At 37.7% G+C, this 144,179-nt stretch overlaps 2 protein-coding genes across 3 annotated transcripts; one reads left to right on the plus strand and one right to left on the minus strand.

Annotated features, from left to right (window-relative positions):
- The first annotated feature begins 13,639 nt into the window (after positions 1–13,639).
- On the plus strand, positions 13,640–107,429 carry SAC3A (SAC3/GANP/Nin1/mts3/eIF-3 p25 family). 2 transcript variants are annotated; one of them, XM_089437810.1, is made up of 14 exons: positions 13,640–14,182; positions 16,259–17,185; positions 18,452–18,940; positions 34,082–34,183; positions 45,165–45,265; positions 74,503–74,755; positions 74,903–75,361; positions 75,507–75,647; positions 91,411–91,470; positions 92,107–92,237; positions 105,473–105,606; positions 105,731–105,960; positions 106,066–106,179; positions 106,558–107,429. In XM_089437810.1, the coding sequence occupies exons 1-13, from the start codon at positions 14,117–14,119 to the stop codon at positions 106,159–106,161; spliced, it is 3,189 nt and encodes a 1,062-aa protein (XP_089293936.1). In that variant the 5' UTR covers positions 13,640–14,116; the 3' UTR covers positions 106,162–106,179; positions 106,558–107,429. The 2 variants fall into 2 exon arrangements, with proteins under 2 accessions (XP_089293936.1, XP_089293935.1); XM_089437809.1 differs by having other exon boundaries at positions 106,066–106,654.
- On the minus strand, positions 68,087–69,239 carry LOC149156011 (uncharacterized). Its single transcript, XM_089439463.1, has 3 exons — positions 69,092–69,239; positions 68,850–68,991; positions 68,087–68,721 (listed from the first exon to the last, which is right to left on the minus strand). The coding sequence occupies exons 1-3, from the start codon at positions 69,237–69,239 to the stop codon at positions 68,268–68,270; spliced, it is 744 nt and encodes a 247-aa protein (XP_089295589.1). The 3' UTR covers positions 68,087–68,267.
- Positions 107,430–144,179: the final 36,750 nt, after the last annotated feature.

Raw genomic sequence — 144,179 nt, forward strand, 5'->3', positions numbered from 1 at the left:
GTTAACCCTTATTGTTTATCCATCACTTTGAGGGTGATAGGTTGTGCCAAATGTTAACTTGGCTAAAAAAACTATAAACAATACTACCAAAATTTTGAGGTAAACTCTACATCTAGATTATACATGATCTTCTTTGGCATGCCTTGCAATCTAAAAATCTCCTTCATAAAAAATATGAGCAATATTAATTGCTTTCTAAGTATACCTCATGTGTAAACTAGTGATGAAGTCCATTGAGATAAATTTCCACTTCCATTATGGAATTAGTATTGGCTACAACAATCCCACTACGTGCCTACATTCCACTTTGACCTGTTAGCATTCTCAACATCTAACAATGTATTTAACAATTTCCCTCTTTATCCTTGGACAATAATACAATTTCCTTGTGGCTGTTATCATCTTTTGATATCCTGGGTGACCTATATATGGTCTTCTATGAAACTCATCCATTATGAGATTTTTTAAGTTAGATATATTGGGTATGTGTAATTTGCCTTTCTACATTAATAATCCATCTTGTATTAGCTGATATTTTTCTCCTATTGGCCCCTTGGGCTCTTGTTACAAGAATTTACTTGCATGCTACAAGTGCCCATCTTCCTGTAGTGCTTCTCTGATTCTTTCCTTGATGTTTATCTTACATGTACTAATGGCTCCCATGTGTATCACTTGCATGCTTCTGTTGGGTGGATTAACTACTCGATTTTTTTTACCTTTGATTTGTTTGATCTCAAAATCAAACTCACTAATAAGCTCCATCCACCTAGCTTGTCTGGAATTTAATTGAGGTTGATCAAACAAATAAATCAGCCCACTATGATCCATCATTAAGATGAATTTCCTTACAAGCAAGTAGCGTCTCCACATTTTTAAGGTGTGCACTATGGTTGCAAGCTCCAAATCATGCATTACATAATTTATCTCATGTTCATTCAATTTCTTGGACTCGTAACTGATCACGAGTTCATCCTTCATGATAAATCCATTCATTCCCTCCAAACAAGCATCAATGCAAACCAAGAAATCTTTACCTAGATCCCCAATATTTATGCTAGGGGCATGTGTGAGAAGGTGTTTCACCTATTCAAAGTTTGCTACACACTCTAATGTCCAATGAAATCTCACTCCCTTCTTTTGAATGTTGTAATAGGGTACCCAATCTTAAAGAATCCTTGAATGAGTCTCCTACAATATACTTCTAGCCCCATAAAAGATCTTACTTTTGTTACATTTTGTGGAATAGGACATTGCAATATGGCCTTGGCATTTTTAGGATAAACTATTACTCCTTTTGAGATAACATGGCCCAATTAGTGCATTTGCAATTGGAAGAAGTCACATTTACTAGATTTACGGTATAGTTGATGCTCTCATAACACTTGTAATACAACCTTGAGGAACTCTTTGTGCTCCTCTTTAGCATTTGAATATATTATAATGCCATCAATAAAAACCAACACAAAATATTGCTGAGAATATTATTCTTGAGGCACTTAAATGTGTTTGGTGCCTTGGTCAACCCAAACAACACAATATGAAATCACAGTGTCCATATTTAGCCCTAACTAAAGTCTTGAGGAGATCTCATCCTTGATCTAGACTTGATAATACTCTGATCTTAAGTCCATTTTTGAAAACATTATGGCTCCTCTCAATTGGTCAAATAGATCACCAATCATAGGCAATGGATACTTGTTTTTAATAGTTGCTTTTTTCAAATATATAATCAATACACAACCTAAGAGTACGACCCTTTTTTCTAACAAACAAAGTTGGAGCTCCCCAAGGTGACATACTGAGTCTAATGTACCCTTTTTTCAATATTTCTTTCAATTGTATCTTTTTCTCCACTAACTCAGGTGTGCTCATTTTATAGGGTGTCTTGGATACAAACAATATTCTTATAGTGACTTCTATAGGGAAATCAATGTCCCTCTTAGGTGGCAACCCTAGTATCTCTACAAGAAATACATCACGTTATTCTCATAGTATGGGGTGATCTTCAACCTTAAACTTAGTATCCCCAGTTGAACTTGTCAGTTGTATGGCATATGGGGGGCATCCTTTTCTATAATATTTATTCAATTTCAAAGCTAAAATATATCTTACAAATACATGCTTCTGCACTCTTTGTAGTAGTCATTGCTCTCCTTCATCATCTCTGCATTCCAATGTTTTATCATAGCAATCCAATTTAGCCCTGTGTGTTGTTAACAAATCCATGCCAATCAACAAGTCATATGACCCCAAAGGCAATACATTTAAAGTAACTTGTGTGGAGAGGCCTTTCATCTCAAATTGGTAGGATTCCATATCATCGATTACCTTCCTTTTAACTCTAGTGGCTAATTGAACTAGCCACGACTTGGTGTACTATGTTTTTTTTGTAACATATAAGCTTCGAAAACTTGTGGAGTGACATAACTAAGGTTAGAACTAGGGTCAATTAAGATTGAAACATGAAGTTTTTCAATTATACCTTTCATTTCCACCATTTGGTTCACTTGCCTATTCTCTATGGTTGTGTAGATCGAGGGTACATTATGGTCCACATCGTTGACAAACACAACCTTTTAGACATTGCACACCTTTATGTTATCTTGTTGTTGGTGTGGACAATCTCTTAACATATTCTCTTTCCTGCACCCCCATCACTTCAATGGCTTTTTCCTTAGTTCTTTGGCCTTATCCTTTATTGGTCAAACCGACTTATTCCCACTTTTAGCAAGAAAATTCTATTGGAATTCACTCCTAGCTGGTATGTTGAACTTAGACGATTTTCTCAACTTACCTTTAGCATGAGGATCTCAATCCTTTCTTCCCGAAGTTTGTCTTTTGCTTCTTTTTCCATCTTGTCTAAAGTTCATTCTTATGTTTAGACTAGTTATAACAACATTTAGCTTTCTGAATGGTATCCTATAGCATCTTAGGGTCATCGAAATCTACTCGGTATTGATAGGACGATGGAAATCAACTGAGGAAACACTATATTTATATCTTCACATCCTTGATATAAGGTATATACTTCAACAACTCTATCAATATATTAGTGTATGCTTCCATAGTGATTCGTCCCAACATGTGCTCATGGAATTCCTTGATTTTTCCATCATGCTACCTTTTCGACAAGTATTTTTCCCTAAATTACCTTTCAAACTTATTCCAACTTAGATTCTTCTCTTAAATTCCCTTGACATTCTTGAGCTCTTCCCATCATATATGAACCTTTCCTCTCAAATTAAATATGGATCATGTTTTCAAAGTAATTATGCACTCTGGAATATTTATTTAGGCCTAGAACCTGTGCTTTAGCCTCTTCACTTCTTCTAACTTCCCCATAAATTTTGCCTTCCTAAAGTCTTCAAGTAATAAGTTACTCCTAGCCTCCTTATTTTTCTTATGCAACCCTAATTTTGTTACTGTGTTGAATAATTTATCATAAACGTAAGCTCCACACTTAGATGTGTCTATTGAAGTATCCTCATTAGTTGTATCCTCTCTTGCACTCTTATGCCTCTCTCTTAGTCTACACCCTTCTACCTTTCCAATCGCTAGTCCATACTTCTAGATTTTAGATGGACTATGAACCTGTTTGGACCAAGGATTGTCCAAATTACTAACATCTAGTTCATGTTGATATTGTTTTTGCAAGTCATATAAATTTTGTAGTTTGACAATGTTTACATCTTCCTGCTTCTCTTGGAATCTGATAAATTTCTCATTATCAACCTTATAACTCCCGAGTTCAACCATCAGGCTTCTAAGGGTCTCCATCCGGTAAGGAGGTGTCTCTATTTCCCTCCTCGCATCTAACACCTCTTTTGTACTATGAGAAGTTATGTCCAATGTATATTGTACAATTTTGTTGTACATTTTTTTTGTATTTCTACTCGAAATGTATCCACTTGTGTGCTAGAAGAATATACACAATTGTTCACCTACAACAACCATAAATAAAAGTTAAACATACTAAGTTACCTTAGATACACTAGTGCTAGCTTAGCCTAGCCTGAAGCTATTGTTTAACACATTCAAACATAAGTTAAATAAATTAGCTATGTCTACAATAAAAAGGATCATCAAAATAGACATTCAAATTAAATCTCTACTTTGAGGTCATTTATTCCAAGCGTTGAACCTTTATCTCTAACAAGTCTTTGGATGGAGCTCCAAATTTATGCTCATGATGTATTTATGGTCCTCCAAACCTAGTGTTTGATCCTCACTCTAATAGCACTTTGTAGCACCACCCCAACCCCCTAATGTTGTATTAAGGCAGTGGGGTGTAACTAGATCCAATCTTCAAGGTTTATTATGAAGATGGGGTATCAAATTTCCCCTTTCTTCCATCACCTAAAATCACAATTTTGATGCTGCCATCATATTTTTTCTCATTGAGAGCTTACCAATGATATAAATTTCATTTCATTCAGAGTTTTGAACACAAAATTATGTCCACTTGAAAATATTACCCTTTTAATGCCACATTAACATCTAAACAAGTCACATGGTTGACACATGGCGACCCTTGGCCAGATGTCTCCCCCACACTGATCCATGCTCGCTTCTCATCTGTCATACTAGAGCCCCACCATATTGGCAATTATTTGAAACATGCATTGTTCAAATGCCCACTACCAATATCCCAATCTACCAATATGCCCACTACTATAAAACTTTGATATATCAATATGGCGATGTCCCAATATGAAATATCGAGATATTGGCAAGTACTCTATAATTATTAGTTTTACAAAATCTCAATATGTCAATAGGCCAATAGACAACTCAACATGCCACCTAATTTATTTGACACCTAATTGACATTTGACACATGGTGAGTGTTGATATACTAGACACATGGCATTGCTGACGTGTGTACCAAAATATTGGGATGTTAGGAATTTTCCATAGTCCAACCCTCATGAAATCCTAATATGCCAATATGACTACTTAGCATGTCACATCATTCTCCAACATCTAATCACCCTCTGACATGTGGGGAATGCTTACGTGTCCTCTACCATGTGATACTATTGACATGTGTCATGTGTCACTCATATTTTCCTAATTGGCATGCCAAAAACACTAATTATGGGTGACATGTGTTATCCACTTAACATTTCCACATCATCCTTTTATTTTCGTCATGACATCATCCTTTGAAAGTCCCGGTACACCGATACCCTGGTGCCATCAAGTAAAATGCTTAGTTAACAAAGGTTTGTTGTCAAGTGTTGTCCATTGACTAGAGTCATTCCATACTGGAGACTCTCGAAGGGCATCTCTTTTATCCTCCCAAGGCTCAATATCCTAGTAAACCCCCTTCCAGCTAGCTCTTGGTCATGGCTATTTCCAGCCTATGGGATCTAGGGCTAAGGCTGAGACTCCACACACAGGTTTACAAGTCACTGGTTCACAATGAATTTTGGGTTCTTTTCCCCATACAACATCTCTCTCCCATCCCTTCAATAACTAGTCTCTCTTCCTTTTCTCACGAGCCTTGCGTTTTGCATGAGAGTTCCAAGGTGCCTCCTTAGGCTGCGGAGTCCATCAGGACCTGCAACATGGTATGTAGCCCATGCTTGGGCAGTCTAGTACCTCCTTCGCCTTCTCTCTCATAACTACTTGGCAGTTAAATAATTCAACTTGAACATCAATGGTCAAAATCATTAATTTTAAGAAATATGGGAAACTTCCTAATCCCTCTTATAGGATTCCTCAAGCAAGTTATCCTCTCGAACATTGGTACTCATATATGTTGGTCCTCTTCTTCAACTTTAGCAATTTGTAATTAAATTTAATAAGATATTTACATCAAATATTTTTGGCATGACATCAATGCTAAGCTTCTAGTATTATCATTCTTCAATTACATTTACAAAAACTCAGGGATTAGAAAAGGGATACTATAGTGCATGATTAAGCATCAAAGTTTTACCCACAAAAAATGTTTAAGGCCTCAAATTGGCCTTGAAAGGTTTCTGATCCAAATTCTCCAAATTGGTCCCACCACTAAAACTGCTCCTGTAAGCTCTCTGATTTTTCCACCTTGAGAGCTTTAAGATGAATGGAAAATAATGTAATCATCTAATCTAGATCATACCTCCCCATTTTGTAAGGCTTTTTGTCCCTAAAAGATTTTACTGAATGAGGTGAGGAAAAATTTCATCTATCTTCTCCCTGGAGTGGCATTTAACCTTGCTTAGAAGTTTTACTTTCAACCAATCTACCAAAGGTCATGTTGCCCTTGTCTTGTAGTTTTGGAACTCTTCTACAAATTTTTATCCTCTATCAACTCCGCTTGAGCATTTAGTGTTAAATCCTCTATAGAAGGTAGTACTTGCGTCTCTTCCTGATCCAACATGGAAGGCTCAAAAAGTTTTAGATTTTCCACATCCACTACTGAGTAAATGTGCACGTATAACAATAAGTTGAGTCTATAGGCATTATCTCCCACCTTTTCTAGTATCCAGAAGGGACCATATCATAGAGCCTTGATTTTCTTACCAAGAACCTGTAGCCTTTCCTTGTTCAACTATAACCATACTTTGTCTCCCACCTTCAATAACTTCTCTGTTTTGTATTGATCATGCCTAGCCTTGTACTTTTCTCATGAATTCTTTAGTGTCTCTTGTACTTTTTGATGTATTTTCCTAGTCTTCTCCACAAATTTTTATGCCCTTAAAGAAAATCCTATGAGATCCTCCCTCACTCCTTCTTGCTCACATGCAATATCCAAGGTGAAGGTGGCAAATATCCAAAGCAGTTTCAAAAGTGGACTTACCAATAGAAGTTGTCAAAGGATCTTAGCTCAAGTGGCTTGGTGAACAATTTGCTTCCCTAGCTGCATGGGTTCAAGTCTTTAGAGACATGTCATAATCAACCTTTTTGTGGCATTTGTGAAATAGCTGTACCAATTCCAATAGTTGCAACTGATCTTTCAAAGTTATTGATTCTCTAGAAATTATTGTTATGGTTAAAAAATAAAAGAATGTGGATTGCTTTGTTATAAGGTTGTTGTATATATACTAGATTCCAACCCAAGTCATTAGATGCCTCTAATTTTAAGCCTTTAAAAGCTACACCGAAGTCCCATTGACAATTTTTTTTTGCCCTCTCTGTATGCATCATGGGTGAAAGACTCTGTGTGCATCAAAGTTCCCAAAAGTTGTCATCTTTGATGTGGGTCGCATTAAAAGCATGGAAACCAACTTATTTATGTTGCCCTTCTTGTACTTGAACAAATGAAACCATTTTAAAAACCTCGTCTTGGTATGTTGTAACTTATTCTAGGCATGTTGGTACTGTAGCAACTAGTGATCTATGTGGATTACTGTTTCTTTCCCATCAGGTAACGTTTCCACATTTTGACAACTTGTACTAGGGCATAAAGCTCCTTGTCATAGTTATGGTAGTTGAGAACCATCCCATAAAATCTTTATAATGGTAGCATATGGGCCTTCCTCCCCATATCAACATTGCCCCCATAACATACCCACTCACATCTATCTCCACTTCAAAGGGTTGCTGCAAGGTTCGTAATGCAAGAACCAATGCTCGACTGATTTTCTTCTTTAGCTCCTCAAAGTCCTTTTGTTGACCCTTTCTCCACCGAAAAATCTTGCCACCTGTTGTTATGGTGTTGAGTCATGTTGCTACTACTAAAAATGAAGCTATGAATTTCCTTAGGTATTGTGATATTGCAACAAAACCCCTAACCTGAAAAAAATTGGTAGGCACTAACCACTTCATGATGGCCTCCATCTTGGCACTATCTATCTTCAGCTCCCCCCCCACCAATCACATATCCTAAATATGCCAAAGAATTTTGTGCAACTCTCATTTCTTGAGATTTTCTAATAGTTTGTGCTTCTTCAATGTCTTTAACACTTGCATGAAATGGGAGATGTGCTCCTCCCATGTAGCATTCTATAGCAGTATATCATCCAAATATACAATAACAAATAAATCTAAATATGGGGGTAGTATATCATTCATTAATTTCATGAATGTTGGTGCATTGCATAAACCAAATGGCATGATTAACCACTCTTACAAATCTTGTCTAGTTTTGAATGTCATTTTCTAGCTATCTTCTTCTTTGACTTGAACTTGGTGATACCTTGATTTTAATTCCAACTTGGTGAAGTATTTTGCTTGTTGCAAGTAATCCAACATATCATCTATCCTTGGTAAGGGGTACCTGTTCTTGAGAATTATTTTGTTCAACACCTTGTAATCAATCCATATCACCAAGTCTCATCCTTCTTAGGCACAATTACGATGGGTGACCCACATGTTGAGCTACTTGGTTGAATAACACCATGCTCTAGCAGCTGATGCAACTACTTTTTCACCTTGTTCACTTCTATTATATACTTCTTGTATAGCCCAATGTTTGGTTGCAAAGAGTCTGGAAATAGTTGTATCTCATGTTCTATTTCCCTCTTGGTTGGTAGCCTTTTAGGCTCATGGAACACTCCCTAGTATGCTTGTAGCAACTCTTCCAATTACTATCTTTTTGTCCTTAGTACACCCCTCTAGGGATGACCTTGTTCTCACTGGCTCTTCTACAAACCGATTTTCTCCTAAAAATAACAAAACACGCTTCTTCCTAGAATTGATGAATTTCTTAGCTTGGTTGGCACTTGCCAATGAAATTTTAGACTTTCCCTTCTACACCTTCACGGTGAAGGATTTCATATCCTTGATGAGGCGATATTGGTTGACTCTCTACATGAAGACTACATCTTGCATTTACATACAAGGACTCCTAAACACCACTCCACATACATCAAGTGGAGATACATCCAATTCCACTTCATCAATAAAATCAACATGTATAACAAATTTGATTTTACATTGTTTTGTACCTTTATCTTTGCATCCTTATTTAGCCACCCCTATGGATATAAGATTGGATGATCTTGAACCTCCAATCTAAGTTTGTTGAGCAACTTTCCTGCAATGAGATTTGCTCGATCTTGAGTTGAAAAGAGCGTCAACTTTTCTCTGCTTGACCTATATCTTTATATGGGAGATTTTGGTCATCTCCTTATCTTGCTATCGTTGAAGGCTACGTCGATTCACCCCTTTTGTATCAATGTGCAAACAATCTTCTCGTCCAAGTTCTATTTGCTTTCCACTTGATTGCTCGAATATGTGGCCATGAGATTTTTCTTCTTCTTGTCTTTCTTCCAGTTCTTCGGGTTAAGTTTTGGATGTAGTTGATGACACTTCTCCTCTGTGTGACCATCAATGTTATAATGGTTATTGAGATCTTGTCATTGTTGTGAGGTGGCTGCCATCTATTTGTCCTCCCCGCCTTTCCATTTCTTCTTTCGTTCCTTGGATGCTTCATGGTGTTCCTTCTGCTTTGAACCACTTAACTGCCTTTTTCTGGCCTATGTTTTCTAGTTATTGTGCCTGTACACAAGCCTCATCCATTGTTATGGGTTTGAATAACATCACTTGCTTCCACATATGGTTATACATACCCCCCAAGTACTTGTGGGGTATGTTTGGGTTCTTAGGAGAGATACTCAACATTATTGCCATTTTTTTGAATTATATGGTGTACTCCTATACACTTTTTCCCTGTCTCTGCCTAAAGTAATGCCACTAGGTCGACTACTTAACAGGGTAGAATTGGGACTTTATGAGAGTTTTAAAATCCTCCCTCTCAGCCACTAGAGGATCCCCTTCTAGCCTCAAGATTTTAGCTTGGCTTTCCCACCAAGTCAGGGCATAGGCTTCTAGTTTCAAATGACTAGACAAAATATTATGTTCCTCCCTTTGTGGTGGACACTAAAAGAAACCTCTAACTATTCCAACTAGTGATTTAATTTAAAAGCTTTAATATCACCTTGATATGACTTGATGTCGACCTTCACTTCCATCTTGAACAAGGACTATGAATGGCTCATGTCACTCAAACTAGTTTTTTTTTTTGGGGGGGGGGGGGGGGGGGGGTTCTTGCTTAGACTCCTTCTACACACCTTCTACGGTTCTTTTCGTCCCCTGATTTTCCATTTGATTTGACCTCTGAGTTGGAACCTTTGCCTTCTTCGATTCCAAGTTTGTTTGTCAAAGCTACCATAAGGAGGTTCATATTATGATTGTTGAAACATACTCTTTTGGCCTTGCAAATCTCTCCTCTGTCAAATCTCTAGGATTATTACAACTAGATTTGTTGGCCATGGCTAGGGTTTTATGACTTCATTCTTAAACCGATATGATCCCTTTTAACTCCCCACAATATACCTGAAGGAACATGTTCTAATACCAATATGATCTGTAGATTGTAGTGGGTATTCCACTAGATAGTTCGTCGCAACAAATCTTGTAAAAATATACCGAAATCTGAAATCTATACTATGAGGGTTAATTGTCCTTAGATTTTTTGGATTTATTATAATTATTGTTTTTTGCTTATGCATGCAACATATAAAATGGAGAAAATAGAGAACATATAAAAAAATCACTCAGAAACCACAATAAGACCAATATATGACTTGGGAAATCCCTTTTAGGTAAAAACTATCAAGAAGGTGAGGATGCTCTGCTCTCTTTTTCTCTTAATGGAAATGGTGCAAAAACAAATGAGTGAGGCATGTGTCCTATAAGCTGCTATAAAACACAAATTCTTTATGTTTTGCCTTCTCTGTATCCACTCTCAGCTACTCTGCTCTACTATGGAACAAAATGCACCAAAATATAATTAAATCCCTTTTCCTCCTAGTGCTCTGGTTAGAACATAGGTTGATATCCAATTAGGGGTTAAATTTGAAACATGAAACTCTCAATATGAGTTACAACTTGATCCGTTTAGAGTCTTTTACACAATGCCTACGTGGCTAGCCCCTTTCCATGAGTAATGTTGGTTGAGGTGGCATCCTTTTGAATTATGGTGGTCAATCACAACAGGTCAACTTCCAGGAAGCATAACTTTTTTGTTTAACGAGATTCCTACATTGCTGGAAATGTCTTTGAGTCTTACACTGCTCGAAATGTCTTTGAGTGTAGAATATTGCTAGGGGTTCTGATGCTTAAGTGACGATTTTTTACCACCAAAAAAATGTCATTTAAGGCCTCAAACAGGCTTTGAAAATTTTTTGACCCCAATTCTCCAAATCGGGTCCAACCACTAAAATTACTCCTATAAGCTAATTTCTCTGGTTTTTCCACCTTGAAAGCATTGAGATTGATGCAAAACAATATAATGATCCAATTTGTATCATCCATATTCCAAACAAATGTCCAACCAAAGTATAAGAAGTTGTCTCCATGATTTAATTCATTTTTATGTCATACCCAAGGGTGAGCTTGAACTACCCGTCTTTTAGCCTTATGCAGTTTTTTCGACCATTTTCTATTTCCTTGTACCATCAGACTAAGAAATTCTCCTCACTTCCTCCACCTTTTGAGAAGTACTCTTACCCTCATGTACAAGTGGTGTTCATTCTAGGATCCCTCATCTATTGTAAACCTTAACCATCAATTAAGTTTACCACAATAGGAGATACATACATAACAAAAACAACCTCTTCTAAAACTAATCCCTTCAACAAAGGTTGGCTTATAAGTAAGTAGGATCACACCAACAATAGCCTTAAACACAATGTGATTACGCTATAGAGTTAAATCAACCCTCCATTCATATACAATTAAACTATCCACTTGATGAGGAAAACTAGGTATATTTGTCACTAAGCCCTCTTAGACTACCAATCCCCTGTTTGGATGACCATATCCATGCCCTACCACCTCTGGCTAAATAAATCCTATCTTTGAAGTAGAAAAAACACTTTGCAAAAACATGAAGAATTCCTTTTTCCAATAATAGTCAAGGATAGTGTTGGAAAAGGTCCTAAAATAGTTGATGATAACTACTTGGGAAGTTGTGTAAATATTGATTTTGTCATCCCACTTGTCCCAACAAGACCTCCCCCAATGGCATGTTCTATAGACCTTACAACCTTTGATAGGTACCATTATGTCGACTCTCCTTTCCACCTACACTCGAGCCACCACTTTGGGATTCTTCCACAACATCACCACATCAAGACATGATAACCCCAAGGGCTTCGATGCTTCAATGCCTAATGATACCAAGCCTTGACTCCACAAAAAATTATAGTAAACATATCTAGTTTCTCTTGTTATGGATTAGGGAAATAATTGACTTAATCTTAACCCATTTTTCTCTTCAATATCTCTTTCTAACAATCATGACTTATGAAGTTATATTTTCTCTTTATATTATTTTTCGTCAATATGTAAGTCTATATGCAATGAAAACATTTCCCCAATTAAAAAAAATTCATATTTCAAATAATGTTTCTTTTTATGTTTTTTTTCTTAGAAATTTTATGGGAGTTTTTGTTTAGTTATTTTTTTAGTTGGGATGGTACCTAATATAAATAAATCAACATTATTTATTAAAGCATTGAGTATGGAAGGTTAAGGGGCAACAATTTAAATGGTTAGGATGTAGGCTTCACATTCTTTCCACACGAGTTCAAATTCTCGATGAGACTTTGTCCCATTATGATAGGGATGGAAGGGTAGACGCCCCCCAAGAGTGGGATCCCTTGTCGAGTCATACATTATTATTATATTTGGCTTGTGGGTTGTTTAGTATCCTTTTGTGTTATAGTGGTAGTCAATTGATTTAATCATAGGCCTAGGCCAAATCACTTCACCGAATTACCAATTTCTCATAGTTACTAAAACCAAAAGACATTCAGAGAAGCATGTAACATAGTTGGGGAATCCATTCATGATTTTTAAGTACAAAGTTCAAAATACTTATCCACTCAAACGAACCCACCACATATATATAGATATATCAATTATGACTACTAGTTAAGTAACATCCTCATATCCACCCCACATGTAATTGCATCATTGTGCATAATCAAAACACAACCTAACCACTTATAATAATTCAATAATACTCTATAAAAAAACATAGTTCCATTCTTACCAAAAATCTTAACTTATTTCCTTAGAAAAATAGTTAACCAAATAAAAATAATTCATAAAATACTCTCCCTTATATATATAAGTTATGATAACTAGTTAGGTAACATCTTTATATCCACCTCACATATAATTGCATTATTGTAACCTATCAACTTATAACAATGCATAAGCAAAACAAAACTTAACAACTTATAATACTAATAATCTTAAAAAAAAACCAAAATTACAATTTTACTCTTAATAAATGCCTTAAATCTTAACTTGTTTGGTTAGAATAGCCAGAGTTAACCCATTAAAAAAGTAATCCCTTAAATATTCTCTTTATATAAAATACCATATGAACCATTATAGATAGCAAAATAAATTTATAATATATTTAATTTTATAATATCAAAATATATTTAAATTTTGGATATCAACATGATTTTGGTAATATAAACACTTTTATAATATATTTTAATTTTTTATAAATTTTCAGTATTAATTTGGATCGGTGAATTGGTTAAAAAAAATCTGAACTGGCTTACACACAATTATGAACCCATTTATGATATATTTAAATGTTTTATGTATACCATTAAAATAAAAAATATTATTATTTATATTCAGGAACGGAATGGTCGATAAAATTTCTGTACTTATAGGCTATTATGAAAATAACCCTTACAAGCTTTCAACCCCTTAAATTTCTGTAGTTTGCTTCCCTCTCTCTCAGAAGTCTGTAGTTCACATCCCCTCGTCACATTGGGCAGATTGACGGTTAGTGTTGGCTGAAACAAAATTAACGGAAGGAGAAATACTCAGAACAACAAATTGTTTTTGAAAACAAATATATTTAAATGTTAAATTTCTCCCCAGGGGATTTGTATTGCTGATTTGGTGATCTGAGAGAGATCCAAAGGCATGCCATCCCGTCAATAGCCTACTCTGTGATTTGTTACATGAACCCCCTGCCTTACTCAGCGGACATTTTATAGAGAGCTGCCGTTATCTGAGATTTATTTTCTTCTTTCCGTCTATTGACAGAAAGTGTGCCTTACGCAGAGGGTTCTGGTACTTGTATTTGCATTTGTAGTTTGTGTGTGTTTGTGTATGCATTGTATTAATTGCAGGATGCTCTGAAATGACGACCGCTTCAGTGACCGCAAGTGGAGCAACAGACGACCGGCAACATGTTCGGACTTTTGAGGTGGGTGTGACCTCGAGTGCTTTTCATTATTTGTAGCTGTAAGGGTGTAGAGTGGTTTCATCAATACTAAATCATGTTTTCTATTATGAACAATTTTTTGTCTTTGTAATTCATTTAATTGGAATCAGAAGAAAAAAATCTTAGATGTAATCAAAACCTTGGAACTAAACCCTTCCGATTTGATATGTAATATGTTATCTAATGCTGAAACTCTGAGGTTTGTATAAATTAGGGTTAGCAACATTGAACCCTATGATTTTCATGGGAATTAGGGCACCCTAATAATTATACCCTTTTTAATTATATACGACCAAATAGACTCGATTTGTGGAGTTTTAAGGAGAAAATCTCAATTTTCTCCTTTTTTGCTACTGTTTTTTTTTCTGGTTTGAAATATTGTCAGCCCTGAGATTGACTAAGATATACATCTACAAACATTTTGGGGCTTCCAAATATTATATACCAAAATGTCTTCCAGAGAGATTCCGATGATTAGATTTATATCAGATACAGTCACTCCTGCTCTTAATTGGAGGCAGCTATAAATTCGGACTGCAAAAGGGCCAGGCCTGTGTGCTACTGACTAAAGTATATTTCAGTACATTATAAGTGAAGACAATACAAACAAAAGCAATACATAAATCCAACAACTAGTTGGGAACAGGGAAGGACTAATATTCTTAGATGGACTAATTGTCCATGTTTTTACATAAAAATGATTTGCCAATTTCCATTTTTCCCAGAAATGTTTGATAAAATTATTGTACCTTTCAAATCGCCAAAAAATTTATAAACACTACATAAAATTATTATGAATTTGAATATTTATATGAAAATATGGCCAAACATTTTACAGTTTTTTGCCAATATTTCTAAACTTCAGAAAAAATTCAATCATTAAAATTTTCCTGGTTTGGAACCATGGAAGAAAAATCAAGCATCCATACAAACGCAGGAGGGTTGGTGTGCTTTTCCTCAAATCCAATTTTTTTTACACAGGATCAATCTTCACATCTTCGTCTAGGGTTCAACTCTTTTCGTTTTCATATTCAAGCAAAAGATCAATCTCACTTTTTGGTCTAGGGTTTTTCTCTTTTCTATTTTTCTGATTCAAGCACTCAGTTGCAGGAGGTTCCTCATCCTCTTCCTCAAATCCCATTCTTATTTTCTTATACAAGATCAATGCATACTTGTTGGTCAACAATTTAATTCTCGGGATTATCCTTTCTACTAATTTTATTTTTGTATTTTAGGAGATGCTGTTGGCATTTCCTGTATTGGATGACACATTTGTTTGCATGATAATGAATGTCTATTTGTCTGTTTGAAACTATTTACAATTTGCCTAACCAAAAGAAAAAGACTAAACTATTGTTTTTGATTCAGTGAATTGTTTTCCTTTTATCAATCAAAGACTTACATAGTTTTGAAATCCATAGCATATTTAATGTGTTTCAATTTTAACGAAAGATGCAGGGAAAGCAAATTGCTGTTATACTAAATTATTTTTTTTAGGATTAGATTCATTGGTTGGTAGGTGGAGTACACCCAATAGTTTTATTTAACGAATATTGCTTGGGGTTGATGATTCAAGTTACTTGTTTTAGCTCTCCAAAGTAGAGAGATATATGTGCTGTATTTGGGCGAGCAAGGTGATGATCTATTTAGCTGATTTGTATCTCATGATAAACTGATAACTTAGTCATTGCTTATCGATTCCTTTGACATGGGTTAATCACGATACTGTAATGTGTTATGTGTAGTTGTATGATTCAATAATACTTTGATGAAACCAGTGCTCATTGTCTTAAACCTTAACTTTATTTATATAATTGTGCAAAGCCCTATGCTCTCTTTTAATAAAACATCTTTATTCTCATTATAAATTCGTGGAATTTTCAGTGGTGCTATGTTTTTAAAATCTCTAAGGTCAAATGTACTACTATACGGTACAGGCCCATCTAGAGAGTCTGATTTCCTTCCTAGAAGGTTTAGATTAAGTAGTGTCAGTTTTTGCTTTCCATGTGCACTTGTCACTGATTTTTGTCTGATAAATTTTTCCTCCATGCGTTGCAGCAAGGAGGGCAAGCTGTTCAGTCAAACCATGGGCAAGGATCTGTTGATCCTCCTTTCTCTGCTGCACCTCCTGCACAGCCACCCATTCCTTCAGCGCATAGCACAGTGCAATGGAATTCATCACATGGGATGGATAGTAACTTTGTAGTTGACAGTTCTAACATTTTGAATTCTAATTACTATCACCATCAGCCGACTCTTGAGCAGAATGCGATAGCTGGTGGACAAGCTGGGCAACCAGTAGTGGATTCTTCCTCTTCAGCATCTTCCTCGTCAAGTATAGCAGCAGTAAATGGGTATGACGGTTATAATGGATATACATCATCATACCCAAGTGCCTACAGTCATTATTCATATGAGAGCACAAATTATCCGGGTTACAATTATGGCTATCCGCAGCAAGGTAACCACTCTTACTCTCAGCATGTGGGAGCCTATCAAAATTCTGGTGCTCCTTATCAGCCTATTAACTCGTTTCAGAATGCAAGCTCATATACAGACTCAACAAATTATCCGAGCACTACAACTTATTACAATGCTGGTGTTTATCAGAACTCGGAAGGGTACCAGAGCACAGGCTATAGTGGGCACACAGGCTCATGGAGTGGCAATAATTATGGAAATTATGAGGGCTATTCAAATTATTCATACTACACACCATCGGATTCAAGCTGTCCAAATCAGAATCAAAATCAGGAATATCAGTCATGGGAAGACTATTATAGACATTCTGGTTCTGATGTTACGTGTGCACCTGGGACAGAACCTACAGTCATTGCTGGTACAAGTACCTCATCCTCTTTGGATTGTCCAATTCCAGGAGTTAGTAATGGTTATTCTGCAGCATTCCCACAACCACCCCCTCCTGGTACACAACCATCATGGCAACCAGATGCCAATCCTTACTCCGAGGCATTATTGCCACAGGTTTGAGAATATTTCTTAGTCCTCCTTCTATTTGCATTTGCCTTGCCTAGGCAGGTTTTACTTCTGTGCTTGGAGTTTAAAATTGAATTTATTGTTGACATTGGAGGTGTGATACAATTTTTAACAGAGTTTCTATATGATGTTGTAATCTGCTTTTTGTCAAATGATGTTTGAAAATTGAAAGTTGGGGTTCACAAACCCTGCAAAATTTCCTTATGGAACGAATGTTTTCCTCTTTCTCCCTCTCAGTGAACACCTACCAGTGAATTTTGTTTTTGAATATGCTGAGCATTTATTGGGTGCTGAAGACTGCAGTCCACACTGGTTTTTATTTTTAAATATTCTCCCATCTCCGTTGACATGCTCATTTAACAATGATCTGGTGAGCTTTGTGGACATATTCTCTATGGAAGAATAGAGGACACATTATGTTGAATCCTGGAGATCTCAATTCTGTCTGGAAAAATAGAGGATACATCATGTTGAATCCTGGAGATCTCGCATTTGGATCCTTGCTTTTTGTTTGGTATGCTGCATGCAGTCCACTCTTGCTTTCTGTTCCTTCATGAATCATAAGTCTTTCTATCTGCATTTACTTTCTGTTCCTTCACATGTCCTTCCATTCATGCTTGCCTTTTTTTGTTGGTTGTTTTTTCTCTCTGCTCTTGCTGATCACTGAAACGTTCTTACAAAATTTTCATATTCTATTGGTGGAGCTTTTCTGCTAATTTTACTATTGATATTATGATTTTGCTACATTGACAACAGTTTAAGTGTGCTGCTAAAATAAGTGGATCTGTTTAGTTGAATACTAAATCTTGCTTTTTTTGTTTGCATGTTTTTGGGTTGTATAAGTTCAATCATCTAGTATTCATGTTTTGGCTCTAATGTTATTAGTGGGGACTGAAAATAATTTCTATGCAAAATTTTCAAAAATATTTCAGTTTCAGGAACATTCAGAAGTGATGGTGTGAACTGTCACATATCATTCATAATTCCAATTTATTTTGGATATAAAACTTATCAACTATTTATAATTTTATCAAATTACCATGCTCTAGAAGATGTTTCAGGTTGGGAGATTTATGTTATTGGCTCTTAGTCATTTGTGTCTTCTACTTTAAAAATGTTTTTACTCATACAATTCAGGCTAATCTTCCTTAGTCATGCCTTTTTTTGTCCTGAACCATTAGTTTTGAGTTTGATGTATGCTATCGTGATGTTTGTCATAATAAACTGACTGTAATTTTGTTTAATTTTCTACAGCAAGTTACCTCTGTCGGAGTAACTGAACCTAGCTATGGTGTTGGGAATGCAGCATCTGTCAGTAGCTACCAAAGCGAACAATATAGTCAGTCAGAGGCTCTTCAATTTAAGCAGGTACAGCACCAGCCCTATTTTCAACAATCTTCAAATACACAACCTGCTCAGTATCATCACAAGCAAGAACAACAACAGGTATTGCTGTCTAAAGGGCAAAAGGTGCAAACAGCTTCCACTCTCCAATCTTCTCACAATGTCTCATCCTCAATGCAATCAGTTTCAATTGTGGACGGTTCTCAACGAAGGGTTGGCAAGCTTCAGATTCCAACAAATCCAAGAATAGCACCAAATGTGACTTTTGGAATGCCAGATATGGCTAAGCGTAAAACACAGGGAGCATTTCAAGCACAACAGCCAGCCTATACTAGTGTTAATGTTAAATCTTTAAATCACAAGGCTTCATCTAATGATGTAGCCGATGCAATGCTTAAGGTAAATATGCCAATATGTTAATATTTACCTTTTTTCGGTTTTGGTTTGCATTGCCCACATGGCTTTAGTAACCTCGTTTGGATAAATATTTATAACTTCTGTGTTAGTCTTAAGTTTGTGTAGTTTGAAAAGTGGGGCCATAGAAATGTTCTAGGGATGGGGTATGGAGGTAGTGAAGTTAATGTGACATATTTGCCAGTGAGATAAATTTAATAGGGTCTGTGTTAGTTCACAGGGGCAGGTTATGAAGATAGCTTAAGCAAATTCACAGTTAGTATCATATTTACCCCCGTATGTTGTTAAGTTTGCTTAGAAAAATTGAAATCTGCTGGAATTGGTCATAAATTCTTGATCCTCAGTAAATAACAATGATTTTGAATGGAAAAAGCTCTATTAGTTTTTGAAGAATGGGCTAAACTCCATTTGTTCCCAAAATATTATTGATTTTAAGCCTCCAACTTTCAATGTAAAAGAAAAGTGGGTGTGTTTTCCATAGGTTAGCGCCATTTTGTTTTTTGAGTTTGGTTATGTTATATTTTTACCTGCTGTGCATGTGAATTTCATTGTCTCTAGGATTTATGTTGGGTTTGGTATTTCACGTATATTTTAACTGAATTTGTCTGGTGTATCCTTTTGAGTTTAACTGTTGAGAACATGGACTAAAACTTGGGTACACCTAGCTATGTGTGATAAAATAATTACATCTTTTCTTGTTATGTTCTTAAAATTTTGGTTAGTAATCCACATTACAATTACTTTTGGTTATTCTTATTGAAAAGTTCAATCAATGCATGCCTAACTTAGCATGGTCCCTTTTATATTTTTTCTTCTAAAAATCAGCCAGTCTGAAACATTAAAAATTTTCTTGGTCAGCATCTCAGCATTGAATGGTCAAGAATGATGTCTTGATGATTCTGTCAGCTTACTTATCATGCATGCAAGATTGACTTGTCGGTACTTGTATGTATCCCAAGTATAATATTTGATCAAGTATTCGGCTCCCTACCTGCCATAATATTGGGCAGTCAATAGCAGTGTTGTGAGTGCTGGCAAGTACATGCTGTGTATCTGAGGAGTATATTGACAAAATATCTGTGGTATTTGCAAGTACTTTTTTGTCCAATAAAATAGATCGTTTTGTGTGTTATCCATGCTGCCCATTATGCCGAATATGCCAAGTACCGCAGTGCCTTTATGAGTATGAGGGTCAATTATGTCTGTCAGAATTTGGGTTCTCGTGAAGTAAAAAATTCTTTAGGTGTCAAGAGGAGATTCTTTTAAGTAGCAACTATGCTATTTTGTAACTATAACCTCTTAGAAAACAAATGAAATTATTTTCTTGCCCATGAATAACCAAATAGGTCAACAGAACTTGAATGACTAGCAATTAACAACAACAAGCGTGAAAATTACATCTGGAAACAAGAAACCAAAATTTAAATCAGATTAGAGAAGCACACACAATGATATAGGCAATGAATTCAAATGGAATTTTATTGTTGTTGAACTTGAATTTGAACTCGAACCATGTGACATTGGATATAGGAAGGGGGTGAATCCCAAAGGGGTAAACAATATACTGCGCAGTAGGTAATATAATGTTTCACCAAGACTCCAGTGCGGGGAGACGCGAGTGCCGGGAGATGCACAGGGGGACGTGTGGGAGTACCCTCAAATTTTAGGGAAATTTTGGGGGTGCGGGGAGACATCGAAGTATATATATATATATAATTCAAGTTCATATTCATTGTTCACTGTTCAATAATGAAAGCATAAAAAATATTAAATAGACAATTGAATTGTTGATCCATCCTCATCATTCATTTTGATACATATTTGATTTTTTATTTTTATTTTTTAATTTTTAATTTTTAATTTTTAATTTGGGTGTTATTAGACAAATTTAAAGGGGGACGCCCAGAAGCACCCTTTTTGAAAGGGGACGCCCAGAGTCTAGATGCATCCTTTTTGGGGAATCTAGACTCCCACACTGAAGGGGGATGCCCAGACGCACCCGTTTTGGGGAGTCTAGACTCCTACTCTGGGGAAACGCACCCCCTTGCGTCTCCCCTAGGCTCCCCAAAAAGGTGCGTGGGGAAACACACCCCCTTGCGTCTCCCCGAGACTCCCCAAAAAGGGTGCGTGGGGAAACACGCCCCCAAGAGACTCCTCGTCCCGGGTGTGAGGGGTGCGTGCACCCAACCCTTGGGGATGCGTCCCGTGGAACACTGGTAATATATCAGAAGAAGACAGTTCTCCTGCAGCAAGATAAATTGACTGTGTCATGAGTAGAATTGAGGATGACTTGCTACTGAGAAGAGCAGTCACCACATTGTGACAACCATGCATGTGCCAGTGCAGAGCCGGATAATGACCCCAAAGAGTGGGCACAACCAATGCTGTTGAGGAAGATCAACTTCGTATTAGGTGTCGAGTCAAGGAGAGCTATCATCTCTGTCAACTGCCATGAACATGTTGATCCTGAGCCTGATAACGTCCTGCAGAGAGTGGTCAGGACTAATATGATATGCCTATCCTATCCTGGGGGCTGGGAACTCCTTACTCTAGCTCTCTTAGCATCCAAAGCTGATGCATGTCTTGAGGAAAGAAACCTGGTTATGTGTGTCTGTCTGCAAGATCTTCTATGACATTGAGGAAGGGAAACAGTCTGTCTAGACCAGCTGCAGGGAATACTAGACCAAGGTTGTCTTGTGGTATCATAGATATCGAATAACGCTCACCTGTAGATGAGGTATTGACAATAATGGTGCTTTGTTCTGTTGTCTAATAATAATGAAAACATTCGTAGGCAGAAAAGGTAACTGCAAATGCTTGGTGTCTTGGATATTTTAGCCTTTGCAAGTTCAGAACAGATGGTAAAACTGTAAACAAGTTATATTGAATTAAGTGACAGTAGATAAAACTATTGCTGATTGACTGACGTGATCTTATTGTCATTCTTGGTTGATTTTGTTAGGTAGTTCTTCAATGGGATATGCTGCTGGAAATTTGTCCTCTAGCAGCCTGTCAAAATTGAGATCCCATCTTTGTTTGCCCCTCATCCTGGCAAACTTGACTCTTGATTGCTTATTCCTAATGTTTAATTCAGATTTCCTCGTTGATGGTTCCTAACTCTTTTTTGAATCAGAGCCATTGCAAGCTGATGGTTGCTGCCTTATCTGGGTTACCATGGTCTATTTATTGCTCCTTAATGGTCTGCTGATATTTCTTGTAGGCTTGCCACAAAGGGCTCCCCAGTATTTTCTCAACCACTGCCGAATATATTTTGAAGTTTGAAGCCAGTTTTTGAATTTTTGTTCTCATAGGGCTGTCTTCAAAGGATTTGTTTTGATACTCTGCCTTTGGATTTTGGTGTTTATGGTAGTCCCATGGGCATCTCTTGTGCTGCTGTCTTCCTCAGTCCCCTTCTTCTGGCATCTGTGTTGATTGGTCAGTCAGGGGTTCAGTATGGAAGGAATAAATGAATGTAGAGAGCTTTGCTGGGGAGGAACCTGTCACTAAGGCTGAGAGAATGACTTTGATAGAGCGGGGGATAATATGGATTAAACCATATAGCATCATTCATCTAGTAGTGCTAATCTTCATCAACCACATGTCCACAAATTACAAGTTCTAACCAAAATAGCGTCGAGTGCAATCCATCTATGAACCAAAAATACATCATCAAATAAGCTCTAGATGGCCTTTAGCATCCAAAAAAATCATGCTACAACAAATACCTACATAAAATCAAAATCATTGCCTATCTTGGGATCTTGTCATTAATATCACCCTCTAAGCATTAAAATAAGATAGAAAAAACATAGCATGTAAAGTCAAGATTTTGTTTGCGTGATAGGTACATTTTTGGTAGGGTCATGATAGAGGGGTTCAACGACCAATGTCACTAACATCAAGGTACATAGAGGGATTGTTAATTTTAGGCAACAATGGTATGTTCTATATGCTTTAGAGCAATTTTACTTCGATTTCTTTATTAGCCCAGTATCAATATTCAGATTAGCAATCACATCAACATGATAGTAAAATGCAGATAGAACATAAACATAAATAGTAGAAGACAAGCCAAGACAAGAGGACACAAGATGTGGCACCAGCCAGGGACAAACCCCAATGTGGGGAAACCCTTGATCAAATCTTCTTTTAGTCTTCAATAGTTCAGCAGAGAGAGATAGTACAATTTGCAAATCTGATAATTTATAACAACAGTAAAAGAGCCATAACCAAAAAAGTCAACGATGGTCAACAGGGCATATTTGACTCTCAGCAAATTGGTCCACTTCAGTCAACTTCGGCCTCCAAACAACAAGATAAAACAACCCTCAAAACAGTGAAATTCAGCCCAGTCAAAGTTTGGTCAAACAACCCACTTGCGGCCAGCCCTAGCTGCAACCAACGTTGGTCAACAATCAATGTTTAGCCTCGATTCCTGTGCCCATAAATGCGGCTTGCCCAAACAGAGATAGCCCTCACAAAAACGCAATCAAAGGAGGTTAACGCATGCTGGTCAACGCTTGGTCAAACTGTCCAAAAATTTGGTCTCCTGAAATTTCAGACGTGTGGAGAGAGAGAAGCCTAGAAATCTATACCCAATCAATGAGGAGAGGGAGAGAAGTGTGAAGATGAGTGTGTGTCCAAATGAGGCTAAGTCACCTTCTATTTATATGTAACGTTGAGGATGAATAGACGTGACTGTTGGGCTTCTGAGCCTGCATAAGTTTGTTGGTCGACCTTGACAATTTGACCATAATCAAAATAAATTCATAACTTCATTTGTACATGTTAGAATCGGATGATCTTTAGATCAATCCTACACCTTTTGGAGAGAGGAATCCAAGAAAAATATCAGCTGTCATAAATAAGATGACCCATGTGGAGTTTGTCCCTAGTTGTTAATTTTAACACTCCCTCTCAACTAGGGAGAACTCCATCTGCCAATCTGTACGATCTCTGCCATCAATGCACCGCGCTGCTTTGCTGAACTATGAAGAAGAAGAAGTGATCGAGAATGTATCATACCATTCTATACAAACCCGAAGTTAGTCCCAATCAAAGGAGAGTGTGTCATACCACTCTTACTGACCCGAAGTTAGTTCCAATCAAAAGAGAGTGTCTAATACCACTCTTTCTGACCTGAAGTCAGTTCTAATTGATCCCAGATCAATATCGGTCATCCTAGCATACAGAGTATGGTAGTACACGATGTGTCCATCGGCAGTACTATGGTCCCTATCCTCATTTCCCTACTCATTGGCTAGATGAGAGGTACTTCCCATGAGTCCCAGACTACATGGGTAGGATGTCTCAGTAGGAGAAGGATGAACCACTCATCTTGCCTACATGTCGCCAAGGGGTATCACAAGGGAAGGTTGAACCACTCACCCTATACACAACAAACCACTAGGGGAAGGCTGAACCACTCACCCTATGGTTGCTCATCGCTCCAAGAAGTACCCTAAGCCCCCCAGGCCCTGGAGCTCCAAGAGCTCAATGTCCATCTCATACAGGACCCTCATAAGAAGGTCTCTCCATGAGTCCAAGTTGTTCTCAGAAGGCCAAGAACTTGACCTCTCCTGGGGCTTTGTCAGAATATCGATGACCTACTCATTAGTCCCAATGTGATGGAGGCTTATTGCTCCTCATTGTACCATATCCCGAATAAAGTGGTACCTAATATCTATATGCTTCGAGCGATCATGAAACACATGATTCTTTGATAATCGGATCCAACTCTGGTTGTCGCAGAGGATCACGGTGGTATCCAACACATGTCCAAACAGCTCACTGAAGAGCTTCCTCAATTAGACAGCTTCACAGGAGGCCATACTAGTAGCTATGTATTCTGCCTCGGTGGTGCTCAAGGCAAGTGATTTATGCTTCTTGCTCATCTAGGATATCAAAGCAGAACCCAAAGAAAAACAACATCTAGAAGTGCTCTTGTGATCCACCATACTGCCAGTCCAATCAGCGTCAAAATAACCATGCAGCCTCACATCTCTGGCAATGTATCTTAGTCCACGAGTGATTGTGTCCCAAAGATACCTCAGAAGATTCTTGACACCAATCCAATGTATATGATGAGTCTCAACCATATATTGGCTCAATGTGTTAACTGCAAAACATATGTTCGGACGAGAGTTCACCAAGAACATCAGTGCTCCTATGAGTTGATGATACTCAGAAGCATTTCCCAATTCAGGTCCAACAACACTACCACATAACTTCTTAAAGTTAAGTTCCATCAGAGTAGTCACAGGCTTGCAATCCACCATCTCAAATCTTTCCAATATCTTCACAACATATTTTCCTTGAGAGAGGAAAATTTCACCTGGCTTTCGCCAGACCTCCAACCCTAAGAAATAGTGCATCGGTACTAGGTCCTTCATCTCCAATTCAGAAACCAACTCCCTCTTACATTTGTGAAAGAGAGGGTCTGTACTTCCATCAGCTCCATGCTTGATTTTGTAGAGCCACTTAGAGGTGACAATCGATTTGTTTTGGGGTCTAGGGACCACATCCTAGACATCATTCTTCATAATTGACTCATATTCTTCATTCATAGCATCTTTCCATACTTGATGCTTCACAGCTTCTTCGAATGATGAAGGCTCATTTTGAATGACAGTGCTCATGGCGGTCAAATATTCTTGATACATGTTTGGCTTCTTGCTTTCACGGAAAGTCCCCCTTTGTGCAATGTGTCTCTTGGCATCTTCTAGAGTCTCCCTAAGCCACGAGGGTCTCCTTCTGGAGGAGAGCTCATGAGGAGGATGATCAACAGGATCCATAGGTTCATCAACATCAGGCATCGTTTCGTCTTCTTTTGCACCCTGATTTCCAGTGTTTTAGCTTCTTTTTTCTTCCTTAGGATAGGAAGGTTGTTGATCTTTCTGAGGGCCATATCTTCGTCGAAGGTGACATCATGACTTATCTCAACTTCCTTTTGACCAGCTACATAAATTCTATATCCCTTAGAATTTTCACTATAGCCCACAAAGATTCCTTTCTTCCCAGATGCACCCAATTTGCTTCTTTTCTCTTTCGGCACATGAAAATATACGAGACTTCCAAAAATTCTAAAATGAGAGACATCAGGTTTCTTACCAGTGAACATTTCTTCGGGAGTCTTGGAGTCCAATGCTTGATGAGGGCATCGGTTTTGAACATACACGGCGGTATTTGCAACTTCAACCCATAGGAACTTCAGAAGGCCTTGATCATGAAGCATGGCACGAACTGCTTCTACAATAGAGCGATTCTTCCTTTCAGCCACACCATTCTGCTCAGGAGTGTATGGCGTTGTATTCTCCCTTTTAATGCCAACTTCTCTGCAATAATCTTGGAATTCATTGGATTCGTACTCGGGTCCCATTATTAGTCCTCAATATCTTGATTTTCCTCTCGGATTGGTTTTCGATCAAGACTTTGAAGTGTTGGAACCAGGTGAACACTTCATCCTTCTTCTTCGAGAAGTAGATCTAGGTCTTGCGAGAATAATCATCCGTAAAGGTGAGATAATATAAGTATCCTCCCAAAGAGTTTACGGGCATCATACCAGATATGTCAGAGTGGATCAATTTCAATATATCTATGGTCTTGCTATTACTTGAGGGGAATGGTCCCCTTGTAAGTTTTCCTTCGGCACATCTTGGACATACACCTTCATGTCCTACTTTGAACTCGAGCATACTTGTCACCATCTGTCTCACATTGGGTGGGGCCTTATAATGAAGATGGGCAAACCTCCGGTGCCATAGTTCAGATTGTAGAGATGTGTCGCAAGACATGGCTCCCAATGGACTTCCTCCAACTTGATACAAAGTGTCAACCCTGAATCGAAGAGTAAAAGCAAGCATGTTTAAAATTTCTTTTCCAAACATGTACCTTTCCATCGATGAATGCCGCCTTGAATTCTTTGTCCTCCGTGGTTGAAATGGACACCGGGTTCTTCTTGAGATCAGGTACATATAGTACTTCTTACAAATGAATATTATTAGCTTGATTCAATTGAAGGGTAACATTCCCTACTCCCTTCACAGGATAGGTGGCATCGTCTCCAAGGATGATCTACAAGTTTGTCTCCTTTTTCTATCAGATTAGAGAGGGCTTCCTTGTATTCGGTGAAGTGCCTTGAGGCACCACTATCAATCAGCCAATTTCCCAAAGTGTCCGGAGGAGAGGTAGTGGAGAGGGCCGATATAAGATAATTCTCTTTTTGCTTATTGTTAACAACATTTGATTCTTCATACCTGGAGTTCCTTGATTTCTTGGAGGGTCGACCATTTCCTTGATGTCCCGCATTCCTTTTTCCTTTGCCATTGGACCTGCCATTCCTTTGATCGTTGTTGTTGAAGTTGCCCCTGGAATGATTGTGATCATCATCATGCTATGTGTCCCTTCCATTTGGACACTCCCTTGCATAGTGGCCAAACTTATTGCAAACAAAGCACCTACCCTTCCTTCCTTTCTTAGATCCAGGCTTTCCATGGAAATGACCTTTAGACCATGCGTTATTTCTCCTTTTGGCATGAGCGGAAAATGCAGTGGGGTTGCTTCTATTAGAAGGCATTTCTTGCTCCACCATTCTTGTTTCTTCTTGAATGCATCTCGACATCAATTCTTCAAACCATGGAATTCGATCATTGTTGAGGATGGTGGTTCTAAATACATACCACTCAGGTGGGAGTCCTCCAAGGGCGGTGAGAGTAAGTTCCTTGTCAAGAATGACTTCTCCAATCGAGAGTAGATTGTTCTTTATCTCAGTAATCCTCAAGAAATAGTATTGAATATCCTCGTCCTTGCCCTTCTTAATATCCTTAAACTTATTCTTGAGAAATAGAATTTGATTAGCATTACTAACCTTGAACATGCCAACCAACCTGTCGTAGATCTCCTTGGAGGTCTTCAATTCGGAGATGTAGGCCACTAGATGCTTGTCAATGGAATCCTTGATAATTCTCTTTGCTTTGACTTCAACCCTATTGTACATGGTCTTCGCAGCAGTCGGTGCATTTGAAGGAGGTTCAAGGATTTTACACTGCACATAGTCCATCACTTCTTTTTTTTCCAAGGTCAAATCAAGAGACATCTTCCATCCATGATAGTCAGATTTATCATGGAGCTTGTCTTCAGTCGGGAAGTAAGATGAGGAACCCATTGAACCTTTTTTCCTTGTCCAACTGCCTTCGGTGATTGCTCTTTCACTCTTGCTTGGGCTTTGTCTTCACCTCACTCTGATTCCATGTTAATTCTAGGTAACAATGGTATGTTCTATGCTTTAGAGCAATTTTACTTCAATTTCTTTATTAGCCCAATATCAATATTTAGATTAGCAATCACATCAACATGATAGTAAAATTCAGATAGAACATAAACATAAACAGTAGAAGACAAGCCAAGACAAGAGGGCACAAGATGTGGCACTAGCCAGGGACAAACCCCAATGTGGGGAAACCCTTGATCAAATCTTCTTTTAGTCTTCAATAGTTCAACAAAGAGAGATAGTACAATCATAGTTTTAAAAACTGACCTAGCTAACCGGTTACTGGTCTAATCGGCCAGTTAGCAGGCCCACTGGTTGGAACTGAAGCAAAAACCCGGTTTAGGAGCCTAGATGGCGAGAAATGGGTCCTAACTGGTCCTCACCGGCCAGTTTAGGACGGAACTGGCTGGTTTGTGGTCAAACTTGCCGGTTTCGCCCTAAACTGGCCGGTTACTTGCCAGGCTCGCGGAGTACCCACACAGCAGCTTATCCAAGGTGGTTTAGGGTTTTTAGAGGGAAAGTAAGGGTCCTTTGCCTCCAAAAACACCCTCTCCAAGCCTTTAAGAGGCCTTTCTCCCTCTGATTTGTCTCACACATCTCATTTGGAGTGTTTGTGAGTTTGCTTGGGAGCTTGGAGAGTGTTGAGTTTTTGCTGGAGTAGTGGAACAACATAGTTTAAGCTAAGTAGTAGTCATCATGTCTCCAAAAGCGAGAGATATTGCATGGGCTCATTGCGATATGATTGATGGCAAAATGATCTGCAAATATTGCCAAAAATCCATTGAAGGGGGGGGTATTAACAAGTTCAAGCAACACTTGGCTGTGATAGGAGGCCATGTAAAGCCATGTGGAGCACCAAATGAAATAATAGGGCATATTAGGGCAGAGTACCTTTAGAAGTTTGAGACTCAAGTCACTGAACCAATAGAGAAGTTTGTGACTGCAAAGTTTGGGAGTCGAGACTCAATCCACTGAGTTTGATCATGATGACTCATGAGAAGTTTCAAGTGATAATGTTGATCACTATTATCATATATGTAGACTTGAGTCTTGTAGTAGGCCACTGGCCCCATAGTTTGTAGGCTTTGTTTTTGCACTCTAGAGGCCATTTAGAGCCTCATTGCTTATGTATTTTGTCGATGATATGTATTGCACTCAGTGCCATTTTGATATATTCACCTTTACATGGTATATAAATGAGCAATCTTTGCATATTTTGTCTCTATTGGCTTGGAATCATGGTTTTAAATCTTAAAAATAGTTCTTTTCATTAAAAAATAATTATTTAATGTATTTTTCTAAAACCGGTTCTTTTAGACCTAACCAGTCCTGGTTCGACCGGTTCTGGTCAGTAACCCGGTTCATTAGGTGGACCAGTCCGGTCACCGGTTCTGGTTTTTAAAACATTGAGTACAATTTACAAATCTGATAATTTATAACAACAGCAAAAGAGCCCTAACCAGAAAAGTCAATGCTGGTCAACAGGGCAATTTTGACCCTCAGCAAATTGGTCAACTTCAGTCAAGTTTGGTTTCCAAACAGCAAGATAAAACAGCCCTCAAAACAGTCAAATTCAACCCAGTCAAAGTCTGGTCAAACAGCCCACCTGTGGTCAACCCTAGCTGCAGTCAACGCTGGTCAACAGTCAACGTTTAGCCTCGATTTCTGTGCCCAGAAATGTGGCCTGCCCAAACAGAGATAGCCCTCACAAAAATGCAGTCAAAGGAGGTCAACACATGCTGGTCAATGCTTGGTCAAACTGTCCAGAAATTTGGTCTCCTGAAATTTCGCTCTCCTGAAATTTCGGATGTGTGGAGAGAGAGAGGCCCAGAAATCCGTACCCAATCAATGAGGGGAGAGATGTGAAGATGAGTGTGTCCAAGGCCAAGTCACCTTCTATTTATATGCAACGTTGAGGATGAATAGACATGACTATTGGGCTTCTGAGCCTACATAAGTTTGCTGGCTGACATTGACAATTTGACCATAATCAAAATAAATTCATAACTTCATTTGTACATGTTAGAATCAGATGATCTTTAGTTCAATCCTACACCTCTCGGAGAGAGGAATCCAAGAAAAATATCAGTGGTCATAAATAAGATGACCCATGTGGAGTTTGGCCCTAGTTGCCAATTTTAATAGGGATTGGTGCTCTTGATTAAATATGAGTTCCATACCCTAGAACATGACAATCCAATGGAAACATTTCAATCCCCCGCTGAACCCTGAAATCCTGAAAAACTGATAAGTCTGTTGGATTTTGAATGAGATCTAAACTTCTACTTTCTCCATATGAAATCCTATGAGGTCGGAACCACGCTCATCTTGAGCCATTTCATGGTAATTTTAAAAATTTAAGTAAAACGATGAAAATGAAAGATAAAAGAGAATGTCACTTTTATTTAAATTCTTTAATACTAGGGATGCGCTCCCCCGCAGCCCTGGGAGGGTAGGACTTTGTAGTCAAACTCAACAATACATTTATTTTTTTACCTCTTGGGGTGATAGTTGATTACCATGTGGCCTTTGCAGTTATCCAAGGGAAATAACCAAGAAGACTGAAGATTTTTGCCAGTCTCCTTCATCTTTAACTTTGTTTGGGGTGAAAATTATCTGATGTGATGGAACTCCTAAAATTGCTAGATTAGGTAGGTGTGCTGCTTTATTTGCTTAAGTACTTACACTCCAAGTTCTAGTTTGCCTTTCTAAACCAGTTGAGTCACCCTGCTAACTCTCAAGCTGAGCTATCACAGTTCCTTTTAAGGTGATTTATAAACTCTGATTAATTCCAGGTTCCCTATAAGGAAGATTTTATTGACTCTATTGGCTCAAACACTTATGGATTGTTTGTTACTCTACCTAATGCTTGTGAAGTCTGCTAGCATACATTCTTGATAATGTTTGGCCAATGCTTCTTCTCCTGTTTTTACCATATTTGTATTGCCATGTTTAGGAACACTGAGGGGTGGTTGGAAAAAATAAATTGTAACATACTGTTCAGCAATGATGCCCCATATCCCCTCCCCTTTTTGGCACTTACATTGACAAGTTAGAGGGCTGTTTGGAAGAAGCAAGTCGTGTTGGCCGCACTCTAGCTGGTATGACTATGGTCGTCATCCTTCTTAATGCTGATGAATCGATGATTATTGTTGCATTTAAGTTTGAGAAATTGTGCTGCGATGAAAAATAGAGTATAAAGAAAAATTAAGATACTCTAAGGATGTGATCAATCCTAATCTAGAAGATCAAACACATCTCTTCATTTTGACTAGTATAGAAGGAAATCCTCATTGCTAAAATGATTAAACTTCCATGAGTTCCATATTAAAACAGGGCATTGGACAATTCTTAAAACATCGTGGGTTGGAAGACTTTATCGTCTTTGTAACACTAAGAGGGTTGAAGATGAAACACACTTTCTTTTATAATGTCTTATGTAGATCCACATTAGATCATCATTTCAAAATATTGTTATAATGCCAACCTTCCAAGCCTTCAACTCATCAAAACTATGGTGATTGAATGCTTCTCCTAAAACTTTTTGAGCACATAAATAAAATTTAAAGCAAACCAAGTAATTCATTACCTTAAGATCTAAAGTTCTGATAGACCAAATTTGGTCAAAGTAAATGTTAACCATCATCATCATCACTGATAGCAACCGTTTTACTTGTATTAGTGATTCTCTCTTCTTAGAATTCTAACATGGTACATTTGACAGCAGGCTGAAAGAAGAGTTTTAATTTGAATGTCTATTTAGTGTTGGTAAAATAATTCTGTAGTGTGAAATAAAAAATTCAATAATAGCCCAACATTCACATGAACCTTACATTCCACTTAGGGTAAATAAAGAGCACACACACACATATAGCAGAATGAAAAACTTTGGGTATGATTGCTTTATGTTTTTTATCTTTACAAATATATAGGAGAGCGAGAAACGTTGGATTTGAATGCTTAGATTTTTTTTCCTTGTTTTTCCAATCACATTGCAGCTCCTGACTAAATGTGACATGTCCATCACCTGTTTATTTATAAGCATTTAAATTTTAAACCCTACCTTCATTATCCTAGTTCTAAGAATTGAAAAGAATCTGGGAGGATGTGTGGATTGGTAAGTATTCAACTGATACATGTGTTAAAGTTAGTTACATAGATTCACTATATTGCATAAAAGGAATTGCATTTCTCTTTTTAAATACTTGTCCCTAATGTTGATTGAGCAGTGGGAGACTTGTTGACCATTGTTGTTCTTATCAACCAGCTTAATGCAGTTCTCCTCATAGTTACGATATATGTGTACTGAGACATATATTCATACAATACAATACTGAAAATTGTATTTGAAAAAACCAATTATGGCCGAAATATGGGAGTGCACATCCAAAATGCAGCTGAAATATGGACAAAATATGGCTGAAATACGAATAATGATTCACTGACTCTATGCTCTATATATACAACCATATATCTGAATATAAAAGACAGACACTGCGTAACTATTCTTGTCCTTGTTATTGAGTCTATTGAGAGGCAGGGGTATCCTAGTCTGTAAGGGTTGTAACTTATTGGAGCAGCAACCTGCATTTGTGGATTTTCACAGTTTCACTGTAGCTAACACCAATTGTTCATGTATTTAGGTGGAAGGTTCACATAATAACCCTATAAAGATATGTCTTGTCTCATGTATGGGGCAAGGGTTGTAAGGCTTCTACAATCTTACAGTCAGAATTTCAGCTGCTTGTCTTTACCATCTCTGTTTCATTCTCAGTTCATGTTCTGTGAAGTTCAGGCCCAGGGAAAGAGTGATGAATTGCTAACTTCATTTCCGCCGCCATTCAGTTTGGTATATTGCCGCCTTTGTTGTAAGGTTTTCCAAATCATGCTGGTACCTAATGCTTTTTTAAGTAGCAAATGTGATGCCTTTACCTTCGATACTTATAGGAAGGATTCTATACATTTTAATTCAACAGTTCAGATGGATATTGACAGGCAGGTTTACACCACATTCAGTGAACCTCCACCACATTTTTTTAAGGGTTCCTGACTCTTCTCTTTTTACTAAATAGGATATCATCTATTTTATTAACATTTACATACATACGGCAAAGACAGTAGAATCCTGCAGCATTTGCTGTTTGGGGGATTGACCCTAGTACAAGAAAATTTGGTGGCAATTGGACCACTCTCAATAATGAATGCCAGATAACTACATGTACATATGCGGCATCGTGCATGGAACTGAAGGGTGCTAAGGAAGTCAAAATGTAAGTCAGATACTTACATAACGTTTTGTATGAACTGTCAATAGGACTCAAATTACATATGGTGGACTAGAAGTTACGTGTGTAGAAATAACCCTAGGGATTGGCAAAGTACTAAACAGTGAACATGAGATGATAAAATAATGTGAATAAAGTAAGCATTATAAACATATCGAGAGGGGGTAAAGCCAGAAACCTATAAGAGCTTAAGAACTACTTAATAAAATTTTTGATTTCTTTGAGGGAACAAGTATTTTATAGTCATGTAATGTAGAAGGAGCCTTAAATTGTAAGTGTTTGATGGCCATGACAATGCATTGAACATGTATTGCAAGAAGGCATTTTGTGAAGTCACAGTTAGAAGCTTTAACATAGTAACCCTTTTCAGTTAAGCAAGAGCTACTTAATATATTAATAGTATTTTTCTTTCCTTTGACGTAGAAGATATTTTATAGTTAGTGTTCTTGTCCTTCAAATGACTATCCTAGTTCGATCTCCCTTCAGTTTAAGCTGTATGATTCATCATTTAGCTTTATTTTGAATTCTTATATATTGGTCTCTGAGTTTAAAATTTAATTTTTGGTTATGCAGCCAGGTACATTCCCACCATCTTTGTTTCATTATGTTGAAAGAGCATTGGCTCGTTGTAAAGATGAAACTCAAAAGACTGCCTGCCAAGATTTATTGAAGGAGGTGAGGAGTACAATTTATCTCCAGATTTATAATTTGTTACTATATTTTTATACTATGGAATTATTGCACAACTTTATGCTTAAAATGCCAATATTTGCTAATTTCTATTCTCTTGATATTTTGTTTCTTTATTAAGATGTCATTTTGCTGTTTATTAGTCTTAGTTTGCTGAAATTTCTCTAGAACAAACTACCCTACAGTCAGATGAATCTTGTGGTTCCTTGAAAATGCTTTCACAACTATAAAAGGTGCTTCTTTCCTTATACAACAACTATGGGTTTACTAATGCCGCTTTCACAAATTGAATTGATGGATGGTGACAATTTAGCAATTAATTTATTGTATGGCAAATCCTTGGCTGTAGTAATTCTGAAATTTGGCTTATCATCTTAATTCCATCAAGCAAAACCACATTTTATATGTCTGTTAGCGAATGTTGTACGTGACTTTTAAAGTTTTATAATGACTTTGAATAATTTTTTTTTTCTTTAGTTAACCTAAAGTCGAACTTACTTCTTAGGACCAGAACACTTTGTGTCGACCATAAGTGGCTCTCAGGAATGATTATATTCGAATTCTGTCAGGAATGATTATAGTGAATCGACTTCCCAGCTGACATGATGGTATCCTTATCAGTGTCACTTGTCCAATTCATATTGTTGAACTAAGGTGCCATGGTTTTGAATATAGAAGTACAAAGTAATGGTTGTAACCTCAAAATGAAACATCATGCCAAATTCCTCTTAAATATCTAAAAAGGCTCCTTTAGATCTTCCCTGTAGACATATCAACTCTAATGTGGCATGGTTTTGAGTATAGAAGTACAAAGTAATGGTTGTAACCTCAAAATGAAACATCTTGCCAAATTCCATCTAAATATCTAAGAAGGATCCTTTAAATTTTCCCTGTAGGCATATCATCTCAACATTTCAATTACTGTGCTTGAAATGTCACAAATTTCCTGGCTGACTTCCTTGGTGTTGCTCTGCTTGTTATTCCCATCTCAGGTATGATGGAGTTATTTGTAGACTGTAACAGTACGTTTTTTTATTATACTAATAATATTAAAACCTAAAGAGCTGTATGAGCCGTGCCTCAAACTCTTTTCTTCACCCTCCTTTCTTTCAGTGAGTTTACATTTTTGTAAATAGTAAAAATGTAATGACCTAAGGCAATTTTGCCCTTAAGGTTTTCAACAGAATTTTTTCACCTATTTAACAATGAAATAATCAATTCATTCAAGACTAACAATACTAGTGCATGAATAAGCAATTATGGTCTTTAAATCCACAATGAATAAGACTGATCATTCATCAACAAGTACAATGTTACACCAAGTACTGTATTCAATCAGCAGCGATTTTTGATGGTTGACCATCAATTCCAGCACTACATCAAATGTAACTGAGTAGTATCAATTGTAATTTACCCTAGCCTTTACAACAATGACCTGAACTATCTGTACTGATCTGCAACCTAGAAGACAATTACGATAAATTTTGTTACTTTCCTGAAGAGAGGGCTGCAGCTAGTACTTGCTTCAAGGTGCTCCGAAACTCCTCAGAAAGAGGCCCCTGCTATGTGACAAGGTTCGTCGAACTTTAACCTTAAGGTTTGAATTTTGATGAACCTCAAAAATGTTTTGAAGTTCGACGAACCTCTTCGAACCTCATAGCCATTGACCAAGTCCATAGATCAAAACTCATAACTTCATGTCACAACTCAAGCTTGTAATTTATCCTTGCAGTTTCCAAGTTTGTGATAGCATATTTTATGTTTATTGATGTTGATTTGTTACTATTTTATCCTCTAATTCATTTTAAATTAATATATGTGTCTATATGTAGAGGAGCCTAATAGCGAACCTCATCCAAACCTCATCAGAAAATTCGAACTCAAACCGAACCTAATCATTGTCGAACCTGAACCCGACCCGAACCATGTGACATTGGGCCCCTGAACTGTCTCAGAACCAAAAATACCTCAGAAAACCCTACCGAGCTCTGTTCAGATGGGCCGAGTGGCCCCAGAAAGGATCTGGCTGCCTCAGAAAGTGGCTGAGTAGCCTCAGCAGAGGCCAAGCTGTCTTAGAAGGTGGTCTCAGAAGAATCCATGAATCCTGCCTCAGAGAATTGTCAGTTCCTGCCACAGGAAGCTGAACTGCCTCAGAAATCTTTTGGGTTTGTCACAGATAAAATAACCCAGCCACAGAGAAACCGCAGTGCCTCAGGGAGGCTGAATTTCCTCAGAAAAGCGCTGAGCTTCTGTTTCAGGGAGGCGGAAGTGCCTCAGTCTGCCCACCGATAACAACTAGGAGGATTTCCCTAATTCTGCCACAGAACAAACTGCCTGACCAGAGAAAAATGCACCTAAAAGCATCTTAGGTTTGTCTTGAACAGCTTCAGCGAGTTTGAGTCTTCCAGATAGATAAATTCCTGTTTTAACTTTTTCCAGAACATAACAGAAGCTAAAAAATGTTTGCTAACTAGGGTGGAATCTTTCACCACTGAAATTATGAGGGAAAAAGGGGTCTTAAAACCCTCAGAGCTACAGCTCAGAAAATCAGATGTATTTTTGATCCAAATTGATGATGCCAATTTGATTTCAACTCTTCTCTATTTATAGATTTCTCCATGGGCTACCAAATGTGAGCAGTTGTGAGTGCAACCCCCAAATTTGGGTGTTTTTGCCCCAGCCAACCCAACTACAGCCCATTGTTGCCCTAACATTGGAAAAATTGGTTTTTTACCTATGTTGAACTGGTTTTGGGGATGGGGGAATGATGGGGACAAGGGGACGAGTCCCTAGAACGGCTAGAGCGCACCCCAAAATTTTCAAGGGACGGAGGGTTGGGGATGGAAATATATATATATATATATATATATATATATATATATGCAGAATTCAATATTAACATTTGTAGTTGTTTCAAGCTAATATTATGCACAACCCTTACACTCGCCAATTAAAATCTCAAACAATTTGAAAAGGGGTTGAGTGACATTCCATTGTTGGCTACTAGACACGAGCTTTAGCTTTAGGAAACTTAAGTGTAACTACTTTACATTTGTAATAAGGTCAATGAACAATCTGTCGAGGAGAACTGTCTTTATATTAGTTTTTTTCCCCATATTTTTTGTTAATGATGACTATGTTAAACACAAGAGGCATTCCGTTTTCAATAGGAATTTGAAAACTTTATAGCTGTGTTGGAAACCACTATAAAATAATTTGGTTTTCTAATGATATTAAATTCATGTCTCAAGATTTGGAAGGGGATTGAATAGGAATTTATTTAAACATTTACTACTCAATCCAATTCACAACTATCTAATTGTTTTTAGAATGCTTGGGGTTGGGATGATGGAAGCACTGAACTTGAATGAGTACTCGAAGCCAGTGTTGATAATGTCGGCATCGGCAAAATATCGACGAGGGTCCAAAAAACATCTTCTCGACATTATCGGCAAAAATATCGGCAAGCATAAAAAATGCATAATATATTCGTTTTTTTCAAAATTTTAAACATAGAAAGCAATAACAATATGAAATAAACACATTGGCACATAAATATGAAGAAAGCAATGATATATATGATGTAAAATGAAAATGATACATCAAAGGCAATACCAAATCTTGTTGATCCCCTGATAATTGTCCAATCAAGGACTCAAATGTGGAGAACCAATACAAAATAACAGCACATATATAAAAGTATCTCATCATCATGAGTTTTATGTAGAAAAAAAAATAAAACTAGCAGCTATCTATTTGAAATCAGCACCCTCTCCCCCTTTTACGGGAAAACATGATGGGCTGTTTGCCAGGCCTGCCCCTAGCAGTAGAAGGCCCTGTCCCTGCACCTAATGTCAAATAATGAGTGCTAGGTATGGAGCTGTGCTCTCCTATATCTATAGCAGATGGTGTTGATGTTGATGCTTCCACTGTCTCCTCCTCCTCCTCTTGCTGCTCCTGTTCTAATGGATCGTCTTGCTCTAACCATGAAGGTGACTCCTCCAAGATGGGCACCTCAGACTCACCCTCCACTGAGACAATACATCAATATTGCCTAAGGAAATGGCATTTGGATCCATTGGTGCAGAGGCCCCTGAACTGTCTTAGAAACAAAAATACCTCAGAAAACCCTATTGAGCTTTGTTCAGATGGGCCGAGTGGCCTCAGAAAGGATCTAGTTGCCTTAGGGAGTGGCTGAATAGCCTCAACAGAGGCCAAGCTGTTTTAGAAGGTGGTTTAAGAAGAATCCATGAATCTTGCCTCAGAGAATTGTCAGTTCCTACCACAGGAAGCTGAACTGCGTCAAAAATCTTTTGGGTTTATCATAGAGAAAATAACCCAGCCACAGAGAAACCGCAGTGCCTCAGGGAGCATGAATTTCCTCAGAAAAGGGTTGAGCTTATGTTTTAGGGAGGCGAAAGTGCCTCAGTTTACCCACCTATAACAACTAGGAGGATTTCCCTAATTCTGCCACAGAACAAACTGCCTAACCAGAGAAGAATGCGCCTAAAACCACCTTAGGTTTGTCTTGAACAACTTCAACGAGTTTGAGTCTCCTAGATAGATAAATTTTTGTTTTTCCAGAACAGAACAGAAGCTAAGTAAGGTTTACTAACTAGGGTGGAATCTTTCACCACTGAAATTAGTAGGGAAAAAGGGGTCTTAAAACCCTCAGAGCTACAACTCAGAAAATCAGATGTATTTTTTATCCAAATTGATGATGCCAATTTGATATTAACTCTTCCCTATTTATAGATTTCTCCATGGGCTCCCAAATGTGAGCGGTTGTGAGTGCAACCCCCAAACTTGGGTGTTTTTGGCCCAGCCAACCTAACTACAGCCCATTGTTGCCCTAACATTGGAAAAATAGGGTTTTTACCTATGTTGAACTAGTTTTGGGGACGAGTCCCTGGAACGGCTAGAGCGCACCCCAAAATTTTCAAGGGACGAGTGGTTGGGGACAGAAATATATATATGCAGAATTCAATATTAACATTTGTAGTTGTTTCAAGCTAATATTATGCACAACCCTTACACTTGCCAATTAAAATCTCAAACAATTTGAAAAGGGGTTGAGTGACATTCCATTATTGGCCACTAGACATGACCTTTAGCGTTAGGAAACTTAAGTGTAACTGCTTTACATTTGTAATAAGGTCCATGAACAATCTATCAAGGAGAAATGTCTTTATATTAGTTTTTTTTCCTCATATTTTTTGTTAATGATGACTATGTTAAACACAAGAGGCATTCCCTTTTCAATAGGTTTTGCAAACATTTATAGCTGTGTTGAAAACCACTATAAAATAATTTGGTTTTCTAATAATATTAAATTCATGTCTCAAGATTTGGAAGGGGATTGAATAGGAATTTACTTAAACATTTAGTACTCAATCCAATTCACAACTATCTAATTGTTTTCATAATGCTTGGGGTTGGGATGATGGAAGCATTGAACTTCAATGAGTACTCGAAACCAGTGTTGATAATATCGGTATCAACAAAATATCGGCGAGGTCCAAAAAACGTCTTATCGACAATATCGGCGAAAATATCGACAAATATTGCTAAGCATAAAAAATGCATAATATATTCATTTTTTTCAAAATTTGAAGCATATAAAGCAATAACAACATGAAATAAACACATTGGCACATAAATATGAAGAAAGCAGTGATATATATGATGTAAAATAAAAATGATACATCAAAGGCGATACCAAATCCCGTTGATCCCTAGTAGTTGTCCAATCAAGGACTCAAATGTGGAGAACCAATACAAAATAACATCACATATATAAAAGTATCTCATCATCATGAGTTATATGTAGTAAAGTAAATAAAACTAACAACTATCTATATGAAATCAATGCCCTCTCCCCCTTTACGGGAAAACATGATGGGTTGTTTTCCAAGGCCGCCCCTAGCAGTAGAAGGCCCTGCCCATACACCTAATGATAGATAATGAGTGCTAGGTATGAAGTTGTGCTCTCCTATATCTATAGCATATGGTGTTGATGTTGATGTTCCAACTGTCTCCTCCTCCTCTTCCAAGTGCTCCTCCTCCTCGTGAGCTCCTCCCCCTCCTCCTCCTCTTGTTGCCCCTGTTCTAATGGATCATTTGGCTCTAACTATGAAGGTGACTCCTCCAGGATGGGCACTTCAAATTCCACCCTCCATTGAGATAATACATCAATATTGTCTAAGGAAATGGCATCTGGATCCATTGGTGCTTCTATTTGCTTAACTCGAAGTCGGATATTGTAATGCACATACACTAAATCATTGAGGCGTAAGAACTCCAACCTGTAAGCGTGTCAAAAAAACTAATGAGTGTTGAGTGTTGAGTCCTTGACACTTGAGGGTCATAAATTAAAAATTAAAAATTACAATAAATGTAATTGCTCAGCTGAAGGTTGAAGCTCAAAGTTATACTTTTTTTTCAAATACAATCCAATTGCATTCACACCCTGAAGAGCTACATGTTTGACTCAATATTCTTATGGCCAATTTCTGCAAATTTGGTGCCCTTGCACCATAGCTTCGGCACCAAATATCTATAACAAAATAAAGAATTAAAAAAGTCAAAAACTTAAAACATAATTAAACTTTCAAATAAAAGTTACATAATTGAATTTTAAAAATCTAGAACTATAAATAAGTAAATTGTAAATTGAAAATTCTAATGAGTGATGTCTTGTTATTTATGTGGCATGAAGAGACCAACACAATCCCGGTAAAATCGTATCTCGCGATTGATTTTGCTACGAAGCTCAGGATCAGGTACCATCCTTTGAATACAGGAATGGAGCCCTTCCATCACCTCGCCATCAAAATCAAAGGCACATTTGTATGAAAATGCGAGGTTGAGGAAGAGTGTTGCTGCATGAATGGGTCGATGAAGCATCCTTGTCCATCGACTATCAATCACATCCCATAACATCATTTGCCTATCAAGCCCAGCGGAACCCATGTCTGCATAATAAGAACGAATGGCCTCCTTGGCCCTATCCATGGCCCCATACAAATAAGCCATTGCAGGCTTGTCCCCATCTACCAATCTTAGAACCTTTACTATAGGTTCACTAACTAAGCACACTTCTTCTACTCCTTGCTAAAATGTGTCAGTGTACACCATTTTTGCAATGGATCTCTTGTCCTGACTCTTGCTGTATCTACAATCACGCTACTCATGAGAAACAAACATTTGCTTAGACTGAAATTGGCATCGAAGCAAAGATTGAAGAGTAATAAAGTTGGTGGCAAAACGTGTTATTGTAGGATGCCGCAACTCCTTGTTTCTAGTGTATCTCTTCATGAGGCTAAGAACAAAAGCATGGTTATAAATAAGCTTGGGGACGCTCCTAGCCATATCAATCACCTCCTTGATGAAGGAGAGTTTCCTCGTATCCTCAAGCAACAAATCGATACACTATGCTGCACACGGAGTCCAAAACAATGTGCGGTGCCTCTCCATAAGCATCTTGTCAATAGACACATAATTAGCTGCATCATCTGTTATGACTTGCACCACATTTTGCACACCAATCTCCTGGATGAACCCATCTAACAACTCACATATCATTGCTGCATCTTTTATATGTGCTGATGCATCCATTGATTTAATAAACATGGTACCTTTAGGACAATGTACCAAGAAATTTAGAAGGGTCCTACCCTTCCTATTTGTCCAACCATCAGACATCATTGTGCATCCAGACACTTCCCATGTCTGTTTCAACTACACCAATCTAGAGTTTATGTCTTGCTTTTTTGCTTGAAGGATTGGCCTCTGCAAATCCTCATATGTAGTACTTTTGTACCCTGGGCCCACAACAACAATAACATCACACATTGGCTGCCAAAATGGATTGGTTTTGGTGATGTTGAAAGGTAAGTCGCTCCAAAAAAGACACTTCCCCATAACTCTATCTGCTTCTTGCTTCTCCCTTTTTTTAACAATTGATCTTATGGAAGGTTGTGTTCCATGTCCTTCTCGTGGAGCAAAAAATGATGACCTCGCACTCCCAATAACATTAGCACTACCCGTAGCAGATGACACTGTGGAGCCCCTCCCACTACCCTCAACCTCAAAATCAGAAGAAGATATCCTAAAAGATCTACCTGCACGTTCAACCTTGTTTCTTTCTGCCTCTTCCTTCTTTCTGTCTTTTTCATCAATTGCTTCAAGAGCTTTTTGTATAAGCTTCGTATTAGAAACTGTACAAAGCTCAACATCATGTTCAGGGAATCTAGCGAGATGGTATTTCAATCACGTAACCCTTCCTGTCATCTTGGTCCCACACAATTTGCATGATAGATATGCTTGATTTGTCCCACCATCAAGTTCCCCATACTCCCAAAATGGGTCCAAGGCTTTTGGCATATTTGTAGTGAGCTAATTCAAACCTGGGGCACCAAAAAAACAAAAAATTGGCATTAATGATTAAAGTTTAAACACCATACACAAAAAATAATAAGTAACAACCACTTCATTTAAAAAAATATTTTTTTTGCTACATTATTTGCAATTTGAATTCATGAAAAATGGCAATAAGAGGGTGCATAAGAAAGTTTAAAAAAGAAATGGAGTTTGCTCCTCCAAATATGGAGAAAATCCTTGCATATTGGCTCATGGGCATGAAAATCATAGCAAATGGAAAAAAAAGAAGCAAATTGTTGGTAGGCAAAGAGGCAAGCAAGCATAACCCTAAATCTATGAAAAAAATCATTAACATAGGGTTTTTTAAGAACATACCTGTTAATGGAAGAAATGAAGTTTGTTTCATTGTTCTTCAATCTTTGATCCACAAAAAATTCTTAGTTGGTGGTGATAATGGTTGTTTGATCCTCAATCCCTCCTTTGACAACCACCACAAAGCTCTTCCAACACTTAGAAACCGAAATGAGGAAAAAAAAGAGAAATTTCCCTTTTGTAGCCGCGGCCCAGCCTGCCCGGAGATATTTCCTATCGTCGCGCGATTTTTTCCCGAGATATCGGTGATTTCTTGGAAATATCGTGATAATTTCGGGAGAGGAAATATCACAATATTTCCGAAAATCGCCGATATCTCGGCAATATTATCATCACTGCTCGAAACCCACATACAATATGTAAAAGCTGAGATGATCTTAAGAAAGAACAAGAAAAATAACCACAAGGATCATCCTTTTAAAACGTTGTATTTTCTATTTTCTTGACATGGAGGGTGCTTTTTGTAATTTTACCATTGAAAATCCAATATCTAAATCACTAGAAATCCAAAATGAAACCCATCATACAAAACCCATGTTTTGAGCTGCAACTTGTACAAAATATTTAGATTCAATGCATTCCAAAAAAATGAATGGGAAAAGTGATCATATTGTTCAATCATCAATGTCCATGATTGTGAAAATTGAAGCTCTGTGCTTGGATTATCTCTAAAACCTTCCCAAAACATCCCTGAAATATGCCGAGAAAACCCTTGAAATCTTCCAAAAACATCCCTGAAATCTGCTTGGAATGTCTTGGGGATGACTAGCAAGTCCCCAAGTCCCCATTGGATTCCCCAACAGTTTGGGGATGTTTCCTAAGGGTCCCAAAGTTCCCGGAATGCAGGGGACGCAGGGTATGTGAGTATTTTTGGGGGGGATGGGTCCCCGTGCAACATAAGTTTTTACCCCTTTATCGAGACTATAGCCTACAGGATCAGATAGGCTATTTTGTCCTTCCGTAGGCAATCAATTCATAGGGAACATTACAAAAAAAGGGCTGTTGGATTCATCTTGAGTTCTTTTCATTTCTTCTTCTTCTGTTGCTTCTGTTCTGCTTCCTTTTCCAACCCAGCAAAAGCTGCAGTCTTTTCTAACCTGTAGTCTGATGTCCACAACTCAATCTTGTGGAGTGCAACCTATCCTCGTGGAACTTCCTGGAACTAGCAACTTATCCTTGTGGAATTGTCTTGATCGAGTTGCCTATATTTGGGGCTTCAGGAAAGTCTTTGTTAACCACAATCATGAAGTTTAACCTTTCCCCATACAGTTAAACCCACAGCAAATTCATTTGTAACAAGAACGTACAAAGGGCATGTCTAGAACCATACTTTTAGGAAGTTGATTATAGTAGTAAATTGTAAAGAATGGATAGATTTTCCAATTCTGTTGTCACACACTGTGATCTTCCACAGGAAAATCAACCAATGTGGTTAGCCTCTTGCACTGCAGTGCTCATTACCTGTTTCTCCTAGAAGAAAAATGTTGTATTTAGCGTAAAATTAATGATGCATATGGTAAGGACTTGTACAATGTTTGATCCAGTGTTGTCAGATTCTCATTGGACTTCCGAGACTTGCTGAATCTCCACAGATTCTTATTGGACTTCCGAGACTTGCTGAATCTCCAGTGAAAAGAGCAACTCTTAGGGACTCTTCTATCGTACTCCCCACACTTGCCAGACTCACCTGAAACTTACCAGACCATATTTTGAGTATTTTCTTTTTGCCGAGTCTGAAAAGAGTCTGCCAAGTCTTAAAAGAGTCTGTCTGACAACATTAGTTTGATCTAACACCTTAATTTCTGTTAGCTGTCTATTTCAGCAAATTGCAATCAATGTTCTTATTTTCCAATGCAAGTAGTCTTAATACACCTGTGATTCATCTATGTCAAAGATGTACCATATTGGTGCACTGAAAGTTTTTAACAACTCTAGAAACTTTTTGGGAACTGGGGAGATGTGGTAAATGACTCTCAATTGTAATCTGTTTGATTTTGAATCATTGCCATGTGGTTTAGTTTGGACTTTGTTCTTCAATCTTGCTGTGACATTTGGATGTGATTTCCATATATGAACCTTTGTGGTAATATTAAAGTTTCAGATTTGTTTGTAATGATCTATACTTGTGAATTTTACCATGTTAGCTAGGGGAATAGAGTGTGCTGCAGTTTTTAACATTAGTTTCTTCTATTCTAATGATGAACCTTAACAGATGATTACAAAAGCTTCTGCGGATGGTTCACTTTTTACTAGAGATTGGGACACGGAACCTTTGATTCTGCTACCTAGTTCAGTCACGGGAGCAAGCATAGAGTATTCTATTCTCTTCCCTTCATTTGTTAAATGTGTCATGATTTTATTTTCTCATGTACATTAATTTATATGTTCTTTCTGAAAAGACTCTCTTCTGACCTTTGATTCTGCTACCTAGTTCTCTCACGGGAGAAAGCATAGAGTATTCTATTATTTTCCCTTCATTTGTTTAATATGTCATAATTTTACCTTAATTTTACACGAAATAAGTTATCTGTTTTTTCTGAATAGGTTCTCTTCTCTTCTCTGGCCTTTACTGATATGATGTTTTGTGCACACCAGTATTTTTGCTGTGTTTCAAGTTCTCTAGTGCCATCGAAAATGTCTAATTTGGATAATAATCCAACGGAAATGATGAGTTGTGAACTGACATGTTTTTTATTTTTATTTTTATTTTTTTTTTGCTTCTTTATTTTGTTATTCTCTTAGGTAATTATAATTCACATCTGTCTAAATTTTGATCCAGTTGGTAAAGATATTTTGTCCTAAATAACCTATTTTAGCAGTGGGCAATTTGCACGCTAATTTACTTGCCCTGTTTTGAGGCTAGGGGTTTAATAAATGCTGTACTGGAGAGCCAGTTATGGCAATTGGTGATTATGTCATGAATGCAGACAAGTTGCATATCTGCATAAACAATGTTTACCATGTCGTATCCATCAATCTTTGTACAAAAGTTATTGACATGTTTGGAAAGGGGATGTTTATATTGTAGGATACACCCTTTTCAAGTCCCAGATTATATATATTTGAAGCATACTTACTCTAATTGCCTTATGTGATTTCAAGTATATTACTAGTATTCTAAATTGGAGGTACTATACTTCGATTGTAACAAAAATATGCTATAGACGGGCATAAACATGCCAATAGCAGCCCATCTTTTAAAAGGAAAAGAAAAAGAAAAGAATTTGATTGCTGCCCAAAAAGTCTGAGCTAAGAAGAACACATGAAATAAAAAGAATAAGTGAATATATAAATAAAATACTGAAATAGAGTGCTCGAAGAAGATCAAGCACTGAAGGACTACAACAAATAGTTGGATATTGTGAAAGAATTGCTGCAAGAATGTTTATTTCTTACAGAGACTCACCATTGTCATATAAAATCACTTCTGTTATAACTTATAAATGGTATAAGTTGAGGAGACACAAGAACACTGCTATAAACATGGATTTTATTTATTTGTCATGTTTTCTTTGGATCTTAAGAACACATGAAATAAATTGTAAATAAGTAAATAATAAATACATAAGTAGAATGATTGAGCAAGATCAAGCACTGAAAAGCTCAAATACTACAAGATGTGTTAATTTTGACCTACAACTTCTGGCGATCCTGAAAGAGTTGCTGCAAGACTGTTGATGTCTTACAGGGAGTCACCATTATTATAAGAGACCATTTCTGTAAAAACTGGCATAAGGTCTGAGGAGACACGAGTGCTGCTATAAATATAAAATATTTTCCTTTGAAGAGGAAACAGCTGCCATTTAGTGGTCGCATCTTTTCTTTTAAGGGGTCATCATACGCTGTTGAACTTCTCATCATAGAGGCATTTCAATATAAGACGTGGCAATATAGGTGCAATTGAGCAAAAATCAACCATCAGTGTAACAATGAGCAAAGAAGATCACTGCCAGAAAAAAGAGTCCTAATTTTCAAAAGGGAGTTGCTTTAATTGCACTGATTTATTTTTTGTGCCACCATTTAATTTGTCATTTGTCAAGTTCACTCTTGTTAGAAGGAAAAGATCTACGAAACAGAAATGTTCCCCCTGCTTATCTATGCCTAGAAACAGTGGAAAGTATTCCAAAAATGTATGTGCTGTTTCCCAAAAGGTAATACTCCTGAAATGTTTCTGGGGCATTTCTTCTCCTGGAAATGCTGCAAATGTTTCCCAAGTAAAAGTGCAATAAAAAAATATTTGAGTTGTGTCTCAAAATGGTAACTCTCCTGAAACATTTCCTTCCCACTAAACATGGGAAACAATAATTTCCATTATGAAAAAAATCAAACCATAACCTGTGAGACTCCTAACAAGCGTAATACAGAAAAAAACAAGAAAATCTAAAAAACAGACAAACAAACTTCACAAAGAAAAGGTTAAATTCAAGGTTAGAGGAAATAGGGTTTGGATCTCTCTTAATTATTTGTGCCACTGCTTTCCTTTGAGAGGTGCAGGGATTCTGCGTTAATTGCACTTGCTTAAATATTTGTGCCACCACTTAATATGTCATTGGTGAAGATCACCCTTATTAGAAGGAAAATATCTCTGAAACAGAAATGCCCCTACCCACCAGGCCTTTCTGTACCTAGAAACAGTAGAAAGCATCCCAAAAATGTATGTGCTGCTTCCCAAAATGGCAATACCTTCTGAAATGCTTCTGTTCGTTGGAGATAATGGTCATATTTAAACCTTAGGATTTGGATGAATAATAAGTGCTCATTACTGAAGTGATGTAATAATGGGACATTCAATGAAGTGGTTGAGGAAGTGGTTAATAGAAAGGTAGTTGGGAGCTATGTAATGTACTCTTCTTATCTCCTGCTATCTAATGAGATATTGCATCTAATGAATGAATGATTCTATTCTTTCTCATTATTATTTGTATTTCTGTCCACTCGTGTTTGTAAAATCTCACATCTGGGACATTTCTTGCCCAGGAAATGCTGGAAGTGGAAATGTTTTCCAATAATAAATGCGACCCAAAATATTTTTCAGGCGTTTCTTAAAACTGTAACTCTCCTGAAACATTCCCTTCCCAGAAAATGCTGGAAACAATATTTTCCAATATGAAAAAAGTCAACCCAAAACTCGTGAGACTCATAATATGTGTGATACGGAAAAAAACATGAAAAAAACATGCAAGTAAACTTCACAAAACAAAAATACTAAATTCAAGTTATAAGAAAAATGGTTTTGCCCTCTTTATTAACACAGGCTAACAAAAATACTAAATTCAAGTTATAAGAAAAATGGTTTTGCCCTCTTTATTAACACAGGCTATATTTGTAAGCATCTTAGAGAGTGCAGGAAGCTTTGAAACTTGCTAGTGTGTTTCAGATATGCAGAACTTTCATTTCAGAGTTGGGTTTTTGATCTATTTCAACTCTTGGGGAAGATGTTTTACACATTTTTCTGCATATTTTCATTTTCTTTCCTTTCCCATTTGATAACCCACAGAAGAAACTTTAAACCCCTGTGAAAATGTTTTATTCTTTGTATTTTACAGATGTATGTATGTCTTATACATTGTTTCCCCATTTCCCAAAGCAAAGAAAAAATTTCTAAATTGAAGATGCTTGAGGTGGCTTACCACCTATATTTCAGGAGGGTTGTACATGCGATCTTTGGTATCCCTCCGGCTATGTTTTTTTTCTTTGCACTATGGCTTGCTGTTCCTAATCTTTAAAGAATTGGGATGTTGGTTGAGGTTGTTAGTGGCCTGGGATGAAAAATGGCTTGTGTGGTGGATTCTCATGGCTTGGTTTTTCTTCATAGTGAGATATCTTGGTTGATGGAGCTTCAGGATTTATGCTTATAATGCTTCAGTTGATGATTATGAGATGCTCCTTGGCACTGTGGTATATCTATGGTAGATGTTGTTATGGTTCACCTCAAATTCCTTTTATTATGACTTTGTTTTATGGTGGGGTGCATTGGGTATATTCACTTCTATTACCATTATACCCTCATTGGCAATATGGATATGATTTGTTGTTGCATCCCATCTCCTGTATCCATCCATTAACTCTTTTAGTATCAATTCCATTACTATGAGTCTCCTCCATTATTTTGAACTTTCCCACCTTTATCTCATGTGTCCACATCATAATATTTTCATAAGGATAACCATATGCTTCATTTTATCCATGGACTGTGGACTTACTTTATAATGGCTCCTATGATAGTTTATCAAACCATTTTACCTTAGCCACTTTATCTCTAAGAGGGGATGCTCTCACCTTATAAATTCATGACATACCATGGGGGTCTCTAATTAAAAGTTATATGAAAGCATACTCTTTTCCCACATGCATAAAAGGAGGGCACATTTCTTAAGGGAGTAGTATTATTATGTGTGGATCAAAAGAAACATCACTTGTGAATCTGTGGGGTTACATTAAGCTGTCTATTGCAGCTGTGGGTTATTTTATTGAACTGCCACCTTTACCCATACGATAGCATGAGGTAACAATTTGATGGAGCTAGCCATGGGATGGATTACATATTTTATCAGTAATCTGCCCCCATACTACGAATCAGCCAATGAACATAAGATAATTGTTGGTAACTGAGAGGGGGGTGAATTAGTATTTCCCTTTAATTAGTTAATTTTAATTTCACAGGGCATTAATTATCATTAGCATCATATAAACATAAACAGTCATCAACATCATTCAACAATGCACAAAAATAAAGATAGTACACTAGAGATTTTTGGGTGGAAATTTTTTTAGGTGTAAACTCTTCCGGGAGAAAAACCACCGAACACTTCTTATTATTTGTTTTCAATAATTCACATCAATAGGAAGCTCCAACTTCCAAGATTTTCAGCATCAATTGAAGGAGGCTTCAACCTCTTGGTTTATAGACTCTAACCTGAAGGACACGTTTACCAACTCCAACTAGAAGGACGCTCCAATGCCTTGGTTTACAAGGTCCAACCTGAAGGAAGCTCCAACTCCCTGATTTACTAGCTTCGACTAGAAGGATGCTGCAACACCCTGCACAGGCTCGGACATGCCCTAGCTCCACCCTGCAACCCTGAAGTGTTCTCAGGCTCCAACTTGAAGGAGATTCTACTCTTCTGCCTTGCACCACCTTGTCACCCTGCTGAACAAGCTACGACTTATCTTGAGGGCTCCGACTTTTAATTCATCACAGTGGACCATGTTTCACAATTTTCAGACTGAATGCACCTGTGGTCAACAACAAAACATCATTTCTGAATCAAATTCATTGTATCTTTTCTGCTCATCAACATGACAAATCATAGCAATGTATCTCAGACAAGTCCACAGCCATACCACCATTGCTTAAGCAACATCAATCTATAGTAGTATCATCAAACCCTGGCTCTGCCATATACTGGCAGCAAACATGCACTCAATGGTTCTGACCAGCAGAATTATGCTTTCACTGTTGTTTCAAACCCTAGCCACAACAACAAATCTGCTCAACACATCTTGTGATGCATACGTCAACAGTGTTTCCAATGGCAGAATACAAACCCTAGCAATCTGAGATGAAATCATTGCATTTAGTCTAATCCTAATAATCAGATATCTGCAGTACAAGTCCTTAGATACCATCTTTTCTGCTCATCAACATGACAAATCATGGCAATGTACCTCAGACAAGTCCACAGCCATACCACCATTGCTTAAGCAACATCAATCTATAGTAATATCATCAAACCCTGGCTCTGCCATATACTGGCAGCAAACAGGCACTCAATGGTTCTGACCAGCAGAATTATGCTTTTACTGTTGTTTCAAACCCTGGCCGCAACAACAAATCTGCTCAACACATCTTGTGATGCACACGTCAACAGTGTTTCCAATGTCAGAATACAAACCCTAGCAATCTGAGATGAAATCATTGCATGTAGTCCTAATAATCAGATATCTGCAGTACAAGTCCTTAGATAACATCAGTTCTTACCAACAAACTCTCTCACATACACAACCTATAGTTCTCATCAAGCAAACAACAACATTACATAAGTAAACCTTGATATACTTAACTTCTGCTATATTTCCATTGTCATTGTGCTGAAATCAACGATCCTTGCACTCAAAATAGTTGCAAAGAACAAACAGCAGCTTCACATTCATCATGGGCACACTGACTTCAATCCAACGTACTATATCAGAGGACAAACAGCATCATCAGTAATATAATACCTGCAATTCAAGCCCTAACAGCAATCTTATCATCATATGCATGTTCAGAACATCCTGGCAGCTTACCATAGACTCTATAACAGCTACAATTGAAACAATACTCTGTCCAATGCACAACATGTGAAGGTCTGCACAATACTCTGTTAAGCAATTGGCTACTCAAGACTTCTCTGTATGTACATTTGTCAGCATCAAAACATGTTTAACGTATTCAACTCAATTATTACCTTTCTCTGACATATAAGTTACCAACACCAGCAATCAGACATTAACAGCAGTACTGATCTCTCTTTAAGGTAGCTGGATCAACATTCAAAACAGTACTCTGTCCATCAATTCACTCACCGGATCAACACTCAAAACGATACTCTGTCCATCAATTCACTCACATCAAATCCATGGGTAAGTTGCCAACTTGCCATAGCTATGCACTATCCTCTGCAACACTTTGATAAGGTAAGCAAACAATTCACAAACATTCCAGCTTTGAAGTATGACCCATATACTCTGTCAATTACACACACTGTCCATACAACTTATAAATGCTGCAGTGATCGAGCACACCAACAGAGCTGACTTACTAATCATCCAACCTTCTCAGAGAACAAACAATGTGTAGGTCTGTAATAAGCCCTAGTTGGTCTGCTAAAGATCTTGGATACAACAAGAGATGATTCAGAAGTAGCTCTGCTCTGGAAGGAAAAATACAAAAGATTTGCAACAGATTTGCCAGTTGAAATCTTGAAAGAACTTTTATTGACAATATTAGGTTTTGGCTTCAGAACTTCAACAAGATCTCTGCCAATGGTTCTCTGATCAACTTGAATAAAATCTCACTGTATAAATGCAAGTGCAAATTAGGGCTTACCTTAGATGACCTATCCACAGGGTCTGACTACTGAACAATTTACTTGAGATTGATATTGTGTATTCATCCTCAATACACAGTCCACAAATAGTTTGTACACGTCACAGATGCTAGGCCAAATCAAGTTTCAGGAAGAGGGCTATAAACTTGCCAGAAAACGAGCTGCTCTTGTGCACATAATTCTTCTTTAAAAAACCCTTGAACTGTGCTCCAAAACCATCAGAGATTTGTTATCAAGGAGGGCCGAAAATATGTATATGAATGTGCACTAGAAGACCAACGAAAATCACAGAAAAGGCGTCTCTCAGAATCTGCGCATATGAAGAAATGTGTCCATAAAGAAGTGTCTGAACCCAGTGAATCTAGCTGACAGATTTGAATTTAGCTTCCAACAACGAAGTTCAACCATGCTTTCTCCAGGGCCAAAAAATATTAGTTGAAACTGCCTCAATGCCCACGAAAAACCAGAAACAAATAACCTTCATGCACATAAGAAACTCCAAAAAAAAGCTCATATGTTGCGGATTTGCCCAGAAATGCATGCCAAGAGATGCCCTACCACAGGGCTGAGAATGCCACAGAGTTGCCTGAAATCCCAGTGAAGACCTCTTACAAAAAGAATAGAGAAACACCCAACGAACTGCCTCAGACCTTGATCAACTTCAGATTTTCTTGACTACTGGCAGCAGAAATATTTCAGAAAGAGTAGCATTCAAATTTTCTTACTCTAGAGGGAATAAGCCTCTTTTTATAGTGACCAAGTAGGCTTCTAGGGGGAGGCCAGCCGACCTTTAATTGGAGGGAAATTCAAATTTTAAAAATAATTGGAGCCCAAAACCCCTCAATCTAATTAGGCCTGTTACCACTCAAACTAGCAGGGGTCATAGGAGGGGTTCCTATAGAGCAACTATTAGGTCGAGGACAACAGTGGAGCGATAGCCCATTGTCACCTCACCTAAGGTTCCTTGCTCTTTACGGACTTTCATTGATGGGAGTAGTCTCAGTATATGAGGAATGACGAGAATATATATAGTCAATGATAAGATAAAGAAGTGATTCCTAATCCTATTCGCAAGAGAGACTCAATTGAATGGGTTGCTTGCTTTAGAAGCAAGGTAATGGGCTCTCTAGGAAGGGCTAAGAGGGCTTTTGAGGATAGGGTTTGAGAGTATGCCTTGTCAAGGAAGCCCCTAGTCTCAAAGGGCCTTATGGATGCTTGACTTCTAAGTGATCACTGTGGAATTGGAATCAACAAGTTGTAGGACCACAAAGGGCCAAGTGGACCTGAAATTAGGTCAAGGATATGGAGTTGATCAACCAAGGATGTACTTGACCTAATTAGGGATAGGAAGGGGATCAAATAAAGAATCTTCTTTTGATGATTTGATGTTATGATCCCAATGAGGACACACTTGCGTAGTTGTGGGAAAGAGGTCAAATTCTTTGGATGTTTAAGTTGTGAGAAAAGTGATGCCCTAGTGACCTATGGAGGCTAGAACTAGAAAAAGAGGGGAAGGTGAGAGGAATTCTCTTTGAAAATGATCACCTATGGAAGGATCAGTGCCTTATCATTTGGAGAAGATGGAGTCAATGTGAAATTTGTGATTTAGAGGAACTACACCCAATCAAGGAGCCTTCTAGACAACTTCACATGGCAATTAGGGCATGGGAGCAACTGCTAGAAGAATTTATACTTCAATTTGCAATAATTGATGACTTATCAAGATGTGTTCAATAGAACCAATCTCTAGGAACATTCACCCTTTCACATATGATACATGAGATGACGCAATTAAATTTCCACAATTTCGCATAAGAAAAACAATAAATTTCAGATCTAGTATAGTGAAAATCTCAACAACATTCATGTATTAAAGCAAATAACAAAAATAGACATGAAAAGATTACTTACATGTGTAAAAGTTTATATCTAATCACCAAATTATGCCAATAATGAAGCTCCAAGAAAAGAGAGAGATATCCAAACATCAAAATTCATCCATCACATTCAAAATCCTCTTCCAAAAGGGCTAGCGAAAATCTCACAAGAGATAAGAACCCAGTCGAAGTGATGATGATGAAAATGAATCATCACACTTCTATTTATACAATCCTCTAAAGGATTCAGATGGCCTAATTTGGACTAATAATGCCCCTAAAATAAAATAATGTGCATAATAACAATACTTTTGGTGACAAGCCCAGCAAAATAGCTCGATAAAATAAGAATAAGCCTCTCAAGAGAGCAGAATGATCAATATAGTGAGTCGTTGGGCCTTTGAGGAAGCTTAATGAAGCCCAAGGGGTGCCATGATGTAAAATTGGACTCCAAACATAGTGGACAAGGGGTGGCTCCTTGTTTTCCAAGCAGGAACTTGCGGTGCTCCCAAGTGGGTGGGGGGGCACAAGGATATCCTCATGGGTCTCCAAGTGGATTGAAAATGCTTGTAGACCATCTGTAAGGGCTAGGATGATGACATAAGCCCTCCCTCTGCAGCCAAGAGTATCGACCTAGTCCACTTTTTCCGCTGAACCCCCCCCCCCCAAATCCATGCCCAAAAGTGCCCATGACAAGGGAGTAAAAATACTTAACTATAGCAATGAAAAGCCATACCTTCGGCGTTGGGAGGCCCACCTTCAAACATACAATCATAACAAGTGGGCGAGGGACCACATCGCTGGCTCAGGTGGCGACTATATTGACACATTAGGCTATTTGGTGGATGCAAGGGGCTGTTGGCTGCCCACTGAGGACCATCTAGGAGAAAATTTTTCTCCTATATACACTACCCACAGCTGGTGGGTAACAAGGCCAACTTATACTTTTGGAGGGAGCCATTTCAACTTGAAATTTTGAATATCACAAACAATAGGACCAAAAATATTTAAGACCACAAAATATTTATTTGTCTTTTAATGGAAGTTCTTTTTATCCTCATGATTTGAGCAATATTCCAGTGAATGAGAAGCTGCCACATCATCTGCTTTTGGGGTTCCTTGATCAACAAGTGGGGTTTCAACTTTACAAAGCCATATCTCCTCAATCCAGTGGACCCACGTGACATGCCACCTACCGTTAGAGTCGGCATGATGAGGAGAATCAATTAACGGTGATCTTGAGCCCAAACAAACTGATCTTTTTACCCAAATTTCTCATCAATTGCGAGGCATCAAGGGCTTCCCAAGGCTTCTTGACCATTTGAGCTTCAATCAATGCAATCCAGACAATTATTAAGAGCGTTCAAGAACCGATGTTGGCATCAATGACAATGCCATTCAACAATAATAGGCCACCTTCCACATTACAGCCACATTGCCTTGCAATTGCCCACACTGCAGCCACACTGCATTGCTTATGGAGCCATCTAGCACCCATCTGCTCACAAATTGTTTTTGTTGAACCGTGGCATCATGTTGACGGGTTGATTTCCACGTTACAGTCACAAGACAACAAAATTAATGGATTGCTTACTGTCTGTGTTGGCTAGTTGAAAATACGTGTGGGCCGCTTTTCATGAGTTGACCGATACGTTTAAGATGGAGTTCTTATCATGAATCATATGGGGCCACCCCTTTTCATGTGTCCACTTCATACTACATGTCAGCCGAGTTTGATTACCCACAAATTATATGCTACTGTCACATGAACCAAGCCCAAGCATAGCTGGCAGACGGATTGAGTTAAAGTATTGTATAGATGGACCTAAGCTAATGTTGGAGAGGGCTATGTAACTCACCCATGGCTTGAAGTTGCCCTTAGTCAAAAGGTCTCATGAATATACCAATTCAACTTGGCTTTCCCCTTTTATGCATTGGGTAAGCATGGGTTACCAGGCTGATCTTTTTTTAATTTAAATATGTCCATCCAACAACTTAAAAGGCTCCTTAATACACATAAGGGTTATTGGAGCTTTGTCAACCATTGAAAAGTTGTGTATTTCCAGAATATTGTAAAGGATTGAGTTAGACTCTATAAAAAGGGCAGCTCCCTCTCTTCTGGGGCATGGTTGGAAGTGGAACACTTCTCTCCCTTGGAGTTTAATGAGAGATCTCTTGGATGTGTTTGAGAGCTCTGTAAATATCTTCTGGGTGAGGCTGTATCTCTGATTTTAAATTCTATTACTGTTTTGCTGAAGTAATCTAGACATGTTCTTTTGGGATAAGAAATTCGGCATACTTTTTCCATTTTTTCTTGGGCCATCATTGGGGTTTTGTCAATGATTATGTTGCTGTTTCTACTTATGGAGTGAATATATATACACATAACTCCTAGTAACTACTATGATCTTCTTCAATATTGGATGTTGTCTACAGAAGCAACAACCCTATGTTTATTTCTGCAAAACAGGACAGCAAGGAAGAGTGTTAGTGGCTTGTACTTTTCAGCCATGTTATCTCTTTCTCATATTTAGAACAACCTTCCATCTGAACCTTTGTCATGACTCCATTCGCACAATAGATTAGGCACTAATCTCTTGCCCACCATCATTTCATTTTATTTAAAACTTTAAACCTGTTTTGCTGGAAATTACTCTTCACATCGCCTTGCACTTCATAGCTTCAGTTTCCAGCAACCCTAATTAGGGAAGCCGCCATGAGTGGGATAAAACTGACCTGAAGAATAGAGGAGTGTTGGCGAGGTGACAATGGCCAACCTCCTAGTTACCCAAATCTATCATCTGAGTGTTTGGGGCTTTTACACATATAGGATGACAGATCGAGCAGTAACAATGTGTGTATATAAAATCATTCAGTGGGATTAGACCATAGATATTTTGTTTGAAAAGTTGATTCATCCTTTGAATAGCTGACATTCCCCAAAGCACATTTGTTGGAAATAAAGAGAAGGTATGCTTGAATTTTGAAAGGCTAGTGAATAATAGAAATCACAAAATTTTCATGTTATACATTTCTTGAAATGAAATTGGTGTTTGAGAAGATGTTTACTCCTTTTGGAAGAAAGTTGTGTTTAATCATTAATGCAATTCCATGTGCCAGTATATTGAAGGAGAAATTTTAATATGTAATGTATTATAGAATTCTTATTAGAACATAGTCAAGAAAGCTAAAGCCTAATAGAGAAGAAGAAATTGAAGAGTGTTGAAAATATTAAAAACTTTTCAACCCAAAGTGGATAATTTGCATATTGAACTCATAAAACAAGTGAGGATCAAGAAAAAAGAAGAAGATAAAGATGAGATGACTATCTTAATGTCCAACAAATGATCAAACATAGGTCAATGGGATTATCTAGTACACTGGTGTTGATACAACTAAAATAATTTTGAAAATACATTGAAACTTTGAAGGATTAACTCTTCTCTTAAAAGGTATTAAAAAAGGGTAGAAACATGGTAGACTAGATAGATAAGATAAAAATCTATGAATTTCCAACCATAGTTACTAGATTTGACCCTAGGCATACCCTCCCTGCCCCAAATTCTCATTGAAACCATGGAATTGACAGTCTGGATTGGATTCTTGCAAATTTTCTGTTTTCAATTGATGGATATGTTTTTGGATAATGGATTCATTCTCAATCTAAAAGGATTTGGATTGTGTTAGGGGAATCAGAAGCAACAACAATGGAAGAGATTAACACTGCTTGGCTGATTTATAGAATAGAAATTTTTAATATTGAGTAGTTGGACATTCTATTACAATGCAGGCTCTACCAGTTAGACAATGGTAATTTTTCATGTTATATAAAATAACATGTTTCCTACCAGTTTCTTGCTAATAAAGAATGCCCATCACATGGGTTTATTGCGACCTCTTCTCCTAGTGTTATAAGTAGCAAGATTCTCTTCTTCAAGTTCCAACCCATTAGATCCACCTCATACATTAGAGAGGAGAATCTTGTTGGTTATAAGAGTCAATTGTGCTTGAGTTTCTCTCACAATTAGAGGGTCTCTCATGGAGAGAGGGCAATGATGAGGGGGGACTTTGTGCTTGAGACATTGACATTGAGAACTGTTGACATGAACCTTGTGTTATTCCCTAACTTCTCTTTCAGATGTCATGTAGTTAACTGTTTAACTTTGGTCAGCAGTGCATTGGTGGTGCTTGGTTTGGGGAAGGGTTATATAATGATATTGAATTCCTAGCTCATGCATCTAGAATCTTTGGCCAAGTCCTTTTTATCGCCTTCTGAGTGTTCCTAATGTGTTTCATGATCGGTCCAAGCACATCAAGATCATATATCATTTCATCAGAGACAAGGTCCAGAGAGGCGCTATGAGACTGCAATACATTTCTATAGAGGAGCAGGTGGCAGAGGTTCTCACTAAACATCTAGTGAAAGGGAATTTTGTGAAGTATCGAGATAAGTTGGGGGGTGGTGGAGAATCCCTTCCTTGGTAGGAGGGAGTGTTGAAGCTAGTGGTAGCTTTGGAAGGTCTTCTAAATGGCTTGGTGTCTTAGCATGTGGAAGAAATTATTTGCCTCTTCTAGGCACTCTCTTACTGGAGCTAGTGATTTATATCTTCTTTCCTAAGTCTAGCTTAGGAAAAGTACAATAATTAAACTCAATTTATTATTGTTGACTATTAAGTCATTTTCTAAGGATAAATAATTTAATTATTTAAGTGACTTAGAAATAATCTCAATCGTTGATCTCTAAGATGTTCTAGAAGGGAGATTCGGGTTAGGGATTTGGGCTAAATGAAGATTATAAAGGAAGCTTAGGGAAGAGGTGAAGACACACATAACACAAGTGTGTGATTGATTCATCATTCAGAGAAACAATCCTCTAAGTGCAAGTGGCTTTGTGGACTAGGAGCACAGAGAAGGAGAAGTGCGAGTGGATTGGGGCGAATCGAGGACGCCGAGTAGGAGGAGATTGCAAGGCCGAGTTGTCGCAGGGAGACTGATTTTATTTGGAGGAGGATGAGTCGCTGGAGGGACAAGTTTTCGCTAGTGCGCATCAGTGGCATACGAAGAGGGCATAGCTTGAGTATTTGGGTTGAGTTCTCTAGGCTGATTTCATTCAGAGACTGATTTCCTAGAGGTTGAGTTCATTGGGCCGAATTCGTTATGAGGCATAGTATTCAAAACCGACCGGTTCATTAGATGGTGAGGATGAATTGGTTGAAAAACCAGGTTAAAGCTCTTGGCGGGTTAGGTTTTTCTATAAACCGACCAATTCATTGCCAACATGGCCACAAACCCTACGTAATTTGTTTTTTGGAGTTTTTGAGTGGTTTTGAGGGAAACTAGGGGTTGTTACCCTCTCAAAACAACCCCTCCAAGCCTTTAAAAGCACGCCTCCCCTCTCATTTGCCTCACATATCTCAAGTTTTGTTAAAATTGGCAACTAGGGCCAAACTCCATGTGGGTCATCTTATTAATGGCAATTGCTATTTTTGAGAGGTGTAGGATTGATCTAAAGATCATCCGATTCCAATAAGTATTCATGGAGATATGAATTTATTTGTGTTATGGGACAATTCGTCAAGATCGGCCAACAACCAAATAAACCCCACATGTGCTCAACGTTTTAGTATAAATAGAGGTGCATTGAAAGTATTTGAGAACACACAACTCTCATGATCTCCCTCTCTCCACTTGTTTGGGTTTGTCTTCTCTCAAGGAAGACATAGTGGAAAGGGTCATCTAAGAGAGCCCTAGGTACAGTTATCAAAGGTGCCCTAGCCGCAGTTGAAGGGAGAGCCCTAGCTGCAGTCTTGAAGGAGATCTGGCCGCAGATCTAAGAAGCCCTAGCCACAGTCAACAGGAGTTCTAATGCGCAGTAAGAAGAGGCCCTTATCCACAGCTAGAAGAGCCCTAATTCGCAGCAGAAGGAAGGCCCTAATCCGCAGCTAGAGGAGGCCCTAATCCGCAGTCAAGAGGAGCCCTTATCCACTGTCAAGAGGAGCCCTAAGCCATAGTCAAGAGGAGCCTTAGCTGCAACAAAAGGAGGACTTCCTCTGCAGCAGAAGGGACCTTATCATAGCATGGAGGAGTCTAGACAACGTGGGTATTGACAACATTGAATAAGGTTGTTCTTGTGCATGAACCAAAGTCTGGTTTAGGTGTATATGCTAGACATAGTCACAAGGAGGAGAAATTCAGGGTTGTATATGTATGCGTTTGAGTGCAGGTAAGTGTTGTCAGCTTGGCCGAGTTCATGAGGAAGGCAACGCTGCTGTTTGAGACTGTTTGGGTATCATTTGGGAAGGCCGAAAGCTACAGCTAGCTGTTGTGCTAGGCTGCAGGCCATAGCACACAACTGAGGTTGTGTTAAGGACTGTCAAGGGTGGACAACACCTTCAAAGGGCAGTGTGGCATGAGAGAAAGCTCTCCAAGGTAAACTGTAGTCCTAAAAGGACTTATCTCCTGACTGTGTGGTAGACTACAAGTCATGCCCTAACCTGAACACAGTCATAACAACAATGGCAATTGGTGTAGCAGTTGTACATAGGAGCAACAATACATAGCACAATGTACAATGCAACATAGTGCACATAATAATAGTGATGGTGAAGCATGGTGACACATGGGACAACTGCAACATTGGACAACTGCAAGCATGAAGAATCATGGAAAACAACAGCATGGTAAAGCATGGACAGCAGCAAGTACAGTGCTACAAGTACATTGGGATAGTCGTAAGCATGGTGTAGTAGTGGCAACTATGTACAACAGTGCTAGACACTGTGACAACAATGACATGAGGTCCAACATTGTGATGATGAGTGCAACATTGAGTGCAGATCCGTGATGTGAGCAACTCAGTGATTGGAGCAACACAGTGACAGGAGCAACATTATGAAGTGCATAGCATGGTCATTAGGTCCAACACTGTGATGATGAGTGCAGCATGGTGCAACACGGTGAGGTGCAGCATGTGGACGAGATGCAACACAATGATAAGTGAAGGAGTCACCTTGGAGAATTAGTTGAAGCAACATGTCTTCAATTGATCTCATGTAGAGATGATCTATTCTCTTATCTAGAAAGTTGAAGTGTTGACTTTTGTTGTAAATGTACTATCTCTATCTCTCTCTCTCTGCTGAACTATTGAAGAACATATAAGAAAAATTGACGAAGGGTTTCCCCACATTGGGGTTTGTCCTTGGCTAGCGCTATATCTTGTGTCCTCTTGTCTTGGCTTGTCTTTTGCGATTTATATTTATGTTCTATCTGCAGTTTACTTTAATGCTGATGTGATTTCTATTCTGGAAAAGGTATTGCGGTAACTGTGAAAATTGAAATAAATTGCTCTAGCATAGAACATACCTAAAGTTAACATGGTATCAGAGCTGAGGTGAAGACAAAGTCCAAGCAAGAGTGAGAGAACAATCACCGAAGACAGTTGGGAGGGACAAAAGGATCAATGGATTCCTCATCCCTCTTCTAATTCACCAAGGGTGAAGTCGAAGCAGAGAATATTATCAGAATGGCATAGCGGAAGTTTTTGATGGCCTACCTGAGGATCACTTCTATGGGAAAGTCCGGATCTAAGGGTGGAAGGAAAGGCAGAAGCCTTGGTTGAAATAAGTTCGGCCATTATGCGAAGGATTGTCTGATTGGCAGGGACACATCACTTGATGATGATAACAATCATTCCAAGGACATCTTCAATGATCATAGGAATGACAGTGCAGGTCATCAAGAAATGGCCGTCTCCTCGAGAAAGCAAAGAACGCCAGGTATGAAGAATCAAATGTTGTTTCTGATAAGATGAAGAAGCATTATCTTGTATTGGCCTTCTCCTTTAGATTCTTTGGGAATCTGGCTTATTGATTATAGTGCTTCAAGGCACTCCATCAGATAGAAGGGTGCTCTCTCTAATTTGGTAGAGATGGAAACAATCGTGGGATTATACTTGGAGAAGATGCCACCGATCCCGGAAAGGGTGTAGGGAATGTTACCCCTCAATTGAATGAGGGAACTCGATTCATTTACATAATCTCTTTTATGTACCTGATCACAAGAAGAACCTAATGTCCATTTCAGCGATGAAAGTCAAAGGTTACAGGGTGGCATTCATTGATGGAAAGGTACGTGTTTAAAAATAAAATTTTCTAAGATGTTTTTGAGTTCAGGGTTGGCAATTTGTATCAAGTTGCAAGATGCTCCACTGGGGACCATATCAGTTGAGACATGTCATCTATAGCACCAGAGGTCTACTTATGGGGCCCTACCCAATGCGAGTCAGATGGTGACTTAGATGCCTGAATTCAAAAGGAGCATGACGGTACATATCTAAGATGTACTGAAGGAAAATCTTACAAGGGGACCATTCCCCTCATGTAGCAGGTGTTGGAAATAGCAATAAGAAATGCTAAAAATAGAAATGCTAAAAATAACATTGCTATAAATAGTATTTTAGGTACCAGTGTTGGACATAGCAATAAGGAATGAAGAATGGAAATGCTAAAAATAGAATTGCTATAAATAGTATTTCGGGATAGATTCCAATTTTAGTTAGTCCCTGAACTAAAATTGAGAGCTAAAATTCGAATTTGATCTTAGCAACTGTTTGTAAAATAATTAATTAAATCATCTTGAGTTAATTAGTTGTAGGAAATCAAACATGAAGTCTATGTGAAGACATGCAACAGTTTCTCCATTGATTGAGGAAGTTATCCCTTGATTAAAGGAGATCAGGATGAGTTGTACCTTGAGTTGTAATTAGTTAGCTCAATTAACTGAGTTAAGTCCAGTTAGATTAGTTCAAATAGTTTGTTGAACTAATTATGAGTTCAGTTAGTTAATCCATGCATGCATGTAACTGCTGCACTTCAGATAACTGAATATTCTCTCATAAATAACTCATGCATGTCAGTTTAGTCAGAGACCCAATTGAGATCAGAGGAAGGGACAATGTACTATCAGTTGGAGGAATTTTCCTATATAGGAAACTTATCCATGCAGAAGGAATTATCTCCTTCAGGATTGTGCAGCTACTTCTGAGTTTAGTGAGTAGTGTGAGAGGTGAATTCACACAGGTGACAACATTGGACCCCAGGAGAAACTGCGCAAGGAAATAAGAGGCTTGGAGAGTAGAGGAGAAGGTTTGTGAGAAGCCTTTGACTGTCTATGAGAAGCAGAGGGATTGTACTGAGAGCTGGATAGCTTGTGAGCTAAAGCTTTGTGTAATCCGGAAATATTTCCATTTGTATGATAATACAAAGATCGGGGTTTTTAGCTAAGGTTTTCCCCAGAGTATTCTTCTGTGTTTCATGTGTATGATTTCTTCTTCTCTGTTATATGTGTTTTGATTGATCTAGCTCAAATTCATTAAGCTTCCGCAAAGTTTGATTGTAGAAGTAGATCTAGTATTTTGCTTTAGTATATTGCATAATCAGGTGATCTACAGTGGGAAATTTCTATAGCAGGTTCATAGGCTTAGAACAACCCGAGGGGTTTGAGATTCATCAGGAATCTCATGTATGCAGGTGGAAGAAAGCCCTCTATGGCTTGAAGCAAATCACCCCGGGTTTGATATGAGAGGATTGATAGCTGTCAAATGAAGCTGAGATTCACTAAGAGTGAAGCTGATCCAAACCTTTGTTTGAAGGTTGTGGATGATAGACCTCTCATACCGGCACCTTTTAAGAACGACCTATTTTTGATAGGTGCAGACCCTCTCACTTGCAGAAGTAAGAGGGAGTTGGATTCCGGATGTGGAATGGTAAAGTGCAAGCCCGTGACTACCTCGAGGATCTTAACTTTCAGAAGTTATATGGTGATGATGCCGGACCAGATTTGGGAAATCCCTTTGAGTTTCATAAACTCATTTGCATTGATGTTCTTGGTGAACCTCCATCCGGATATATGTTTTGCAATTAGCATGGTGAGCTCATATTTGTTTGAGCTTCACTGGATTGGTGCCAAGAATCTTCTGAAATATCTTCGGGCCACAATCTCTCATGGATTGAGATACACTGTTGGAAATATGAAGTTGCATGATTATTCGAATGTTGACTGGGCAGGCAATGTGGAGGATCACTAGAGCACTTCTTAGTGCTGGTTCTCTTTAGATTCTGCTTCGATATCATGGATGAGTAGGAAGTAGAAGTCGGTTGCTATAAGCACCGCTGAGACCGAATACATAGCTACGAGTATGATCTCGTGTGAAGCTGCCTGGTTGTAGAAGCTTTTCAGTGCGCTGTTTGTACGCATGATGAATACCACTGTGATTCTCTGTGACAACTAGGGGGGGATTCGATTGTTGAGGAATCTCGTATTCGATGATTGCTCCAGCATATAGACATCAGACATCAGATACTACCTTATCTGGGATATGGTAAGTCAATGAGCGAGGAGGCTCCATCGCATTGAGACTAATGTACAGGTCGCAGACACTTTGTCAAAGCCCCGGGGAAAGGTCAAATCTATGACTTTCCCGAACGACTTGGAGAGACCTTCTTATAAGGGTCTTGCATGTTGCATGCATTGAGCTCTAGGAGCTCTGGGGGCTTGGGGTACTTATTGGAGCAACACACGACCATAGGGCGACTCACCCTCCCCTAATGGTGCTTTGTGTACAAGGTGAATGGTTCAACCTTCCCCTGTGATACCCCGAGGCGACTTTGGGACAGGATGATTCGTTGTCTTGTGAGCCAGGATGATTAATTCTCCCGTGGCAATTGTGAGCCAGGATGATTAGTTCTCCTATGGGACAGGATGATTAGTTCTCTTGTCGAGGCATCCTCCCCATGCAGTCTGGGACTCATGGGAAGTACCTCTCATTTGATCAATGAGCAGGGAAATGGGGTTAGGGACCATAGTAGTACTATTGATGGACGCATTGCTGTATCTACCGTACTCCCTATGCTAGGATGACCTCCAACTGATCTGGGATTAGTATGAGTGGTTTGAGACACTCCCTTGTGATATTGATCTGGGATCAATAAAATTGAGTTCGGGTCAGTAAGAGTGATATGACACACTCTCTTCAGATGAAACTGACTTAGGGTCAGTAGAGAATGGTATGAGACATTCTCGATCAATTCTTCTTCTTCATGGTTCAGCAGAGCAGAGCAGAGCTAAGTAGAGCAGAGCAGAGCAGTGTAGGGCACTGATGGCAGAGGTAGTACAATCGGATATATGGATCAACAAATGGAGTTCTCCCTAGTTGAGAGGGAGTGTTAAAATTGGCAACTAGGGTCAAACTCCATGTGGGTCATCTTATTAATGGCAGTTGGTATTTTTCTTGGATCCCTCTCATCGAGAGGTGTAGGATTGATCTAAAGATCATTTGATTCCAATAAGTATTCATGGAGATATGAATTTATTTGTGTTATGGGACAATTTGTCAAGGTCGGCCAACAACGAAATAAACCCCACATGTGCTCAACGTTTTAGTATAAATAGAGGTGCCTTGAAAGTCATTTGAGAAAACACAACTCTCATGATCTCCCTCTTTCCACTTGTTTGGGTTTGTCTTCTCTCAAGGAAGACGTAGTGGAAAGGGTCATCTAAGAGAGCCCTAGATGCAGTCATCAAAGGTGCCCTAGCCGCAGTTGAAGGGAGAGCCCTAGCCGCAGTCTTGAAGGAGATCTGGCCGCAAATCTAAGAAGCCCTAGCCACAGTCAACAAGAGTTCTAATGCGCAGTAAGAAGAGGCACTTATCGACAGCTAAAAGAGCCCTAATCCGCAACAAAAGGAAGGCCCTAATCTGCAGCTAGAGGAGGCCCTAATCCGCAGTCAAGAGGAGCCCTTGTCCGCTGTCAAGAGGAGCCCTAAGTCGCAGTCAAGAGGAGCCTTAACTGCAACAAAAGAAGGACTTCATCTACCGCAGAAGGGACCTTATCATAGCGTGAAGGAGTCTAGACAACGTGGGTATTGACAACATTGGATAAGGTTGTTCTTGTGCATGAACCAAAGTCTGGTTTAGGTGTATATGCTAGATAGGGAAGCCGCAGTCACAAGGAGGAGAAATTTAGGGTTGTATATGTATGCGTTTGAGTGCAGGTAAGTGTTGTCAGCTTGGTCGAGTTCATGAGGAAGGCAACGCTGCTGTTTGAGATTGTTTGGGTATCATTTGGGTAGGCCAAAAGCTACAACTAGCTGTTGTGCTAGGCTGCAGGCCATAGCACACAACTGAGGTTGTGTTAAGGACTGTCAAGGGTGGTCAACACCTTCAAAGGGCAATGTGGCATGAGAGAAAGCTCTCTAAGGTAAACTGCAGTCCTAAAAGGACTTATCTCTTGACTGTGTGGTAGACTACAAGTCATGCCCTAACTTTAACACAGTCATAATAACAATGGCAATTGGTGTAGTAGTGGTATATAGGAGCAACAATACATAGCACAATGTACAATGCAGCATAGTGCACATAATAATAGTGATGGTGAAGCATGGTGACACATGGGACAACTGCAAGCATGAAGAATCATGGACAACAACAACATGGTAAAGCATGGACAACAACAAGTACAATGCTGCAAGTACATTGGGATAGTCTTAAGCATGGGGCAGCAGTGGCACTATGTACAGCAGTGCTAGACACTGTGACAGGAGCAACATGAGGTCCAACATTGTGATGATGAGTGCAACATTGAGTGCAAATCCATGATGAGAGTAGCTTAGTGATTGGAGCAGCACAATGATAGGAGCAGCAACATGAATTGCATAGCATGGTCATTAGATCCAACACTGTGATGATGAGTGCAGCATGGTGCAGGATGGTGAGGTGCAGCATGTGGACGTGATGCAACACAATGATAGGTGAAGGAGTTACCTTGGAGAATTAGTTGAAGCAACATGTATTCAACTGATCTCATGTAGAGATGATCTATTCTCTTATCTAGAAAGTCGAAGTGTTGACTTCTGTTGTAAATGTACTATCTCTATCTCTCTCTCTCTCTCTCTGCTGAACTATTGAAGAACATATGAGAAGAATTGACGAAGGGTTTCCCCACATTGGGGTTTGTCCCTGGCTAGCGCCATATCTTGTGTTCTCTTGTCTTGGCTTGTCTTCTACGATTTATATTTATGTTTTATTTGCAATTTACTTTAATGCTGATGTGATTGCTAATTTGGAAAAGATATTGAGCTAACTGTGAAAATTGAAATAAATTGCTCTAGCATAGAACATACCTAAAATTAACACAACCCTAACAATGCTGATCATCAATGGTAATGTTAAATTCTTAAAGTAAAAGTGACATTTCCTTTATCTTTCATTTTCATCCTTTTACTTAAATTTTTAACATTACCATGAAATGACTCAAGATGTTTGAGAGTGGTTTCATCCTCATTGGATTTCATATGGAGACACTAGAATTTTAGATCTCACTCAAAATCCAACAGACTTAATAGTTTTTAGGATTTTAGGATTTAGGGAATTGAAATGTTTGCATTTGATTCGGTCATGTGTGAGGGTAAGAGATTGGCATTTGATAAAGAGCATGAAGCCCTTTAAGTACCTTGATGTTGGTGGCATTGATTGTTGAACTTTGTTGATGTTGGTGGTATTGATTGTTGAACTCCTCTACCATGGGCTTAACAAAAATGCACCCTTCACTAGAAGGAAAATAATTGGTGAGGCATGCTAAGCTTTTTCTACCATATTATAAGGTTGAGGAGATGAACCCTTCACTCAAATCAAAATCATTGTCTAGGCATGTTAAACTTTTTCAATTTCTACCATATTATAAGGTTGAACAATCCATGTCTTAAGACTTTGAGCTAGATGATGTTTATGTTGCTCTTGTTGATGAGCCCATTTCTAATAGTGTTGAATTGGCGATGAGTTTTATGAGTGATCATGTTGATCAATGATTTGTAGTTTTGATGTCTAGTTTTACTGCTACTACTACTACCTAAAACTCTGAGCCAAATGATGTTTCTATAGCTCATGTTGATGATCCCATGTCTAGTAGTGGCAATGTTGATAATATCGGTATCGGGAAAATATCAGCGAGGGTCCAGAAAATATCTTATCGGCAATATCGGCGAAAATATCGGCAAATATCGGCAAGCATAAAAAATGCATAATATATTCATTTTTTCAGATTTTTAAACATATAAAGCAATAACAACATGAAATAAACACATTGGCACATAAATATGAAGAAAACACTGATATATATGATGTCAAATAGAAATGATATATCAAAGGCGATACCAAATCCTGCTGATCCCTGATAATTGTCCATTCAAGGACTCAAATGTGGAGAACCAATACAAAATAACATCACATATATAAAAGTATCTCATCATCATGAGTTACATGTAGCATAACAAATAAAACTAGCAACTATCTATCTACTGCCCTCTCCCCCTTTTACGGGAAAACATGATGGGCTGTTTGCCAGGCCTGCCCCTAGTAGTAGAAGGCCCTGACCCTGCCTCTGCACCTAATGTCAAATAATGAGCGCTAGGCATGGAGCTATGCTCTCCTATATCTATAGCAGATGGTGTTGATGCTGATGCTCCCGCAGTGTCCTCCTCCTCCTGCTCCTCCTCTAAGTGCTGCTGCTCCTCTGACTCCGAGTCCTCCTCTTGCTGCCCCTGCTCTAATGGATCATCTGCCACTGGCTCTAACCATGAAGGTGACTCCTCCAATATGGGCTCCTCAGACTCCACCCTCCACGGAGACAATACATCAATATTGTCTAAGGAAATGGCATCTAGATCCATTGGTGATTCTATTTGCCTCACTCGAAGTCGGATGTTGTAATGCACATACACCAAATCGTTGAGGCGTGCGAACTCCAACCTGTAAGAGTGTCAAAAAAAGTAATGAGTCTTGACTCATGACTCGTGACACTTGAAGGTCATAAATTAAAAATTAAAAATTACAATAAGTGTAATTGCTCAATTGAAGGCTTGAGTTCAAAGTTATACCTGTTGCGCTTTTTGGCGTGTATTTTCTCAAATACACTCCAATTGCGCTCACACCCTGAAGAGCTACATGTTTGACTCAAGATTCGTATAGCCAATTTTTGCAAATTTGGTGCCCTTGCACCATAGCTTCGCCACCAAATATCTACAACAAAATAATGAAATAAAAAATTGAAAAAGTTAAAAATTAAAACATAATTAAATTCAAATTTCTAATTTCTAATGAGTGATGACTTGTCACTTACGTGGCATGAAGAGGGCCCTTTCCCTAATGGCATCATCAAAGCCAAATAGGCCAACACAATCCTGATAACACTGTAACTCGCGATTGATTTTGCTACGAAGCTCAGGATCAGGTACCATCCTCTGAATACAGGAATGGAGCCCTTCCATCACCTCGTCATCAAAATCAAAGTTGCATTTGTATGAAAATGCGGGGTTGAGGAAGAGTGCTACTGCATGAATGGGTCGATGAAGCATCCCTGTCCACCGACTATCGATCACATCCCATAACATCATCTGCCTATCAAGGCCAGCAGAACCCTTGTTTGCATAATAGGAACAAATGGCCTCCTTGGCCCTATCCATGCCCTCATACAAATAAGGCATTGCAGGCTTCTCTCCATCCACTAATCTAAGAACCTTTACTATAGGTTTGCTAACTGCACATGCTTCTTCTACTCCACGCCAAAATGTCTCAGAGTACACCATTTTTGCAATGGCTATCCCATCAGGTCTCCTGTTGTATCTACAATTACGCCAATCATCAGACACAAACATTTGCTTCAACTCGAACTGACATCGAAGCAAAGACTGAAGAGTAATAAAGGTTGTGGCAAAACGTGTGATGGCAGGACGCCACAACTCCTTGTTTTTAGTGAACCTCCTCATAAGGCTAAGAACAAAAGCATGGTTATAAATAAACTTGGGGATGCTCCTAGCCATATCAACTGCCTCCTTGATGAAGGAGAGTTTCCCCATATCCTCAAGCAACAAATCAAGACAATGCGCTGCACATGGAGTCCAGAACAATGTGGGATGCCTCTCCATAAGCATTCTACCGGCAGACACATAATTAGCTGCATTGTCTGTTATGACTTGCACCACATTCTGCACACCAATCTCCCGAATGAACCCATCTAACAACTCACATATCGTTGCTGCATCTTTGATATGTTCTGATGCATCCAACGATTTAATAAACATGGTACCTTTAGGACAATGTACCAAGAAATTTAGAAGGGTCCTACCCTTCCTATCTGTCCAACCATCAGACATCACTGTGCATCCAGTGACTTCCCATGTCTTTTTCAACTCCGCCAATCTAGAGTTGATGTCCTGTTTTTCTGCTTGAAGAATTGGCCCCCGCAACTCATATGTGGCACTTTTGTACCCTGGGCCCACAACAGCAATAGCATCACACATTGGCTGCCAAAATGGATTGGTTTTCGTGATGCTGAGAGGTAAGTCGCTCCAAAAAATACACCTCCCCATGACTCTATCTGCTTCTTGCTTCTCCTTTTTTTTAACAAGCGATTTTATGCCAGGTTGTGCTCCAACGCCTGTTCGTGGAACAAAAAATGATGACCTCGCACTCACACTAGCAGTAGCATGTGATGGTGTGCCAGTTGTGGAGCCCCTCCCACTAGGGCCACTAGGCCGACTACCCTCAACACCAAAATCAGGAGAAGATATCCCGAAAGATCTACCTGCACGTTCAACTTTGTTTCTTTCCGCCTCTTCCTTCTTTCTGTCCTTTTATTCAATTGCCTCAAGAGCTTTTTGTATAAGCTCCGGACTAGAAACTGTACAAAGCCCAACATCATGTCCACTGAGTCTAGCAAGATGGTATTTCAGTCGTGTAATCCCACCTGTCATCTTGTCCCCACACAATTTGCATGTAAGATATGCACGATTTGTTCCACCATCAGGGCTCCCATACTCCCAAAATGGGTCCAAGGCTTTTGGCATATTTGTATTTTGTAGTGGGCTAACTCAAAAGGAAACCTAGAAAATTTTGGAATTAGTAACTTAATAAGTAATACGAAAGTTTCAAATTACAAATAACCACATCATTTTACAAAACAATTTTAACTTGACTGTTGAATAGAAGTGTAATACAAGTTGACTGTTGAATACTCTTGAACAAAAGAGTATGAACATGTTGTAACGTGAGGTATCCAAATGGCACATGAAACACATAGCAAATTGGCATGGAATGAGAACAATTTCTTTCAGAATTATGCCAAGCATGGGAAAAATATATAACTGTTATAACTTATAACTTATACCACTGTTGTCACGCTGTGCATAATTATAAATCACAAGAGTCCAATTCCAAAACCACACAATGCAACATTCAGAAATTTTAAAAACATACATCAGGTTATCTTTAAGAAAACATGTTCTCATACATGATCTAGTGCAAAAACAAAAAGAAAACAACACCCACAGAATTCTGACCCATGTAATTATAATTAATAATTATCATGTGTTGCCATATATATTATATGCCAATATGGTAATGGGCCCTATTAGGATTGCAAAACATTTACGGAATCAGCTGAACCCAGAATAGTTGATCACCAAATGGGCTCTCAGAAATTAGAATCATCTACATCTTAGAACTGTGGTATCAATAACACACTGCCACACAGGTAAAAGTGTAAAGTTTTCAATCTTAATTTCAATTCACAAAGTTGCACGCATTGGCATTCCTTAAATGACATAACGGTGCCTAGCCATCGTTATAATTCCTTGAAGCAGTTAATCAACAAAATATTGAAAAGGAAACACAGAGATTGCTACATTTGAATATACAATGGAAGGAGAGTAACATTTATCACCTACAAGGAAAAACAGGACCTTATTCAAATATATTTTGAAGCAGTTAGTGCAGGATCGTTGGGTACCAGTACCACACGAAGCACATACTCAAGAGTCAAAACGATGCTATTCATCATAAGTGACATTGCCAATGTGTTGGGCACACAGTCTTAAATCGGGCTTTCTCCTCATGCGTATTAATTTGAATTACTCTTTCATGGTGCAAGTCAGATTTCTTAAAAATACGTACCTGTATTGGCAAATATTGGCTTCAAACCCTCCTTGGCAGCAACCTTCCAGCGCTCAGAAAAAACCAAAATGACTTCAAAAAGACCAAAAATCGATTTATATAGCCCGCGCGTATTGTTTTCAGGGTCACCCGCGATATTTAAGGTCGTCGCGCGATATTTTCAAATATATCGCCGAAATATCGTAAATCTCGCGCAATTTTAAAAACTGGAAAATATCGCGATATTTGGTCGGCGATATTTCGTCTGGCCGAAAATATCGCGATATTTACGAATATCGCCGATATCTCGGCGATATTATCAACACTGAGCAGTGGTGATGAGTTTGATCATGAAGAGCAGTGTTCATGTTGATCATTGATATGTAAACTTCTTGTAGGCCATTGGCCCCATAGCTTGTAGAATTTTTTTTGGACTCTAGAAGCCATTTAAATTTTAGAGCCTCATTAACGGTGTATTTTGTTGCTGATATGTATTGCACGGGATGCCATTTTGATATATTCAGCCTTACATGTTATATAAATGAGAAAGCTTCGCATGTTTTTTCTCTATTGGTTTGGGATCATGGTTTTAAATCTTTAAAATAGTTTTATTTTTCATTAAAAATTAATTATTTCATGTATTTTTTTATAGACTGGTTCATTGAGATCTGACCAATCTGGATTTTCTGGTTTCGGTTCCAAAACCGGTTTAATAGGTGGACTAGTCTAGTCACCGGTTCCGGTTTTGAATACTATGTTCTGAGGGAGCCGTGTTACAAGTTCCGGTTTTGTATTTTTCCTTGTATCTCTGTCAGTGAAAAACCCAGATTTTCTAAATTAATAGATGACAAAGAATTGTTGTGGGTGAATTATTTTTGCGATGTGTGATTGATCTCTCTGATTTAATTTTTACTGCATATATTTAATTCTTGAAGTTAAAAATACCAGTGATTTTATTTTTCGGTGATTCAATATTTACTTGGGTAAATAAATAAATTGTCGAGGATAAAATAAACTGCCATAAGAAAATAAATTGGGCTGGTATTAGAAATTTAACATAGACAATATTAAAGACATAAATGACAAAAGTAGGTAAACTTGCAATATTTGTGCTATTTAGACATGCATGCGACTACGACAACTATTTGTCACCAAAAATAACTAGCATATGAATCGACACCCTTATAGATTGAACACATAATTAGGGACATAGGTGGAGTCAACAATTATGTAATCATGTTGGAGTGTCAACATTCTTGTCATCAGGATTATTCCTAATTCCATCCTCTAGTGTGAGCTACGTTCTATAGAAGAAGGTATTAGAAATCGGGCTGGTATTAGAAATTTAACATAGACAATATTAAAGACATACATGACAAAAGTAGGTAAACTTGCAATGTTTGTGCTATTTAGACATCCACATTACTACGATAACTATTTGTCACCAAAAATAACTGGCATATGAATCGACACCTTTATAGATTGAACACATAATTAGGGACATAGGTGGAATCAACAATGATGTACTCAAGTTGGAGTGTCAACATTCTTGTCATTAGGATTATTCCTAATTCCATCCTCTAGTGTGAGCTACATTCTATAGAAGAAGGTTTATGTGTGGAGGAGCTCCATCGGGCTGGTATTAGAAATTTAACATAGACAATATTAAAGACATACATGACAAAAGTAGGTAAACTTGCAATGTTTGTGCTATTTAGACATCCACATTACTACGATAACTATTTGTCACCAAAAATAACTGGCATATGAATCGACACCTTTATAGATTGAACACATAATTAGGGACATAGGTGGAATCAACAATGATGTACTCAAGTTGGAGTGTCAACATTCTTGTCATTAGGATTATTCCTAATTCCATCCTCTAGTGTGAGCTACATTCTATAGAAGAAGGTTTATGTGTGGAGGAGCTCCATCTTTTGAGTTTTTTGTGTGTACATATGAGACTCTATCGAGTTGCCAAGATTAAGTGGACACATAAAGATAAATCTTTTAACTTGAACATGCATGATAACATTTTCTGTATAGTCATATTTTGTTAACAATAACAGTGAATCAGTAACTTCAAAGTTCAGAGGACTAATTTGGGAAAGACCCAAAATCAAACTATTCACCTCAATTTCAAGATATTCAAAGATTACTGCCCTTTTGGGCTTGTAGGATTTTTTCTCAACACGAATGTTCAACTTGTACAAATTTTTGCCACATGGGCTAACATGTCTCCGGACGATAGACTTCGGGTGAAAGGGGAATTAAACCCGCTAGCTTCCACTCGAGCTATTGTCCTTCGACTTGTGTTGAGATTCTGAATCTCTGTAAAGAAAGTAGCATTTTATGATTTTTTCCTTTTTGAAGTTTATTTCTTGATTGATGCTTGAGTGGAAGCTAAAAAGTACCTTTTGAGTCAATTGGTTATTTCTAAAAGTAATTATTGTATCGTGTTTGGTTTCAGTATCAGTCTATTCTTTTGCGTTTATTATCAGCATATGTTTGATTATTTACACAATTCTTTTGCACACTTCTTTCATGTCTATGGTGCATTATTACTGGATATCTAACTAATAACCATTGGGGTTTTAGGAATATGCATAGCACTGTATCTGTGGCATCGGTGCAAAAACCTGAACGCAATCAGGGGAAGCGCTATAAGAGTCGATGGGAGCCTGCTGTTGAAGAGAAACCAGACAAAGAACAAGGATCTGCTGTAAATCATGGATTCAGCAAGGAAGGGGTGTGGAATCCCTTGAAAGAAGGGCAGGAACAAGGAGTTGCTGTAAATCATGGGTTCAGCAAGGAAAGGGTGTGGAATCCCTTGAAAGAAGGGCAGAGTAAGGTAAATCTCTCTTTTAGTCTAACACCTAAGAATTCTTAGGAATTTAGTTTCAGAACATAGATAAATGTATAAAGCCAGAAGTATGTAAGTTACATTGTTCTGAATTGGTTTACAGTTGTTACAGAGTCCATAATGCATGTGATGCAGGTAGCTGCAGTAAATGGAGTATGGAACAAGAGCACACAATTACACATGCAGAAACCATTTGATTCAAACAAAATGTCTGCACGGCCAATAAAGAAGGCACGGAAAGGTGATGACCCAACTGCTGATGGATCTGGGGATAGTCCTAGTGATACTGATGAAGAATCTTGGCGAGGTGGGCTTTGTTTTGGTTCTCGAGGATTTACTGAAACACTAGAAGAGAGGAAACGGAGAGAAAGCAGGACTAAACGTTTTGATAAAGAAAATGGAAGAGGTGCAAAGACTAAAGAGCCTGCAATTATATTGAATGGAACTGCAAGTGGTGCAACAACTAAGAGCTATGGACATAGTGGTGGAGGGGCAGTTGAAGACATTGGCTGGGATTCTCTAACGGTCAAAGGAACATGCCAGGAAATAGAGAAGCGCTACTTGCGGCTTACATCTGCTCCTGATCCAAATACCGTAATGACATTTTCGTTATTGGTGTCTAATTTGAAATTCATGGTTGAAATTGTTTCTCATCTTTTCTAGTGCCTGATGATGCTTACATTTCTGTCAAATTATATTTCTACCAGGTATTTATTTGGTTGTATTCTTTCCTGTACAGGTCAGGCCAGAAGAAGTCTTGCAAGAAGCTTTGGCCATGGTGCAGAATTCACCAAAGACTTATTTATATAAATGTGACCAGTTGAAGTCAATTCGTCAAGATCTTACAGTGCAGCGTATTAGAAATGAATTTACAGTAAAGGTTAGTGTGGATTTTGAGCAGTTAATCTCTGAATGCTAGTTTGTTATACTTGATAAAAATATTGTTCTAAAGTAATTCTCTTGCTTTTGTGAAAGGGTCAAAATCATTTTTTAAATATGATTATACTAATAGATAAATATCTTATGAAATCAGTGCTATTATCTAATAGTTTGTCTTGTCTGAAAACTAAGTGAACACGGCACACCTAATCTCTAAAGATTTGTTTCAAACTTCCCAACCTAGTAAGATCCCAATTTTAAGTCAATATTAATATATTACTTTTCTCTATAGTTGCGAGACTGGAAGTGAGCAACAGGATCCTCTCAAGCAATTGATCTATTTACCCCTGGTTGGAGGGTTACATGATTTGTTATTTTCATTTGTCCTGTTGATGATTTATTCTGTACTAGGTTGTCAATTTATACCTATATTCATGAATATTTCTGCATTGATATTCAGACAACTTGCATTCTAAACGTTGGCTCTGTGTCATTTATTTTACCAATGCTTGGGTTGAACTTCTGTTTCTTGGCAAATATTTTCGATAAAAACTTTTCTGCCATTAGTGATCTCATACTTTCCTTGCGTTGTAGTCTTTATTGGTCACATCTTGAATGAACTATTCTTGAGAAAGGCTTGCAACTGGAAATTTTCATGGTTCTTATAGTTTCTGTATTTCTCATCCAGTTTGAACACTCATTTTCTTTATCCTTGAAAACTATTAATATATATTGACGTAAAAAGCTTCTACTCCTTTCAATGTACAGAAATCTAAATTACCAGGAAACGGAAATGGATATCAATACGGATTCTTGATCCACGAGATTTTTGAAAAGGCAGGATCTGGATATGTGGTGGGGAAATGCCATGTACAAAAAATACAATAATAATTTTTTTAATTTTAAAAAACATATTCAAAGCTAGAAATCAAAACCTTTCATGAATCACAACAATGGAACTGAAATCAGTAGATAATTCATAAATATGAAGATTGAAATCAAGATGCATCATGCTTTAGACAAAAAGGATAATTATAAAATACAAAATTTAGTGTCTCATCAATGATCATTTTATTGATATGATGATGTAGAGTAGGTCTAACTACGTGTCCAAAAATGGGTTTACATGCTCATAATTTGAATATTTTGACTCTACATCATGATCAACCTGTCATCTCCCTTGAAATTTGCGTTAAAATCTAAAAATTCCCAGCTCGTTACAGTAGTAAGAATATTGTACATTGTTTGAGAACATGCTATAGTCTATGTATCATACTGTTGTAAGAGCACTCTTCACCTAGAGTTGGAGGACAACACAGCTATCCTTTGTACACTATATATTGTTATCTACGTATTGTCTCAAAACTTTCCTCTTAGCATTATAAAAAAGTGAAAATGAAAACTTTGATGTGTTAGACCTTTCCTACTAGCATTATCATGTGATATATGACCTATAGGTAATTATTAACTAATTTATACGACTATACAGCCCACAAATTACAAGTAAGTAAGCTATCTAAAAATGTAAATTGAATATTTTCTTTTTAGGGTTTCAAAAAGGTAGCAAATATCCTTACAAAATAAATAAATAAACCAAAAACTCTGATGTGTTTTCTTGGGATTCGGTGTGTGAGGGATAGTTGCACAGGATCTATTTTAGTACCATGGGATCTGTTGCCAGGTTTGAAGGATCCAATTACGTGGTGGATGTACACAGTTCTGGGTGAATCTGTATCTAAAAACGTGGGTCCGTGGACCCAACATCAAGACCCGATGGATCCAATAAAACAATCAAAATTTGTATCATATAATATTAATAAATCATTCTTAGGTGTTTTGATCGAATTTACGGCATGAAAAAAATTTGATTCTACATTTTCAACATAAACAAATGATTTATTAATTATTTTTGGTGGCAATGTCCACCAGTTTTTAAGAATTTTGCTTCCTTTGGAATTTTCCGTGTTTGGTTGGGGTTATAAGACATTTGTCAACACAAATGTCCATGGTTGATAAACAACTTAAAGTGCTGAAAACCAACTTCAGCTGGACAAGAAATTGAAGCATTAGAAGCAATTATATCCATGTCTGTTGTTAGAGATGGATCAAGAATACTTTTTAAAGTTGACGGCAAGTTAAATTTTCAATGCAGATAGATATGTTGATATTGTGAGGGAAATTTACTCCAACTGCTTAGGAGGCTACAAAAGACACATCGAGCCTTAGCGTTCGAACCAAATATTGGGATAGGATGGCCTCATCTCTTCTAGTTATTGAGTTGATTGTTGGATGGGATTTTATTATGGTGGAGTAGGATGGTGATTGCTCTGTAGAGGCTTAGGTTGTGATTAATGGTTTAGAAAAGCAGGTTATGTCCCATTGTAAGGACATTCTTTAGATTTTTGACCACAACTGGAAACAAAAGGGTATTGACTATGGTGGTTGGTTCACTTGGACCAATTATAGAAAGGGATGGGATAGGGTTCAAATTCGGCTAGATTGATTGGGAGTGTATGACCTTTCAAGGTAAACTTTGCTCCATGGATGTGACAGGATTAGATCATCTATCAATTTAGATTGTGATTTTGTTGCGTCCCAGGTTGATTTTCCTCCTCCTCTATTCTAGCTTAATGTGTCCCATTGGAGTTAGAGGAATCTCCAATCCTAGTTCGGAGAGCGTAGAACCTCTTAGCTTGGTTGATGGGTTTTTAGGGGTGGATCCTTTGGTGGGAGGCTACTGGTTGTCATACTATTAATTTTATGAGAGGTTTGGGTAGAATAACAACCTTCAAGTGTAGAAGGGAGTTGTTGTTGTCTTGGCAATGCCTCGAGGAGATTTTCATCTTTCTTGAAAAGGATCTTTATAATGAGACTTCACAAAATAGAGGACTAGTGCTAGGGATTCTTGGGTTTGTTCACGTTTTCATGGGGGATGAGGCATACAAGTTCTATTTTGACTTCCTCAAGAGGAACGTGGTTGTTAGAAAGGTGTTTGGTTTGCATAGTGTTGATGGTTCTATTGTTGAAAACCTTCTTGAGGTCCTAGGTATGTCTAGGTCTCATTTTGGAAATATTTTTGCTCCTTGTGCTTTGATAGGTGGGGTGGTGGTTGCCAATGATGCTTGTTGTAGGGTTGTCCCTTCCAAGGTTTCTAGTGGTGATTTGGATAGGTTGGGTAGATTTTCAAGGGAGGAGCTTTATGTTGATTTGACTTCCATGTAGAAAGGCAAGTGGCTAAGTATGGTTGGTCTTCCTTGAGAGTTCTACAAGGTCATGTGGGGCACCATTGGTGATGATTTTTGTTGTTTGGCTTTTGAAGTGTTCATTTTAGTTTGCTGTCTAGAGTTCCTTAATTTGGGGTCGGTCAAATTCCTAAGGATGTACCCAGAGATTCCAATGAGGGTTGGTCGGCTATTACTTTGGTCATAATTGCTTATAAAATCATGACGAACTTGCTAAGTCTTTGTCTTTGAGAATTTGCTTGGTTAATAGATATGTGGCGCAAAGAGTAGATTGGTTTTGTCCAAGGGAGATTCATTCTTGACATTATGGTTTTTGCATTCACTATGGATTGGGCTAGAGAGACTAGTTAGTGGTACCTTATTTTGAAAATTGAATTTGACAAGACTTGTGATTAGATTTATTGGTATATCAATTTGAAGGTTCTACGTGCTTGGTGTTTGGACCTCATTTTGTTGCTATGCTGAGCACCCTATTTGCTGGTGCTTCAATCTTTGTTTTTATCAATAACTTCTTGTCCTAGTGGATTTTCTTAAAATGGTCCATTTGTAAGGGGTGCTTGTTGACTCCTTATTTGTATGTGTTGATAGAAAACACTTTAGGTTACTTGTTGGAGGCTACATGTATTGTGAGGCACGTTCATGTTTTCTACTCTCAAGTGGTTTAGTGATGATTAGTAACTTTGTAGATGATTAGTGGTTTAGTGGTGATTAATAACCACTTTGTTGAATGGGGATTTAGTTGATTGGGTTGTTGTATGATTGGATACATTTTTTGCTTTGTTTGGCCTTGTCTCTCTCTTGCACTGCATTTAGAGCTTAGTTTTTACTGCAGAGGCATGGGACTGGTACTTGTACTTGGCCTATTGTTCATTGGAGTGCGTAGCATCCATTAGTCTCTGGTTTGTTCTGAATGTTGGTACGTTGGTGTCTCAAATCTTCTAACATCCGTTGCCATTATGTTTCATTGCATTTGCCTCCCCGCTTTGAAATATCCCTTGAACACACTTGGTCACCTTCTACCTACACAACAAGTGCTGAATAGGATCATCAGAGAGGACATCTATAGGCAGTTTGTGAGGGTCACTTGGATTAACCCCTAGGGTGGGTTACGCTTAAAAATGGCTTTCTATGTTGAATACTTCATGGTTGTGAGAGATTGACTCATTATTTGACCTATTTATGCATTTTTCCATTGGATGCATGCTTTACGGATACCCTCGTGCTAGTTTAGAGTTGGGTCTTATAGATTATAGATTGAGAGTGACCACTAGATTAGTTGCTTGGATAGGGTATGCTAGTTGTGCCATCTCCAAGAGGTAGATGCTGAGGAGCACTTTCTCTTCTGTTGTCCAGTTTATTATGAGATCCAAGGGTGGTTCCTCTATTTTTTCCATGAGATATAGACACCTTGTCGATTCATTATATACCCCAACCAGAGATGCTTGGCATTATATATCCATGCTTCCATCCTTCAACCACATCCACTCTAGGGATCGACTTCTGGGTAGGTTACCTTTTTTTACAGTGCTCTTGACTTAGGGCACCAAGCAACAGAGGGAGACAAAGATTAGTGATGACATGGGGCTCCATTCCTGTCCCATTGAGATCCTAAAGATGCCACCAAATCAAACCTTGTTCTAGTAGTCAGTTTAGTCGCACGTTGAGACCCTCTAGACCTTAGTGACAAGCCCTTCCTTGTAGATAGTCACATAGTACTCACCCGAGCCCCTTGCATCCTTATTCTTCAAGACAAACATCTATGTCGAGTTTTCTCCAGTCAACCTCAAATGTTAGGAGAGAGAGCTCTAGTGATCTAGGATTGCCTCTCACAGTTGGTACCAAAGGCCAATGTGCCACTCATCTTTTACATCCTTCTCTTAGACTATCTCTTCGTTCTTTGGAGATGGCCATCTAGGGTTTTAGATTAGTATGTTCATTTTCTTCTTGATTTTTTGTCTTATATAGGAGCCACATTAGCGTTCCTACTTTGTATCAACATCATTGTTCCTATCACAGTCCCATTGACATACTTTTGTGGTCATTAGTTGAACATTAATACGTTTATCTTTGTCCTTATGGTTAGTGCTTACAAGATGGATTTTTGGTTAATTGGGTTGGTTGGATTCATCACTAGGTTAGGTTCTTGCAATTTGGTATTATATTTTCTTTGGGGTCATTGTTTGGTATTTGGGTATTCCTTTTGGGTTGGTCTTTGCCAATATTTATATGGCTCAAGTGTCTTCATTGGCTTCAGAACAAGTTTATGTTTGACATTGTAAGGATCATCCCTTTATAGGGATGTTGATTATTGTTGGTCGTGTTTTATAGGCTTCTCATGCCTACAATGTCTCTTGGTGGTCCCCTAGTAGGGCCTAGTTTTGGTGGCTTGAGAAGATTTTCAGGGAGTAATTGTGATCCAAGTATGGTGGAGAGGGGTCTTCCTTTGGTTGCATGGGATATGTGTGCTATGCCTAAGGATGAGAGGGGCCTTGGTTTGGTTGATGTTGCCACCTATGGTAGTAGTCTTGCGGCCAAGTGGGTGGTGTGGTAACTTGATGGTTCATTACTTTGGTAGGTCTTATTATGGCATCAAGTGATGTCTACTCAACGTTCAGGTAGAGTTTGAGGGGCCGTTTAGTTTATGTGATATTTTCTTGTTGCCCCATTTATTTAAGGTGTCGGTCTCCTCATTTCTAGGAGCACATGGTGAGTTTGGAAAGATGATGCAAGTTTGGTTTGTTGTCATTGGGAATGTAGCAAGGCAAATTGGGATTTAACTTGTCTTTCTAATTTGGAGTTGGAGGGTTTAAGGTTTTTGTGATGTGGAGTTTCCTTGCTATTAGGCTTGTAGGTTTAGCAAGGGGATTTTTTTGGGGAGACTTGTAGGATTTTGTCTCCCTTCTAGGAGTGGCGTTTTCTTGCTTAGGAGTATGTCCCATTGCCCCTGATCTTCTTTGGCATATGGTCGTGAGAGGGCTTAATTTGGAGTTTGAGATATTCAAAATGAATATTGGGATGTCTAGGCTATTTTGGAGGGATTGAGGGATGTAGCTTTGGTCAACTGCATCTCTAGTATGACTCGTATTGATTGTACTCAGTGCTTAATTAGAATCATCTATTATACTCAATCATTAATGCATGTTGGGTGTCCAATGATCTGGAGGATAGAAGGGTGAATAGACTTTACAGTATTTGGTTGATTTGATTTATTATAAGCTGAGAGTTTTTACTTGGTTAGTACTTTATTAGGGGATTCCGTCCAAGACTTGGCTGGCTAAAAGCAAATTTTCTGATGGATGCTGTCCTATTTTCAATCTCTTAGAGACAATGAAACATATTTCTTGGTAGTATCTAGTTTGCTAAACATTGCTGGACCTTGGAGTTATCTTGTAAATTAGTATTTAGTGTTGCCTAAGGGTATGATTCACTGGAATTCTGCATTGTTTGGAGTTTATTGCTCTTTGCTTTATGCTGCATTCTCTGGGATATGGCATTGCTTTTGGATCTCGACTTTATTTTGGAAAAATAAGTGCACATTCATTTTATCTTGAAGTCAGCCCTTTGTCTACCTTTTGTTCTATGTGCAGGGATGAGATATGCAATCAACACTTGGCTAAGGGCTCTCTGATGATCAAAGAAGCCCAATCTATGGATCCATCAGATTCTTCTGATTTCATTTCGGTTTTAGTAGCTAAAAGGAAGAGGCTATGATGATGTCCATTATAAGGTTTATTTTTCAAAAAAAAAGCTCTACAAAATTTGAGAAAGCGATTCAATTATTAGTGTTGAATTCATCTCAAGATGTTCAACCATTAGCTTGAGCACTATCACAGTCAGAATTAGTTCCTTGTTAGGATGAATAATCTTTAGTCCCTACTCTCCACTGTCTCCACTTTTGACTTTACGAATGCCACTCCTTGAATCCAACGAACAATTGCTACCATCTCTAGCAGAGCAACCATCTTTCAATGGAAACACTAATTCTGATACTTTATGGAGGCTTTGGTATTTATTTGTATGTTGAGGTTGGAAATATGCAATATGCATAGTTGTTGGATTTGCCTTAGGGCACACTGCACACATATCCATTTCTTCTCAAAATTGAGGAATCTTGGGTCCATATTGAAATCTTGGAATGTGTGATTTTTGCATCAAATCCATTTCAAAAATAGGATCTATTTCTGGTATAAGTGGATCTGATTCTGGTGATAGAGTTATGGCAGATTTAAAATTTAATTCAGATTTCAACGATAGCAATTTGTACCATCAAGATAAACAACCTCATCAAAACCTCAATTGCAGTGTTCTTATTGTGCTATGACATCTACCGTAACCCTTGATGCCAACTGGAAATGCTATAGGACATGTGCTCAAGAAGCTCGTTGTAAATATTAACAACTTTGGCAAGTTGGTCAATCACTTCATTACTAACACTCCTTGACTTGTTGGCTTGGATATGCATGTGTCAAATTATGAGCACTCCTGAAGTTTGGTCAAACCTGGGTGAGTCCATTAGACAGACCAGGCAGGATTAAGGAAGTTTGCTTAACTCAGAGAATCACAGACTTAGGCAGGAGTCTTTTAAAATCATTCTTCATTCTTGTTGCTTGTTTTTCATTGATTGAGAGGGTTGACTGTTTGGAGACTAGAATTCATGAGGATTGTTACCGCAAAATCTAGCAGCCCTAGTGCAAAGCCTCACTAGGCAACCTAGGTCTTCTAGCAACATGAGATCAACCACCATTATTACCTCAGTGACTTATCTTCAGCAATTTAGTGGTGGATATTATCCCCACAAGGGAGGCTTCACTACAAATGATCAGCAGCAAGATATTCAACTAAGGAGGGCTCATGGTGATGTAAGGTGTAATGATTGAAGGAAAAGGTACTGGATGAGCCTTCAAAGGCTGAGATAAGAGTTGTCTAGAGTTCAGGTACACTTTCCTAAGACCTTTATGATTAAGAGGAAGGCTGCTTTAAGTTAGGTTTGTATGATATGCATATTTAGGGGATGCAATGGCTTATAGCAGCTTAAAAAAATAGCCTATGAGTGATAAGATCAACAAAGGAGCAATGGCTATGAAGGAGGCAAGCTAGGGTTCCGTAAACAGTGGATTTTAATGGCTGAAAATGCTTATTACAGCAATTAAAATCAATATGCCCACCCTAATTTTGGAGTGCAAACATGCAATTAATGCTATATTTTGCCTTCTTATATTTATTAAATGCAATCCCCTTTAATAGGGCAATAACAAATGGACAATAAATTGCTATTAAATGCAAATTTAGGCTAGCCCTAACCCTAGTTACCATAAATTTAAGAGAAAAAGAATAAATTTAAATAACCACCACATACTACTTTTGCACCTTCTCTTAATTGGGCAACAGAGTCAATGATGGTGAGGTCAAAGATAGAGGAACTTGGACGAGGTGGGTGGAGGACTAAAATGACTCTTTTTGAAACCTTGGCGACTTTCTCTAAGTGGAGATTTATGATCAAAGGAGGGATACACAAAGTTCCTATGGTGGATCCTTGAAAACTGAGATTTTATAAAAGATATTGCACTTTTTAATATCGCACAAAGAAGCTAGAATTTCATAATTTTTCATATAAAATGAAAGAAAATCATCAATAAACTTACATCATTTGATCAAGAATCACTTCATCAATCCAATATAAGTCTCCTCATGCAAAATCATCCCATTCACTCCACCAAGATCACATTGCATTCATGAAAAAATATCAAGAGAGCTAGTACATACTTCTTAAGAGAGAGAGAAGTGTTGTGTAAGTGTGATGATTGACTCCCCTCTATTTATATGAGGGTAACCAAATAACTTTTCATTATTTTTCAAGTAAAATCACTAAAAATTTACTTGAGTGTTCAACTAGGCCTAAAGGTCACAAGTCGATCTTAAAATAGGTTCAATACATGATAAATACATCAAAATAGGCCACATGTATGGGAATAAAGGCTCTCCATGATGATGTCATCCTCTCAAAATAGATAATCTCTATCAAATAAGTGGCAAAGAGGCTCATGAGTGCTCCTCACTCCAAGAAATCATCAACGTGCATGGGTATATCTCCAAATAACTCCTCTTCCACCATGACACCTCTTCTACCATGACGCCATCTTTAAGAAGGCTTACTTCATCCTTCTAGTGCACATGGGGGTGATGTTGCCGGCATTGAGGCAAGTGTTGACACATGGGCATGGTGTACTAGCCCTTCTAACCCATCTCATTGATAACCATACTCATTTGGGCTTTGGAACAAGGCAACGTCCATCAAATAGGGTCAAGGCTAGCCTGTGGGTGTCTTGTAGCCATCTGGGCACATCAACAAACAAGCCAATGTCCTAGCTTCTTGGTACAACGTTTCATCATCTGTAGGTGTAGCAAGGGGCATACAACCAATTGTAGTCTCATCGAGGTCCAACGTACATGTCATAGCGGCAATGCTAGGGTTACAAGGTTGTATCTGCTTTCAACAATATGCGAAAACTCCCTTTGAATGGTGCTAGATAGGTGTCAAGCCTTCCTTCAAAGGATCTCTATTGTAGGAGTGATCAACCACTTAAAACATACCCTCAGGATCAAGTGAGATTAACATCATCAGGGACAAAATCCATTAAAATATCACTGTGAGCCATATTGAATGTTAGGGGCACCAAAATAGTTCACACAAAGCCTCGGCTTCCAATGCCCTTCTAGCTTAGGATTTGTAGGCAAGTTATCACATTTATGTTAGGGATGATTTTGTTCTTAACCTAATTAGGTGCTTCTAGCCCCCAAGGGGAAGGACATTACGCAGGTAGACCAGTGAATCCATATGTGCATGTGATAATGGTGGTGGAGTGGTAAATACTTCAAGGAAGATGGCCATAGCCATGGTACTTGCTAGAAAGGAGTCGAACATCTTTGGGTACTATAATGAGAAGTGGGAGCAATTGTGGAGGCATAAGTTATCCCTTTCCTTGGCCCACCTTTTCCACCCCTCTAGTGCACCTTTAATTTAATGGTTTTCCTTTCTTCTTGCAGAGCTTAGGAGGCCAAGCTTGCTCAATGTTTTTCCAATACCCCTTAAAGATGTAGCAATTTCTTGCTCATCACGGTTGGGACAATGAAGAGTTCCTTTTTAGATGAAACATAAAATGCAGAGGTAATGGGTGATGGCTAATGAGAGGAGTAAAGCTCATGCTAGGATTTTCCCCACGTGCTTACTATATCCCAACCATCTTTTGCATTTTTCTTTTCCTTAGTTTTGGCTTCATATGCTTTTATCATTCTTTCAGCTACATGAACCTCTTGGTGTAAGTTTTTGGGCCCTGACTCAGAGATGAGGATATAAGGGACCAGTCCTAATGACAAATGACAAGCGACCCAAATAATGGATGTGGATAATAAGGGAAATATGGAATGTGGTAAGTATGGAGTACCTTGGGCACACTACTTCAATCAGTGCCTCCTATTTGTGCCCCTCCAAAAGGAAGGATCTTAGGGGAGGTCACACTGGACTAGGGTAAAGGATAACCTCCTATATGAAGCATAGGAACAAGGGTACAATCAAGGGTGGTCAATTTTTCAGCTTGGCCTGTGATCCATATTTGTATTGCCCAAAACATTAAATGAAAGTACATGATTACAAAAATGGTCAATGTACTTTTTGATAGATGACCCATCTTCCTTCTAGAAGCATCTCAGATTGGAGAGAGCATTGACTGAAGCAAAAGTGGAGAGCTTTGATGTAAAGGTTTGTGGGCCATCATAAGGTTGTGAGCTCGCTAGCTGTCAAATGTGGAGAAATATTTTCTCCTATGGGTCACCCACTTTTTGGTGGGTAACAGGGCTACATCCTGATTTAAATTGTTGATAAATCTCATTGCCTAGTCTGAATATGAAAGCTAAACCACTGATTGCCTAGGTTCCTAGCTCCCCTGTGCTCCGGGGACTTGGGGACGAGAAGGGGTCGTTTCCCTCGCTCCCAAAAACCAGGGTACATAGGGGGACGTGCCAAGGGGACGTTTCCTTGTGTTGAGGGGTCGTTTCCGAAAAGGGGGTCGTGGGGGGTTGAGGGGGCGGGGTCGAGGGGGGACGTGGAGGGTCGAGGGGCATGATTTTTTTAAATAAACTTTTGTTTATAATTAAAATTTAACATTAGTTTTAATACTTTAGGGTTTCAATTCGTTTTCTTATAAATTTAATTCATTATTTGCCTTGGCCCCTCACTCCATTCGCAAGACGCTCCTAGTTCCTCTGCAGCAGAGAGTAATTGGTCCACATATAGCTTCATCCACTCTGTCAAGAGGAACAAGCTTACCTCTAAAAGAGCGGAGAAGTTAGTTGTTGTGCATAGTGCCCTACGTCTTGAGCATATGAAGACACCTGAGTATTTGAAGGGACCAACAACACGATGGGATGTTGATCCAGAGGATGATGCACAGGTAGATATGGAGGAGAGACTTGATGAGAGACAGATAGGGTTGGTTGGTGTGCCACTTAGCATGTTTGAGAATGCTAGTGATTCAGATTCAGATGGTGATATGGTTGATCCTTATTTATTCATGCAGTAGCTAGATGCAGAGACTAGCAGGGCATTACCTTGAGGCTTGAGCAAAATTATGCTTGTTTATCTTTCGATATGTTGATGTTCTTATGTTATTCTGTCTCTATAAAATTTTGACTCTTGATGTATCAGACTTGACTTTTATAATTTTATGTCAATATTCACTGTTCAGTGTTCAATGTTCATAGTAGGAAGTGGAACATCAATATGGTTTAAACTTTAATCATAATGTATGATGTATGATTATAAATTAGAATTTTAAATTTATATGATATTAGATAATAATATTCATATCAATGATCATGCTTTGCAGCTTTTCAATTCAAACCCAATTGTCATAGGGGACTCAATTTATAAATTATATTTTATATTTATAAGCTTTTAAGACCTTGATGTCCCCCCATGTTTCCTAAAAATTGGTGGGGAGCTTTTATATAGGCCGCTCCCGCGTATCCTCGCTCCCTCGCCCCCTCGTCCCGGAACCTTGGTGGAACATTGCTGATATGCTTTAGTTTGGATTTCATTTTTTTTTCAATATAAAATTTTAGCTCTAAATATAATATTTATAAGTAAATTAGGACTGGAGTTTTGATTCCCGGAACTGTAATCTTTGGATGAGTGCCACACTTGCAGTAGATTCTTTTGCTGATTACAATTGCGCCCACAGTTTGTGTAACTTTGATAATATCTTCTATTTGTTCACCTTCCAACTTCGAGGATGTATCTTGTAGTTACTTATATTTTAGTGCATTGATGATAAAACAAAATTTTAGGGAGATAGAATGCTAGGTAGTTATATCGTAAGTTGATATTGGCATGAAGGTTGACTGGAGTCATCGAAATTGACAATCAGGTTAACCTAGACTTTCATGTTGATTCATAGGTCATCTAAATGAGTTGCTTAGGCAGCTTAAATATGTGTATACTTCTTTAATCTTCTATGTAATGTATGTATGTCACCCTGCAAATTGATATAAACTTTAGAAATCAGCAATAAAAATTAGCGAACATATAGGAAAATCTGCCCTAAGTGTCACCAACAAATCTTCCTCTCCATTTGGGTTGGTGCATGCCAACCTTAGGGTGGTGTCTCTAGTCTTTGTACCTTCTGTTCTAACCTGTAAATCTGCATTAAACAGTAAAAAAAAACTAGATAAAGGCTGTTTGACCAGCAAGTTCGTGGTCAAATGAGTGTATAAAAATTCTTAAATTTAAAGTGTGGAACAGTCCTTTGTAAATCAATTGTTTATACGAAAAAAATATTGTGAAAAGAAAGTGTATCTAAGTGGCTAATTGCCCAAATAAATAGCTGAGAACTTTTAATAATTTGCAGCAGATAACATTGAATAAAAAAAACTTGAGGGAGTGGATCAAAACTGTATTTTGTTCTGCGAGAGTCAAAAGGTTCACTGCACCAGGATGACTGTCACAACACTCGAATACAATGATATCTAGACACAAAATAGTAAGAATTAGGACAGAGAGAGAATAATAATGGAGCGAAGAAAGTATTACTTCTTGTTATTGCTCAAGACAAATTAGAGTTGTAAGTTTAGCCTGCCCCCAGGAATTCTGTATTCCTGGTCATCAATGCGCATGGTTGGTTGAAATGAGCACTGGTTGTAGAGAAAAATTGAGTCAAGTTCCCCTTGCTTGTGTTGAATTGAAGTATCTCCAAGCTAACGTATGATTAAAATATCTCTAAGGTTAAAAATAGCTAATTCGAATAGGGTAATTTTCCACGAGTGATACGACTTAGCTTAATTTTCTCCATTATCCCATTTTTAGAAAATTCGTCTCAGCTTAAGTTACTCATCTTTAGATAACTCGACCTAACTATTTATAAGAGGTCGAATTAGTTCTCTTTTTTGTTAAGTAAAAAAGGGAGGAGATTTAAGAAGAAAAATATGGTAAAGGTGAGAGGAAAAGGGAGAAAGTTTAGGGGGGCGAAGGAGAGGAAAAATAGGATAGGAAATAGGAGATAAGGAGAAGGAAAATAGGAGAGGAAAGAGGAGAGGAAAACACATTAGGAGAGAGGAAAATATGAGAGAGAAAAATAAAATTGCTTAATTGCTGTCACCTCATCCTCTGCCACCTCATTGATGACTCATCCAAATTCTTGTCACTTGTCCATTCACAGTTGCTGTCATGTGTCAACATATGAGGTAAAAATTGACATGTAAAAATAGAAACCCCCTTAAAAAATAGGAAAATGTATCGAATGCCTAGAATAGATAGAGGGACCTTTCCACATATAGCATGCCTGAAAATAGTCATTGCTAAAAATAGAAATCTCATTTCATGCTCCCAAGATTATATTTTTAGACTCAGAATCAGATGGGGAACCAAAATATGTTTTCAGTGCTCCCATGCAATGATTGCTAAAATAGAAAGTGCTCAAATTTTGATGAAACCACCACCATTGGACTAAGAACTTAGTGGGGATTTTGAATTTGTAATCACGGTTGCCATGCACCTAATGCTAAAAGTAGAATTTTCTCAGTTTTGGATGAAAACACCTTCATTGGACTCAGAATGTAGTGAGGAACATGATTGTGTAATTAGACCTGACGTGTGACCATTGCTAAAAATAGAAAGTCCTTGGAATCTCACAAAATTATACTCATCGGTTCATCTTATAGTAAGGAATCCAAATCTGTGATCAAAATCGACATGCAAGTACTACAAAAATAGAAAGTGCTTGCATGTCAGCCACAAGTAGCTCATCACATCATTGGACTTAGAATCCCATAATAATTCTAAATATGTCATTATCTCTAACATGCCAGTCCCTGGGTGAAGCCAGTGTTATCAGAACCGGACCGGAACTGGTGGAACCGACTGGTCCGGCTGTTTTTGGCCCAAAACCGGTCCGAACTGAACCGGTCTATTTCACCGGTTCCGTGCAGAAATTTTTTGCCTTTTTTTTTTTCAATTTTTTGATTTTTTAGTTGGTTGGCCCACTTCTTACTCTCCCCTAGGCTAGCCTAATATTCAAGACTATGGCCCTCAACCTAATAATCCCTCAACCTAATAATCAAGCTTATATCCCTAGTGTTGCTATGCAATTCATGGTAATGTTAAATTCTTAAAGTAAAAGTGACATTTTCCTTAAATTTTCATTTTCATCCTTTTACTCAAATTTTTAACATACCGTGAAATGACTTAGGATGTTTGAGAGTGGATCACTGCTGGCTCACATGTGTCCTAATTAAAAGGGACATACATCCTCCTTTGATCACATCAAGTCTTTTACATTTAATTGCATGTTCAGTATGCTTCAATATTCTTCTCTTGTCGTTCTTTCAGATATCTAACATGTTTGGAAGGATAAAATGCTGGGAATAAGAAAGAAGTTTAAAGTAATGCATCTATTTTCCAGGGCATTCTTGTTCAAGTTAGGGATCTCATGAAGAAATACAATGATTGCTCTATTGGGTCTTTGATCGGGGGATGCTTCCTGAAAATCCTCTGATTTTCTGTGAATTTTTGTTTGCACTACCCTCTGTGCCCATACAATGATTGCTTCTCTACAATTTTGATATTAAATCTCTTCTCCTGGTTTGACGATGAGTAAGTCTAATACCTGGGAGTCTCTTATCCTTTACAATTTTTAATTTTTTATGAATATCTAGGAGATCAACTATCACTGTGTAATTTTTTTTTTGCATGCTGCTTATTCAAATTCAGTTGCACCCAGATGCTCTCTCACCTACTGACAACTTGCTCTCTTTAAAGTTTGAATCCATAAAAACTTGATTCTATGGTTACCTGTTTATTTTCTCTATGCAGAGCCTTTTTTTAACATGACCTTTAATTTTCTGAAGTGAGTTCCACTAAGGACACTCAAGATTCAGTTTCTCTGTATTGATCATCTATGTGTTTGTCATTGAATCAAAGTAACAAAATCTTGAAATAAAGTTTTGGAAATTACCTTTTATATATTGTTGCAGGTCTATGAAACACATGCTCGATTAGCTCTGGAGGCTGGAGACATGCCAGAATACAACCAGGTACGAATTATTGTGTCACGTAATTTTGACGTGCTGCTTTTGTATCCTGTCTTTCTTTGTAGTTGATGGACATCTTTTTACTTGTTAATTTTTGTGAGGACAGTAGTGTCTTGTTTCAAAAAATGTCCACCTTTTGTTAACCATGTTCAAACAGGCCTAGTGTGTCTATACCATATACTTTCTGATTCCATCTGCTATTTTCAAAGCTGTCTAGAAAAAGTTTAATCTTCTTTTATTTTCTGTCCTAATGTCTCTAGGATTAGCCATAGGATTATTTTTGAGAGTTATGCCTTCTCTTCTTATAGTTATCTTGTGCCTCTACTTATGAATGTCAACAGCATTCTGTGACTACTGCAAAGTACTTTGCATTGTCTTTGCTCAGATTGGCTGAGATGAGTCTCAATGTTTTAGTTAAGATAACTGAATCAGTGTAGTGATATAATTTGAACACAAGGGAGCTTCTTAGCTCAGCGAAAGTCCTGTTCTTGGCACTTTTCATTGTCTTATATATGAAAGGGCGCACGTGAAAGACGGAAAACATGACTAAAATCTGCACTATCAGGCCTAATAGTTAAATTAGATCTGGAATGTATTATTTTCCCTTTTTAATTAACTATTTAAATTGTTATTTCACAGTGTCAGTCACAGATTCAAGGGCTATATGCTGAAGGCATTGAGGGTTCTCGTCATGAATTTGCAGCTTACAAGTTATTATATAGTTGTCTGAATCCAGGCAACACTAGTCATCTTTTGTCTTCAATGGCGAGGTATGTACGTTACGATAGACATATAGTAGATCAAACTTTGACCACTCACCTGTGCATTGGTCTAAATGGATCACTATTCTGTGAGACTTCTTGTTTTTAAGCATGTATTCTGTTACTTTTTTTCTCCACATAAGTAATCATGTTTATTCTTGGTTCTAATGCATGCATTGTGTTCTGGAAAGACAGTCATCTTTTTAGATTGAATAATTCTTTAGGTTTACAATGTATTGATGTTTAATGGCTGCTATATTACTGGGACTTCTGTGATGATAGTTCACAGATATCTGTGGTTTTTTCACAAAATTCGCTCCTTGGTTTCCTCACAATTTTTTTGTCACAAGGATGTTCCAAATGCAATTTTTTTCAATGAAACAAGAGTTTTTGAGTAGGGCAGCTTAATATTCAAACCTATGGCCCAAGTATTGATATGCAATTTATGGTAATGTTAAATTTTTAAAGTAAAAGTGACATTCTCCTTTATCTTTCATTTTCATCCTTTTACTTAAATTTTTAACTGTACAATGAAATGACTCGGGATGTTTGAGAGTGGTTCCAATCTTATTCGATTTAATATGGAGAAAATAGAATTTTAGATTCACTCAAAATCCAATAGACTTATCAGTTTTTCAAGATTTCAGGATTGGGGGGATTGCAATGTTTCCTTTGGATTTTGTCATGTACTAGGGTATGGGACTCGTATATAATCAAGAGCACAAAAACTCTCTATGTACCTTGATGTTAGTGATATTGGTTGTCGAACTCCTCTATCATGACCCTACTAAAAATGTAACCGTCACTCAAACAAAATTTTGACTTGACATGCTACATTTTTTTTATCTTGTGTTAATTGCTTAGAGGGTGATTTTAATGACAAAGATCCCAAGATAGGCAATGATTTTGATGATATGTAGCTATTTGTTGTAGCACGATTTTTTTGGATGTTAGAGGCCATCTAGAGCCTATTTGTTGATGTATTTTTGGTTCAGAGATGGATTGCACTCGATGTTATTTTGGTCATGTGCACCTTTATATGCTATATAAATGAGAACTTGTAATTTGTGGACGTTGTTGATGAAGATTATAACTTCTAGATGATTGATGTTATATGGTTTAATCCATGTTTTTATGCTTTTTATATCTAATTCATCATTCTACATGCTTTTGTTGACATATATGCATCAAAATATACAAAAATATATATTATATAAAAATTCGCTCCTGATTTGCTTCCGACTTGGAAGCTTTTGAAAATGTCGCTCCCTGCTTCCGCTCCCAAGTAACATTGGTTTCCACAGAGTCAAGTATGTCACTGTAATATTGACAATGAGCCTCAGAGTATCTCAGACCATAATAGATACGAACCTTCAAAAATTTTCAAGAATAAGCTAGTTCATGTTCATGAATCTAAGGCAACAGAAGTGAGCTTCTAGTCTCCAGCTGCATACCTTAGCTTTGGTACCATTTTGGAAAATCGGGAGGCCTCTAGTTAATTTAGATTTTCCTTTCATAGTAATTGCTTGTGAAATCGTGTAGCTTTTTTAATTAATCTTTATTCTCATTCTTTCATCAAACAATTACCATAACATGAATATGAAGATCACAAAAGCAAAAAGAACACAAGATATAGGCTCCAAACCAGGGCAAAACCCCTCCAGGGGGAAAACCCAATCTCTTCTTATAGAGTCAGATTAAATGAGGTATCCAAGACCCATGACCACAAAAACTTCACCCTCTAGATGCCAAGTTAGAGCTTCCTTCTTTCCGACAGATCCATCAGCAAGAGACCAACAACAAGAGATGTACCAAGATAGATCTTCCACAAACTCTCTTTTTTAGACTTCGACCCTTTGCTTCTCCTCTGTCCTCTCTGCGATATTTCAAACTGTAATTCATCAAGTGTGTGTGTGTGCCCAAGTGAGCTCCATCTTCTCTCTATTTATATAGTTCAGAGAGGGTGTGAATAGACACATCCATTGGGGCAGGGTCAACTTGACATGTAGGCCGAGTCGGCACCTAGAGGGGTTTCTGATCCAAAATTACATACTTCATTTTTATTTATTTATTTATTCTTTTTCTTTTACAATATGTCCAAATAGGACTTTGACTCAAAAACCTAAAAGCATGAAGAACATACCTGTCTAGAAAAATAATAATATTTTTTTCTTTTCTTTTGCTTTTTACATAAAATATGTAATGGTACAAATTATGAAGACCGAAACTAGTTATATTCTCCAATACATAACAACTTAGTTTAGATACAATTGTTATTGAGTTTTATAATTTATTTAGGAGATCAAATAATAACATTAAAAATAAAATTAAACCAAGGATAGTTAATATAACTACTGCAAAGATAGAGGTATATATTCTTATTGGGTTTTTATGGTATAACAAATGAGAGCTTCAAGTAGATTGTTTTAACTACCGAGCTTATATATATCAAACCAACCTAGATCCATCTTTACTCTAGATCTATTAAGTACCTAGAGGGATCAAATCTCTCAAGGTGCAATCATTTCTTCAATTTTTGCACTCAAAAAAGAGGTTTGAACCACGAGGGATTTGATCCCTCTCGATGCTTGATAGATCCGGAGTAAGATGAAATGGTTTGAACGACGAGAGATTTTAATAGATGAAATGGTAGTCTAATTAATAGATGAAATGGTTTGAACCACGAGCCTTGAAAGATTTTACACTTGTATCTAGTTGATTTGTTTTGCAAATCCAAACATTAGTTTCAAGTTTCAACCATCCAAGTAAGTTACATTTTCACCAAGCCTCTTGTATTTACTTTGTTGCCCTTAATTTCAACAATTTCTATCACTAAGAGTAAATTTCACGTAATTTCCAACCATATTAAAGGCCAAATCACAATTTGGAAAATATTGGATGAGTTTACTAAAGAGGCTTTCCCTCGGAATTCTGAAAAGTAATTTCCTACTTGCTAAAATCTTACTTTTTCAGTTGTTTTAGGTTGAGGGGAGGCCCCAAAAGCCTCAAAAGTGTCCCTCATACCTCTTCACCCCTAGGCTTACAATCTAGAAATGCTTAGGCACTTGTAGGGTGGTTGTTGTAGGTTAAATAGGTTGTTGTCCTTGTGTTTTTTGCAGACTTTATTGTCTGATATACATGACAACAAGCTATTTTGTTCCATAACCTTCTATCCATTGGCCTATTATAAAAACTAATTGCATATTTGGTGAGATTATTTTATGTAGACCTAAATTGACTGAATGCACTCTATATCTCTTGTAATTTGGTATTTACTAAAATCTCCTATTTAATTTTTTGCTGAACAATGACATGTTTTACAACTAGACAATTTCGAGAGATTAACACCTCCACTTCAAGTGATCCCATATAATGTACTAGTCTTGTTTGGAGGTTGTTGGGCCTAAACAATGTGGGCTTGGCCCAAGGTGATTGTGTGCCCCTGCACTTTGTGTGCCCATCTAGTGGGTTGCTAGGACCTTGACAACCCTGCTAAGTGGATCGGTAAACATACCCACCTCATTAATATTTTACCCCTAGATATGGAGTTGACACAATTTGATAAGACCACTTGGGAGATGGAACTTAAGAAGTTGAGTATCCCCAATGTGTGAAAGTCCCAATCACAAGGTGTTGGTTTGTGTAACTAGGGAAGGATACCCATTTTCACCACAATAACACTTCCTCACTTCTTAGGTCAGTTTTTCTCCAACTTAAGGGGGATGTTCTAATGGAAAATGATGAAGTCTTAAGATGCAATTTTCATGCCTTAGACAGTTGGAAATAAAAAATTTTGCAATTAAAATGCATAGAATTAACTTTTTAGGAATGTTGATTTTGTAGTCTTGGAAGGTCTTCTACATTGACTTGGTATCGTAACACGTAGAAGATATTTGATTGCCTCTTTAGGTGCTTGCTTGGTGGAGTAAGTGATTTTATGATTTCTTTACGAAGGTTAACTTGGGAAAAGTAAAATAATTAATTTAATTAATTATTCTAAGGATAAATAATAAAAATATTTAAGTGACTTAGGTATAATCTCATCTGCTGTTCTTAATTGAGGCTTAGGATTTAATCTTAACATTGATCACTTAGGAGATTAGGGTTATGGATTTTGGCATAATGAAATTATAAAATAAGCCCAAGGAAGAGGTGAAGACACATTATGTTGAGGAAGTGATTTTTTCAAGAGCAAGAGGCTCGATTAGACTGAAGAGAAGTGAGAAAAATTGCAATAGGGAATTTTGGAAGAAAAGTTTAGGGAAGCTGAAGCTACGAGAGTTAGAAGGACGAGTTAGTTGAAGAGGAGGGTTGAATTATTGAAGAAGGGTCGAAATACCCAGATGCTGAATTTATCAAGTGTGGAAGGGTCGTACAAAGGAAAAGAGGGGCCGAATTGCTGATGAGGGAGGCTAAATTTTCCAGAGGTCTAGTTTTTTTAGTAGTGTCGATTTCCTTGAGGCTGATTTTTCCCAATGGGGCTGAGTTCCAGGTTTCTAGCAATTATATTTTTCTATGTATTCTCTTCAGGTCTAGGCACAAATTCTCCTCAAAAATTTAATATGAAAGAAGATTGTGTTGGGCAAAAATTTGCTGTTTAGTGTGATTGGTTTCCTAGTTTTTATTTAGTTGCATATTATTTTCTGAGTTAATATACCGTGTGCTTATTTTATCATCAATTTCAGAAATATTTGAGATAAATATTTGTTTTTTTTTTTTAATAAATTGTTGTAGTAAAGTAAATTAGATCCTATACAAAATAATTTAACATGGTATCAGAGAAATAGAAACTCTATAGGGGAGATAAGATATGAGAAGGTTTTTACGATAGTGAATTGTTTTCTACAACATAATTTTATTTTGCAATGAGGGTTTTGTGGATAAAGTTGATTTGGCACTATGGCATCATCAAGTTTTAGGTATGAAGTCAGGTTCGAGTGGGCTGTATGTTAGATTTCCTTAAATCCCAGTAACTGATTTGCAATTTTCTAAATGTAAAACCAGAAATACAAACGATGGTTGATCTGGAAACTTAAATTGCAAAAACTGAGTTTTCTAACTTAGCAAACACAAAAGAAATTAATATTAAATCAGAAGACAAACACATTCAACACATAGAACACAAGATATACCCAGGAAACCCGAACTCCAAGGAGAACCTACAACTTTGTGTGTCTTTTATTATCTCCAGCAATGATATCCAAAGTGAGATTTAGCACAGGAGGATGGGACATCTACCATTGTTATATTAGATGGTAACTGGTTTTTCAGTGTTTAGTGAGGGATGTGCGCTTGACAAGCAAGCCAAAGCAACATTTCCTAGCAGTGAGACCAAGTCCAAGGTTGTGTTAGATTTGGTGCATTCCGACATATGTGGTTCCATGTTAGTGGTGTCTGTCCCAAGATGCAATTATTTTGTGACATTCATAGATGACTATTCCAGGAGGACATGGATTTATCTCCCAAAGACCAAGGATGGGGTCTTTAGTCAATTTCAAGAGTTCAAAGCTCTTGTGGAGAACCAAACTGGGAAGGAGATCAAGGTCTTGAGATCAGACAATGGGGGCAAGTATTCCTCCAATGGGTTTAAGGATGTCTGTAGGGAAGCAAGAATTACAAAAGAGCGAACAATGCCCTACAATTCGTAGTAGAATGGAGTGGCAGAGAAGAAGAACACAGGTATAGTTGGAGCAACCAAGGCCATGATTAGGATATGCCTATATTCTTGTGGGTGGAGGCATGTAATACGGCTGTATACTTGTAGAACAGGAGTCCTCACAAGGTAGTGGAGGATATGACTCTTGAGGAGGCTTTTGCAGGAGTGAAATCGAAGGCGAGTCATTTGTGCATCTTTGGTAGTCCAATGTATGTCCACATCACTTCAAAGAAGAGGACTAAATTGGAGCCCTCATTAGAGGGGCATTTTTGTTGGATACAGTGAGACTTCAAGGGCCTACATGGTTTACATTCTTGGACAAAGGAAGATAGTGGTAAGGAGGGATGTCCGATTTGACAAAGGTAGGACCTTTAGGAGGTCACATGGGATAGATCTAGTAGTGGTAGAGGATCAAGAGTGAGATGCTCCAAAGGTTGAGTAGGGACTAGTAGCACCAACAACATGGGTACAACCTTAGATCAAGATGAGTAAGATGCTCATGGTTTACATTCTAGGATAGAGGAAGATAGTGGTAAGGAGGGATGTCCGATTTGACAAAGGTAGGATCTTGAGGAGGTCACATGGGACAAATCCAGTAGTGGTAGAGGATCAGGAGCGAGATGCTCCAAAGGTTGAGTAGGGACTAGTAGCACCGGCAACATGGGTACAACCTTAGATCAAGATGAGTAAGATGCTCCTTCAATCTCTGTCAAGAGGAGGCCAAGATGGGTTGAGAAACCATTGAGAGATGTTGAGGAGCGTGTGGAGGCCCCTAGCAACACTTTTAGGGAGAGTAGACCACCAACCAGATTTTCCAGATATTTGGCCTTGATGAGCGACATAAGTGAGTCCGAGCCTTCTACGTATGAGGCAACAAATCAACAGGTTTGGAAGGATACCATGATTGAAGAGTATAGTTCCATCATGAAGAATGATGTTTGCGAAATAGTACTAGGGCCTGAAGGGAAGTCGATGGTTACTTCTCAGTGGATATATAAGATCAAACATGAAACTGTTGGGAGTATCAAGAAGCACAAAGCGATGCTTATGGAAAGAGGGTTCTCCTAAAAGGAGGAAGTAGACTATGAGGAGACATTTACTCATGTCGCCAAATATGCACATATCAGGGCGATCATTTCTATTGCTTCAAAAATGGAGTGGAGGATACATCAGATTGATGTGAAGATTGCCTTCCTCAATGGGGTGATTGAGGAAGAGGTGTATATTGAGCATCCTCAGGGCTTTGAGGTGCATGGGACTGTGCATGGGAGGGAGTCCCATGTATATAGATTGAAGAAGGCCTTATATAGACTTAAGTAGGCACCTTGTGCATGGGTTTTTAGGATTGATGGGCTACGTCACTGAGTTCGCCAAACTTGAACCTTTCGGTTTGAAATTCTGCGAACCTGAAAAAAAATTGAAGTTCGTTGAGGTTTGGTGAACCCCAAAGTTGAACCTCAAATTTGAACTCAAACCTGATCCCAATCAAAACAACAGTCGAACCTAAAGACGAACTGGATTGAATCGGATTGAACCCTAACCAGAATGAAAACATTAATTTCAAAGGAAAAAAATTAGGTTCAGGAGATTCGTAGAGAGATGGGATTTTTGGCGCGAAAATAAGTGTCTATGTGGGCCCAACAACGCATTGGCATCTTGTGGTTTGCTATCAAAGGGTGTATTCACGAATCACGATTTCACAAATTTGTTGTTGATTGCATGTTTTGTGGTTTGCTATTGTCGACTGTATGTCCTGTGGTTTGATGTGCATGAAGCCTGTGGACGCTAGATGTGTTCGAAGTTTCAAACATTGTTGTAGCTTGAGTTTTATTGAAGCATGTAAGAAATGGTTTCTCTAAGGGTGATTCCCCTAATAATTTAAGCAAGACGAGGTCATCCTCAGGCTTTGTTTGGACTGCTTGGGTGTTGATCATGGCTTGTATTCTAGCATTGGATAGAGTAGTAGTTGTTGAAGTTTAAAAATTAATGGTTGTGGGACTCCAACTTTTACTATGTACTTGTTGATTTTGTGACGCTTATCTTGATATTGTATGTTGACGATCTCTTTTTGATAGGATCATAGAAGATCATATGGATGTGCAAGGAAGACCTTGCTTTAGAGTTCAAGATGAAGGACATTGGTTTTGAATCTTGATGCATTACTTCTTGGGATTAGAGGTGTGATAACAACCAAGAGAGATATTTATTGGTCTGGGCAAGCAAGGATGCAGTTTAGATTTTGAGGAGATTCAGGATGGAGGTTTGTAGGCTAATGTCCACACCTATGATCACCAACTTGAGGAAGCTAAGTGCTTTTGAGGGTGAGTTGGTGGATCCCACCTTGTACAGATAGTTGATTGGGTCCTTGATGTATCTGGTCAACATTAGGCTAGATATTTGTTTTGCTATGAACACACTCAGCCAGTTCATGGTGGAGCCGAGGAGGGTTCATTGGGTGGCAGCGAGGCATGTGCTTAGGTATCTTCGTGGTGCAATGGGGTATGGTCTGAGGTATGTCAGAGTTGGTGGAGAGGAGTTGCAGGGCTACATAGATTCAAACTCAGAAAGGAGTGCAATGGACAGGAAGAGTACTTTAGGGTGTTGTTTCAACTTGGGATCAACTATGATCTCATGGTATGGTAGGAAGCAACACTCAATGGCACCTAGCTCAATAGAGGCTAAGTACATGGTAGTGAGTCAGGTGAATTGTGAGGCCATATGGAGTCACAAGATGCTCACAGGGTAATTTGGTCTTGAGCTCATTTTGGTTCATCGTGACAATCAGAGTTACATTAAGCTCTCTAAGAATCCAGTGTTTCATGATAAGTCCAAGCATATAGAGATCAAATAATACTTCAGCAAAGATAGGGTCCCAGAGAGGTGCTGTGAGATTGTAGTAAATCTCCATAGAGTAGCAAGTGGTAGATACTCACCAAGCCTCTAGTGAAGGGGGAAGTTTGTGTTTTATAGAGACAAGTTGGGGGTGGTGGAAAATTCCTTCCTCGCTAGGAGGGAGTGTTGATTTTGTAGCCTCAAAAGGCATTATACATTGGCCTGGTGTCTTAGCATGTAGAAAATATTTGATTGCGTCTTTTATAGAGAAAAGTTGGGAGTGGCAGAAAATTCCTTCTTTGCTAGGAGAGAGTGTTGATTTTGTAGCCTCGGAAGGTCTTTTACATTGGCTTGGTGTCTTAGCATGTAGAAAATATTTGATTGTTTTTTTAGGTGCTTGCTTGGTGCAGTAAGTGATTTTATGATTTCTTTCTTAAGGATAACTTAGGAAAAGTGCAATATTTAATTTAATTATTATTGCGGACTATTAGGCCAAAGTTGTAAGGATAAATAATAAGATTAAGTGACTTAGATATAATCTCAACCATTGATCTCAAATGGGGCTTAGGATTTAATTCTAGCCACTGATCACTTAAGAGATTAGGGTTAGGGATTTTGGCTTAATAAAATTATAAAATAAACCCAAGGGAGAGGGGAAGACACATTATGTTGAGGAAGTGATTTTCCCAAGAGTGAGGCTTGATTAGACTAAAGAGAATTGAGAAGAATTGCAATAGGGAATTTTAGTAGAAAATTTCAGGGAAGTTGAAGCTAGGAGAGAGAGAAGGCTGAGTCAGTGGAAGAGGAGGGCCAAATTACTAGAGGAGGGATGAAATATCTAGAGGTCAAATTTCACAAGTGTGAAAGGGTCGTACGAGGGAAAAGAGGGGCCAAATTGTTGGTGAGTGAGGCTAAATTGAATATTCCATGATAGGTCCAAGGCTCAAGCATATAGAGATGAGATCCACATCATTAAATACGGAGTCCACAAAGGTGTTGTGAGATTGCAGTACATCTCCATAGAGTGGGTAGCAGATCTTCTGACCAGACCTTTAGTGAAGGAGAAGTTTGTGTTTTAAAGAGACGAGCTGGGGGTGGTGGAGAATCCCTTCCTTGGTGGGAGGGAGTGTTGATTCTGTAACCTTGGAAGGTGTTCTACATTGGCTTGGTGTCTTAGCATGTAGAGGATATTTGATTGCCTCTTTAGGTGCTTGCTTGGTGAAGTGATTTTATGATTTCTTTCCTAAGGTTAACTTATGAAAAATACAATAATTGATTTAATTAATTAATTGTGGACTATTAGGTCAACGTTCTAAGGAAAAATAATAACATTATTTAAGTGACTTAGATATAAACTCAACTGTTGATCTAAAATGAAGATTAGGATTTAATCGTAGCCATTGATCACTTAGCAGATTAGGGATAGGGATTTTGGCTCAATGAAATTATAAAGTAAGCCCATGGGAGAGGTGAAGACACATCTTGTTGAGGAAGTGATTTTTTCAAGAGCGAGAGGCTTGATTAGACTGAAGAGAAGTTGAGAAGAATTGTTTTAGGGAATTTCAGGAGAAAGTTTAAGAGGAGTCGAAGCTAGGAGAGAGAAGGCCAAGTTAGTTGAAGAGGAGAGTCGGAATATCCAAAGGCTGAATTTTCAAGTGTGCAAAGGCCATACAAGGGAAAAGATATGGGCTGAATTGCTAGTGAGGGAGGCTAAATTTTCCAGAGGTTTAGTTTCTTTAGTAGTGTTGATTTCCGCGAGGCCGATTTTTCCCAGTGGTGCCAAGTTCCAGGTTCCTAGCTGTTGTATTTTTTGTGTATTTTCTGTGGGTCTAGGCCCAAATTTTGTCGAGGAATTTAATATGAAGGAAGATTGCATTGGGCACAAATTTGCTATTGACTGTGATTAATTTCCTGGTTTTATTTCCACTGCATTTTATTTTCTGAGTTAATATACCAATGTGTTATTTTATTAGCAATTTTGGAAATATTTGAGATAAATACTTTTAGGATTTTTAATAAATTGTTGAAGTAAAGTAAATCAGATTTGGAATAAAATAATCTAAGGAGGAAAAAATCAATGTTGAAATCAAATTTCAGAAGGTGAAAGATATATACAATTGATGAAAATGCAATAAAAAAATTAAAATTTGAATTTTCAACAAGAGTATGAGGTTAACTTATACTGTATTTTAAGTTGTGAGTCCTAGGTCAGCAAACTAGTGGAAATTCAAAATTTTGAACTAGTGCTAGAATGCGCTAAATTTAAGACAAATCTAAAAGGTAAATTCTAGCAAGATTTAATGTGAGTCCACTCTAGTTTAAAATAAAGAATACAAGTTTCTAGACTAATCCATGGATGGAAATTGTAAAATATTTGAAGTGCACAACAAATAGAGGCTGAATATTATGTAAAACAGGAAAATGTCTAATTTTGGAGAAACTAAAATGGTTGAAAATTGGGAATTAAATGGTTGCGAGAGGGAGAAATTAGTACCTACTTATCTTTGGGTTAAACTAAGTGTTTATTTACCTATGGATTCTTAACTTCAATATTTTGTTACAAGCAATAAGAAAATAATTTTTTAAACGAATAAACAAAATAGTAAAAAAGGGCTAAGATAAACCACACCTAACTAACTATACACCATTGAATATTATCTTACATGGTTAGCTTGATTCAATTCTCTTGCATGCTTGGAATGCTTGCCAATCCACCACAACAAGCTCAAACAATAGCCTCACATAACCTGAGTTGAAAATAAACCCAAATATGCTCCAAAGGAAGAAGAATACTATTGCTCACTCAATGACAACAATTATGAGTGAAGGGAGCTTCTTATATACAGAGTTATAGGCAACCATCTTGCAAAATAGTAATATCTCGATAATTATGTTTGGTAAGTAACATATAAAATAATATTACAAAATATGGCAATGGTCATCAAAATAATATTTTTAATCCTCATGAGAGAATCACAAACCCTTGGGCACATGCCTAGGAGAGAAATCCATCAATTAATAATAAAAAATGTTCAAGTCATCTCCAAATAGAAAGTAGTTTACCAAGGAAGGCATGACACTTTCATAATAGCAGAGACCAAGCCCATGGATAGAATAATAATGTCCATGTGATACATATTCCATGCAAATCTCAAAGGTGACCACTGACCTCCATAGGTGACCACTGACATACTGCAAGGTGTCATGCACTAGTCCTTTGACACCCCCATGCACTATATGGTGTAGCAAGTGCCATATCTGTACATGAACAAAGGTGAAGATGCTGATGGTTATGGTCTTATATTTTGACGAACTTATCCTTCCATGAAATGATACAATAATGATTTAGGACTTCAAATGTGAGCTTCATAAATATTTCTAATTGACATTTTTCTTGCCTTGTTGTTTGGGAATGGAAGTGCGATATAAGGAATGATACATTTCATGTCCCAAACTAAATATACTGAGCTGATACCAAAGATATGGGGCTAGATTTTAGCTATCTACTGGGTACTTTTTGGTTGTTCTGGGCTAGATTTTAGCTAGATTTTAGGACTTCAAATGTGAGCTTCATAAATATTTCTAATTGACATTTTTCTTGCCTTGTTATTGTTTGGGAATGGAAGTGCGATATAAGGAATGATACATTTCATGTCCCAAACTAAATATACTGAGCAGATTCCAAAGATATGGGGCTAGATTTTAGCTATCTACTGGGTACTTTTTGGTTGTTCTTGGGATTATGAGTAATTTCATGGGGTGGTAAGCAACCAATTATTGCATTGCTCTCTGCAAATGTAGAGAACAAACGGTCTGCCAACTTGTGATGCAATATGGCTCGGAAGGGTTTTCGAGGATTTGAATCCTTAAGAAACTTAAGCCACATCTCTTTTTGCGACAATCAAATTGTTATTCAAGTCATAAAGAATCTAATATTTCAAGCCAGAACCAAGCACATTGAGATTCATCACCATATCTAAAACAACAAAATTCAAGTGTTCCATTGCAAGAATGAAACCCAACTTTTGAAAACCCATAACCTTTTCCAAATTTCATGCAGCGGCTTTAGCTTGAATGCCTTAAATGTTGATCTTTAAGTTCAACCAATATTTGATTTATTGGTAGCAGAAATTGTATTGAATTCCAAGATCACTTCCATGCCAAATTGTACTTATTTGCTTCTCCATATTGGTGTTAAATACTGTTCATGAAAAACACTGATAGCTGTAACTTGCACTAGTTGAGGTTTTAGATACTTGAAAGAGCACAAACATTTTATATGGGCGTTCTGAAAAAGCTCATCTTTTCATTGACCAGTATTCTCCGTTCACAAAAATTGTGTGCCCTTCACATTGTGAAGAAATTCACTTGAACTAGGTCATATTTTTGTTCTTTATCTGGGAGCCACATCAGCTCATATCCCCCTTCCATCTTTAACATTAACATTATTTAAGCTTCTCGTCTTAAAGTTGATGTAATGTTGTAACATTATTTTCTGTGGTCATTTCTAGTGACTCAGTCAGCAAGTCATATACCAATAAATTCAATCGAAATGGATATCTTGGCTTGATGCATTGAATAAGCTCAGTACTTGGTTGTGGTCGATTTACTGCATCACTTTATCTGAGAGTAGAATGTGATAATAATGGAAATGAAAGTTCCAATCCTTGAAATTTTCTTATAGCACTGTATATATATATATATAAAATCTAGGGATCAAAGATGGGTATTTTAACTTTCTTATTACCTTTTTCAGGTTGTCAAAAGATGCGAAGAATGATGAAGCTGTAAAGCATGCTTTAGCAGTTAGAGCAGCTGTTTCTTTGGGGAATTATACTGCATTTTTTCGCTTATACAGAACGGCTTCAAACTTGAGTGCTTGTCTGATGGGTATGCATCATAAAAGTACTCTCTACATTTTGAATCAAATTAATTTATCCTGTTTTCTCTTCAGTTATGATGTTGTCTTCAAAGTTCAGCATGTTACATTCTGACTTTCTAATGTTAATTGTAGACCTTTATGTGGAGAAAATGCGCTTTGAAGCTGTCAGATGCATAGCCCGTTCTTATCGCCCAGCAGTACCAGTTGCTTTTATTGCGCAAGTATTAGGGTTTATGGATAGCTCTTCATTTAAAACCTGTAATGAATTTGATGGGTTTGCTGAATGTGAAGAATGGCTGAGAGCACATGGTGCTATTCTGATCACAGACAAGAGTACTGGAGAACTGCAGCTCAATGCAAAGGTGACTTGATCTGGTTTGATTAGGGACTTCAGTAAGTTTGAAAGCATAGAAAAATGTTGATTTTATTCAATATAATTGTTAAATAGGTGTTTGTCTGTAATGCAGGATAGTGCACCTTGTCTTTTTATGCCTGAACCTGAAGATGCTGTTCCACATGGTGATGCTTATCTTGCTGTAAATGATTTTTTTGCACGGGCATAATTTCCATGTATTTTTATGGTAATGTCTTATTTTTTAAGCATGGGCTAAATGAATGATCTTATTAATCTGTAACTGTATGGCTTTTCACTGCTGGTTGTAACATTGTTATAAGAGGCTCTCAAGCTTTCCTTTCCAGGGTTCCCTGGGTGACGGAATGTGGGTTATTCTTGTCCTTTTCTATATCTCCGAGTTCTCAACGAAATGGTCTATTTTACTTTCAAATGCAAAGTGAAGGTGAAAGCATGTAGCAGTAGTTGGCTTCGAAAAATAAGTTCAGCTCTTTGGAAAATTTTCCAAAAATGTAATTGAAGAGTTTGAGTTTATGATATTTTCTTATGTTACTGAATTGAACTTACCATTTTTGGATTTAGCTGTATACCATGACAAAAACTGCAGGAAATCTGGCATTGGAAGCATGTTGAAATTGTCCTGGAATATTGGAAAATCATCAAAGAAATTGAAGGCACTGGCATGCAATATTCTGATACTTCAATAGAGATTTTTAGAAGCCTTCTTATACCTTCAAGGGCAAGCTCTCCTTTCTAGGTATCATCGGATTTTGCAAAGATTGATTCAGAACAATTGTAGAAATGTTAAAGAGGTCCACTTGGAGTTTTCTTCTATTTCTACCTCTGTTTCAAAACTAGTTAACCATTAATTCTTGGACCATAACTTTTGAGGTACGTGAATTTACTCAAAATGCTAGGGTTTTGGAGAAGCCTTCCTCTATATGAAAGGGTCCATGTCTTAATGTCTGAAGTCCAAACTGTATATATTTCTCATTGGCTTCTTATAGGCATTCTCGTGTGTGTTTTTGCATTTCTTTGAACTTTTTTACAAGATTAAGAGATCTAGTTCTCATTTATTGTAACTGTTTGCTGTATACGTGATCCAATAGATTTGATTGGCAGAAGCATCTATTATCAGAGGCATTATATTTTATCAATCTCTGAATTTGAGCAAAATTAAGCAAATTCAGAACAACTCTAGAAATGTTATAGATGTCCAGTAGGAGTTTTCTTCTCTAACCACCTCTTCTTACAAAACTAGTTAACTATTAATTCTTGCTCCATAACTTTCGAGGTTTTTGAATTTACTCGATTATTAGGGTTTTGAAGAAGGCTTCCTGTATAGGAAAGGGTCCATGTCATCATATCTGAATTTCGAACTGTATATATTACTAATTGGTTTCTTATGTCTGTATGTTCTTGTATTTCTTTGAAGTTTGAACTTTTTATTACAAGATTAAGAGATTTGGTTCCTATTTATGATCATTGATAACTGTTTGCTTTAAGTAACCAAATAGAATTTATTGGCAGAAGCAATCTATTAGCAGAGGCATTATATTTTATCAATCTCTGAATTTGAGCAAATTAAGCAATTTAGTGCATGATTCTATACCGATCTTGCCAGTGTATTTGTTTAATTTATCCTTCGTTTCTAGTATTGTACCCTTCTTTATGTGCCATTTGTGATCCTATAGCATATCGTAAAACCAGGGCAGGCAGTGTCAACATCTTTCTTAAATGCTCTCCTGGGAAAATGTAGATATACTGCACTCTTCTAATTAGTAAAGAGGTTCAAAAGGAAGAAGTTACACTCCATAAGTTGTAGTCAATTTCCTTAAACTTGTACTTTCTCAGCAATATAATATCTAGCTAGATATATTGTGGGAAGTTTATCCTGGTTATGTTTTCATATATTGAAATTTTTTCTGCCTTTGTGAATTGCATGCTTCGTGACTTTACACAAAGTGTGTAATACTAGATGAGGTATCCTGGATGTTTATATACTCCGAATTAATCTTCTGCTAAATAATGATTGCCCTTGATAATTTTATCCCGAAAGATCAAATGGTATTGGGTATGCTCACTGGAGCTATTAAAGATGGTTAAAAATGATTTCACTTTACCAGTTGCTCTAACAAAATGTAAGAAAGACTTATGGCATGGATTAAATAACTTGGTCTATTTTAAGATTTTCCTTGGAAATCTTGACTGATTTTGCTGGACATGGGTTTTTTCTTAACCATTTCAAAAATTGGTATTACTTTAGCAGCCACCGTGTGGGAAAAATTGGAAGAGGTTGATATCTTTAACGATGGAATGGCAGAGGTTTTAATGAGTGCAAGATAGTCCTCATCTCAAGAGAAACACCTGAATGTAAGTTATTTGTTTTTCATTGGAGGCAACTTTTATTGGCAGGATTTGTGACCATATAATTAGGACCTCATTGCTGTATTTAATGATGTAGGTAATGTAAAGGAGCCAATAAAGTCCCTGTCAGTATGTATGTGTTATATGTTCGTTAATATGTAATAGCAAAAAGAGTGATACGTATAAGTTGTTGAAGGATGTAGTAGAAAATAATGGATATAAGGTAGTCATCACATTCTGCTTGCAAATGAATGGAGCTACAGCCAGATCTAGAGAGGATGAAGTTATAAAATGAGAAGCTTCTCAAAAATTTCCAAAGAAAATGAGATGGAAAGTGGATTTTGCATTCCATTAGTTTGTATTCTGACTTGCACAACAGCTAGTATCTTGTTTAAAAATTTGATTTTTTAGGAAGATACATTGAAATCACATTTAAGATTTAAGATGGCAAACCTTGCAAACAATAGCCAAATTTGGCTAATGAAAATTGCAATCCCATCAGTTTGTTGTGCTCGACCTTCCTTTCTTGGACTTCTTTTCTTGTCTTTCTTGCTTGAGTTATAGGGTGGACCAAAGTCTTTGTTTAAGAACCCCCACATACCTGGGTGTTCTTGGGCTAGTGTATGGCTCCTTTTGGCCGTAGGGTATACTATTTTTGATTTGCTTGTTGTTTGCCTTTTTCTCCCGCTCTTTATTGATGACTCGTTATGTTCACTCCACATCCTCCATTGGCTTTTCCGAAGCATCATCTTCATTGAGGACCTCAACGATTAGTTGAGATTCAACAAGAGGGTGGAGAGGGTGATTTAGCCTTTAAATTGCAGGGGAGTACATTGTGGAGGTTTCTTGCTTTGGATCATTTGCATGACCCCAATGATCAATGATCAATTGGATAGATTACAATAGTCCTTTTGATAATCCTCTTTTGTACATATTCTTGAATACGTGTATTGTTAAACTTTTGGCACTGCTTTGTCTTGAAATTTCCTTACCAATAAGTTGATATGTTGGGTTGTCCCGAAGATTAATGATAGAAGTGGAAGATGGACCCATTGGCAATGTTATGGGAATAACTCTTTTTAGGGTTGAAATCTGCTGTTCAATGATTTAGATGAAGTTCTTTGGGCCTAAAACATACATGCCATTTCAAAATATCAGTCTGTCTCTCTTATCTTGGAAGAGGACGGTAATGTATCTTGGTCCACAAAGAAAGAAGTTGAAGGATACTTTCATTAGTGGTTGCCTTTGTTCTTCTAGGTATAGTTCATTAACCTCATGATTTGGGTAATGAACTCATTGATCGACACTTTGAAGCTTTCTTCACATGTGGAAGAGGCCTTTTCTTTATAACAATTAGTGAGAGTTGGAACTGTAGTGTTACCAACCACGATCATAGTTAAATCTATGGGCTCCATGATGAGATCTCAGAAGGTATGGAGAGGAAATAAGTGAAGCCATAGCAGTAGAACAACTAGGTCAGATCTCACCTAGAGGGAATAGAGGAACCATTGACAAGGTGAAACAATCCGTAAGGCTCCAAATTTTCACAAGAAAAACATATTTGTTAAAAAAGATGATTGAGAGACTTTGTGGTTCTCAAGAATCAAGCCCAAAGGTGGAAGACATGGAGGCTTTGGGTGCTACCCATGCAATGCATGCTCACATTCATGCACCTATACCAAAGAAATGACGAATTCCTCTTGAGACACCCTTAAAGCACCAGGGCTTAAAGTATGACATATTATTGTTGCCATTAAGACCATAAAAGCTATGACCATTATCGCTCACCATTAAGTCACATGAACAAACTAAAAAAAAGTACTAATATTATCCATTTCAACGTTATGTAATTATTTTAAGTGCATCACAAGAGTGGAACTACAACCACTTAATGCTCCAAGATTTATAACAAGAGTCATTGTTCTTTGGAAGCCTTGTTCCTTGAATTTTACTCACTTTGGACATCTACACATTTTGAATGGCCTTTCAAAGGCGGTCCATGGTATGATTTTGGAGCCTTCCCCTTCAAACTCACTCATAATTGCAAGTTGAAGGCCTTACACCCAAAAGAAAGACCACATTTAAATTAATTGTCAATTTTCATATGCACATGTCAACTTTTGGGGTCTTCTTCTAGCTACAAACTTGGGCAATTTTTTTCTATGGAAGTGTTTTTACTAGAATTTGAACCTATGTACTTACAAGCTTGCAAAATTATTTGATGTTTGAGCATTTCACCCCATTGCAATTGTAGATATATGTGATATTGCACTTTACACGATTTGTTGTTCTAACTCTAGGGTTTAATACCTCAACTTGCCATTGTCTCTTGCTTTGACTCCTTGCTTTGGGATTACCCATTTTATCATATTCAAGTCTTGTGAATTAGTAGACTTATTCTAGTTGTCATTTGGGTGGTTCATGGTTGTCATCACTCCCATGAATTTTATGTCCCTTGGTGCAACTGGAAATTTTGGAAAATTTCCTTTTGCTTTATCCAATACATTGTTGGGTTGGATTTCTTGACCTATCAATTACACAAACATAGTACACTTGTATTCCCTAGTGAGTCTTGAAGGTTGAATCAATGTTGTAGCTCCAAGCTTGCATACTACAAAGGATTTGAAACTTGACCCTTATTAGATAGATACATTTGCTTCACCTCTTTAAATTTCTAAACTTTAAGCTTATAGGTAGAAAATTTTCAACCTTACTTTGTAGGTTTGTTTCTTGACCTTGTTAACTTGACAATTGTAATTCTTTTTTGGTTATCTCTAAACATCATCGAATCTTGCCCAATGGATTCAACAACAACACATCCTTTATGCATGACTTGACTTGAATAAAGTTCATTTGACATGAGTAATCCAATTTTTCTTAAAGACCTACTATTGATCTAGCTTTTGCGATTCTAAAGTCAACACATCATTGTGAATGTTTTAGAGAACAAAATTCACACAATTTTTTTTTTGTCAAATGATTAACATAAAATTGAGGGATTCTATAAAAACTTTACATGCTCTCTACTAATGATGGTCGAATATTGTCACTATATTTAGATACCACACTGTAACAAGTACAAACCTGCTTCCCATGGCCACTAGGGCACAATGAACAATTTTTTTTTCCTTCGCTATTAGATTCCATAATAGCAAGCTAGATTGATATTGAATAGTGTTATAACAAGTTTATATACAATTATAAACAAAGTACATTGCACAAACAAAATTTTTAGGGAAAATAAATTTCATATCTTCGAGATCATTTGGGAAATTTAATTAAATTCATAATAATTTATGTTAGTGGGTATATCATCATTACACTAATGAGGAATTCAACAAAAGTAAATAATGAAGGGAAAAGAGGGAACATATCTTTTATTGATTTTGTCTACAACAATGGTGTCGAGGAATGATTCACCTCCCAACCATAGGAATTTGTGATCTAATCCACCCTAAACCAATAAACCAATTTGTGAGACTATGAGGGCGAAGGAACAACTACAAGGCTCTAATCTCAAATGAGCCAATCTCAAGGTTCTAATCTGAAATAAGCCAATCCGAAGGTTCTAATCTGAAATAAGCCAATCCCTAGTGATGAATAATTTTGATAAAACCAAACACCGATCCTAAGAGTTATAAGAGAACTTCTCGAAGAATCATACCTAATCTTCAATCAACCTAGGGCTTCTTCTTCTTTGTTCAACACAACATGAGGTCAGGATAAATCCATTCTTCCATTCTTTTCCACATAGTGGCTTGGGGAATTCCTCATGTCCAATGCTCCAGTGCATGCAAAAATAGTTTGGACCACTCATTGTCTTTTGGAACCTCATATTAGTAGACACTAACTCCTCTCTATTCGTGCATTGGATGTTAAGGCTCTAGCCTTCATTTACTACTAGTATATTAAGGATGGTTACGTCAACATAGAGTCTAGGATACATTATGTTGTATTTATATCCCATTTATAATAAGGGGGATTCATTTGAATATGCATATTGTGTTGTGCATTTAATATAGTGTAAAACAAGGTTGCCCTCATGAAGAGGTATATTATTCATTAACTCAAGGTATGGAATTTGCTTATTCCTTCTTTTTTTATGCAATTTGTGTTAATTTGGTACAAGAATTTGATATTATAGAGACAATTCTTGGGTGTGGCTTATTCATATGGGTTATCTTACCATCTTTGCTATTTTGATTTTTTTTTTTTCCAAGTAATGAAATTTTCAAGGCACGTATAAGACATGCTAATTTAAATTGAGTCCCAAACACACGTTTTTAGTAAAATAATAGATATACGAAGGTGGATAACTCTAAACAGTGTGCCACTAGTTTCATGGGAAAGAAGATAGACCAAGATGTTCAAGGGAAAAATTTTAGAACTGTAAGTGAAATATTGACCCTGTCATAGCGCATACAAATTTATGTTCTTGAAAGAGAAAAGAGAGAACTTTGGTAATTTGTGAATAATTTTTTCTTGGAAAGTCAAAAATGAAGGAACCAATGAGAGCATGAAGGTGACATCCTGGAGTATCCTACAAAAACCATAGAGATAAAGGATTGGGATGATGATTGGTGAAGTCATACCAAGACTTTTAAAAGAACTCATCTATGACATGAAAAAGTGAAGACTAAGGGAAGGAGGTATCCCAAGAGAGGAACCAATCTAAGAATATATATAATACAATTTGGAAAAAGGTTTATCTTTATACATTGGAACAAAACCTCAAAAATGACTTGGAACATATGATGGAACATAAGTTAACATACTTTTTAAAACCTCGATTTGGAAAAAATATGAATGGTTGAACTTGTTTTTTTGATATATCTTTGAGATTTGAGCCCTTTTAAATATGAAAATTTGGATTGTAATACTCTAATGTCATTTTTACAATTTCATGGGTGTGGCTAGAATTTGATGTGCTAAGTGAAAGTTATGGTAACTTTTTGTTGATTTTTGGTTTTTTCCCATGAACAAACTAATATAGTGTGCCACATGCCCAATTGTTCAAATATAATTCTGAAATTTGTATATGAGGTACTTTTGTATGTCTCTTGAGACCCTAAAAAAATCATATTTTGAAAAGTCAGAGAAAAGAAGTTATAGCAAAAATACCGAACCAACTTGTTTAAAACTTATTTCAGAATCGTTCACAAACATTAAAGTCCACAAAGTCCACAAGGTATAATTTTGAAAATATAGTAAATTAAACTTCAAAATCTGAATTAGAAGTTTCTCGAAATTTCTTCTTAATATTGTTGAAGTTCTCTGTGAAACCTCCTAGATAAAAACTTACCATGAAAATTCCAAACTAGTTTGAAATTGATTTTAGGTGAATTTAGGGGCCCTAACTTAACATATATCCAAAATTGTAGTGAACCAAGATCTAAAATTTGAATCAAATGTTTAACGAAATATTTCTCCTTAATATGCCCCAAGTTTTATTGTATGAAACCTTGCAAGGAAAGAAGGTATAGCGAAAATGACAAACTAACCTATTTGATACTATTTTTAGGAACATTTGGTTATCATAATTTTCGTAGAGCATATCTCAAAAAAATAGTGAAACAAGATTTGAAATTTGAAGCATATATCTATTAATATATTTCTGTAGGTTTTAACCCCGTACAGAAATTATCTGCATACGAATTCTAAAACACAGAAAATAAACAATGCGAGAGCATAATATATAAAACACACATACACAGAGATTTTCCCACTGGATTCCAAAACCGAGACTACCAGCTTGATTTTTGATTATGTTTCTTTCAATGTTACAATTCATATTTTTATATGCCGAAGCATCCAATACCATGGACTGAAAAACCATCGCGTCCAAAACCATCAACCGAAAACCATAGGTAGGTCCACTCAACTTAATATAGGGTCCAATTATTTTTAATTATTATTATTATTATTATTTTTTATTTTTTATTTATTTTTATTTATTTATTTATTTTTCCGGGGCATTGCCCCGGACCCCATAGAGGGGGGCTAGCCACCCCCCTCAAACCCCTCAGACAAGGGGGGTTGCCACCCCCTTTGTGACCCCCCCGCTGCCCAATCGACGCAATAAAGGGGGGCCTTTTCCCCCCTTCTAAACCCAAGGTTCACTACGTCAGCTAGTCGTGGAAAGAATATAACACAACCCAACATTCTCCCACTTGTTGTTTTCTTTCCACAGGGGGCCATAAGAGAGCTTAGTCATTTATCTAGCCCTAAAACACCCATTATTTCTCTACACCAAAAGAACTTCTTAGAGCTCACAAATTTTGTCAATGCATCTGCAATATTCTTCAAAGTGTCTACCTTTATCAGCAACACCTTTTTGTTTTCTATCATATCCCTCACAAAGTGATACTGAACATCAATGTGCTTTGTCTTTGAATGATAAGCCAAGAAAATTGCACTTTGGTTGTCACAGTCTATCCTTATAACTCCCTGTATTAACCCCATACTTTAGCACAATCTCTGCAACCAAACTGTTTCCTTGCTTGCATGAGTGGTTGCCATGTATTCTGCCTCTGTAGTTGATAGTGCCACTACAAATTGTTTCTTACTCATCCAACATACTGCACCTCCAAATAGGTTAAAAGCATACCCACTTGTAGATCTTCTCTGGTTCAGATCTCCAGCCCAGTGTGCATCAACAAAGGCATGAATATCCAACACTCTGTCCAATCCTAGTCTTCCTTGGTAGCACAAACCATAATCACTAGTGCCATGCAAATACCTGAAAACCCGTTTCACTGCTGTCCAGTTCTCCTTCCATGGTTTTGAAATAAACCTGCTCAATACTCCCACTGCATGTGCAATGTCTGATCTAGTGCATACCATCGCATACATCAGGTTATCGACTGCACTTGCATATGGAACACGAGACATGTCCTCTTCCTCTTCTTATGTCTTGGGACACTATTCAGCAGATAACTTTACACCTACAGGAATAGGAACTTTCACTGGTTTACTATTTTGCATGTTAAACCTCTGCAATATTGTCTCGACATACTTTCTCTAGTTTAACCAGAGCTTCCTCTTTGTCCGATCTCTTTTGATTTCCATGCCCAAAATATAGTTTGCAGCACCAAGATCTTTCATGTCGAATTTGGAGGACAAATGGGTCTTCAAATACTAGATAATTTCTTTGTCATTTCCAAACAACAACATATCATCCACATACAAGACCAGATAAATAACACAGTCACCAATTAATTTAAAATACACACAGTGATTTGCTTTGCTTCTGGTGAAGCCAAGTCCCCGTATAAATGTATCAAATTTTTGATATAACATCCTTGGTCACTGTTTTAACCCATACAAAGACTTCTTTAACTTACATATCAGTTCTTTCTTACCCTTCACCGCAAAGCCTTCAGGTTGCTTCATGTAGATCTCCTCTTCCAAATCCCCGTGAAGAAATTATTGTTTTCACATCCATTTGTTCTACCTCAAAATCAAAAGCAACAACAACAGATAAAAGTAATCTAATAGAAGTTACCTTGGCAACAGGAGAAAAAATATCACCAAAATCAATTCTCGGCACTTGGGAATAACCTTTTGCTACCAACTGAGCTTTGTATTTCTCCACCTTTCCTTTTGCATCTGTCTTATTTTTGAACACCCATTTGCTGCCAATGGGTTTCTTTCCAGCGAACAACTCCACCAGATCCTAAGCCGCAACGATGCGATTTCATCAACCATGGCCTCTTTCCAGAGTTTTCCATCCTCTGAATCTATTGCTTCCTTCATAGTTCTGAGATCATCATCAATAATAGATAAAACAAAATTTGAACAGAAAGCAGATGGACTATACCTTTTTCACTGCCTTCTTTCTCGAACTGATCTTCTTACCCCTGGAATTTGTGGCTCTTCATCTTCTAATTCCTCCTTTGCTATAGAGTCTGATTCTTCTTCCTTTAGCTCAAGCTCTATCTTCTCAGGTTCCTTTGGTTGGACTTCATGTTTAATAACATTTTTCACATCTCTGAACACCACATCTCCGCTGTACACAACCTTCCTTGTTGCTGGGTTCCAAAGCTTATAACCCTTTAAATCATCCTTATACCTAATAAGGATGCACTTTTCAAATTTACTATCCAACTTGGTTCGTTTTTCCTTTGGAACATGTACATATGCATCACATCTAAATACCCTCAGATGTGAAAGAGAGGGTTTCTTACCAGTCCATACCTCTTGTGGAGTCTTATCCTTCAACGCTGATGAAGGTGATCTGTTGACTAGGTAACATGTTCTCTCCATCGCCTTTGCCCAGAATTTCTGTCTTAACCCGACACCACTGAGTATGCTTCTTTCGCTTTCCATCAACATCTTGTTCATTCCTTCTGCAACTCCATTTTGCAGAGGTGTATATGGAGTAGTCTTCTGTCGTGCTATACTACACTTCTTACAGAATTCTTCAAATTCCTTATTGCAAAACTCTCCCCCGTTATCTGTCCTCAACACCTTTATTTTCTTCTCTGTTTGGTTTTCCACCAAAGCCTTAAATTTTTTAAACTTGTCAAAGACCTTAGATTTCTTCTTCAGGAAATATATCCATGTATTCCTTGAGAAGTCATCTATAAATGATACATAGTACACAGAATTACCCAGTGATGGAACCTTCACAAATCCAACACATCACTGTGCATAAGCTCTAATATCTGTTTTGTCCTCTTACCACTAGAGGGGAAACTCACCCGATTCTGCTTCCCATATATACAATTTTCAAAGAAATCAAAATCCAGAGAGCTATTAGTCATACTTTCTACCATACCTTTACCATGAAGTATTTGAAGACCCTTCTCTCCAATATGTCCAAGCCTTTGATGCCACAACATGGTTTTCTCTTCAGAGACCACTAGATTTTCTGCTCCACTTTCAGGAACCACAGAACTGTTGCACCCATCAACAACAGTGCTACCTTGCAGCCTGTACAGAGTTCCAGTCCGAACTCCCCGCATCAATACCAGTGCTCAAACCATCTTGCAGGTATCTTTCTTGAACATTGTTTTTACACTTGCATCATCCAATGTGCTTATAAAAATCAGATTTTTGGCCAATGCAAGAATATGCAGAACACTCGGAAGTGTTCTAACCCTTCCACCTTGCATCTTCAACTTTACTTTTCCGTGACCAACGATTTTAGCCTTCCGTCATCTCCCAAGAAGACATCACCACCATCATATTTCTCATACTTGTAAAACCACTCTCTATGGGGAGTGAAGTGAAAGGATGCACCTGAGTCAATCAACCATGCCTCATGATCTACATGTGTACTTGAAGAAGCCAAGTACACATCCCCACCTTCCTCTGAGGTGGTTTTCGCCTCTGCAGAAGGAACATCATCAGATCCCTTTCCTTTATCAGGAGCTTTAGATTTACAGTGCCTTTTGTAGTTTCCTTCCTTTCCGCATTTCCAGCACACCACCTTTACAGGTTTTTCTGGAGATTTAGATCTCCCACTCGATGACTTATTTTTGTTTCTGTTCTGGGACCGTCCTCGTACAAACAAGACATCACCATTCTGACTCTCCATATTTTTCCATCTCATCTCCTCCGTCAGCAAGGAAGAGACTATTTCATCAAACTGCGAGGCCGTTGTATTGCTAGCTATTGCAATAACCAGACTATCCCACGAATCTGGTAGAGAACACAACAAACTCATGCACTTATCTTCATCTAAAATTTTGATATCAACAAACGATAATTGACTTACCACAATATTAAACGCATTCAGATGCTCTGTCACCAAGTCTCCATCTTTCATCCTCAGGTTATATAGCTTTTTCTGTAGGAACAATTTATTCACCAGAGACTTAGATTGGTACAAATTCCCTAACTTGTCCCACAAAGCCTTCACCGTAGCTTCCCCTGATACATTCAGCAATACTGAATCTGAGACACACAATCGTATTGTGCTCTTTGCCTTCCAATTCAACTTCTTCCATTCTTTATCAGACACTTTTGTTGGTTTAGTACCTGGATCTACCGTGATCCACTGATCTTTATCCACCAACATATCCTCCATCTTGAGTTTCCACAACTCAAAACTTTGACCATTAAATTTCTCGGTCTCTATCTTTCCACTGCTTGCCATCTTTTTTCACCACTAGAATCGATCCCACAGATCTCCCACTGAATAGGGTCTACCATAGGCCCGGGCGAAACCCCTCAGCAACAAAGGCGTCCCCTCGAAGCCAAAATAGCTCTAATACCAAATGTAGGTTTTAACCCTGTACAGAAATTATCTACATACGAATTCTAAAACACAAAAAATAAACAATGCGAGAGCATAACATATAAAACACATATACACAAAGATTTTCCCACTGGATCCAAAAATAGGGACCACCAGCTTGATTTTTCATTATGTTCCTTTCAATGTTACAATACGTATTTATACATGTCGCAGCATCCAATACCATGGACCAAAAAACCATCGCGTCCAAAACCATGAACCGAAAACCATAGGTAGGTCTGCCTAACCTAATATAGGGTCCAAAACTTTTTTTCTCGAGGCGCTGCCCCGAGCCCCGTAGAGTGGGGTTACCCGCCCCCCTCAAACCCCCCGGACAAGGGGGGTTGCTGCCCCCCCTGTGACCCCCCCACTGTGCAATCAGCGCAACGAAGGGGGCGCTGCCGCCCCCTTGTGACCACTGTAGAAATTTATGTTTTCCCACCCCGGTTTTCAGTTTCACTTTATTTCTCCCATGTAGTTAAATGCCCTTTCCCATAACCATACATTTAACAAGCTGGAAAAAATAAATATTGCTGAAAACACAAATTCTGGAAATTTTACAGAATGCTAGAAATTGCAGAAATAAAAATCAGCAGTAATAAACAACCATTAAAACACATTTAAACACTGAGATTTTTGGTCAACTTGATCTTGGAAAAACCCCCTACAACTCTTGGGGAAAACCAGTTTAAGAGCTCTTCTTTATTTCTGAAAATTGATTTTTTACAGTGAGAAATATTCAGCAAAAAATCAGCAAGCAAATTTACAACTTATCTCTTTTCCCATGCCTCACAACAAACTAGAAATTACAACAAACAGGACAGCAATAAATGCTTTACGGCCTCCTCGATTTTTGTGCCCACTTTCAGCATTAAATGCTGCTGTACGACCCTCATTTTGCGTGCAGAAAAATCAGCAAACCAATCTTCGATTTTTGTGCAAACCACTCCTCGAAAATCGTGCCAAAATCTGCCTTTCACTGTGTGCTAAATCAACTGTACAAATCTGCTCAACTGCTGCCTTGGAATGTGTGGCAAGCTGCTGTCTCCTTCTCCTCCCTGCTCAGAAATCTCTCTTGCTCTCCTTCTCCCAATCTGCTCATGAAAGAATGAATGACCTTTTCCTCCTTTAATCTAACCCCAAGTGACTTTTGGGTGATCCAAGTGACTTTTGGGTGATCCCTAAATCCAATGGCTGAAATAGATTGAGATCTAAGGTTGAGATTAAATGCTCATTTAAATCTCACTTTTTATTTTTTAATTCACCCCACTTTAATAAAGACCCACTTAGTCATTTATTTCCAAAGTCACTTTTCCTTTATAATTTTTCATTGACTTTATAAAAGTCACTTTAAAATTAGACTTAGTAACTTTATCACTTAAAGTCACTTTTAAATTAGATTTAACTTTATAAAAATTATAAAGTTACTTTAGGAGAAAAATTAAATTCTTTTGGACACTTTTCCCTAGGCCAAAGATCAAAGCCTAAGGGAACCACCTGTCCTCCGGTACCAAATTTCAACACTCCCTCTTATCGATGAAGGTGTTCCTCACCACACCCATCTTGTCTCTGAAGTAGACATGCTTGCCCCATGGTAAGGCTTTGGTAAGAAGATCTGCAACCTGCTCATCAGTGGAAATATACTCAAGCTTCACAGCTCCCTTCTAAACATAGTCTCTGATGAAATGATATCTGATCCCGAAATGCTTTGACCTGTCATGAAATACTGGATTCTCCGTGAGTTTAATGCAACTCTGATTATCACAGTAAATCACTAAAGGTCTCAACGGCTGACCAAATAAGCCAAACAACATCTTGCGAAGCTAGATGGCCTCAGAACTAGCTAGACTGGCTGCCATATACTCTGCTTCCGCTGAACTCAGTGCTACTGACTGCTGCTTCCGGCTGAACCATGACACTACTGCTGAACCCAACCCAAAACAGCACCCTGAAGTGCTCTTCCTATCATAAGCACAACCTGCCCAATCAGAATCAGTGTATCCTGCCAATCTCACTCCATCTCCCTGCATGTAGTCCAGACCATAATCCACTGTCCCCTGCAAGTACCGCAAAATGTGTTTTGCAGCCACCCAGTGAACCTTCCTAGGCTCACACATAAACTGACTCATCGTGTCGACTGCAAAACAGATATCTGGTCTAGTGTTGACCAAATACATCAAGGAACCAATCAGCTGCCTGTACAATGTGGGATCCACCAACTCGGAATCCGAAGCATGAAGCTTCTTCCAGTTGGTGATCATCGGTGTCGACATGGGTCTACAATCCTCTATGTGGAATCTGCTAAGGATGTCCACAATATACTTCCCCTGCCACAGGAAGAAATGCCCCTCCTCCTGCCACACCTCCAAGCCCAAAAAGTAATGCATCAAGCCAATGTCCTTCATCTCAAACTCCGTCGCAAGATCTCTCTTGCAGTGCTCTATGAGTCTCTCTGCACCGGTAATGACCAAGTCATCCACATACAGCACCAGAATGAGAGGCTCCTCACCAATCACAATAAAGTAAAGGTTCGGATTTGCCTCACTCTTTGTGAAACCCATCCCCTGCAAGTATGTATCTATCCTGGAGTACTAAGCTCTGGGAGCTTGCTTCAGGCCATAAAGGGCCTTCTTCAGTCTGCACACATGGGACTCCTTCCCATGCACCTCAAAGCCATGTGGCTGCTCAATGTACACCTCCTCCTGTATGAAGCCATTGAGAAATGCGGTCTTCACATCCATCTGGTGGATCTTCCAACCCATCTCTGCTGCTATCGATATAATGGAGCAAATCGAAGTATATCGAGCCACGGGAGCGAAGGTCTTCTCATAATCAACTCCCTCTACCTGGGAGAACCCTCTAGCCACAAACCTTGCTTTGAATTTCTCAATGCTGCCATCTGCAGCATGCTTTACCTTGTAAAGCCATCTGGAAGTAACCACGGATTTGCCCTCAGGCCTCGGCACCACCTCCCAAACATCATTCTTCATGATAGAAGAATACTCCTCCTGCATGGCCTCTCTCCAGGCCTGCTGGCTAGCTGCCTCCTCATAGCTAGAAGGCTCAGAGTCAAGGATGCTGGTAACCATCGCCATATAGCTACAAAACCTCTCAGGTGGTCTACTCTCTCTGACCGGCCTCTTCGGCTCAGCAACAGATGTGGCATCTCTCAAGGTGTCTTGAAGCCACTTGGGCTTCCTCTTCCCTGAGCGCACTTCTCCCACCGGAGAATGAAACTCCTCCTCCTCATCATCATCAGGAGCCTGAACTCCTGACTGTCTGTCTGTTGTCCTCCTGCCTGCACCTGAACCTGTAGAAGCTGAGGTACCGTGTGAACTGTCCATCAGTGGACTCCCTAGTGAACTGCTCTGCATGCTGCCCGGAGCACCACCTCTTTGGCTCGGTGAGCCACTGCTCACTGACGGACCTGGCATCCTCATAGATGTACCTCCTGATCCTCTTGATCCTTCTGATCCCTGCCCACTGGATCCCTGTGACTGACTCAACTGCTGCTGAGGGCCTGGCTGATCCAGATACTCTAATTCCCGTGACCTCCTAAAGGCCCTGTGCTCCTCAAACTTCACATCCTGTCTGACAACAACTCTCCTCTGTGCAGGAATGTAAATCTGAAAGGCCTTTGAGGTCTCACTGTAGCCCACAAAGATACCCTTCTCTGCGGTGGGCTCTAGTTTGGTCCTCTTCTCCTTGGGTATATAGGAGTATGTAATGCATCCAAAGATATGAAGATGACCAATATCATGCTTCTTCCCAGAGAAAGCCTCCTCCGGAGTCATGTGCCCCAAGGCACGATGCAGACTCCTGTTCTTCAAGTAAACAGCTGTGTTGCAGGCCTCTGCCCACAAGAACAATGGCAACCCCTGATCATGTAACATGGTTTTGGCAGCCCCTATGATGGATCTGTTCTTCCTCTCTGCAACCCCGTTCTGCTGGGGGTTGTAAGGGACAGTGAACTCCCTCCTAATGTCTGCCTCCGCACAATAGTCAACAAACTCTCCAAGGGTGTACTCTCCTCCATTGTCCGACCTCAGGGACTTGATCTTTCGTCCTGTTTGTGTCTCCACAAGAGCTCTGAACTCTTGAAACCACTTGAAGACCTCACTCTTGGTCTTCAAGAAATAAATCCAAGTTCTCCTGGAGTGATCATCAATGAATAAAACATAGTACTCATATCCACTCAAGGAAACATGAGACATCCGACCGCTCACATCAGAATGAATCAAATCAAGTATCCCAGTCGCTCTGCTGTCACTGCTGGGAAAAGGGGATTTGGCAAACTTGCCCATCGCACAACCTCTGCAAGTATCAAAGTGATCAGTATTGAAATCTGGCACACCTGTAGTTATCTCCCGCAATGTCCTCAAGGCTCTATGATACATATGTCCCATCCTGCGGTGCCAAATTTCACATAGCTCAGAACTGCTAGCTCTATTGTCGGTACTACTGCTCAATGCCAAAAGGGGCTGGAATGCAAACTTGTACACCTTTGCATGGCGTACACCTATCACTCTAGCTGAATCATCTGGAGTGACCTTGGGATACATCAACACCTGTCCTCCCCTGAACAGTACCTCATATCCTCTGTCCTCCAAAGCTGAGACGGATATGAGGTTCTTCCTCATCCCTGGCACATAAAGAACATCTGACACTTTCAAGGGAGGTTTGGACTCCCTCTGAAATGTCAGTGTCCCCACCCCGACTGCTCTAACAACTCTGTCATCACCGAATACTACCTCTATATCAGTGCCACTCTCTGAAAGCTCTGAGAAGTACTCACAGACTCCTGCCATGTGACGTGAAGCCCCACTGTCCACATACCAAATACCTGAAGATGCTCTGCTAATCGAGGGAAAAGCATGCTCCCTGTGAACCTGTGTGGCAGGTGATCCTGCACTAGAGGACTCACACGTAGTGAATGCAAAATCCTGGTCAAAACGACCTGCAAAGTCCTCAATCTCTGCTAAAGCTGCCACGTCCTGGTTCTTCCCCTTCTTCTTCTTCTTCTTCGGACACACAACTGCATAGTGTCCCATCTTTTGACAATTCCAACACTTCACCTTGGAATAGTCCTTCTGTGCGTTACCCTGTTTACCTTTACCTTTGCCTTCGCCCCCACCACTGCTTGTGGAAGCCTGCTTCTTCCCTTTGCCTTTCTTGCCTCCTGCCACCAGTGCTACATCCTCATCCTGCTCAACTGGCTTGGCTACCCCAAGCTGACCTTTCCTGATCTCTGTCTGAATGCAATCATCCCAAAACCTCTCCCATGTGGGAAGGGTCTCACGTGCACAAACCCCATCAGCAAAGTTCAACCATGAACGGGGGAGGCCATTCACTGCAATCCACACCAACTCAGTGGGTGGAATGGCCTCTACAATCGCTGCCAACTCATCTCTCACATTAGTAATCTTTGTGAGATATCCAGTTGCACTATCATTACCCATCTTAATGTTCTTCAGCTTCTCCTTCAGGACCATCTTCCGGTTCTCATTGGTACTCTGGTAGAGATTGGACAATGCCGTCCACATCTCATGGGCATTGCTCTTTCCTCTCACATGAGGAATGCAATGGTCTTTGATTCCGTCTAGAATCAGCCTCTTACCCTTGTTGTTCTTTTTATTATAAGCTGTCAACTGAATAGCATCAGTAGGCACAACAACAGTGTTCTGTGTGGTATGCACCATGATATCCCAGACTTCTGCCTCCTCAAATATACTCTGCATTCTCTCCTTCCAAACGTTGTAATTTGTATGCCCATCTAGCCTATCCTCCACCCTCAATTCCAATGACATCCTGCTGTCCTAAAACTGAAAAATAGCACTGCTGTAGTAAAGATAAAACTACTGTTTATGAAAAAATCAGCTTGCTGGAATTTTTTGAGTGAAAAATCAACAGCTGTAATTTTTCCTTTCGCTGTCCCAAACTGCCCTTCAGCATTCATGCTCTGATACCATGTAGAAATTTTTGTTTTTCCACCCCAGTTTTCAGTTTCACCTTATTTCTCCCATGTAGTTAAATGCCCTTTCCCATAACCATACATTTAACAAGCTGGAAAAAATAAATATTGCTGAAAACACAAATTCTGGAAATTTTACAGAATGCTGGAAATTGCAGAAATAAAAATCAGCAGTAATAAACAGCCATTAAAACACATTTAAACACTGAGATTTTTGGTCAACTTGACCCTGGAAAAACCCCCTACAACTCTTGGGGAAAACCAGTTTGAGAGCTCTTCTTTATTTCTGAAAATTGCCTTTTTACAGTGAGAAATATTCAACAAAAAATCAGCAAGCAAATTTACAACTTATCTCTTTTCCCATGCCTCATAGCAAACTAGAAATTACAACAAACAAGACAGCAATAAATGCTGTACGGCCTCCTCGATTTTTGTGCCTACTTTCAGCATTAAATGCTGCTGTACGACCCTCATTTTGCGTGCAGAAAAATCAGCAAACCAATCTTCGATTTTTGTGCAAACCACTCCTCGAAAATCGTGCCAAAATCTGCCTTTCACTGTGTGCTGAATCAGCTGTACAAATCTGCTCAACTGCTGCATTGGAATGTGTGCCAAGCTGCTGTCTCCTTCTCCTCCCTGCTCAGAAATCTCTCTTGCTCTCTTGCTCTCCTTCTCCCAATCCGCTCATGAAAGAATGAATGACCTTTTCCTCCTTTAATCTAACCCCAAGTGACTTTTGGGTTATTCGTAAATCCAATGGCTGAAATAGATTGAGATCTAAGACTAAGATTAAATGCTCATTTAAATCTCACTTTTTATTTTTTAATTCACCCCACTTTAATAAAGACCCACTTAGTCATTTATTTCCGAAGTCACTTTTCCTTTCTAATTTTTCATTGACTTTATAAAAGTCACTTTAAAATTAGACTTAGTAACTTTATCACTTAAAGTCACTTTTAAATTAGATTTAACTTTATAAAAATTATAAAGTTACTTTAGGAGAAAAATTAAATTCTTTTGGACACTTTTCCCTAAGCCAAAGATCAAAGCCTAAGGGAACCACCTGTCCTCCGGTACCAAATTTCAACAACCACCCCGTTGCACAATTAGCGCAACGAAGCCCCCCCTCTAACCCCCCGGTTCACTACGTCAGCTAGTCGTGGAAATAATATAACACAACCCAACAATCTCCTTAATATGATTCAAGTTTCACTATTTGCAATCTCCCATAAAAAATATAGTGAAAATGTCAAGTTGACCTATTTAAAATTGGTTTCAAGATCATTAAGAACCCTAACTCATTTGAATGAGCCCCAACTCATTTGAGCATATTTCTAAAAATATAGCGAACCAAGATCTAAACTTCGAACCAGATATTACTCATACTTTATTTTCAATATTAACTAAGTTTCATGGATTGGAACCTCCTAAAAAAACTTATAGAGAAAATGCCATGAGACCATGTGAAATAGAAAAATCCTAGGATCATGTGCTTTGATACTTAATGTTATGATCCAAAAACACAAAATTAGAATTATACACTGTACAAGAATGTGAGCATGGAACACAACTAGGATACATATAATAGTAGGCTAAACTCCTTTAAATATCCAAATTCATACATTCAAATCTCATGTCCTCCATAATGAACACGATCTTTATGTATACCAATCCACACATCACATATGTGGTCCTTTCATTATTAAGATGATGCTCTTACATACACGTTTACAAATTACATGTACATTTAATCGAATAGAGACACCCCTTTAAGTCGTAACATAAAATATTATGATCCAAAGACATAAAAATCAGATATACACACTAAGTACAACAATGTGAGGATGGAACACAACTCTAATATAGATAACAGTATGAGAAAACTCTTCCAAACACTCAAATACATTCATGCATCAAAATCACATGTCCTCCATAATGAATACACGATCTCTATATATACCTATCCACACATTGCACATGTGGTCCTTTCATTATTATTATGACCATGTTACATATACATATACATATATATGCACATTTCACTGCATATATGTGCTCGGCCCATATTCATACATCTAAATAACATGTCAATAATATATACATGATCTCTATATATACCTATTCACATATTGCACATGTAGTCCCTTTATTATTAAGATCATTGTATTACATATACATTTACATATTGTATACACATTTAACTCTATAAATGCTCCCCTCCCCCCTTGGGTCACACCATATATATTTAACTCAATATTGACTCCCTTTGGGTCATAACATATTTAAGATAGTTAGAATATGTGTTAAAGATAAAATATATATATTTATAAGAAATTTTGGTTTACATGACCATGAAGAATGTAAAAAAGTGTACACATAAACCTTTAAAAGAACTCCATGGCTTATGAAAAAAGTGAAAGACTTAGAGAAGGAGTTATCCCAAGATAGAAACCAATTTAAGGATATAGATATCGCCATTTGGAAAAAGCTATATATTACACATTTGCAAGAAAACCTCAAAAATGAATTGGAATACAAATAGAATAAATGGAAGTCAACGTTTTACATGGCCTACAAGGGTGGATTTTTAGAAGTGATAACATGGCCCATGTAATTTAAGAAAATATGGATACAAAAATCCAAGTTGAATAACATTCTTCCCATAATCATTTTTTAAGAGGATTAACTCTAATAATGGAGCTAAGGGTACCCATTGAGATGATTTTTATTTTATTTTATGGAACATGTGTTTTTTTGAATTACATAAGATTATTCACGATAAACAAATGATTTTCTTATTAACTTCATATTTTGAGATAAAACCATATCAATAGTATTAATTTTTCTTTAAAAAGGACTTAAAAGCATGGTATAATAAAGTTTGGAATAAGATTAATTTAGTTAGCTAATAAGAATTAGGCAATTAGGTGTTGTTGAGGATTGCTAGTCATATTCAAGCCAATAATATCACCACATGTAAGTCCACCATTGGAACATATGTAGGAAGTTGAGATAGATTTGTTCTTTATTGAGTGACTACTTTAGTTAGCTAATAAGAATCAAGCAGGTAGGTGTTGTTGAGGATTCACTAGTCATTTTCAAGCCAAGAATATTACTATAGGTAAGTCTAGTCTACCATTGGAGCATATGTAGGAAGTGGAGATAAATTTGTTTGTCATCGAGTGATCATGTCCCAATTAACTTGTTTATCACAAAAGAAAATGGATGGAAGAAGAGAAAAATAAATGTTTGGGTTGTAATAGTGAATGGTATTTATCTCCGAGGGCTAGTTCAATTGTTCAAGTGCTAACCGTTAAAGCACTTTTGCTATTGAGAGGTCACAGGTTCAATTCTTTCGAAACTCTTGGGGTCAGACTCCATGGTTGCATCGACAGCAAGTGATCCTTTCGGGTGGATCTACCTAGGACAAATATTTCGTGGACATAGCGTCATCGATCTTCAGAGTCTATGAACCAGATAGAAAAAAATAGTGAATGGTCCATGGGGCAAGGCTTGTTGGTTTTGTGTTATATTCTTTGCATGATTTGGCCCACATGCTATATGTATGTGTCGGGGGATGGGGGCATGGTGGAGCCCTCCATTTTTCTTCGGGTGTTTTTTCACTTCGTTTTTGGCACATGATTTTCAACTCATTGTTTTCTAATTGTAGTTAAGGAATTGGGGTTTTAGTTTAATATAGGTAATCAAGTTAGTGTTTTATATACCACTGGATCTTATGTATTGTGTTGTAAATGGTGAAATAATATAACGAGAGTTATATGTGTTTGTTGATGTTCCTTTCTAAGTGTTATAGGGTAAATTCGAGTATTATTTGTGATTGTGATTGTTTACTTTTTTTGTTTTATAAAGATTCCATGTGCATGGTAAGGGTTTTAAACTCACAGTTGTTATTTGAGAGATTATTGGCTTCAAGGGTATGATTTTGTCGCTCAGGGTTCGATTATCTTTTGTTTTTGATAAACTTGGTTTAATGGGAGCTTTATTGTGGTGATTCTTGTGGTGAAAGAGAATGGTAAGTAGTTATAAAATTGAGATTGAGAAATTTAATTGGTAAAGATTTGAGTTGTAGAAAATTAAGATGGAAGCATTTTTGGTAGACAAAGACTGATGAATCATTGTGTATTTTGGTACTACACCTCTGTGTATGTTGAAACACACTAGACGAAATTGGATGGGAAGGGAAAGAGAATAATGCGATTGTGGCTTTTTGATTTAATGTTACTGAATTTTTTGGGAGAAGTTATAGCCAAGGAATTATGTGATAACTTAAGAGCTTTGAATCAATCTAAGCCCTTGGTAAACAAGCTTTTCCTTTACCTTAGTTCTTTGTAGCCCCTGTTGAGGATCTCACCCAATTTTGTTTACCATAAACACAATGCTTACAAAAATTACGATAGAAACTGTACTTCCTAAGGATGAATGATGGAGAATTGGCGATAAAGCATCTAAATGCTTTCTAAAATATTGTGGTAAGTTAGTTGTTATTTGCTGATATTAAAATTATAAACAAAGACAAGTTCATTAGTTTATTGTGTTTTCTATATTCATGGGCTAGTTTGGTTGTAGCTATTGGTAGTAATGCAACCACTTTAAAATTCGATGATGTTGTTTCATTCTTGTTATTGAAAAAAATGAGGTAGAAAACCATGGATAGCTAGAACAAAAATGCCTTATATATAAGAGGATGTTCCTTAAATTAAAAAAAGTCCTTGTGTGGGAGATCTAAATGTTTAGGAAAATCCTAAAGGAAACACTAGAAATGTGGTAAAACTGAGCATTACAAGAAGGATTGTAGATCAAAAAGTGTTGATAAAGGGAAGGGATCTAATGATGTTCCTTTTATGAAAGCGAAAACCTCTTCAGAGGAAGGGATGCGTACTTGGCTTCTTCAAGTACACATGCAAATCATGATGTATGGTTGATTATATCAAGTGCTTCTTTTCATGACTCCTAAATGGAAGAGGTTTTGTGAAAATTAAAGGTATGATGGAGGAGATGTTTTCCTAGGATATGAAAACTATAATCATAAGAGAATAAGTCAAGTTTTTGTTCAAAGATGGAAGGATTATCACACTCCCTGGGGTTTTGCATATTCCAGAGCTAGCTAGAAACTTGATATCTATAAACAAGATGAATGATGTAGGTGTACACATTATGTTTGAAAGGGAAATTTGCACAATCATTCAAGTACAAATGGTGTTGATAAGGGGAGTTTGGAATTGAACTTGCTGTTGGGAACGCACTATCATGGATGGTGCAATAGTTTTATTATTCTTGAGGGTGGAAATGAAGAGGACAAAACTCATTATCTCTCGAAAAAGGACAATTCTATGGCATGAATGGTTGGAAATATCAGAGAGAAGGGACTTTGAGCATTTCATGGTAAATGTATGGTTGAATGTATGTTTTATTGTTCATTAGATTTTGATTTTTGTGAACATTGCATATATAATAAAAAAAATTATGTAGGGTTTTCATCTTGGGCGACAAGAGCAAGGAGAATATTAGATTTAATGTGGGGTACGTGTTATATTCTTTCCACGACTAGCCCCATGTGTTATTACATTGCGTCAGGTGCAATAGGGGGATCACAAGGGGGGTTTTCATTGCCCCCTTGCACGGGGTTTGGGGTAGCACACTGAGATTTTTTTTATGCGAACACAATAATAGTTGGGCGGACCCAAGGATGAGGGGAGAACCTAAGGATGTGTAGATTTTCCTGTAGAGTCACAACTCATGTAATGTACTAAAACACAAGACAAGAATATACTCTACTTTTTAAACAACGGAAACCAATAGATCGATGAAAACAATAATCAACAAGAGGAAGATAAACAAAGACACATAACACAATTGTTTCTCTGGGGAAAGCCACTGATCAAAACCCCAAATATCGATTGCATTAATCAGAAATCTAAGTTATAATACAAAGCTTGTTCTCACAAGAACAATTATGCACAAGTATGATCAACTCTCTACTTCACAAGCCCGCACTGACCAACACTTAGCCAATTTCTGCTGCCTGCTGAGCCCCTATTTTCTTGTGCAATTCCTGAGAGGAATAACCCATATTTAATTGGGAATTCCTTCTTCCATAATTGCACAATCCAAATCTAGGTCCTCTTCTGATTGCATGCATGACCTATACAGCTCATATCATTCTACAATTGATAGTACACTGTCCCTGCACTATAATCTCAATTGGGTCTTTCTTTGAACCAACATGCATGAGTTTCTCATGAGGGAGTATTTAGTTAGTTGGAAGAACACTAAGGATACACAAGTGCACCAACTCACTACTAGATCTCTACTAGTTCCACAAACAGTGGAACTAGTTTAACTGTCTATAACTCAGTCAAAGTGAGTTATCTAATTATAATTCAAATAAACTCATCCTGGACCCCTAAAATTTAGGGAGAACATATACATGACTACAAAAAGACTTCCAACTCGAAATTCCTAATCTAATTAAGTAAATTAAACTTAATTAAATATTTACAAGTTGCTATGAGAATATAATTCGATTTTAATTCACAGTGTAATTCAATGACAAATTAACCTGGAATTTCTTTCTTGTTTCCATTTCTCAACAAGATGGTGGGCGGACATACCTAGGGTTTTGCGCATGGGTTTTCAGTATGATCATTTTTCCCATGGTGTTTTGTAGATCCAATCAAGGGAACTACGATTATGTTCTACTCTAGGGGTTAAATTATGGATTTGGTTTATGAATGCTTCAACATGTATATAATGTATTGTACCAATGAAAGGAATATAATAAAAAATCAATCCGGTTTTCTCGGTTTTGGGTTCTAGGAGAAAATATTTGTGTATATTTTTTTTATGTTCTCACCATTGTATATATATTTTTTTCTTCTGTTTTTAATAATTCGTTTGCAGGTATTTTCTGTACAGGGTTAAAACCTACAATTAATAGGAAATGATATATTTGGACATGTTCCTATTCCTTCATTTCGTAAATTTGTGTATTGTGTTTCATCCATGGATGATTTCTCAAGAAACACATGGGTTTATTTCCTTCAAAATAAATCTTGCATCTGTGGTAATTTTAAAAAGTTTAAGGTTCTTGTTGAAGATCAAATAGAGATAAAAAATATAGGTGTTAAGAACAACTAACGGTGGAGAGTTCTATGGGATTGAATTTTAGGAATTATGTAAGAAATTTGGTATAGAAAAATATAAAAACTATTCCATATACAACTCAATGGAATGTGGTTGCAAAAAGGACGAATAAGGCATTGATGTAAAAAGCAAGGAACATGCTCAATGGTGTTAGGTTATGACATGGATTTTGAGTATAGGCAATGGATATTACATGTTAATTTTTCAATTGATTACTCTCATCAACATTGGTTGACAAGACACCATATAAGGCATGGAATAATAAATAACTCCCTCTTAAACATCTTATAATTTTTGGTTATGATGCTTACGCACATGGTCCAAAGGAAAGTATTAAGTTGGATAGTAAAGTCGATAAATGCATCTTTATTTGTTAAGATGGTGTAAAAAGTTATGAACTTTGAATCTAGAAACTAAGGAGGTTGTTTACAATGGAGATGTTGTATTTAGAGATTAAATATGTTTCCAAACATGGTGATACCCAGGGAAAAAGAGCTAGAGAAAATATAGTTTGAATTGAAGGATAATGAATCTGAATCAATATCAGAACATGAATACTCTAGTATTGAGAAGATTAGTTAGGAAAGAAGGCAACTAGAAAGGTATACTCCACTTAATTTTAATTCTTGTTTTTCTTTGTCAATTAGTGATGATGATCCCATAACTATTAGGGAGGCAATGGATTCAGAGGATAGTAAACTATTGAAAAGTACAATGGTTGAAGAAATGGTATCCTTGGGTAAGAATGAGGCTTGTGATTTATTTGAATTTTCGGATGGAAGAAAACCCATTGGTAGAAAATGGGTGTTTAAGAAGAATTTGAATGCATAAGGTAAAATGGATAAGTACAACACTCAATTAAGGAGCAAAGAGATATTCCTAGGTAGAGGAAGCAGACTTTGGTGAAAGTTTTTCTTTTGTTGCTAAATTAATTTTCATTAGATTTTTTTGTTTTGTTTATTGTTGTTGCTTTTAATTTTGAAATAAAGTAGATGGATGTAAACAAAAAGTTCCTACACAAGGAACTTGATTTTTTTTTTTTGCATTAAACAACCAAAAGGTTTTACAATGATATGCATGTCTCTAAAATTTTCAATAGGGTTTTTCCCCAACCATGATCTTTATAAACTCTACCATACCTTCATTAATATCAATCTCCAACAAAACCCTCATAATAGTGTAATAATAACTAGAAAGAATGGAAATTCCAACCTCTACGGATTTTACCAGGTGAAACCTTTATCACCCTAAAATATTTCTCTGATTAGTGTTCCATGGGTAATCTAAGGAACTTTACCCAAACCAAAACCTTACTAGACGTATATGATCTATGATTAAAACAATTTTACCAAGGACTTAATGCTAATATGAAGAGTACCAAAGTCAACGCCCTTCCAAAATATTCTTTACATACTTTTCACTATTAAAGTTGAGGCCTATTCAACCTTAAGCTAAGACATGAAATACTAAATTGTGGCGTACAACTAAAACCTAAGTGCGTTGTAGCCAATTATTTAGAGAAGGATCACCTATCTTTTGTCTGTGGAGCTTCTTGATCAAGGCCTTCCTTAAGAGTTTTTCTATTTATTCAACTCTATTATCTTCTCAAAGAGTATTCTTTTCTTATGATACTTGTATTCTTTATGACCTTCTTGACTCTTCTCATCCAAAGAACCTTTTATGGCCTACTACCCACACCTTATAACATCGAATAAGGATTCTCTAATTATACCAAAGCTCCATTAAAACCTATGATATAGCTTCTATGTGAAATTAGAAGTTTTCAAAAATGATGAACCCTTATGAGAGGTAGACTCTAGAAATTCAAGGACCAAGTTTCTACGATTATACCAAAGTCCCATTAAAACTTGATATATAAATTCCGTGTGAAATTAGAAGTTTTCAAAGACGATGAACCCTTATGAGAGGTAGACTCTACAAACTCTGCATTAAACTTAGACAACAACTTTTTTTAAGAGACAATTATAAATTCCACCATTGAATACATCATACATCATAGACTCTATAGGCTTGAGAGGATCCTCAACCAATATGATAACATCATCCAAGCATACCCCTATACATATCTCTTGAATATCCCTAACATCCTTTTTAATTTTGAATGGAGTGAAAATAATGTCCTCTTGCTTGTAGTTACCAAGAGTAGCCTTTGAACTTAAAGATATACCATTAGGAGGAATTTGAGATCTATATTGGTCCTCCTAAGGAAAATAATAAAATAATAAAATAAGATTTATGAATTTTTAAAAGAAAAGAAAGAAAACTACATTTTTTATTGTATTTTTGACTTATCTCCTTGTAGGTTTACTCAAATTTCAAGGTTGTGCACTCGTTGAATGCAAAATTAGATTTCACAACCAACGATTACCCACTCTAGATTCTTTTGAGTAGATCCCCATAGGAAAAAAATTAAAATTTATGAAAAAACATGTTTCAAACATGTTTTTCATATCTTTTGATTTTTTATCAGTGCAGATCTATTCAAAAACATGCAGAGTGGGTACTCATTGGATGCAAAATTTGATTCTGCACCCAACAAATATACACTTTTATGTAACCAGATAAAAAAATAGAAGAAAAGATAGATCAATAACTTGAAAATAAGCCTCTTCGACGGGGCAACCTCTTTTTTCATCACATAGATGAACAATTCTTGAATGATTCAAATGACAAGACCTCCTTGGTATATATAGGAGTCTAAGGGATCAAAATATGATTAGGGCTTACATAACAATAATAATGTAAGGGCACAATAATAACAATAATGGGCTTCTATTGGGCACAACAATAACAATATGGGGGATACACTAGTATTATAGGGATCTAACACGCCCCTCCTTCAAAAGAGTGTTGTCATCAACGCTTGAGTATTTATAAATGCTTCTGAATAAAATACTCATCCTCCCATGTGGAGTCTTCAATAGGTATGTTCTTCAACTTAATGAGATACTTTGAAATTAATCTATCCCATCGTTACTAGATTCTTGTTTCTATGATTGCTTTAGGCTCCAATATGATTTTTTCTTGTTCATCAAGTTTTGGAAATATAGTTTGAACTAAAAGCTCATCATCAGTAACTTACTTTAAGCATGAAACATGGAAAACTAGGGGTACTCGCGAAGATGCAGGTAGCTCCAATTTGTATTACATAGTACCAAATCTTTTGCAACACCTTGTAAGGGCCATCGTATGTGGGTTATAATTTATTATCCTTCTTAGCTTGTTTGAGGGAAAATTGTTTGTATGGTTGTAGTTGTCAAAATATTCAATTGCCTACATCAAAAATTCGTTCACTGCGATGATGATCTTCCTGTTGTTTCATTTGATTCAGTGCCAAAGTCATATTATCCTTTAAGAGTTGGAGAACTTGTTGTTGATATATGCCTCCTCCTTTATAACCCTGTTCAAGAAGGTTGTCTTGACATCCATCTGGTGAATTTTCCATCCCATCTATGCTGGTAGAGATATAACTGACTGAATAGAAATTTACCTGGAAACTAGAACAATTGTCTCCTCATAATTTATGCCTTCCTTTTGTGCATATCACTTTGCCACAAACCTAGCCTTGTACTTTCCACACTTCCATCTTTAGCGTACTTTATCTTATAGATCCACTGAGAGCCCACAATTAACCTGTTCATAAGCATCGACACTACCTCCAAAACATCGTTTGTCATGACAGAGCTGCACTCCTCTACCATGGCGTCTACCCACACCTAATGTTGTGCGACCTATTGATAGCTGGAAGGTTCAATAACTTGTGCCACCAATGCTTGGTACATTCTTGGCTATTCGTGTTATATCATGTTCTTCCTAAGAGCTCCTACGAACTCCTCTGCATCCCTCAATGTTCGACGAACTTCCCTGCTGGTTCGAATGCTAGTAGTGGGTGACTCAACTAGCTCTTCATCTTGCCTTTGCTGGTTCGAATGCTGAAAACTCACTAGATATTCTCCACCTTATGTTGTGCTGGTACTAGTAACTATACTAGATCCCGTGATTTTCCTTGCAGTTGCCCCTGTGGTTGCCCCTGCTACTGGACTAATGGAGCTTTTGCTGGCCTATTCTGATCACTTGCTGACAACTCACGATATTTCTTGAAGGATCTATCCTCCATGAACTTTTCATCCTGTCTCATGATAATTTTCCTGATGTTAGGAATGTAGATCCTGTATACCTTTGTGGTCTCACTATACCCAACGAAGAACCTCTTTTCTGCAGTCTGATCCAACTTAGTGCGCTTCTCATATGGAACATGGTAGTAAGTTATGCTACCAAATATCTTGAAGCGATTGAATTCTGGCTTCTTCCCTGAGAAGACTTCTTATGGTGTTATCTTCCCTAATGCCATGTGATTAACCCTATTTTGTATATACATGACTGTGTTACATGTCTATTCCCATAGAAACTTGGGTAAATCTTGGTCATATAACATTTCCTTTGCAGCCCAAACTATAGACCTGTTCTTCTGCTCTGCTACCCCATTTTGCTATGGATTGTATGGAGTTGTCCACTCCCTCCTGATGCCTTCCTTCATATAGAAGCTCGTAAATTCACTATCTATGTACTCTCCTCTTTTATCTAAGTGAAGAACCTTGATATTCTTTCCTTCCACATTCTCTACTAGAGCCTTGAACTCTTGAAGTGACTGAAGACCTCATCCTTGGTCTTCAATAAATAGATCCAGGTTTTCTTAGAATAGTCATCAATGAAGGTGACGAAGTACTTGTATCCTCTGAGAGATATGGTGGACATAGGACATCAAATATACAAGGGTATAAGTTGTATCACACCATATGATCTACTGCCATTTCTTGGGAATGTTGCCTTAGCATATTTCCCGAGTATGCACCCCCTACACACATCATCGTGTTCCATGCTTAATTTTAGAACACCTGTAACTGTCTCCTTGAGCATACTAAGTGCTCCATGATGTAAATGTCCCATCCTCTTATTCCATAACTCATTAGGGTATCTACCACTGCTACTACTATTACCGATGCTGTTGCTAACTAGTGCCTTTGGAGAGTTGAGCTGCAGAGCTGTAACTTATATAATCTGTTGCTTCAAACTCCAATCTTCCTCGCATTCTTCCAACTATTGTGTTTAATGAACATTATCTACGTTACAAGTGGACATAATACACCTTATACTATAGTTTAGATACTGAAATAAGGTTCATACCTAAGCCAGACACATGCAACACATTTGTAACACTAGTGCTTGCTCTTGATTCTCTCTGAATCTTGATGGTACCTACTCCAACTGGGGTACATTTACCCTTGTTTCCCATTTGAATATGGGAATCCATCACTCCTCCTTGTAGTTGGAGAAGTATTCTCTAACTCCTGTCATATGATTTGATGCACCACTATCTATATACCAGAATCCCAATGAAGTTGAGCTAGAGAGAAAAGCTATTTGAGCACATTTGTCATCAAATATGGAAGAAAAATTTGTAGCCTCCTAAATGTAAAATCTTTTTGCAACCATACTGGAAAAATATGAGAAGTCTACTAAAGATATCCTAAGTATATTTTCATGTGCTTTTCGCTCCACCCAATGTTGATCTGCTACTACAAAACTTGTTGCAAACCAATTATGCCCAAATATGCTCAACAAGATCACTGATCTACTCACTGGAATCCTTTATATGGAAAATCCACTGCTTGCAAACTCTACTTGTCAGGATGATCAATTTTTCCTCCAACCCAAATATGGAAATTGAACCCTCTGCCTCTACAAATTCACACTTCCCGTTGTCTTGCATAGATATGAGAAGTTCATGCTCAGAACTCCCTTTGAACTTGAAAAATTTATCCTTCTTGCTATTGAGCCTCATATCTAATCTTCAATTCTATGATACCATGTGAAATTTCCTTAAATTGAAATAACTGGAATTTATTCTTCTAACTGGTTAGTAGTTTATTAATTTCCTGGTTAATATCGAATAAATCACATTGTAATTCTTCATAAATAAATTATGCGGAAGCTAAATAAAATAATGGAATTGAGAAAATAATGCACACAAAAAATAAAAATGACACTAATAATTTTTGGACAATAGTCCCCAGAAAAACCCTTAAGGGAAAACCAATGCAGCAAATGAGGGTTTATATTTTAATATGTAGCAGTAAAATCCGAGTAGAAGAATATGGATGCCAAACTACCTATCCTCCGACAAATTTACTGGAAAAATAATGTGAAGAATTTTTTTCCTTTCTACTAATAATCTCAGCCTCCCTCTGACCTGCTCGAACCCCACTAAGAAAAATTGGCCTCTAGGAATTCACACTACCTAGCTTGAGAATTTTTCATTTCTTTCTAGTTGGCTCAAAATGAGTTGTCCTACCTCCCTTTGCCTCTGGAGATAAGTCATTCTGTCTTTTGAGTGATCTCCCATCCTCTAGCAACTGATTCGACCTCCTTTTCGACACTTCAAACTGGGTTTTTGGCTACTCGCATTGGCTATGCGTCCCTCTCTATAGAAATATTTTGCCTTGCTTCCACTAATGATTTGTTGCTAGGAATCTCTATCAGAAACTCCTCTGCTGCCCCCTCAATAACTGTTGCTATGGATTTAGCTCACTTCCTTGCTGAATCACTACACTAGATAGCTTGATATTCCAAGGTAGCTCGCTCTCCCTCTTACTCAATGCCTCTATCTCCATCCCCATCGATCTGCTCTTATAACCTCTCGTTGGAGCACCGAAAACCATGATTAAATTGCTATAAATGGCTAAGATCATCTTAGACTCGATCCATGTGAGTCTCTAGAGATTTTGTCGATCTTTCTCAATTAATTGCAGTTAATTAATCAATTTTCTTAAGTTCGTCATTTTTTAATTATTGATCAATTAACTCAATTGAGTGGTCTCTAAGTGTTTTCTCTCGAAACATTTTTTTGGGTTTTTGAGATCTTGTGTTCCTTAGCCTCTCTGACACTAATCGAGACTAGAACACATGTCCGATGCTACACAAACTAGCAATAACCACTTGATCCATTGTATTTGTTTATCAGATACAAAGCAACAAGGATATCCTTCCAAACATTTGTTCACTATCTCAGTTTTCCCATTAGATTAAGGATGATAAGATCAACTATGAGCTAATTGAGTACCAAGACAAGAAAATAATTCTGTCCAAAAATTTCTAGTCAAAATGGCGTTGAGAAATCTAGGGCAGAAAAATATTAGGGTTTTGCTAAATTATTTCTCTTTCAATTGACAAGTTCTTGTGATGATTATTGCATTATTTCTTCATTATTAATTAGTTATGTTCATCAACAAGATAATTTCCAATAAGAAGATCACAAGACCAAAACCTAGACCATCCACCAAGAGACCAGATCAGCCACCCAAACTGAGACAAAACATAGAGAACTCTTCTTATAAAATCTGTATCAATGAAGACTTCCAAGACCAAAACGTAGACCATCCACCAAGAGACCAGATCAGCCACCCAAACTGAGACAAAATATGCTTCACTTCATAAGTTTGGACTTGTGAGAATCTATCCTTCCACAAAACTCAACTTCCAAGAGATCAAAGACTAAACCATAGTTACTCCCAAGAATTTTCGCTGCCTTCTTGCCTTTCTTCATACTCTTTTCTTTGTTACCTCAGACTTTCTATGTTCGAACATGTGTATCAGAAATGGAGGACAGTTTCCTTTATTTATAGTCTTTTCAAGAGGGTGCTCAAGCCTCTTCAATGCCAACATAATGGGGCTGACCGACCTGATCTCTTAGGTGGTATCTAGACTTTTCCATGACATACTTTTTTTCTTTACATTGATACATGAGCCCTCCAAGGGGCTTTACATCATGAATTTGACTTGAATCAATACACAATCCTAGAGAACACAATGGGTTCTTGAACTATGACCAAAACCCATGGGAAAGAAATCCATAAATGAATTTTCTTTTACAAAAGAAATATTTTCTTTTCTTTCTTTTGACAAATAGGATGATTACATTAAGTTATGACATTATTACAATTATGAAGATCGAAACTAGTTACAACTTTCAACACTCCCTATTAACTAGGGAGTTATTCATAATTAACCATAGGTACAAGGAAAATACTTTCATTGAAAAGTTACCATAAGAAGAGTCAGATTGGTAATCCATCTCATTAGATATCTTTTCATCTTATGTTAGTGCATCTCATCATATTGACCATCATCATATAGCAAGGCCTTGACTAACAACTCTATCTCTCCACTATATTAGAGCACAATTCTAGGGAGACAATGATTTATAGACACCTTGATCATTGTCTCTCAAGGCACATACCCTATCCAAATGTTCACAAGTTATGTCCTATTAGGTTCATTCTTGTCTTTGATTTACACATCCTTGAGGAATCTCCTCTTTAACAACTGTTGCCTATTGGATGCCCTACCTCATCCTCAAAGAGTACCAATATTGGTCTTAGATGTTTACCCAATCCTCCATTCTTTCTTCATGATATAAAAAAAAGACTGATATGTCTATCTCTCCTTCTCAACTAGGGAGGATCTACTCATTCCTTTACATGAAAAGGAATATATCCAAGCTCCTTCTTAACCAGGGACATGCTTTCAATATCAACGGTCTATTCTTCTGTGGAGATCATGGTACCATTAGATTCTTGTAGACCTCCTTTTTCTTCACCATCAACTTTTATGCACATCATGGAGCCATCTTATTCTCGTAGGGACAATCCATCACTTTCCATATAACAAATTTTTACCTACTACATATTCACTAACTAGTCACTATGGAGCTTGAACATGGCTCCCTCTAAGCATTGGGAAAGTGATCTACCACGACATGATTATCGAATCATATGCAACTTGCTACCTTTCCTTTTTAGTGATATATATATATATATATATATCCTTTGGACATAGACTACCAAAGTTATCTACTCAATTTATGCAATTGAATCTTAATCATATCATAAAGCATCTTCTTTCAGTAGTAGAACTATATCGAACCATCAGATTCATTCAATTATAAAATGTCATGACTTGCCTTCATCAATATCCTAATTCAATCATTGGGAAGAGTCATCCTCACATCAAGTTATCTCGTTAGGGATTTTGTAGCTTCCTATGAACTCGACAATATTTCATATCATATAAGATGTTGATTACTACCAACATGTCACTTGCTTCAGCTGGTCTTCTAGCATTCTTCAAACTGATCCCTATATTGAAGATGGGACTTCATCATACTGCAACTGTATCAACAAACTTCTAGGAAGATTGCCCCAAATTTGAGAGAGTAGAAAATGTGTGCAACATTATCATGGTCCTTCTTCTACCAGGCGAACAAATATTCCCATGAATTCATCTAATGGAGGATCCTTGAATGACCCTCACTAATCGGTTGCTGCATGATGTTGTGTTATAGATGTATAGTGGAATTTCTTAAGTATGTTGTGCCAAATCTCTCTTTTCATCGACCTTCTCACTCAGGAATCCATACAAACTTTCTTTACATGAATCTTACTATGTACATCATAATGCCCAAGGATCCAACTTGCTTACCAAGTTACCATTCTCAGGGTCCCTCCATTTTCCTCTTTCTATCATTCTCACCTAGTGACATGATTTGCTTTCCTAACCTATTTTCCTTCACTTTCTTTAACATGCTCCTGCAATACTTATTACCAAACACAACCAAGAAAATATATGTAATAATAAAAGCATTATGTTCATCGATTATTATAGTGTTTCCATGGAATCTAAGAGGATGGGATATTAGGGTTTTCAAATACAAATATTAGCTTATGAAATCCCACATCCATTCATATTAGGGTTTATCATATACCCTAAACTACACATAAGCCCTATAAATTAGGAAATAGGGTTTTTATGAGGGAACAAGTAAGTTAGGATTAGGGTTCCCATATGACTAGTGTCTACATAGGGTTTTTAAAATCCTAGATATCAAGCTTTAATATAATGAACATTACAAACCCTATACCTTAAGACATCTCTTGCTTGATTCTTAACAAATGAATATACTATACATACCTCATGATTACATACCTCTGTACTTCATGATCGTAGAGGCTGCCACAAGGCATGCTACTGGATGACATGTGCTTCTAATTGTTCTTCAAGAGTGAAGACTTCTAATGATGCCATTGCCAATAGTTTATTTACAAAGGTATTTTAGTTTCTGATGATGCCATGATTCTTTATGCTACTCTCAAACGTGAAGACTTAAAAAAAATCCATCCATGGAAGATTTCAAAGGTATTGTTCCTTCTGTTTTGAAAACAAAGATGATGTGCTACTATGCTTCACATCATTGATAGAATACTACCTATTTTCCTTGAGACAAAGATACTATGTTGTGTTCAGAGATTGGTTCTTTTTACTTCAGGATGCTACTGCTCCTTTGTTTGCAAATTTTGTGATGCACAGGTCTCAAAGAATTTTATTTCAACGATATCCCTTTACCCAAGAATTTTCTTGAAGTCTTCAAGATGTTGGTTTTGAATGATTCAATGGCTGTCAACAAAACAAAACATTCATTTCATTGTTCATTGCCTGAAGCTTTACATATCTAGGATTCCTTTTCAATTTCATATATAGTCTAAGAGACTGGATGCTACCTAACAAGTTTCCAACAAGCCAAACAATAGAGAAACTATAGGTATTCTTTTTCAATCTGATGCCACTATTGTCATGGAACAATAAAGTTTCTCCAATCATGTTGACTTCAATGGTTATTGTAGAGTTTGGCCCACTAATATGTATACTCTCAAAAAATTTCCTTCTTGGCACAAGAAATTTTAACTTCTGTTCAGAATTAAAACCATTCATAGGACTGTAGCTAGATGACATTCTTTTATTTGTTTGGCAAATCAAACTGATGCAAACTCCAGTATGCTTTTTGAAAACCATTTATATATCATCATAATATTCTTATGTTTCTCTTCAAAAAATGATTATTGAAGTTTTCGTCCAATGTGCACAAGTCTACAAACTAATTCTTGGCCCTTTGACTTGTGGTTACACTTCATACCTTTTTCTTTCTCCTTTAGGGTGATTGTAGAGAACTAGTGGATGGATGGAAAACTTGCTTAAACAATTCGATTTATGGTGCACAATTTTAGAAAGGGTCTCGTCCCTTTCACAAGTTGACTGTGGCTATACCTTATTCCAAGAAACACGATTCTTGACTCCTTTTATTTATGGTGATAGTGACCTTGTATTTATGCCCAAAAATTGAGATGGGATGCATGGATCCCTCTTAAAATGATAATAGGATTCGTACTGTTTATATATGATCAAAACCGTGGTCAAAGTCAAATTTTATGCCACTATAGATGATCTGAATTGGATCATTATATTCTTTTCATCCATCTCGATGCATTTGGAGTGGAAAAAGTGGAGGAATCAACTCATGAGACTGTTTTTACCGACAAGACCCAGTTTGGCGAAACGAGGTTTGAAACCTTCCGGGAGCATTTTGAGGCATAAAACGACTTTTTTTGGGGCTAAAACTTTTATTCTCAAGTGAAGCACCTTTTTATGCTATTCTACACATATAAAGCTTTCCAACAATGCAAGAATCACGTCAATCAGAGTCCATATGAAAAAGTTATGCCATTCAGAAGTTGACCTTCATGTTTTCACACCTATAGTTCGAGAGGATGTCGCGTCAACCCCCATTAATCATGGAAAAGGGGCTAGCCACGTGTTTTTGATGTCAAAGAATAGAAGAGTCTATTTTGTAACTCTAGTTAAGTGTTGATGTAGTCAAACTTAACCACTAGTAGGCTATCAGGCTTTATTATAACCGAGGCACTAGGAGGAAGAGGCATTCATTCTTTCAAGAGCATTTTGTTCCATAGTTGAGAATAGATAGCTAGGAGAGATAGGAGGTAGAGCACACAAAGAGGATCTATGCACTATAGCAGCCCACAGGCCACATACATTACTTCTTTGTATCTGTAGCCATATTTCCAGACAGAGAAAGAGAGCGAAGCGGCCTCACCTTCTAGCTGGGTTTTCTCTCGAAAGGGTTTCCCAAAGAGAATATCTTGCGTATTATGTGTGTGTAGCTTATTTTTTCGTTCTCTACTTTACTGCTTGATTTAATTTTTAGTGCATGCACCAATTACAATTAATTTTACAGATCTAGAAATTAAATAAAACTGTAATAGTGTAGAGTCCTATATTTTTAATATAATATTATCATATATGTTGTGACGAACTGTCTAGTGGAATATCCACGATAGTTTATGGATCAATATATGTGCGCAAAAATATTAACATTTTTATGGTTTCAATGACATAGTATAGACCTGCGAACTTATGAATATAGATGAGTGAAACAATTCAACTTTGTACTTGTAGAGGAGGTCTCGACTCCCTCTTTCCAAGATGACTCTAGTCACTTTTACACGCTCGAATTTTAGTATGGTCTAAAGATACTTCGTTGATCTTACTGAGTTAT

Source organism: Pinus tabuliformis, chromosome 9 (assembly GCF_031772625.1).
Source record: "Pinus tabuliformis cultivar Carrire ecotype Pingquan chromosome 9, CPIR1, whole genome shotgun sequence".
Classification (NCBI taxonomy): Eukaryota; Viridiplantae; Streptophyta; class Pinopsida; order Pinales; family Pinaceae; genus Pinus; species Pinus tabuliformis.

Excerpts from the sequence above, each read along its gene's own strand:
- SAC3A (XM_089437810.1), top strand. The coding sequence starts at position 14,117 with ATGACGACCGCTTCAGTGACCGCAAGTGGAGCAACAGACGACCGGCAA. Across the intron at positions 14,183-16,258 it reads AACATGTTCGGACTTTTGAG|CAAGGAGGGCAAGCTGTTCA; the intron begins GTGGGTGTGACC and ends CATGCGTTGCAG. Across the intron at positions 75,362-75,506 it reads CTGCTCCTGATCCAAATACC|GTCAGGCCAGAAGAAGTCTT; the intron begins GTAATGACATTT and ends TTTCCTGTACAG.
- LOC149156011 (XM_089439463.1), bottom strand. The coding sequence starts at position 69,239 with ATGGAAGGGCTCCATTCCTGTATTCAGAGGATGGTACCTGATCCTGAG. Across the intron at positions 68,992-69,091 it reads AAGGGCCCTCTTCATGCCAC|ATATTTGGTGGCGAAGCTAT; the intron begins GTAAGTGACAAG and ends ATTTTGTTGTAG. Across the intron at positions 68,722-68,849 it reads CACGCCAAAAAGCGCAACAG|GTTGGAGTTCGCACGCCTCA; the intron begins GTATAACTTTGA and ends ACACTCTTACAG.